This window comes from Nerophis lumbriciformis, linkage group LG24, assembly GCF_033978685.3.
Source record: "Nerophis lumbriciformis linkage group LG24, RoL_Nlum_v2.1, whole genome shotgun sequence".
In the NCBI taxonomy this organism is placed as follows: domain Eukaryota; kingdom Metazoa; phylum Chordata; class Actinopteri; order Syngnathiformes; family Syngnathidae; genus Nerophis; species Nerophis lumbriciformis.
Genome location: NC_084571.2, coordinates 17,904,262 through 18,048,440, shown reverse-complemented (window position 1 = coordinate 18,048,440; position 144,179 = coordinate 17,904,262). Strand labels below are relative to the sequence as shown.

Here is a 144,179-nt window from a genome sequence, read left to right as displayed (position 1 = left end):
TTTATTGTAATATGTTGAAATATATAATAGCATTAATAATTGTATTGCAATAATTAGCTGCAATGATAAATAATTGTAATCAATAATTGTAATAATTGTTTTAATTAGTAGCAATAATTAGCTGCAATAATAATTAATTGTAATAATTAGTAGCAATATTTGTATTAATTAGTAGCAATATATAATTGTAATAATTAGTAGCAATAAATATCTGCAATAATAATTAATTGTAATAATTAGTAGCAATAATCAATTGTAATAATTAGCAGCAATAATTAGCTGCAATAATAGTTAATTGTAATAATTAGTAGCAATACATAATTGTAATAATTAGCTGCAATAATAGTTTATTGTAATAATCATTCGTATTAATTAGTAGCAATAATTAATTGCAATCATAATTGTAATAATGAATGTAATAATTAGTAGTAGTAATTAGCTGCAATGATAATTAGTAGTAATAATTAGCTGCAGTGATTGATTGTGTTAATGAAATATTTCTTCCTGCTGCTAAAGTCTAAAGAGGACATCAACAAGGTTGGTGGTCGCCATGGCAACACAACACAATCTAGACTTACAACTTGTGCTGTGCTCCTCACCACAACTGATTGTGTTGTTTTTTTTATCATGTTGTGTTGGGTCATGTTTGATTTGTGTTGTTTTGTGTCGTGTTGTGTCACAGCATGTTGAATCATATTTGTGTTATTTTGTGTGTTTCTTTTCTGTTTTCTTTGCATCACTTCTTGAAGACTGAAGAGACAGTTGCCACAAATAAGGTGTGTGTGTGTGTGTGTGTGTGTGTGTGTGTGTGTGTGTGTGTGTGTGTGTGTGTGTGTGTGTGTGTTTACATCGGTGTTGCAGCAACAAATACACACTCCTGGGAGTAGGACTCTGGTAAAGATCCATGTTGTGGGTCTGCAGGGACACAACGTGTTGTTAGACGATTAAAGGGCTGGCACACTAACAGTGTTGTATACCAGACTAATGTAGAGTAGTTATGGACAGGTATGTGTGCAACACGTGTGTTTCTAACAGTGTTGTATACCAACATTAGGTAGTCCAGACTAATGTAGAGTCGTTATGGACAGGTATGTAGGTGTGTAACGCGTGTTGAAATGGTGGGACTACAAAAAACTGTTCCTTGGAAGCGGTCTGCGAAGTATTCTCTCCAGGTGAGGTATGCCATCACAAGTTGTGTGGACCTGTATTGTCCATCGTGTTCTTCATTTATTGGCAGATTTAGGTTCTTACCCTGACCTATGACCTAAGAACTTTGGTTATGACTCAAAGGACATAGTTAGTGGTGGTTCTTCAGAATTAACTTCGTGTTACACAACCTTCATCCAGTTGACTTCCTGTTACACAACCTTCATCCAGTTGACTTCCTGTTACACAACCTTCATCCACTTGACTTCCTGTTACACAACCTTCATCCACTTGACTTCCTGTTATACAACCTTCATCCAGTTGATTTCCTGTTACACAACCTTCATCCACTTGACTTTCTGTTACACAACCTTCATCCACTTGACTTCCTGTTATACAACCTTCATCCAGTTGACTTCCTGTTACACAACCTTCATCCACTTGACTTCCTGTTATATAACCTTCATCCAGTTGACTTCCTGTTACACAACCTTCATCCACTTGACTTCCTGTTGTACAACCTTCATCCACTTGACTTCCTGTTACACAACCTTCATCCACTTGACTTCCTGTTATACAACCTTCATCCACTTGACTTCCTGTTGTACTACCTTCATCCACTTGACTTCCTGTTATTCAACATTCATCCACTTGACTTCCTGTTACACAAACGTCATCCACTTGACTTCCTGTTACTCAACCTTCATCCAGTTGACTTCCTGTTACACAACCTTCATCCAGTTGACTTCCTGTTACTCAACATTCATCCACTTGACTTCCTGTTACACAAACTTCATCCACTTGACTTCCTGTTACTCAACCTTCATCCACTTGACTTCCTGTTACTGAACCTTCATCCTGTTACACAACCTTCATCCACTTGACTTCCTGTTACTCAACCTTCATCCAGTTGACTTCCTGTTACACAACCTTCATCCACTTGACTTCCTGTTTCTCAACCTTCATCCAGTTGACTTCCTGTTACACAACCTTCATCCAGGTCTTGAACCACATACTTTCTCTAAATCCCTAATAGGGGATTGTTTATATTATTGTTATATTGTTATATACTTCTTTTATGTACGTTATGTCATGAAAAGACTCAGAGGCAATTTCATCCCTACAAGCCTGCTTCACAAGTTTCCCTGATTTTCAAATCTCCTGAAGAGCAGGGATGAAATAGCCTCTGTGTTTTTTCCTGACCTAAGGTATATTCCGGTATTGAGCACTGTATAAGGGATAAACCACAGGTTTACTTCTTTTATTTATGTATATTATTTTATGTATATATTTATTTATGTATATTATTTTATATATATATATTTATATATGTATATATTTATCTATGTATATTATTATATATTTATTGTTGTAGTTGGACTCAGAGGCTGCTGACATCCTGAATGATCTGCAGGTGAAGCTCAACACCTTCATGGACAACTTCAGTCATGTCTTCGCCAAGAGGTCAGCACACACACACACACACACACACACGCACGTGCATACATGACAAAAAGTCCAAAATGTTGAGTTTATTACTTAATTAAAATCATGATTATGACATTGTGTCAAAGTACCAATGTGTGAATCTCTAAACACATTGATAATAATATATATATATGTTTTATTAATATACTGTATATGTTTCTATTAAATGTATTAATAATAAAATATATGTTCCTACTATAAGTATTAATAATAATATATATGTTTCTATTAAATGTATTAATAATAATATATATGTTTCTATTAAATGTATTAATAATAATATGTATGTTTCTACTATAAGTACTAATAATAATATATATGTTTCTATTAAATGTATTAATATTAATATATATGTTTTATATTATAAGTATTAATAATAATATATATGATTTTATTAAATGTATTAATACTAATGTGAACGTTACTTTTAATTGTATTAAAAATAATGTATATGTTTCTATTGAATGTGTTAATATTAATAATATATATGATTATATTAAATGCATTAATATTAATAATAATATACATGTTTCTATTAAATGTATTGATATTAATAATAATATACATGTTTTCTATTAAATATATTAATATTAATATATATGTTTATATTAGAAGTATTAATAATAATAAATGTTCTATTAAATCTATTAATACTAATATGCATGTTACTTTTAATTGTATCAATAATAATATATATGTATTTATTAAATGTATTGTTATTAATTAATAATATATATGTATTTATTAAATGTATACGTATTAATAATAATATATGTATTTATTAAATGTATGAATATTAATACTAATATATATGTATTCATTAATTGTCTTCATATTAATAACAATATAACTAACGCTTCATTTTAAAAATAGTAATAATAATATATATGTTTCTAATAAAAGTAATAATGGTAATAATTTACCTGTTAAACTTAAACATTTATTAATAATACTATATATGTTACACTTGAACATATATTAATAATACTAGCCGTAATGATAGTAATAATAGTAGTACTAATATTAGTACTAATCAGATTTTTACAATATATCCCTGTAGTAGAACTAATATTAGTAATAATAATAGTAGTACTAATAGTATGTTTACAATATACCCCTGTAGTAGTACTAATATTAGTAGTATTGATAGTAACAATATTAGTACTAATCGTATGTTTACAATATACCCCTGTAATACAACTAATGTTAGTAATAATAATAGTAGTACTAATAGTATGTTTACAATATACACCTGAAGTAGTACTAATATTAGTAGTAATGATAGTAATAATCGTAGTACTAATAGTATGCTTACAATATTAGTAATAATACACCTGTAGTAGTATTACTATTAGTAGTAATGACGGCAATATTAGTAGTACTAATAATATGTTTACAATTTACCCTGTTGTAGTAGTAGTAGTAGTAGTAGTATTAGTAGTAATATTGGTGAATGTGTGTAGTTTCCAGACAGGTTTGACATAGTAGTATTAGTAGTAATATTATTAGTAGTAGTAATATAGGTGAATGTGTGTAGTTTCCAGACAGGTGTGACAGTAGTAGTATTAGTATTAGTAGTAATATTGGTGAATGTGTGTAGTTTCCAGACAGGTGTGACAGTAGTAGTATTAGTATTAGTGGTATTAGTATTAGTAGTAATATTGGTGAATGTGTGTAGTTTCCAGACAGGTGTGACAGTATTAGTAGTAGTAGTAGTAGTAGTAGTAGTAGTAGTGGTATTAGAAGGAGTAGTTATATTGGTGAATGTGTGTATTTTCTAGACAGGTGTGACAGTAGTAGTAGTAGTATTAGTATTAGTAGTAATATTGGCGAATGTGTGTAATTTCCAGACAGGTGTGACAGTAGTAGTAGTAGTAATATTGGTGAATGTGTGTAGTTTCCAGACAGGTGTGACAGTGTGCATGCGTGACATGGCAGACATCTTGTGTCACATGAAAGGACTTCCTGACAGCAACACAGCACAAGCAGATGCTGACCTCATGTTGAGACCTCTGATGGACTTCCTGGACTCCAAGTATGTCTTTATTATATCAATAATATGATATTTATGATAGTTTTTAGATTTAGATTTATTATAGTATTATAGCAAAGAGAGGTAAAACATTGTTAATGTGTGTGTGTGTGTGTGTGTGTGTGTGTGTGTGTGTGTGTGTGTGTGTGTGTGTGTGTGTGTGTGTGTGTGTGTGTGTGTGTGTGTGTGTGTGTGTGTGTGTGTGTGTGTGTGTGTGCAGCCTGGGTGTGTTTGCTGAGGTGTGTGAGAAGACGGTGCTGAAGAGGATCCTGAAGGACTTGTGGAAGGTTGTCATCATCAGCTTGGAAAAGACAATTGTGTTACCATGCAGCAACGACAGTCTGGTAACACAACACTCACTACACTCACCACACACACTACATTCACTACACACACTACACTCACTATACTCACTACACTCACCACAGACACTACACTCACTACACACACACTACACTCACTACACTCACTACACTCACCACACTCACTACACTCACTACATTCACTACACACACTCACTACACTCACTACACACACCACACTCAGTACACTCACCACACTCACTACACACACCACACACACTACACTCACTACACACACTACACACACTCACTACAATCACTAACTACAATCACTACACACACTAAACTCACTACACACACTCACTACACTCACTACACACACTCACTACACACACTACACTCACTACACACACTACGCTCACTACACTCACTACACACACTACACTCTCTACACACACTACACCCACTACACTCACTACACACACTACACTCGGTGCAATAAGTACACACTGGTCACTCACTACACTCAGTACACTCACTTCACTCAGTACAATAACTACACTCAGTACCCACACTAATCTCAGTACACTCACTACACTTACTACACTCACTACACTCAGTACCCTCACTAATATCAGTACACTCACTACACTTACTACACTCACTACACTCATTACAGTCAGTACACTCACTACAGTCAGTACACTTACTAAACTCGCTACACTCACTACACTCCGTACAATAAGTACACTCACTACACTCTGTACACTCACTACACACAGTACACTCAAAACCTTCACTACACTTACTACACTCAGTACAATAGTACAATAAGTACATTCACTACACCCAGTACACTCAGTACAATAAGTACACTCACTGTACTCACTACACTCAGTACTGTTGTGTACCGGGCAAAGGGAAGGAGGCGACACCAAGGCAGAACTGCGGTTTATCAGGTTTATTGAAAACCTTGATGAGTGTGTGGGGTGTGTATGCTACCACAAGTGAATGAGTGCAGACGATGTGTAGGGTTAACAATGTAAGTTTTACCAGGGGGTGTTGTCGGTGCGTGTTGTGTGAATCGTTCGTCGAATCCAAAGGGCAAGGCGAAGAGGCAGTCAGCAGGGAGGCAAGCAGTCGGGGGCTGGAGAGAGGCAACGATGTCCGAGTCCAAGCAGAGGTCAAGGGTCGAGGGAGGCAAGCAGAGATCCAGGTGGAGGTCCTGAGGCAGGACACGATCACAGGCAACAAGGAAGACACTGTGAAAGACACAAGGGACATCAAACACGGGAACGAGGAAGAGCACAAAGAAGGCGAGCAAGGAACGAGGGAGTGGTGCCAGACGTGATGCTTACTCAGAAAGATTGGCTACGTTCTGGCGAAGGTCCTTTGGGTCCGCTGGCTTTTATGTTGCTCCCGCTCATCAGGCCCAGGTGTGCTGATGCGAAATTGCCTGCAGCCTTGTCGCTGCGTGGGTGTGCTGTGCCCAGCGTGAGTAGGGGCGTGTCCAAGTGTGCTGCCAGCAGAGGTCCCGGCAGCTCCACCTGCCGAGGAAAAGCGGGTTCGAATCCGCGCCGTGACAGTACCCCCCCACCGAGGAGAGGCACCCGACGAGCGCCGGGGAGCATCAGGATTGGCACGGTAGAAATCCTCTAAAAGAAAGTGGTCGGCAAGGTAGGAGGCCGGCACCCAAGATCTGTCCTCCGGTCCAAAACCCTCCCAGTCGACTAGATAAACAAGCCCCCTACCCTGTCAACGGACCCTGAGGATCTCTTTGACGGTCCAAACCTGGTCCCCGTTTTCCAGGAACCTAGAAGGGGGGGGCAGGGACAGGAGGGGACAGAGTGCTCTCCGCTACCGGTTTTATCTGGGACACATGTACCACTGTGTCTCTTGACCGAGGGTGGGAGAGCCAGTTTGACAGATACGGGGTTAATGATAGAGATGATGGGAAATAGACCCACATAGCGTGGTGCTAATTTCTTGGATGGTACCAGGAGATTTAGGTCCTTAGCCAGTAACAATACTTGCTGTCCCGGGCGATAGGATGGAGCCGGAACGCGATGACGGTTGGCATTGCGGCACATTTTAGCCGAAGCTCTCTCCAAGGCTGCTCGAGCTGCTCTCCACACCCTCTGACATTTCCTGATATGGGCCTTAGTCGAAGGCACAGCTATCTCTTGTTCTTGCTGGGGAAACAAGGGGGGTTGATAGCCCAATGAACATTCGAATGGTGACATACCGTTAGCGGAGCTCTTCAAGGAGTTGTACGAATACTCCACCCAAGGGAGGAATTTGCACCAGGTTGTGGGCTTCTTGCTGGCAACGCAACGGAGCATTGTCTCCACGCTCTGGTTTGCCCTTTCAGCCTGCCCGTTGCTCTGGGGGTGGTATCCCGAAGTGAGACTGACCGAGGCCCCAATCCCCTTACAAAAGGCTCTCCAGACTTGAGAAGAAAACTGGGGACCCCGATCAGAGACGATGTCTACCGGGATACCATGCAGCTTGATGACGTGTAGAGTGAGAAGGTCAGCCGTCTCCGAAGCAGAAGGTAGTTTGCGCAGCGGGATGAAATGGGCTGCTTTGGAGAAGCGGTCCACAATGGTTAGAATTGTAGTGTTACCTCTGGAGGCAGGAAATCCCGTGATGAAATCCAAGGGCGGGCAGGTATGGGACGCGGGTGGAGGAGACCAGCCGGAGGTCTGTGAGAGGCCTTGCTGCGGGCACAAGTAGAACATGCTGCGATGAACTCACGTGTATCCTTGGCCATGGATGGCCACCAGAAGCGTCTTCGCAGTAGTGACAGGGTTCGTTGGAAACCAGGATGGCACGAGAACAGATTAGTGTGGCCCCAATCCAGGACTCTGGATCGCAGTTCCTGATGGACAAAATGTCTGTTGGGGGGTCCACCCCCAGGTCCTGGATTGGAGCGCAGCGCCAACTTTACGAGTTCCTCCACTTTCCACGAAACCATCCCCACGATGCGAGAGGGAGGAAGGATGGGAATGTCCACTGAACGGAGGAGCAGAGATGAAGCTCCTCTTTAGGTCCTCAAAAGCGCTGTTGGCCTTATGAGACCAAACAAACGAGCCCTTCGGTTAAGTGAGGGCATGGAGTGGTGCGGCAATCTGGCTGAAGTCCCGGATGAAGCGTCGGTAGAACCCAGCGAAGCCGAGAAACCTCCGCAACTCCGTTCTGGAGGATGGCTGAGGCCACTCTACCACAGCATCCACCTACTTGGGGTCGGCTCTGATGTGCCCCTTCTCGACCACAAAACCAAGGAATTCGACAGAAGAGGTATGAAAGCTGCACTTCTCGGCTTTGACGAACAGGCGGTTCTCCAGAAGTCTCTGGAGCACAAGTCGAACATGATGCTGGTGTTCAGCCATACTACGGGAAAAAAATCAAAATGTTATCAAGGTAAACAACGACGAAAAGATCCAGCATGTCCTGCAAAATGTCATTCACGAGGGCCTGAAAAACGGCTGGGGCGTTTGTGAGTCCAAAGGGCATGACTCGGTATTCGAAGTGCCCTAAGTGGGTGTTGAACGCCGTCTTCCACTCGTCTCCCTCCTTAATCCGCACAAGGTGATAGGCGTTGCGGAGATCCAATTTAGTGAAGACAGTTGCTGGGGCCAACGGCTCAAAAGATGAGTTAAGCAGCGGTAGTGGGTACTTGTTCTTTATAGTAATGTTGTTGAGGTGACGGTAGTCGATGCAGTGCCTGAGTGAACCGTCCTTCTTGGTTACGAAGAAGAATCCCGCTGCCAGTGGAGACTTCGATGGTGTGATGATCCCTGAAGGCAGGCCCTCCGTGATGTAAATAAATAAATAAATGATAAATGGGTTATACTTTTATAGCGCTTTTCTACCTTCAAGGTACTCAAAGCGCTTTGACAGTATTACCACATTCACCCATTCACACACACATTCACACACTGATGGCGGGAGCTGCCATGCAAGGCGCTAACCAGCAGCCATCAGGAGCAAGGGGTGAAGTGTCTTGCCCAAGGACACAACGGACGTGACTAGGATGGTAGAAGGTGGGGATTGAACCCCAGTAACCAGCAACACTCCGATTGCTGGCACGGCCGCTCTACCAACTTCGCCATGCCGTGTAGGTCTTCATTGCCTCTTTCTCTGGGAGTGACAGGTTATAAAGACGGCTGGAAGGTAATTTAGCCTCTGGGAGAAGCTCAATGGCACAGTCGTAAGGTCTGTGTGGGGGTAGACCCTGTGCTTGCTCCTTACTGAAGACCTCCGCTAGGTCATGGTAGCAGGCTGGTACTAGTGACAGGTCCGTCTGAGGAGCACTGGTACTGGGGCGGTGGACCGGAGGGGAAGCTGACCTGAGACAATTAGCGTGGCAGAGTGTGCTCCAAGCCAAGATCCTGCCACAGGTCCAAGAGACGTGGGGGTCATGTTGACGGAGCCAAGACCTACCCAGGACCAGCGGGGCAACAGGTGCTTCCAGAATCCAAAGACTGATGGTCTCGACGTGATTTCCCGAAATGGTCAAGGAAATGGGTTCAGTGCGAAACCTGATGGGTGCCAAAGGTCGCCCGTCCAGGGCTTGGGCAGGAAGAGTCTTGTCCAAGTGAACCAGGGGAATGCCCATCTGTCGGGCGAACTCGTAGTCCATGAGACTCTCGTCGGCTCCTGAGTCCAAATATGCCTCTACTTGAATAGATCTTGAGCCCCAAGCAAGAGTAGCGGGTAACAGGAAGTTGGGGTTCTCCTTCTCTTGGGGTAAAGACGTATGGCTCACCAGGACCCCCTCAGCTGGTGAGCCTGGTCTTTTGGTTTCGCCGGACAATATGTCCGGCTAGACCACAGTAAAGACAGAGACGCTGTCGGTGCCTTCACTCTCTCTCCTCAACGGTCAGCCGGGTCCTTTCCCACTGCATGGGTTCAGAAGCAGTCAACACGGTGGGTGGGGGACGGCGTGGCGAAGTTGGTAGAGTGGCCGTGCCAGCAATCGGAGGGTTGCTGGTTACTGGGGTCCATCCCCACCTTCTACCATCCTAGTCACGTCCGTTGTGTCCTTGGGCAAGACACTTCACCCCTTGCTCCTGATGGCTGCTGGTTAGCGCCTTGCATGGCAGCTCCCGCCATCAGTGTGTGAATGGGTGAATGTGGAAATTCTGTCAAAGCGCTTTGAGTACCTTGAAGGTAGAAAAGCGCTATACAAGTATAACCCATTTATCATTTATTTATTTATGTGTACACTGAAGTGGCACGGCAGGGGCCTCAAAGGTGGGTAGGAGTTGAGAACTGGGGCTGTTCCTCGCGACTCCTTGAGCTCGCTCAGCAGCACGTTCAGTCAGTCTCTGGTCGAACATGAGTGCTAATTTGATGAGGTCTCTGCAGAATGTGGGTCTGTCCCTCAATAGGCCGTCCTTAATTTCCTCGGAGAGGCCCAGACGGAACGCGCTCTGGAGCGCCCTGTTGTCCCAGCCGCTGTCAGCCGCCACGGTCCGGAATTCCAGGGTATAGGCTGCCACAGAGCGAAGTCCCTGCTGGATGGAGTGAAGGCGTCCAGCGGCGCCCCCCCCATCCTTAGGGTGGTCGAATACGGCCCGGAATTCAGCACGGAAGGCAGCGTAGTCTGAGCTCAATGCCATGGTCCTGTCCACGGCAGCCGTAGCCCACTTGAGGGCAGGTCCAGTGAGCAGGGCAAAAATGAAAGCGATCTTAGCCCCATCAGAGGAATAGCGTGAGGGCTGGTGTTGAAAAATCAGATCGCACTGAACAAGAAATCCTCTGCACAGCTCAAAATCCCCCTCGAAAGGTCTAGGACTGGCAATTTTGGGCTCCCGTTCCAGACTGCAGGGTTCAGGTCTTCGGGCTGGAGAAATAAGCTGCGGGGCTGCTGCAGCGGGAGTCACTCTAGGCATTAGGCAGTCCAGCCTAGAGTGTAGTCCGGAGAAAGCTCTCTCCAAATTGTCCTCAAGAGCGAAAAAATGCTCTTGGTGCTCATTGACAACGGCACTAAGAATAGACAGGTTGGATGTCCTGGGGAATTGGGACTGGGCCTCGCCGGTGTCGCCCGGTTCCGCCATGTTTTTGGCCAGAACGTACTGTTGTGTACCGGGCAAAGGGAAGGAGGCGACACCAAGGCAGAACTGCGGTTTATCAGGTTAATTGAAAACCTTGATGAGTGTGTGGGGTGTGTATGCTACCACAAGTGAATGAGTGCAGACGATGTGTAGGGTTAACAATGTAAGTTTTACCAGGGGGTGTTGTCGGTGCGTGTTGTGTGAATCGTTCGTCGAATCCATGGGGAAAGGCGAAGAGGCAGTCAGCAGGGAGGCAAGCAGTCGGGGGCTGGAGAGAGGCAACGATGTCCGAGTCCAAGCAGAGGTCAAGGGTCGAGGGAGGCAAGCAGAGATCCAGGTGGAGGTCGTGAGGCAGGACACGATCACAGGCAACAGGGAAGACACTGTGGAAGACACAAGGGACATCAAACACGGGAACGAGGAAGAGCACAAAGAAGGCGAGCAAGGAACGAGGGAGTGGTGCCAGACATGATGCTTACTCAGGAAGATTGGCTACGTTCTGGCGAAGGTCCTTTGGGTCCGCTGGCTTTTATGTTGCTCCCTCTCATCAGGCCCAGGTGTGCTGATGCGAAATTGCCTGCAGCCTTCTCGCTGCGTGGGTGTGCTGTGCACAGCGTGAGTAGGGGCGTGTCCAAGTGTGCTGCCAGCAGAGGTCCCGGCAGCTCCAGCTGCCGAGGAAAAGCGGGTTCGAATCCGCGCCGTGACAAGTACAATAAGTACACTCACTATACTCACTACACTCAGTACAATAAGTACACTCACTACACTTCAATAATAATTGTAGTTATATACGTGTATGTATGTATATAGATAGATAGATAGATAGATAGATAGATAGATAGATAGATAGATAGATAGATAGATAGATAGATAGATAGATAGATAGATAGATAGATAGATAGATAGATAGATGGATGGATGGATGGATGGATGGATGGATTGATGGATAGATAGATAGATATACAGTGTATATATATATATATATACATATGTATGTATACTGTATGTATATATCTATCTATATATATATATATATATATACAGTGTATATATATATATATATATATATATATATATATGTCTATATATATATATATATATATATATATATAGACAGATATATACATACAGTATATATATATATATGTATGTATGTTATATCAAATGAATCAATGGGTAATGTACAATGATATAATTTATAATATATTAATATTGTTATTGATGTTCAATTATATAATGTATAATATATTAATATTGTTGTTGATGTACAATATCATGTATAATATATTAATGTTGTTATTGATGTACAATGATGTAATGTATAATATATTAACATTGTTATTGATGTACAATGATGTAATATATAATATATTAATATTGTTATTGATGTACAATGATGTAATGTATAATATGTTAATATTTTTATTGATGTACAATGAAATAATGTATAATATATTAATATTGTTATTGATGTACAATGATATCATGTATAATGTATTAATATTGTTATTGATATACAATGATATAATGTATAATATATTAATATTGTTATTGCTGTGCAATGATATCATGTATAATATATTAATATTGTAATATATGTACAATAATATGATGTACAATGATATATCTAATATATTAATATTGTTATTGATGTACAATGATATAATGTATAATATATTAATATTGTTATTGATGTATAATGATATAATGTATACTAAATTATTTTGTTATTGATGTACAATTATATAATGTCTAATATATTAATATTGTTATTGATGTACAATTATATAATGTATAATATATTAATCTTGTTATTGATGTACAATTATATCATGTATAATATATTAATATTGTTATAGATGTACAATGATATAATGTATAATATATTAATATTGTTAATAACTTTTTAGGGTGCTCAGATCCTGACGGCCGCCAAAGGACTTTCTAACCTGAAGGTCAGTTCACAATTTTGAGTTGGACATGTGACCCTTGACCTCTGACCTTTGATCTGAGTGTGTCTCCTTTTCAGAGCGGAGGTGAAACCAAAACACTGACGCCCAAACAATGTGTCATCATCGACGCCAGCTTGGAGAGCATCAAGGTAGGCGCAGTCACATGACTTTTGTTCCACTAGGACACACTCTTATTTTGAAAGGACATACAAAGTTGACGTAGTCACACTCTTTGCAGCAATATACATCCATCCATCCATTTCCTACCGCGTGTCCCTTTCGGGGTTGCGGGGGGTGCTGGAGCCTAGAACAGTTATATTATTAATCAAATATTTTATGTGTATTTACAGCAATATTTGTATTATTAATCAAATATTTCATGTGTATTTACATCAATATTTGTATTATTAATAAAATATTTGATGTGTATTTACAGCAATATTTGCATTATTTATAAAATATTTGATGTGTATTTACAGCAATATTTTTATTATTGATAAAATATTTGATGTGTATTTACATCAATATTTATATTAATCAAATATGTTGTGTGTATTTACAGCAATATTTTTATTATTGATCAAATATTTTATGTGTATTTACATCAATATTTTTATTATTAATAAAATATTTTATGTATATTTACAACAATATTTGTATTATTAATACATTTTTGAATTGTATTTACAGCAATATGTGTATTATTAATAACATATTTAATGTGTATTTACAACAAAATTGGTATTATTGATCAAATATTTGATGTGTATTTACAACAATATTTGTATTATTAATCAAATATTTGATGTGTATTTACAGCAATATTTATATTAATCAAATATTTGATATGTATTTACATCAATATTGTATTATTAATAAAATATTTGATGTGTATTTACATCAATATTTTTAGTATTAATAAAATATTTAATGTGTATTTACAGCAATATTGTATTATTAATCAAATATTTGATGTGTATTTACAGCAATATTTGTATTATTAATCAAATATTTGATGTATATTTACAATATTTGTATTATTAATACATTTTTGAATTGTATTTACAGCAATATGTGTATTATTAATAACATATTTAATGTGTATTTACAACAAAATTGGTATTATTGATAAAATATTTGATGTGTATTTACAACAATATTTGTATTATTAATCAAATATTTGATGTGTATTTACAGCAATATTTATATTAATCAAATATTTGATATGTATTTACATCAATATTGTATTATTAATAAAATATTTGATGTGTATTTACATCAATATTTTTAGTATTAATAAAATATTTAATGTGTATTTACAGCAATATTGTATTATTAATCAAATATTTGATGTGTATTTACAGCAATATTTGTATTATTAATCAAATATTTGATGTATATTTACATCAATATTTGTATTATTAATCAAATACTTGATGTATATTTGTATTATTAATCAAATATTTCATGTGTATTTACAGCAATTTTTGTATTGTTAATCAAATATTTCATGTGTATTTACAGCAATATTTCCATGCGGGAGGAAACGGTCTGAAGAGAAGTTTCGTGGATAAAAGTGCTGAGTTAGAGTCTCTGCACTACATCTTGTCACTTTACTCCCAGACCACCGACCTTCTCATCAGGACCTTCGTCAGCACGCAGCGCTCGCAAGGTAACCACGCCCCCTACCAGGGTTAGACAAGCCCCATCCTGGCTGCTCCCCAGGGTTAGACACGCCCCCTACTAGCTGGTCCCCAGGGTTAGACACGCCCCCTAATGGCTGCTCCCCGGGGTTAGACACGCCCCCTAGTGGCTGCCCCCCAGTGTTAGACACGCCCCCTACTAGCTGGTCCCCAGGGTTAGACACGCCCCCTAATGGCTGTTCCCCAGGGTTAGACACGCCCCCTAGTGGCTGCTCCCCAGGGTTAGACACGCCCCCTAGTGGCTATTCCCCAGGGTTAGACACGCTCCCTACTAGCTGCTCCCCAGGGTTAGACACGTCCCCTACTAGCTGGTCCCCAGGGTTAGACACGCCCCCTAATGGCTGTTCCCCAGGGTTAGACACGCCCCCTAGTGGCTATTCCCCAGGGTTAGACACGCTCCCTACTAGCTGCTCCCCAGGGTTAGACACGTCCCCTACTAGCTGGTCCCCAGGGTTAGACACGCCCCCTAATGGCTGTTCCCCAGGGTTAGACACGCCCCCTAATGACTCAGTCCAGTCCTTCTCGTTTCTCATTGGTCGCTTTGCTGTCCAACCAATCAGTGCACGGCGGGATGGGCATCAGGATCACAGCCAATGAGAAGACTCGACCCGATAGAGGTAAGTCTTTAGCCTCGCCCCCTGCTGACATCATTAATATTGAATCCGTTTTTAAACCATATTGATCAGATAGGACAATATTAATAATAATATTAATGATGATGATTATTAATATTATTATTATTAATGATGATGGTGATTAATAATATTATTATTATTAATGATGAACATTAATAATAATATTAATGATGATGAGTATTAATAACATTAATGATGATGAATATTCATAATATTAACGATGATGATGAATATATATAATAATATTAATGATGGTGATGATGAATATTCATAATAATATTAATGATGATGAATATTAATTATGATGAATATAATATTAATTACGATGATGAATATTAATATTAATGATGGTTATTATTGATGATGAATATTAATTATGATAATGAATATTGATAATATTAATCACGATGATGAATATTAATAATAATATATTAATTATGAATATTAATATTATTAAAATACCAATGATAAAATTATTGATGACAATTACTAATATTGATATATTGATCAGGTAGCGGCATGGAGAATAATAATAATAATAATATTAATGATGATGATGATGATGAATAACACCATTGATGACTATTACTAATATTGATGACTTGATCAGGGAATGCGTGGAGAATATTAATGATGAATATTAATAAGAATATTGATGATTATTATTGATGACTATTACTAATATTGATATATTTATCAGGTAGCGGCGTGGAGAAGCCCATAGGAGAGATGATGCCGATTAATAATAATAATATTATTGATGATGATGAATAATATTATTGATGACTATTACTTATATTGATCAGGTAGCGGTGTAGAGAATATTAATAATAATTTCTTGATGACTATTACTTATATTGATCAGGTAGCGGTGTGGAGAATATTAATAATACAATTATTGATGACTCTTACTTATATTGATCAGGTAGCGGCGTGGAGAATATTAATAACAATATTATTGATGACTATTACTTATATTGATCAGGTAGCAGCGTGGAAAATATTAATAACAATATTATTGATGACTATTACTTATATTGATCAGGTAGAGGCGTGGAGAATATTAATAATAATATTATTGATGACTATTACTTATATTGATCAGGTAGCGGCGTAGAGAATATTAATAATAATATTATTGATGACTATTACTTATATTGATCAGGTAGCGGTGTGGAGAATATTAATAATAATATTATTGATGACTATTACTTATATTGATCAGGTAGCGGTGTGGACAATATTAGTAATAATATTATTGATGACTATTACTTATATTGATCAGGTAGTGGTGTGGAGAATATTAATAATAATATTATTGATTACTATTACTTATATTGATCAGGTAGCGGTGTGGAGAAGCCCATAGGAGAGTTGCTACTGCAGGTGGAAACCACCAAGGAGCGTAAAGTCAACGTGAAAGGTGAGTTTGGAGAGAAAGGTTAATAAAAGATGATGTCATCCTTCCAAATGTTCTTCCTGTCCCCCAGTCCTTGCCGTCAACGACATGAAGTGGCAAACATCCGGAATGTTCCGGCCTTTCGTGGAAGTTTCTCTGGTGGGACCTTACTTGGTGGACAAGAAGCGCAAGTTTACCACCAAGTCCAAAAACAACAGCTGGAGCCCCAAGTTCAACGAAACCTTCCAGTTGTGAGTTTTAGCCATTAGCATTAGCACTAGCATTAACACTAGCATTAGCACTAGCATTAACACCAGCATTAGCACTAGTATTAGTATTAACACGAGCATGAACATTAACAATAACACTAGCACTAACATTAGCATTAACAATAACACAAGCACTAACATTAGCATTAACAATAACACAAGCACTAACATTAGCATTAACATTGGCATTAGCACTAACATTAGCATTAGCTAGCACTAGTATTAGTATTAACACGAGCATGAACATTAACAATAACACTAACATTAGCATTAGCATTAGCACTAACATTAGCATTAACAATAACACTAGCATTAGCACTAACATTAGCATTAACACTAGCATTAGCGCTAACATTAGCATTAACACTAGCATTAGCACTAGTATTAACACGAGCATGAACATTAACAATAACACTAGCACTAACATTAAAATTAACATTAGCACTAACATTAGCCTTAACAATAACACTAGCACTAACATTAGTATTAGCACTAACATTAGCATTAACACTAGCATTAGCAGTAGTATTAGTATTAACACGAGCATGAACATTAACAATAACACTAGCACTAACATTAGCACTAACATTAGAATTAACACTAACATTAGCATTAACAATAACATTAGCACTAACATTAGCATTAACACTAGCATTAGCACTAACATTAGCATTAGCATTAGTAATAAGACTACTTCCCGCACAGCGTCCTAGGCAAGGAGTCGTCAGACTGCTACGAGCTGCACGCCGCCGTCAAGGACTACTGCTTCGGCCGGGCAGACCGCGTGGTGGGCGTGGCCGTGCTGCAGCTGCGCCACGTGACCGAGCGCAAGAGCTGCGTGTGCTGGTGTCCTCTGGCGCCGCGCGTGCACACCGACCAGACCGGCACCACCGTTATGCGCATCCTGGCCCAGCGGACCGCCGACGAGCTCGCCAAGGAGCTGGTCCGCATGAAGGCGGAGTCTAGGCCGGCCGAGGAGGGGACGTGAGCCATGCCCACTAATTCAATATGCAAATGAGTCGTAATCATCAACTGTCTTTTGATGTCCTCCTCATTCTTGGACGTCAAGCATGTTAACATGTTAGCTAACAGGAAGTACTTCGGCTGACAGGAAGTACTTTGGTTGACAGGAAGTACTTCGGAGGACAGGAAGTACTCGGGTTGACAGGAAGTACTTGAACTGACAGGACATATTGGAGCTGACAGGAAGTACTTCAGCTGACAGGAACTACTTCAGCTGACAGGAAGTGCTTCGGTTGACAGGAAGTACTTCAGATAACACGAAGTACTTGATCTAACAGGAAGTACTTGAGTTGACAGGAAGTACTTGAGCTGACAGGAAATACTTAATCTAACAGGAAGTACTTTATCTGACAGGAAGTAGTTGAGTTGACAGGAAGTACTTGATCTAACAGGGAGTACTTGATCTGACAGGAAGTACTTGATCTAACAGGAAGTATTTGATCTGACAGGAAGTGATTGATCTGACAGGAAGTACTTGATCTAAGTACTTCCTGTTAGATCAAGTACTTTCTGACAACAAACGTGACAAAAAATATGTGCCATCACTTCCTGTCGACATGCGACATCACTTCCTGACAAAAAATGTGTGCCATCACTTCTTCTCAACATGCGACATCACTTCCTGTCAACATGTGACATCACTTCCTGACAACTTCCTGATCACTTTCTTGTCAACATGTGACATCACTTCCTGACAACAAATGTGTGACATCACTTCCTGTCGACATGCGACATGACTTCCTGTCAACATGTGACATCACTTCCTGACAACAAACATGTGACATTACCTCCTGTCGACATGCGACATCACTTCCTGTCAACATTTGACATTACTTCCTGACAACAAACATGTGACATCACTTCCTGTCAACATGTGACATCACATTCCTGACAACACACATGTGTCATCACTTCCTGTTGACATGCGTCATCACTTCCTGTCATCAAACCTGTGACATCACTTCCTGTGCACATTGTGTGTAGAAGTGTGTTGAGCGTGCCAAAAGTGTGTGAAAGAAAGAATGTTGTTGCTTGAAATGCAATAAAATATTGTTTATTGACAACGTGCCAAGAAATGTAGTTGCAAGTCTGGCTTTCAAAAAGTGCACTTTTGCCAAAAGCTTGAAGTACAAAGCATCTTGTTGTTGTTGTGTGTCCAGCATGTAGCTGATGTGTACAAAGTAGAATGTGTGTATTTCTGTCTCCTAGAAATATTTGGGACATCAAATATTCATGAAGGACGTCACTTTGTGTGTCAGCTTCATCCACTTTTTCTAAAACCACCCTTTCACCATAAAATACTTTGTCTCCTTTCTCACATAGCGCTACCTAAATGTGTTTCCACACTTTTCAAAATAAAGGCCACCAAAAACAAAATGTCATTATTGGCTCCATCTGAAGATCAAATGAAAAATAAGTTTGTTGTTTATTTGTAGCCGAAGGTAGATTTATTTTGCAGTGTCAGATAGAAGAGAATGGCACATATATGGAAATAAACAAAGATGTTGACACAAAACAGTGACAAAGTACTCAACAGGAGCAAAGTCACATGGACAACAAAAAGAGGCCAAGTAAAAGACAGTAGGATTGTCACACCCCGCCTCGGGTGAAGGTAATGTAACCTAGCAAACCAGAGATGGAAAGGCACAAAGTGGGTAGCAGTTTACAAACATTTATTTAAATCCCAAAATGTCAAAAGGTGAACAACAACAAGATGAAACAAAACCTCAGTAGATGTTTGATGCATGGAGACCTGAGCTCCTGCTCAGGACAGAACCTCCTCTGGCAGTGACAGACTGCAGACTGGCAGAAAAATGGCATTTTCCAACTTAAATAGCCCATAGCCCCGCCCACTAGCTGGGAACAATTTGACGGGGAATACGGTGGCACAAGGGTTAGTGCATGTGCCTCACAATACGAAGGTCCTGAGTAGTCCTAAATTCAATCCCGGGCACGGGATCTTTCTGTGTGGAGTTTGCATGTTCTCCCCGTGACTGCGTGGGTTCCCTCCGGGTACTCCGGCTTCCTCCCACCTCCAAAGACATGCACCTGGGGATAGGTTGATTGGCAACACTAAATTGGCCCTAGTGTGTGTGTGTGAATGTGAATGTTGTTTGTCTATCTGTGTTGGCCCTGTGATGAGCTGGCGACTTGTCCAGGGTGTACCCCGCCTTCCGCCCGAATGCAGCTGAGATAGGCTCCAGCACCCCCGCCACCCCAAAAGGGACAAGCGATAGAAAAATGGATGGATGGATGGAATTAAGAATGCCGTTCTTTTGGAAAATACACCATAAATAACCATCACACATCTAAAAGTATTCACATAGTACTTTTTTCATTTGTAGATCAGTCATTTTTGTATACAGTGTATTCAGGCTTGGATAACAACTTGTAAATGTCCAATGTCCTTCTGTAACACCCAGGTTTTCAGAACCATGGTTCGGCCCAAATTAGACCTAATCAGTCAAGGCAGGTGTGTTCACCTATATAAATCCCTCAGCCCCACCCTGACTCTTTTAGCCACCCGTTCAGAACCATGGTGAGTGACAGGTTATCATTTGTTTGAGTGCATACTTTTCACTGACTAACAAGATTGAATGTTTGTAGTTTGTCAATGTTGAGCTTCCTTACAAATGTGCATGGTTTGAGAGGAAGTTTAAGGGCAAACGGTAGTGATGGGTTGATGAGGCGTCATGAAGCGTTTCGACACATTGCAAAACTGTATTGATACTGTGTTGATACTGTGTCACTAAATACTGACATCTGCTGGACATTAAAAATCCCTACAGGCAACCTATGGACCGACTCAACTGACACTGATTTTATGACCTAGTACAGTGGTTCTCAAATGGGGGTACGCGTACCACTGGGGGTACTTGAAGGTATGCCAAGGGGTACGTGAGATTTTTTTTAAATATTCTAAAAATAGCAAAAATTCAAAAATCCTTTATAAATATATTTTTTAAATAATACTTCAACAAAATATGAATGTAAGTTCATAAACTCAGTGAAGCACAAGCTCAGGTTTGTCACTAAAATGTCTGTCAAAAAGAACTGTGAAAAGAAATGCAACAATGCAATATTCAGTGTTGACAGCTAGATTTTTTGTGGACATGTTCCATAAATATTGATTTTTTTTTGTGTGTGAAGAAATGTTTAGAATTAAGTTCATGAATCCAGATGGATCTCTAATACAATCCCCAAAGAGGGCACTTTAAGTTGATGATTACTTCTATGTGTATAAATCTTTATTTATAATTGAATCACTTGTTTATTTTTCAACAAGTTTTTAGTTATTTGTATATCTTTTTTTCAAAATAGTTCAAGAAAGACCACTACAAATGAGCAATATTTTGCACTGTTATACAATTTAATAAATCAGAAACTGATGACATAGTGCTGTATATTACTTCTTTGTCTTTTTTTTTCAACCAAAAATGCTTTGCTCTGATTAGGGGGTACTTGAATTTAAAAAAAAATCACAGGGGGTACATTGCTGAAAAAAGGTTGAGAACCACAGACCTAGTATATACAATAATATAAACCAAGTCATTGTATTTCATTTAGGATTATTTCATAACTTCATTTAAATAAAAATATATTTTTTGTCTTTTTTAGATACAGTCAATAAATAATGTGAACATGTATCATAACATGGAAATCTAAGAGAACGTGTTGTGAATGAGGATGCTTGTGGACCTGGAAATTATCATTATTATTTTTTTACACATTTTTATTTAAAAAAAACAGTTTTTCCAACGTATTCAATTTTAGACGCTTTCTCTTCTTAGTTATTATTTCTCCGGCTGTAGAAAAGACCCGCTCACAGGGCACAGAGGAGGCGTCAGTGCGACACAGTTCGCGTATCGGTCACGTGACCAAAACAGCTCATGATCGGTCACGTGACTTTCTAAAAGCGGTACGCGCACCGACACAGGGTTTCGCTCTATGAGCTCGACGCATGCGCCGATGCATCGGTGTTGCCGGACCCATCACTAGCAAACGGTGACAGTGGGAGGGTCAAACTGTCACAAGGGTAAAAGTACCACAAATTAATAAGTAGATACAAATATCTAAATATGTGCAATATAGTTTGTTTAAAAGAATAACTGCGGCTGGAACAAAGATGTTTCTGTTATCTAATCAAACAACAATCTGTGTCTTATGCCTGTAGATACAATCACTATATTGCCAAGAGTATGGTGTCCAGCCATCAAAATTAGTGGTCCCCAACCACCGGGCCACGGCCTGGTACCGGTCCGTGGATCGATTAGTACCGGGCCGCACAAGGGGAAAAAAATAATATTAATCATTTTTTTATTTTGTTATTAAATCAACATAAAAAACACAAGACACACTTACAATTACTGCACCTACATTATATATCAATATAGATCAATACAGTCTGCAGGGATACAGTCCGTAAGCACACACGATTGTATTTTTTTATGCCAAAAAAATAAATAAAATGAAAAATAATAGTCTTCTTAACCACACCACTAAACATGACAGCAACACACTGTCTATTAATAGTCTTCTTGACAACACCACTAAACATGACCAGTGTTGGGACTAACGCGTTACAAAGTAAGGCGTTACTGTAACGCTGTTAGTTTCGGCGGTAACTAGTAATCTAACGCGTTATTTTTTATATTGAGTAACTCAGTTACCGTTACTACATGATGCGTTACTTCGTTATTTTACGTAATTTTTTATGTAGTATCGGCTAAGAACAGAAGATCTGAGTGTTTTATTGGAGCGCTGCGGTGTCGTCCTTCTGAATGTTCTTGTGTCATAAGCCGGAGGCGTGCTCTGTATGTGTCTGGGTGTGAGGAAGGGAGGGAAAGGGGGGTGGGGGGGCGTGTCTGTGTTTACTAGCAACAGAGCCGCAGTCGAATGTCTTAATCTGTACTGTAAAGTTCAAATTTGAATGACAATAAAAAGGAAGTCTAACTCTTAACATGGAGATATTCTCACTTCTTTTTTTTTTGTCGAGCACAAAGAAAATAACATTTTAGTTGAATGTAAGTTGTGTCTTGGATCAAAGATCCCATCTACTGCCCAAAACAACAATTCAAATCTGCCTGGTTAGGCTTTGTGTATGTCACGTGTGCCTTCCTTAGGTGAAGCCAGGTTGATAGTGATGTTGTTATTATGCTGTTTGTTACTTATGTATGTTATGTTGCAGCTATTTAAAATAGTTTTGTCAATTTGTTCTGGCCTGAAATAAATTGGCCTTTTGAAACATATATTTGTCTTTGTGTGTTGTATGTAGCTAATGTATATTAGTAGTCTTCTTAACAACACCACTAAACATGACACCAACACACTGTCTATTAATAGTCTTCTTGACACCAACAAACATGTCTGCTAATATTTAAATGTACAAGTGTACAAAGTGTAAGTGTGATAGTTCTGTCCTGTCCCTGTCATAAGACCTCTCGCCCCTCCCTTCCTGTCATGTGACCTCTCGCCCCCCCTCCCTGTCACGTGACCTCTCGCCCCTCCCTGTCACGTGACCTCTCGCCCCTCCCTGTCACGTGACCTCTCGCCCCCCCTCCCTGTCATGTGACCTCTCGCCCCTCCCTCCGTGTCACGTGACCTCTCGCCCCTCCCCGCTACGTGACCTCTCGCCCCCCTCCCTGTCACGTGACCTCTCGCCCCCCCCTCCCAGTCATGTGACCTCTCGCCCCTCCCTCCCTGTCACGTGACCTCTCCACCCTCCCTCCCTGTCACGTGACCTCTCGCCCCTCCCTGTCACGTGACCTCTCACATTTCCCTGTCACGTGACCGGTTGCCCCTCCCTGTCACGTGACCTCTCGCTCCTCCCTCCCTGTCATGTGACCTCTTGCCCCTCCCTGTCATGTTACCGCTCACCCTCCCTGTCACGTGACCTCTCGCCCTCCCTGTCACGTGACCTCTCGCCCCTCCCTCCCTGTCACGTGACCTCTCACCCCTCCCTGTCATGTGACCTCTCTACCCCCCTCCCTCCCTGTCACGTAACCTCTCGCCCCTCCCTCCCTGTCACGTGACCTCTCGCCCTCCCTGTCACGTGACCTCTCCACCCTCCCTACCTGTCACGTGACCTCTCGCCCCTCCCTCCCTGTGATGTGACCTCTCCACCCTCCCTCCCTGTCACGTGACCTCTTGTCCTCCCTGTCACGTGACCTCTCGCCCCTCCCTCCCTGTGATGTGACCTCTCCACCCTCCCTCCCTGTCACGTGACCTATCGCCCTCCCTGTCACGTGACCTCTCCACCCTCCCTCCCTGTCACGTGACCTATCGCCCTCCCTGTCACGTGACCTCTTGTCCTCCCTGTCACGTGACCTCTCCACCCTCCCTCCCTGTCACGTGACCTCTTGCCCCTCCCTCCCTGTGATGTGACCTCTCGCCCCTCCCTGTCACGTGACCTCTCGCTCCTCCCTGTCAAGTGACCTCTCGCCACTCCCTGTCACGTGACCTCTCGCCCCTCCCTCCCTGTCATGTGACCTCTCGCCCCTCCCTCCCTGTCATGTGACCTCTTGCCCCTCCCTGTCATGTTACCGCTCACCCTCCCTGTCACGTGACCTCTTGCCCTCCCTGTCACGTGACCTCTCGCCCCTCCCTCCCTGTCACGTGACCTCTCACCCCTCCCTGTCATGTGACCTCTCTACCCCCCTCACTCCCTGTCACGTAACCTCTCGCCCCTCCTTCCCTGTCACGTGACCTCTCGCCCTCCCTGTCACGTGACCTCTCCACCCTCCCTACCTGTCACGTGACCTCTCGCCCCTCCCTACCTGTGATGTGACCTCTCCACCCTCCCTCCCTGTCACGTGACCTCTTGTCCTCCCTGTCACGTGACCTCTCCACCCTCCCTCCCTGTCACGTGACCTCTCGCCCTCCCTGTCACGTGACCTCTTGCCCCTCCCTCCCTGTGATGTGACCTCTCCACCCTCCCTCCCTGTCACGTGACCTCTTGCCCTCCCTGTCACGTGACCTCTCGCCCTCCCTGTCACGTGACCTCTTGCCCCTCCCTCCCTGTGATGTGACCTCTCCACCCTCCCTCCTTGTCACGTGACCTCTCGCCCTCCCTGTCACGTGACCTCTCGCCCCTCCCTCCCTGACATGTGACTTCTCGCCCCTCCCTGTCATGTGACCTCTCTACCCCCCTCCCTGTCACGTGACCTCTCGCCCCTTCCTCCCTGTCACGTGACCTCTCGCCCCTCCCTCCCTGTGATGTGACCTCTCGCCCCTCCCTCCCTGTGATGTGACCTCTCGCCCCTTCCTGTCATGTGACCTCTCGCCCCTCCCTCCCTGTCACGTGACCTCTCGCCCCTCCCTACCTGTGATGTGACCTCTCGCCCCTTCCTGTCATGTGACCTCTCGCCCCTCCCTCCCTGTCCTGTGAGTATGAGCGGGAGAGTCTGTAGAGGTGTGTGTCTCCATAAAAGTAAGAAATTGTGTAGTGTTTCCTCCTGGGCTGCATTTAAACTGCTGAGTAATCAATGACAATGCTGCATGCTAAGCTAGCGGTGCCGAACATTAGCGTTAGCATTAGCATCTATTTTATTGATAAACTTAGATGCAGTGTGTTTACATGTAATCAGATTGCACAGATGATTTATTGATGTAATCAGAATACACAGATGGTTTATTGATGTAATCAGATTACACAGATGATTTATTGATGTCATCAGATTACACAGATGATTTATTGATGTAATCAGATTACATAGATGATTTATTGATGTAATCAGATTACACAGATGATTTATTGATGTGCAGGCTAACTATAAGACTTTTGACTGGCTTGTCAAGCTCTTGATGTTTGTCATTTATGCATTTAATGATTATTTAAGAATGTGTACACATAGAAATTGAGTATACAAACTGACAGGAAGCACTTGATCTAACAGGAAGTACTTGAGCTAACAGGAAGTACTTGAGCTAACAGGAAGTACAACAATCAATCTTCCTGACAACAAACGTGACATCACTTCCTGTCGACGTGTGACATCACTTCCTGACAAAAAATGTGTGACATCACTTCCTGACTAAAAATGTGTGACATTATTTCCTGACAACAAATGTGTGACATCACTTCCTGTCGACATGCGACATCCTTTCCTGACAAAAAATGTGTGACATCACTTCCTGACAGTGGGTTTCAGTTCATATGCTGTTTATGAAAAAGTCTTATTTTGACTTTATTGATGAATTTAGTGAGAGGCAGTGTGTTTACATGTAATCAGATTACACAGATGATTTATTGATGTAATCAGACTACACAGATGATTTATTGATGTGCAGGCTAACTATAAAACTTTTGACTGTCTTGTCAAGCTCTTGATGTCATTTATGCATTTAATGATTATTTAAGAATGTGTACACATGGAAATTGAGTATAAAAGCCAAAGTTAAAGAAGCCTTTAGTGCTAAAAATTTACTGGTCCTGTTGTTGTACTGCAGACCAGGTCTTTCTATTTGGAACCAATGGATGGTGATCTTGCACCTGGAGCTACTGTGTCCACCCAACAACTAGCAGAAACTACTGGTCTGGTAGGAAGGTCCCTCACACACTCCATGATCATGCCACTCACTCCTTCTCCTAACTATAAATAAAGTATGATTGAGGTCGAAGAAAATGTTTTCAACCAGAGTGGGCTTCTAACCCAGCACCCTACTTTCCTAGTCAACAGTCTTTACTGGACTATGCTGGGTCATGTGAAGGGAAGATTTTGTTCCATACACAAATGTAATCGAGGACACCTTTCTCAGTAAAGTATGATGAAGGTGGAACAAAATACTGTCAACCAGATTGGGGTTTGAACCCAGCACCTTTTATTCAAAATCAACAGTCTTAACCACTCGGCTATCCTGGGTCTCATCACGAATGGATTTTGTTCCATACACAACTATATTGCGGACTCCTGACTCAGTAAAGTATGATGAAGGTGGAACAAAGTACTGTCAACCAGAGTGGGGTCTGAACCCAGTACTTTTCAGTCCAAGTCAACAGTTTTAACCACTGGGTTATCCTGGGTCATGTGAAGGGAAGATTTTGTTCCATACACAAATGTACACAAATGTTTACTACGACAGGTGTCATGATTATATTAGTGAATGAACCAGAATCTATACAGAACAAGACCCAGGATATCTTAATTGTTAAAACTGCTGCCTCTCAGTCAGTAGTACTGGGTTTAAATGTAGATCTAGTTTTTTGTTTCACCTCTATCATGGTTTAATGATTGCATTTGGATATGAGAGAAAATCATATCTTGATGGGACCCAGGATAGTTCAATGGTCAACACTGTGGGCTCCCAATACAGGGGTACAGGGTTTAAACCCCAGACTGGTAATCAGTACTTTGGCTGTATGGCGTCAAGACGACATCCATTGTGGGCTGTTTCATCTCCCACACACACTCATGTTATCTTTCATCTCCCACACACTCATGCTATGTTTCATCTCATCACACACTCATGTTTCATCTCCCACACACACTCATGTTATGTTTCATCTCCCACACACACTAATGTTATGTTTCATCTCCCACACACACTCATGTTATGTTTCACCTCCATTACACACTCATGTTGTTTCATCTCCCACACACACTCATGTTATGTTTCATCTCCCACACACACTCATGTTATGTTTCACCTCCATTACACACTCATGTTATGTTTCTGTGATGGTACCGTGGAGAAGGAGACGGCACTGAGGCTGGGAAAGCGTTTAGCCTGGGGCGTATTTATTCAAAAGGAAATATCTATATAAATATATATATAATATTATATAGATATAATCTATATAATATATTATATTGTATATTATATTGTATAATATATGATATGATATGATATTATACTATATATATCAATATATGTATATATCAGATGTGTATGTAACCAACAGGAAATGGGTGTCAGACTATGTGTAGAATTTAACTGGAGGGTTTTACCGTAAGTGTTGGAGGTGCTTTCAGATAAGGGCAAGGCAGGCAGGGTTTGTCCAAGGGCCGGAAGCGTGGTCGGGAGGCAGGAGCGAGTCGTCGTAATCCGGGGGGCGAGCGAGGAGTCGAGAACCAGGAAGCACGAGGAAGACAGAGAAGATCCAGGAGCCCACGACACACAGCGTGACTCGGGGACGCACACAGGGAGCTGCGGGGTGCGGGAGTACACGACAATTAACGCAGGGAAAAACACAGAGATCAGGATCAAAAAGGCAACTAGGAAGCTGGCGACAAGCTTACGGTATGATGTACAGATTGCTACGTTCTGGCAAAGGATCTCTGGTGGCGGTTGTTTAAGTAGTCGTCCCTCTCATCGGGTGTGTTGATTGAAGATGGAACGCAGCTGCCTGCAGCAGCTTGAGGGACACGCGCGCGCGAGCGCGCTTGGAGATGCGCTCAGCGCGGTTCCCAGATGATTGCGCACTGGTGTGCGTCTGGGCCGTGACAGTACCCCCCACCTTATGCAAGACTCCAGACAAGCTACGGGGTGCATCCGGGTTGGCATGGTAAAAATTTTCTAGGAGAGAGGGGTCCGCGAGGTAGGAGGCCGGCACCCAGGATCGGTCCTCCGGTCCATAGCCTTCCCAGTCGACCAGGTAGACCAACCCTCTACCCTGCCGACGAACCCTGAGGATCTCCTTCACTGTCCAAACCCGATCACCGCTCTTGAGGACCCTGGGAGGAGGGGGGGCAGGGGTGGGGGGTGAGAGAAGGCTGATAGACACAGGCTTGATTTGGGACACGTGAAAACTTGGGTGGATCTTCATGGAAGATGGGAGAGAGAGACGAATGGCAGCAGGGTTGACAATGGCGTTGATGGGGAAAGGTCCCATGTAGCGGGGTGCCAATTTAGAGGACTGTACCTTGAGGTGGAGGTCCTTGGCCCGTAACATCACCTGCTGCCCGGGCTGATAGTAGGGTGCCGGGATGCGGTGCCTGTCGGCGTTGCGGCGCATCCTGTCCGATGTCTTCGCTAAGGCAGCCCGAGCAGTCCTCCAAATGGTCTGGCAGCGTCTAAGGTGGGCCTGGGTGGAGGGTACCGCTGCCTCGACCTCTTGCTGTAATAACATGGGTTGTTGGTATGTTGGTAGCCTAGAGAGCACTCGAAAGGGGACATACCTGTGGCGGAACTGGTCATGGAGTTAAAGGCATACTCCACCCAGGGTATGTATTTGCTCCAGTGAGAGCGTTGGCGGGCGGCGACGCAGCGGAACATTGTCTCTAACCCCTGGTTGGCTCTCTCTGCTTGTCCGTTACTCTGTGGGTGATAGCCAGAGGTGAGGCTGACCGTTTCCCCAATTCCCTTGCAGAATGACTGCCACACACGGGAGGTGAACTGGGGCCACGGTCAGAGAGGATGTCCTGGGGGATGCCGTGGAGTCTGACCACATGTCGGATGAGTAAGTCGGCAGTCTCAGCTGCGGAGGGAAGATTGGGGAGGGGGACAAAATGTGCAGCCTTCGAGAATCCATCAATTATGGTTAGGATAGTGGTATTACCTTGGGAGGCGGGGAATCCGGTCACAAAATCCAGAGCAATGTGAGACCAGGGTCGACCAGGAATAGGTAGGGGGCGTAAGAGTCCCGCCGGAGGGCTGTGGGAAGCCTTGTTGTGGGGGCACGTGGAACAAGCGGCGATGAACTCTCTGGTGTCGGTCTCCATAGATGACCACCAGAATTAGCGCCGGATAAATGATAGCCAGCGGTGGACCCCCGGGTGGGAAGTGAAGATACTGGAGTGACCCTAGTCCAGTACCTTGGATCAAAGGTCAGGTAGAACAAACTGTTGGGGGGTCCACCACCCGGTCCCGGGTTCACGAGGAGTGCCGCTTTTACCAGTGCCTCGATCTCCCAAGGGACCATCCCCACCACCCGGGCAGGGGGGAGAATGGGTTCGGCTGAGGGTGTGCTGATGGTCTCCACCGAGAACTGTCTGGAGAGGGCATCAGCCTTTGTGTTGCGGGAGCCTGGTCTGAATGAGAGCGTGTAGTCAAATCTACTGAAAAATTGTGCCTTACGTGCCTGACAGTCATTAAGTCTCTTGGCAGAGCGAATATGGATGAGGTTGCGATGATCGGTGAGTACCAGGAACGGATGCTTTGCCCCCTCCAGCCAGTGTCTCCACTCAGTTAGGGTGTCGTGTACTGCCAGCAGTTCCCGATTTCCTGCGTCGTAGTTGCGCTCCGATGGTGTGAGTCTTCTGGAAAAAAATGCACATGGATACAAGACATTATTCTCTCGGGCACGCTGGGAGAGTACAGCCCCGATACCCGAATCTGATGCGTCCACCTCGACGATAAATGGACAATCAGGATCGGGGTGGACGAGCACAGGTGCGGAGGTGAAGCTCCTCTTCAGCCCCTGGAAGCCGACACTGGCTTCCTTGGTCCATTGAAATGGGATGAGGGTGGAAGTGAGGGTATGGAGAAGAGCGGCCACCTTACTGAAGTCCTTTTTGAAGCGGCGGTAGAATCCTGCGAAGCCCAGAAAGCGTCTCAACTCCGTCCGTGTGAATGGCTGTGGCCACTCCATTACTGCCTCCACCTTTTTGGGGTCCGCCTTGATGTGTCCCTCTTGAATAATGTGACCCAGAAAGTTAACTGAAGAATTGTGGAACTCACATTTCTCGGCCTTGACGAACAGGCGGTTCTCCAGTAGATGCTGCAGGAACAGTCGGACATGCTGTTGGTGTTCCTGTAGGGTTTTAGAAAAAATAAGAATGTCATCAAGGTACACCACAACAAACTGGTCCAACATGTCCCGCAGTACGTCGTTGACCAGGGCCTGGAAACCGCCGGGGCGTTCATCAGGCCGAAGGGCATTACCCTGTATTCGGTGGTACGCGTTGCAGAGATCCAATTTACTGAAAACTGTGGCGGGTGCGAGTGGCTCGAAGGAAGAGCTCAGGACAGGGAAGGGATATCTGTTCTTGATCGTGATGTTATTCAGTTGGCGGTAGTCAATACAGGGGCGTAGAGATCCGTACTTCTTGCCCACAAAGAAGAATCCTGTTGCCACCGGGGACTTAGAGGGGGTATTGATGCCGGAGGCGAGAGAGTCCGAAATGTAGTCCTGTATGGCCTTCTTCTCGGGCAGGGACAGATTGTATAGGCGGCTAGATGGGAGGACAGCATTGGGAACTAGGTTTATGGAGCAATCATATGGTCGATGCGGGGGAAGGGAGAGTGCCTGTTCCTTGTTGAAGACCGCGGCAAGGTCTCCCACACACATTCATGTTATATTTCAACTCCAACACACACTCATGTTATGTTTAATTTCCCACACACTCATGTTATGTTTCAACTCCATCACACACTCGTGTTATGTTTCAACTCCATCACACACTCATTGTATGTGCTAGTTATTGTGCACATAGAGTTGAAACATTAAGTCAATGATAATAATAATCAAGAATAAATAGTCAATGATGACACCTCAGGGGTACGTGTGTGTGTGTGTGTGTGTGTGTGTGTGTGTGTGTGTGTGTGTGTGTGTTCTGGCAATGCTTGCTTAATGGGGACATCACTCTGTTTAAACAGTCACCTTTAGGGGACCTTTGACGGTATGGGGACAAAAAAACAGGTCCCCTAAAGGGAAACCTTTTTAAATGATAGTAAAATCCATTCTGAAGATGCCTAAGTGATTTTTAAGCTTTGGCCCATAAAACATGTTTACTGGTTAGTTTGAGTGTGAGACATTTGCACAGCAGCCCCCTCATCGGGCTGTAGCTGGTACTGCACTCGCCTTTCTTCTCATACCTCTCCCGTGTATAGTTAATCACTTCCACCTGGTCGCCATAACAAAGGTGGTTCGTCTGCAGGAGATGTCGGCTAATGGGATACGAAAATAAGCTTAAAGTTTAAGTTAAAACGAAAAGGTAAGCACATCTTTCTTATAAATGGAGGTTATTGACTATCATTTTACAAGAACAATTTGTTCATAACCAAGTTAAGCCAAAAGTTTTATCAATGTTGTTTTCACAAAAAGCCTGTACTTATTTTGTCATCTCAACTTATATATATTACTACAAAGAGTTAAGGATATATTTATTTGAGGGCAACTTAGAGAAAATTTACCAACAGGTGCATTTAATTAAGAACATCAGCCTTGCTCCTAGAAACCTTTTGAATCACTTTGTGTTGCTTTTTTCTTTTTATTTGGACTGGTTTATAGTCAAAGTAGCTCTATTTTAATGCTAATTGGTTGTCTATAAGGACTTCTAAGAAGTTATATGTATAGGTATGATCAGGGGCGGATTAAGACATTTTGGCCCTCTGGGCCTGACATGGTCTTGGCCCCTCAACCCCGCGCGTGCACGCGCACACACACGCACGCACTATGCAAGAAATACTGTATACTGTGAACAGACATGCACACTGTACTGTACAGAAGAGTGCACATACTGCACACACACTATTAGGTATACCACACAGACAAGCACAGGTTTCACACAGACACAGGTAGGGGGAGGGGATAAATGGCCTAAAAATAAAAATTTTGGAAAATGATTACGCCCACTTCAGTGATGGTGCATTGGGTCATTTGAGAGATATTATGTATTGGAAGTTGGTACCTATCATGAAATAAACCCCCCACCCCACCCAAAAAACTAAATTGGACATGATTTTTGCCCCCTTTTCCTCCCTTCTATCATTAAAAATAAAATAATATCTTAGGAAAACACTTTGGCATAACGGCAGCTGTGCAGCAAATTAAAGCTCAAAGTCTGTATCTATTTTGTGGGAAAGCTTGAGGAGGAGAAGGAGAAAGGTAAAATGATAACACATGCATCGGAGAGCACCACAAAGAAAGGTGTAGGCCAGTTCATGGTACAAGGGCTGCATGCAGGTCAAGATAGCCCATTTCCTCTGCCTGTCTTACCCATTCACCGAGAGACCACTGAGGACATAGAAATGCAAGTGGATATGGGGTTCGAAATACTGGCGTCGGTCAGAGGAGTCAATGTGGAGGATGTTTATAAACTTGTAGATGCACATATGACTGACAGCACAGAGCACAACAAAGGCTTTTCAAAGCTGTTGGCAGAGATGAACAACTTGGAAAAACCAGCAGGGCAGATCTTTTGTGGCACCCACACTACACTGGGCTTCAGCAGTGCCATGAATAAAGTGATGCGGTTGGCGGAGGCCGATATGAAGATGGAGCAAGTGCTACAGAGTTTCATGGTGGATCTGGATGTAGACAGCAAGAATGCTATAGTGGCTGGACAGGCACTGGACATGTCCTGAACTCAGTGTCAGACGTGGCTGCCGAATACTTGGATGAAGTGAAGCAGCTGACAGATCTCATGCTGCCCCATCTGAAGACTGTCCTGGCCAGGCAGAGGATGGACTATGGGATGGATGAGGAGACCTTCCCAATGGACCCTGTCAGTGAACAGGCTAGTAACATTGATGGCACCCCTGTGCACAACATTGGGATGGAGAGACAATGTGGCAAGGTGGACTACAGACTGAAGAAGTTGGGCACACTGAACGCAGTCAATAGGTCAATAATTTTACAGAAGAGCCAGGAGCTTCAGAGGTTTCAAGGCAGCAGCACAAGCAAAAAGAGAGGTTGAACTCAACTGGAGTAAACTCATGAAGGCAAAATTCGAGAGTTGGGCTGACGAGAAACAAGAGATGGCTCAAAGACAGGAGAAGAAGAGACTAGACATGCTGGACACACTGAAATCTTTTGGTGTCCCCTTCACGATAGTGGGGAAGTTGAAAAGTTCCTTGTCGATGAAAGTCTGAACAAGAATGCAAAGCTGCAGAGAATGAAGCTTGAGGTTCAGTTTGCCAGAGAAAGCACCAAGCTTCTGCCTAAAGTCAATCCTATCTTCAGAATCCAGGTGACAGACAGTTCCCAGAAATGGTGAAAGTGCAATTCTCCCAGTCATAATGGATACTTAGAATTTTATGGTGGTGGTAAGTATTCATGAAAACAGGTAGCCTAACATTAGTGAATGGGTGAATTCTGGAAATAACAACCTAAAAATCTTACACAGTGCACCTTTAAGCAAGGGGTTTCTTTCGTGCTTTCAATTTCGCAAAATCATCCACCACATCATTGAAGTCCAACTCTCTTGTCAGCTCACTCTCAATTGCCATTAGAGATAACGCATTTAATCTTTTCTGAGTCATTCTTGTGCGCAGCTCATTTTTGACTCTTGACAAAAGAGAGAATGAGCGTTCTCCCTCACAGTTACTGACCGGTAGAGTGAGAAAAATCTGTAGTGCAATGTATGTATTAGGAAACGTAGGCTGTAGTCCAAAATTTATTATTGTTTTGAGCAGTCCTGAAGGGGTCCTCTCCTCATCAGTGTTGTTGAGCTGTATAAAAGATTTGAACTGTATAAGCTCCTGTCCAAGACTTTCATTGAGGTCAGATGAGTATGATTCAGTGAGAATCTTGGCCTTGTGAAGGACTGAAGCATTGGACTCTGTATCCAAAGAGAAAGGGACACTGAACAAATTGTTCAGATGTTTGTAGGCCTCCAGACGGTGATTAAGGCTTGAACTCAGTTGATCAATAGAGGCAATAAATGTCTCTATTTGAAACAGTTGCCTTCCCTCAAGCACAACATCTGGGGATGCTGATTCATCAGCAAACTTTTTACGTTTCTTCGTCCGTTCAGCCCTGTAAGATGGGGTGCCACCCAACATGTTTAAGGCTTTCTGCTCAAAATGATCAAATAGATCTCTTTGGGAGAGAACAAAGGTGCGCAGAGATTCCAGCAATCTAACTGCTGTACCAAGGTCCATGTCTGCTTTTTGAAGTTGCAGACTTGTGGCCTGAAATCTGGACAGAACAGTGTCCCAAAAGCCTGCCATGAAGGCCATCTCAAGTGAATCCAGCTTCCGCACTAGACTGTCAGCTTCAGTTTGTGTGTCTCGTTTCTCTGTGTCATCAGTGGAAATACCCTGTAGTGCTGCTCTTATTTTACTGTAGTTCTGCCACAGTGCTTTGGTAGATTCTGCACGGCAACTCCAACGCGTGTTGGATAAAGCTTTAAGTGTGAGATCTATGTTGGAATTGCCAAATACCCTGTCCCATCGGTGTGTGGATGCAGTTATGAAGTTGTAAATAGACTGAATCAAGTCAAAATACTTAGAGACTTCATTTCCACATCTGTCAATGCTGTTGACTCCCACCAAATTCAAAGAGTGAGCTGCACATGGAATATAGTGTATTAATGGGTTGCTTTTCTTTAAGTGAGCCTGCAACCCATTATACCTCCCTGACATGTTGCTGGCATTGTCATAAGCCTGCCCCCTGCAATTTGACAGCTCTAACCCTAGATTTTCCAACACAGACATGACACAGTTAGCCAAACTTTCACCTGTATGGCTAGTAATGGGCTCAAAACCCACAAAGCGTTCAACAACACTGCCCTCTTTGCTAACAAAACGGAATATGAATGTCAATTGGTCCACATGAGATAAATCTGGGGTTGAATCCACAATGATAGAGTAGTATTTGCTTGCTTGCAGTTCATCTGCTATAGCCTGTTTGGTTTTTGCACCCATCAATTCAATGAATTCCTCACAAATGGTGGAGGACAGATATGAGGTATTACCTCGACCCATCTGCCCAAACTTTCTGATGTGATCCTTTAGAAAGGGATCAAATTCAGCCAGGACCTCCAGAATACCAAGGTAGTTCCCATTGAGAGGAGACCCTAACGATTCATTTTTACCCCTAAATGCAAGGCCCCTTTCTGCAAGGAATTTAATGACTGCAACAACTCTTTGTAACACCTGCCTCCAATAGCTGCTCTCTGCCTGAAACTGTTTGAACAGGTCTGCATCAACTGTGGCACCCGTGGCGCGGTTCAAGACTGCTTGCATGCAGGTTATGTGCTCAGCACTTCGCTCATGTTCACCAAATCTTTCTGAGTGTTTCCAATCACAATAGCCTGTCACAAAAGAATGCGTTTTTGGGGGAAACAGTTTGCATGCAAAGCAGTAAACATTTCCAGTAGAGGGAGAGTACATCATCCACTCTCTTTGTACTCGTTGTCCATTGGGCAGGTGTGAAGTAAAATGTTCATTGTTTAGGCATCGGGTTTTGCCTCCTAGCCCACTGTTCCTAACAGAAGCTGGATATCAATCAATCAATCAATCTTTATTTATATAGCCCTAAATCACAAGTGTCTCAAAGGGCTGCACAAGCCACAACGACATCCTCGGTACAAAGCCCACATACGGGCAAGGAAAAACTCACCCCAGTGGGACGTCGATGTGAATGACTATGAGAAACCTTGGAGAGGACCGCATATGTGGGTAACCCCCCCCCTCTAGGGGAGACCGAAAGCAATGGATGTCGAGTGGGTCTGACATAATATTGTGAGAGTCCAGTCCATAGTGGATCCAACATAACAGTAAGAGTCCAGTCCATAGTGGGGCCAGCAGGACACCATCCCGAGTGGAGACGGGTCAGCAGCGCAGAGATGTTCCCAGCCGATGCACAGGCGAGCGGTCCACCCCGGGTCCCGACTCTGGACAGCCAGCACTTCATCCATGGCCACCGGACCTGTGCCCCCCCCCTCAAGGAAAAGGGGAGCAGAGGAGAAAAGAAAAGAAACGGCAGATCAACTGGTCCAACAGGGGGGCTATTTAAAGGCTAGAGTATACAAATGAGTTTTAAGATGGGACTTAAATGCTTCTACTGAGGTAGCATCTCTAATTGTTACCGGGAGGGCATTCCATAGTACTGGAGCCCGAATAGAAAACGCTCTATAGCCCGCAGACTTTTTTTGGGCTCTGGGAATCACTAATAAGCCGGAGTTCTTTGAACGCAGATTTCTTGCCGGGACATATGGTACAATGCAATCGACAAGATAGGACGGAGCTAGACCGTGTAGTATTTTATACGTAAGTAGTAAAACCTTAAAGTCACATCTTAAGTGCACAGGAAGCCAATGCAGGTGAGCCAGTATAGGCGTAATATGATCAAACTTTCTTGTTCTTGTCAAAAGTCTAGCAGCCGCATTTTGTACCAACTGTAATTTTTTAATGCTAGACATAGGGAGACCCGAAAATAATACGTTACAGTAGTCGAGACGAGACGTAACGAACGCATGAATAATGATCTCAGCGTCGCTAGTGGATAAAATAGAACGAATTTTAGCGATATTACGGAGATGAAAGAAGGCCGTTTTAGTAACACTCTTAATGTGTGATTCAAACGAGAGAGTTGGGTCGAAGATAATACCCAGATTCTTTACTGATTCGCCTTGTGTAATTGTTTGGTTGTCAAATGTTAAGGTGGTATTATTAAATAAATGTTGGTGTTTAGCAGGACCGATAATCAGCATTTCCGTTTTCTTGGCGTTGAGTTGCAAGAAGTTAGCGGACATCCATTGTTTAATTTCATTAAGACACGCCACGGATAATGGCTGTGACGGTTGTGAAATGATTTTGCACCTCTTTGAATAAGAACTTCCTTCATTGACTCAGTGAGGGTATCAGCCCATTTAGCGGGATCACTAGGTAGAGTTGTCACTGTAGATGGTGTTGAAGAAAGATTCAACTCATTTTCTATGCTGTCCAGAGGTGCAGTGACCTCACATTCATCCGAGCAACTGGCTACTGCTGAGTTGGTTGAATCATTAGCATCCGAAGCATTTGGTTCAGTGCGTACACTTGTAGTGGTCTCAGGATCTTGGGAGCTACATGCTAGCTCAGGTGCATTGCTAACCTTAGCTGAATTTGCAGTAGCATTTATAGAATTGCTTTCAGCAGATGTCTTTGTACTGAAGAAGCTGGAGATATTTGGAACACTCTCAAGTAAAACTGATTCCTTTTTTTTCTTTTCTTGCTGAATTTTTTTTCTAGCTCCTCCACTTAGACGTTTATGATCCATATTTCCCTTCTTTCTGTGCACATTGGCTCTTTGCCTATCACAACAGCTTAACCAACTGTGTGTGTGTGTGTGTGTGTGTGTGTGTGTGTGTGTGTGTGTGTGTGTGTGTGTGTGTGTGTGTGTGTGTGTGTGTGTGTGTGTGTGTGTGTGTGTGTGTGTGTGTGAGTGATGCAATTTTCAAAACTAGCAATCTAGCATTAACAGTCAAAAGCAGAAATCAGCTGATTTCTATAAGAACTGATAACAGATTTCCAATCAATGCTAAACTCAGACAGCGAAAGTCACTAGATGACGTTTTGAGTCGCCAGTCATGTATGGCCAAAAGTCTCTAAATCGAATGCCAACGTTGCTTAATCGCCAACACACTGGGACTCACTGAAGGACTGACAGTGAATAAAAAAAGATGATTAAGATAATTGTGTACTTTTTTCTTCTGATATTTTCACTAAGGACCCCAAGCTATCTGCATGCAGCAACAATGTCTGACAGACAGGAGAGCGGAGTGGTCAGTGATGAATGGCAAGGGAACAGACTGATTTGTACTGAGGAGAAAGAGAGAGCCAATTACAGTGAAATAAATTCCAAAAGAGCCAAGTGACTAGCTGAAGGCAGGGACAAATGCCTTGGAGTGACCAACAAGAGTGCAAAGTACCAAATGGCAAAATGTGGGAAGACCAACAGGCAGATCTGCTTTTACCACTTATCTTCACAACCAAAAAGTCGCTAAATGATGTTTTCAGTCGCTAGCCAGGTATGGCCAAAAGACGCGAAATCTAGCGGTAAAGTCGCTCAATCACACTGACAGTGAAACAAATAATTTTTAAAAAGATAGTAATCGTACTTTTTTTTTTTTCTTGTACTTTTGTCTTCTTTCTTAATATTTCTCAAAGGACACCAAAATGTCGCTATCTGCAGGCAGCTTGCTAGCTATGATGGCAGCAACAATGTACCTTAGAGTGACTGACCAACAAGAGCTCAAAGTACCTAATGGCAAAATGTGGAGAGACAGACACAATAAATTGCATTAAGATGAAGAGAACTGTTGCTATTATTAATTTTAACAACAACCAGAAAGTCGCTAAATGTCACCAGCCAGGTATGGCCAAAAGTCGCTTAATTGGCCACACACAGTAACAGAGAAACAAACAAACAAAAAAAAAGATCATAAAGATAATAGTTGTACAACTTTGTGTACTTTTGTCTACTTTCTAAATATTTTCACAAAGGACACCAAAATGTTGCTATCTGCAGGCAGCTTGCTGGCTATGATGGCAGCAACGATGTCTGCCAGACAGGAGAGAGTGGTCAGTGACGATCGAATCGAGAAAATGACAAAATGGGTCAAAGACCAAAAAGTTATTAACTGACAGCAGTGACAAATGTCAGACTGTAAACTTTTTTGAAAGAAAAGGACAAAATGGGAAGATGCTGATAATAACAGCAAAATGGAAAATATAAGAATTTCCAAGTAATGCTCAACTCAAGTGTGTGTGTGTCGTGTGTGTGTGCGCGTTAAACTTCTTGTGGAATGATTTCAAATTATCTCTGAGTCTGAACTGAGGGAAAGGAAACCAAATTTTGAGCAGTCACTCACGAGTTCAAAGTACCAAATGAGGAGATTCTAAAAGAACAGACCGGTTTATGAAAGACTCGATGGGGGAGGGGCACAGCTAAGAATACTTGAGTGAGATTCTGTGATCCAAATTCGAGATAGAGCTTTTTGATAATGATAATTTGTCAGAGTAAGGTTGTGTAATCAAAATTTGAGAATGAGCTTTGCCAATCAATCAAAAATATTTGCATTAAGTTCTGTGATCAAAATTCAGAAATAACCTTTAATAATTGATAAAGAATATGTGAGTGAGGTTGTGTGATCCAATTTGAGAATTAGCTTTGATAATAATGATTGAGAGCCTCTGGCCCTCTGTGGATCGTGGCCGCGGGGCCAAGTTGGCCTGGCCCCTTGGGGCCTCTGACCCTCTATGGATCGGGGCCAAGTTGGCATGACCCCTCGGGGCCTCTGGCCCTCTATGGATCGTGGCCGCGGGGCCAAGTTGGCCTGACCCCTTGGGGCCTCAGGCCCTCTGTGGGTCGCGGCCGCGGGGCCAAGTTGACCTGGCCCGTTGGGGCCTCTTACCGTCTATGGATCGTGGCCGCGGGGCCAAGTTGACCTGGCCCCTTGGGGCCTCTGGCCTTCTGTGGGTCGAGGCCGCGGGGCCAAGTTGGCCTGGCCCTTTGGGGCCTATGACCCTCTGTGGGTCGTGGCCCCGGGGCCAAGTTGACCTGGCCCCTTGGGGCCTCTGACCGTCTATGGATCATGGCTGCGGGGCCATGTTGGCCTGGCCCCTTGGGGCCTCTGGCCCTCTGTGGGTCACAGCCGCGGGGCCAAGTTGACCTGGCCCCTTGGGGCCTCTGACCCTCTATGGATCATGGCCGCGGGGCCAAGTTGGCCTGGCCCCTTGGGGCCTAAGATTATTATTTTTGCAAAAGTAGTTTTGCATGCGTCACGGCCGCGGGGCCAAGTTGGCCTGGCCCCTTGGGGCCTCTGGCCCCCTGGGCCTGGGCCCGGTAGGCCCGTTCATTAATCCACCTATGGGTATGATGGACATTGGAGATTTAGGATATTTTAAAAACCTCACACTGATTTTGTTTCACACATTTTAGATGAAAGACAGATGTCCTGGCTCAATAAGTCCTCCAGCCTGTGACAGCACAACAGTAGACCGCATGGACTTGGACATAAACAGCATAACACCTGATGTCACTGGAACAGAGGAACCCTGCTCAAGTCAGGAAACAATTGACACCGTAGTTGTTTGTGCTCCCCTCAAAAACATGGAAAAAGAGTTTACAACAAAATACATTATTGCTTGTATTGCAGTAAGCCTTATGCCAAGATGGCAAGGCATCTAGAAAGTGCACACAAAAACACATTGGAAGTAGCCACAGCTCTTAGCTTTCCAACAAGTTACATGGAGAGAAGGAAACAGCTAGAGTATATTCGTAATAAAGGGAACTATGCTCACAAGGCTGCTATTATGGAGTCAGGAAAGGGTGAACTAGTGCCATTCAAATGACCACTTATAGAAGCTAAAGGAAATGATTTTATGCACTGTGCATATTGCCAAGGACTGTTTACCAGAAAGGTACTGTGAAGACACATGCGAAGTTGTCGCCTCAAACCTGCATCAGTCACCCGAAAACCAGGAAAGAACCGTGTCCAGTCCATGTCCACATATACTGAGCCTGTGCCTTCAAGTATATCCAAACAACTGTGGGGAGTAATAAGTGCCATGGTTCCTGATCCAATCACAGAAATAATAAAAAATGACCATGTCATCACAGATGTTGGGCAGCACCTGTTGAACAAAAGTGGTATGTCTGTTATGATCCGCTGCCCGGATCATATTTCTGTTTGGGTTTTCAGGTCACGTGTGTATTCTGTTAGTCTTGGACTCATTTTGTTCCTGTCTGTGCACCTTTGAGTTGGTTACCATAGTTACATATTACTTCCACCTGCCGCTTGTGTTTCTGACGCGTTCTTGTTTGTAATCACTGACATTATTTAAGCCTGCCTTTTCCAGTCAGTCAGTCTGGCTTCTTTATTTGCATCACGCGACTGCCACGTAAGTTTGTTCTTGTCTCCTAGCCCCTGCTAGTTGTCACAGCCTGTGCTAAGTGTTAGCCTTAGTTTCCGGTGCGCTCAGCACCTCATCCAGTCTATTTGTTTTCTGTTTTGTACCTGTTTTGTGTTGTTTTATTATTAAATCAAGTTGATACCTGCAAGTCCTGTCTGGATTCGTCCTTTGCATCTTGGGAGAACAAAACCCTGCATCATCATGCGCCCCGAACGTGACAAAAAGAAGCCAGCACCTCGTTCTCTCGCATCGGACAGCAAGGAGTCTTCGCCTCGCCGTCAGAACGCGTCGCTCCCGAAGACTCCTCTTCCGGACAGCAGCACGCCAAAAGCAGCCCAGTCTTCCCCTCTGAGGTTTGGTAATTCCATTCATGTTTGTGCCCAACAATTTTCCGACTGGGCTGTGAGCCAGAGGGAGACCCGCGCTGTTGACATTATGACGCTGCCTAATGATGTCATCTCGCCCACTAGGGATGATGTCAGAGACCAAGATTTTTTTTTAGATTCTGTTTACTCCCTCTGTCAGCCCCCCACTAAGGACTTTGTTTCTAGAATTAATCCTTATGAGAAATTTTTTTCAAAATTTAGATTTTTTTCAGTCTCCTGTTTTCCAAGCCCCGCCTCCAGTGACTTTGGCTCCGCCCCAAGTGACTAATGCTCCCAGAAATTGACTTTTTGGACAAGTGAGAGGGGAGGAGTCTACCCCCCTCCTGACCTCTCTCCACCCACCCCTAAAGACGATTCCAGACCACAGGGAGCGCGTCTGGTATCCGCTTCTTGAGGGGGGGGGGGGCTAGTGCTGGGAGCTGTGCTATTGGGGTAGCACAGCAGCGCCCAGCCAAGCCACAACCTCCAGCCAGGCCACTTCTGCCTAAGTCACGGCTAGCACCTGCCCCTAGACTGGTTTCCGCACCAGCACCTGCCCCTAGGATGGTTTCCGCACCAGCACCTGCCCCTAGGCTGGTTTCCGCACCAGCACCTGCCCCCAGGCTGGTTTCCGCACCAGCACCTGCCCCCAGGCTGGTTTCCGCACCAGCACCTGCCCCCAGGCTGGTTTCCGCACCAGCACCTGCCCCCAGGCTAGCTCTAAGGCAAGCTCCAGTACCCGCTCCCAGGCAAGCTCCGGTACCCGCCCCTGCTCCCAGGGCGACGACGACTCCTGCTTCCACGACGTCAACTGCTCCTGCTTCCACTGCGACGACTGCTCCTGCTTCCACGGCGGCTACGTCGACTCCTCCTGCTTCCACGGCGGCGACGTCAACTCCTGCTGCGGCCTCGCCTACCTCGATGACGATGCCTGCCGCTTCCACGCCGACGTCTGCTCCTTCCTCGTCTCCGGCGGGCCTTCCCACGGCGCCGCCGCCAGCGTCGTCGCCTCCACGACCTCCGGCTGGCCAGCTGCGCAAACAGCCATCAGACACCGGCATGCAGCCCTCTCAGGGGTTAATTCTTGTACGCCCACGAATTGGGCGTAAGACTCAAAGACTGCTGAAGATCTGGGGTCACTCCCGCCCACCTCTTCGTCGGCCACAAATGTGGCCTTTCCGTGGTCGCCCGCCTCACCTACGGCAGCGGCGTTCCATTCGCCGCCGCCACCTGACTCTTCCCCGGTGGATTCGGGGACACGTGGCCTGGCGACCCTCCGCCAAGTCCTCCCTCCGCCCTCCCTTGACTCTTGAACTGTCGTGTAGTTGGTGGGTTTTAGTTTTTCCAGGGGACATCTGGAATCTGTCCCTTAAGGGGGGGGGGACTCTTATGATCCGCTGCCCAGATCATATTTCTGTTTGGGTTTTCAGGTCATGTGTGTATTCTGTTAGTCTTGGACTCATTTTGTTCCTGTCTGTGCACCTTTGAGTTGGTTACCATAGTTACATATTACTTCCACCTGCCGCTTGTGTTTCTGACGCGCACTTGTTTGTAATCACTGACATTATTTAAGCCTGCCTTTTCCAGTCAGTCAGTCTGGCTTCTTTATTTGCATCACGCGACTGCCACGTAAGTTTGTTCTTGTCTCCTAGCCCCTGCTAGTTGTCACAGCCTGTGCTAAGTGTTAGCCTTAGTTTCCAGTGCGCTCGGCACCTCATCCAGTCGGTTTGTTTTCTGTTTTGTATCTGTTTTGTGTTGTTTTATTATTAAATCAAGTTGATACCTGCAAGTCCTGTCCGGATTCATCCTTTGCATCTTGGGAGAACAAAACCCCGCATCATCATGCGCCCCGAACGTGACAATGTCAGCAAAAAATCAACAATGTGTCAGAGAGAAGATGCGGGAATTAGGAAGACTGATTCATAATACCAGGAGAACTACCTTGATAAAATTGAGGATTTTATGAATCCTAAGAATTACTTAAAGCTGTCAAAGGTGTCAAATGTACTTGTGGCTATGATAGTGACACTAACAAATTCTAGATTCCATCACTGGCAAATAAACTTGGGAATTCCCTGGTTAAAGTCAGCAAACTCTTGAAAGCACAAGGTTTGATAATGAACAATGAAGAGCTGGTAAGGAATGCCACTCGGTTTCGAGATGTCCACCGTGAGAAGTGGAACGAGTTGATCTCTGCAGCAACCCTGAGGAACATAGCTGAAGGAAAGTGGAATGCATTACAACTTATGCCCCTCACTGAGGATGTTCAAAAAATGCATCAGTTTTTCAGTCAAATGCATGATGAGTGCAGCAGTACGCTATCTGAACATTATTCCACAAAGGCCTGGTCAGACCTGACAAAAGTATGTTTGACACAGATCATCCTCTTTAACAGACGAAGAGAAGGGGAGGTAGCAGCCATGAACTTGTTGGCTTTTTTGTCAAGAGACACAACTGACCCTCATGAAGATGTTGACTGGGCTCTCTCTGAAGTGGAAAAAAAACTGTGCAGACATTTTTCAAGGATTGTCATCAGGGGAAAACGAGGCAGACCTGTTCCTATTCTCTTGACTCCAAAAATGGTGTGTGCATTAGAACGTCTCATTAAGTACAGAGAAACTTGTGGGGTTCTCAGACAACATGTCAATACTCATTTTTGTGGTTTATTAAATGTATTCGACAGTATTCGCAGTAGTTTTAATGACAATATGTCTTAATATTCTGTTATTTAGAATTTTTTCTGAAGTTCCATTTGGTTATCACTCCAGAAGTGCAGGTGGTATGGTAAGCATGACACTATGGTAAGCATGACACTGAATGTTTATTACATTGAACCAACAGAAGAGGAGGCCTTTCCAACCACTGAGGAGGAGGCAATCCCACCCCCCAAGAGACTGACACAACTTTCAAAAGAAGAGGAGGTATCATCAGGAGATCGTGCAGTGAGACATTCTTCCAAAGGTAAACTTTATACATAAACGTTTTTTTTAGTCAAGTTTTATCATTCTTTGTTTTCTCACAAATAATGCAAATGCATATGTATGCATTGTTCTCTGTGGGTTAGAGACATTAAAGGAAACAAATGTATAACTTAATTTCTTAATCTTGTTTTATTTATTTTATTTTCATACACATATTTTGTACGGTCACTTGCAGGTAAAGCTGCCCAGAAAAGAAGACCCTGGACACAGAAAGAGGTGAAGGCTGTCGAGAAGCACATGAAGCATTTCATCCCTTCTGGTATTGTACCAGCAAAGAGTGACTGTTTAAAATGTTTGAGGGCCGAATCGGAAGCTCTCCAAAACCGGGAATGGCAAGTATTGAAGTTCTATGTGTACAACCGCATTACGGCCTACAAAAGGAGATTGCAGGTAAAATAGTAGATTAAGAGATAATCAGCAAGACTGGTTAAGTAGAACAGTTTTTGTATGTTCTTTATGTTCAATGTTGTTAAAAATAAAAAGTAAAAAAAAAAGTTTAAATTAGTTTGGATTTTATTTCTTTAGTTTAAGGTAAGATAAGATAATCCTTTATTGATCCCACAACCATACTTGCCAACCCTCCCGAAATTCAGCGCCTCTCCCGAAAGCCTCCCGGGACAAATATTCTCCCGAAAATCTCCCGATTTTCAGCCGGAGCTGGAGGCCACGCCCCCTCCAGCTCCATGCGGACCTGAGTGAGGACAGCCTTTTTTCACGTCCGCTTTCCCACGATATAAACAGCGTGCCTGCCCAATCACGTTATTCCATACGAGGCGTCCGGCATACCGCCGATGAGCAAGTTGCAGACGGAGAAGATCTTCTCGGCGTCCATGTTGGCGCACACGTTGCCAACGCTGGTCAGGCTGCTGAGGGTGAAGTAGAGGGCGGCGATGTACGAGCTGCGCACCGACGGGCCGCCGACCGTGTTGTTGACGTAGGGCATCTCCAGGCGTTTGCCCAGCTCATGGAGCCATCCTTGGGGAAGAGACGGGAGGACAACAGGGTGACAAGAACTAAACCATCCAGACTAGAGATAAATTGTATTATGGTTATCTTACCTAAAAATAAATATATTTATTAATTTTAAAGGGGAACATTATCACAATTTCAGAAGGGTTAAAACCATTAAAAATCAGTTCCCAGTGGCTTATTTTATTTTTCGAAGTTGTTTTCAAAATTTTATTCATCACGCAATATCCCTAAAAAAAGCTTCAAAGTGCCTGATTTTAACCATCGTTATATACACCCGTCCATTTTCCTGTGACGTCACACAGTGATGCCAACACAAACAAACATGGCGGATAGAACAGCAAGCTATAGCGACATTAGCTCGGATTCAGACTCGGATTTCAGCGGCTTAAGCGATTCAACAGATTACGCATGTATTGAAACGGATGGTTGTAGTGTGGAGGCAGGTAGCGAAAACGAAATTGAAGAAGAAACTGAAGCTATTGAGCCATATCGGTGTGAACCGTATGCAAGCGAAAACGACGAAAACGACACGACAGCCAGCGACACGGGAGAAAGCGAGGACGAATTCGGCGATCGCCTTCTAACCAGCGATTGGTATGTGTTTGTTTGGCATTAAAGGAAACTAACAACTATGAACTAGGTTTACAGCATATGAAATACATTTGGCAACAACATGCACTTTGAGAGTGCAGACAGCCCATTTCAGGCGCGCTGAGAACATATATTTTTCCACGATTTCAGCACTCAGGTTAACCATACCTAAATAGACACAAAATACTGCATTACACAAGACTACCCGAATGTACTCGAATGATTGAAAAAAATAAATGTTTTTAAGCTAAATTATTGGTAAACACAGTTTATGTATAATAATTTACGTAAAACCGCGAGTAATGAATAAAGTTTTCATCAATGAATATATTCTGTAGACATACCCTCATCCGTTCTCTTTTCCTGAAAGCTGATCTGTCCATTTTTGGAGTTGATGTCAGCATCTGCTTTGAGTGTCGCAGGATATCCACACATTCTTGCCATCTTTGTCGTAGCATAGCTTTCGTCGGTAAAGTGTGCGGAACAAACGACTGACCATTTCGTCGGCTTTCCCCACAGCCTCGTATTTTGAACAAATTTTGTCCAATTTCTTGCCACTTTCGCATCTTTGGGCCACTGGTGCAACTTGAATCCGTCCCTATTCGTGTTGTTACACCCTCCGACAACACACCGACGAAAGTGAGAAAATGGCGGATTGCCGTGACGTCATCGCTCCAAGAGCGAATAATGGAAAGACGTTTAATTCGCCAAAATTCACCCATTTAGAGTTCGAAAATCGGTTAAAAAAATATATGGGCTTTTTTCTGCAACATCAAGGTATATACTGACGCTTACATAGGTCTGGTGATAATGTTCCCCTTTAAAAAAAAAAAAGAAAAAAAACTATATTTGATGTTTTTGCTAAAAACATCAAAATTAATTCTATTTTTTTTTGTATTTTTTCTGACTCCTTATTACATCCAGACATAGAATTATACATTAAAATAAACATATTTGAAATAATTAATTTTAAATGATCATAATGATTCATTTAAAATGACCATATTTAATTATTAAAATAATTGCTTGTTTATCAACAACTTTAGCATTTTATTCATTACATTTTGAAGCTCTCAGAAGCCAAGTTATGTTATATTCCTTAAGATTTATTTATGCAAGTTTGAAGTATCAATTATCTAAATACAGTTTTGTTTGCATATTTTCAGGATGTAGATATATATATATATATATATATGTATATATATATATATATATATATATATATATATATATATATATATGAAGGCAGCACGGTGGAAGAGGGGTTAGTGCGTCTGCCTCACAATACGAAGGTCCTGAGCAGTCCTGAGTTCAATCCCGGGCTCGGGATCTTTCTGTGTGGAGTTTGCATGTTCTCTCCGTGACTGCGTGGGTTCCCTCCGGGTACTCCGGCTTCCTCCCACCTCCAAAGACATGCACCTGGGCATAGGTTGATTGGCAACATTAAATTGGCCCTAGTGTGTGAATGTGAGTGTGAATGTTGTCTGTCTATCTGTGTTGGCCCTGCGATGAGGTGGCGACTTGTCCAGGATGTCCCCGCCTTCCGCCCGATTGTAGAACATCCTAGACAACTTGTCTTTTAGTAGTAAGTGTACTTAAATAAGATGTACAACATACTAGTCAACATGTCTTTTAGTAGTAAGTGTACTTAAATAACATGTAAAACATCCTAGACAACTTGTCTTTTAGTAGTAAGTGTCAGAGGTGGGACCAAGTCATTGCTTTGCAAGTCACAAGTAAGTCTCAAGTCTTTGCCCTCAAGTCCGAGTCAAGTCCCGAGTCAAGACAGAGCAAGTCCGAGTCAAGTCCAAAGTCAAGACTGGAAAGTCTCAAGTCAAGTCCCAAGTCCTGCATTTTGAGTTTCGAGTCCTTTCAAGTCGTTTAACCACAGACTAATATATTTACACAGATTGTGTATGCTTTTAAAATGCTGTATTTATTTATTAAAACAAGTGCATTTGAAATTGCAGGGAAAAAGATAGTGCTGACATTGCACTTCAAAATAGCACTATTAACCAGTCATTTTAAACATGTAACTCATTCCTTTACAGAATAAACACATTTGAAAAAAACAAGTGCAACTGTACTTATTTGCACAAAAGTGTTAACATTGTATTTCAATGGCATATTGCATTGTAACTAGTTCCACAGCAGTTTCTATCCTGTTCTTACCTTATCTCATTGATCTCATCTCATACTGTATGTGTGTTTATGTGTGCGTACACATGAAAAATATAACAAATATATGAACATAACAATGAACAGAGTTGTACTTTTTAGATGTCAGGACCCTATGCAATATGTACACATATTCTTAATATAGTATACATTTTAACTGACCTTTATTTGACTATGTTTGTCTTTTTGTAGGTGGCTAAAATACGCGGTGCTGCTGACCACCGTCTAACTTTACGTTACTGTGTGTGATACATTGACTAACGTAATGTTACTGTGTGTGATACATTGACTAACGTAATGTTACTGTGTGTGATACATTGACTAACGTTACATTACTGTGTGTGATACATTGACTAACGTTACGTTACTGTGTGTGATACATTGTCTAACGTAACGTTATGTGTAGGTACCTCATGCAACCCTGCTTAAAAAAAAATCACTTGACAAAAAGTATGAATAAGGTAGCAAACTGCAGTGGACGCAACAGATTGCCGTGTTTGCAATGACGTTATAACCATAGACATCTTATAAGTAGACGCAGGTTGCTGTGACGTGAGCAATTTGGCCGCCATCTTGAAGTGGTGATGAGGAGCCGGCGAGCAGCCTAAACTGACAGTTGACAGGTAGAAAACAAAGATGCCGGGCTGGTGTTCAGCGTTTTCCTGCTCAAATGAGCGGACTGTTGAAAATAGGAATCGGGGGATTACTTTTCACAAGTAAGATTTAACATTAACGTACTATTGGTTGTATTTTATGAAAATAATATTACCACAGAGTTGAGAAGGATCAAAGATCTTCAATATTTGTATGTGAAAATCACAAATAAATCTTCTGGGGGAGGATGACGCCCCTACAGGGGTTTGGTTTACAAACTTTCAGCCCCACCTAAAACAAAATTCACCAGCCGCCACTGATTATGATGCATTCTCATTTTAGGCAAAGTATAAGACAATACTTTCTTAACAGTATAATTGTAACCAGGAATAAGTCTTCAAGTAACAATATTCAAATACTAACATTGTTGGGTAAAACAGAATTTGGTTTTATTCTGAATCCAGTGAAACAGATTGGTGGTTTTAGCTGATATGAAGACTTTCAGGTGTTTATATATGTTTAAGTATTTGGCAGACGCTTTTATCCAAAGCGACTTACATAAAATAATACATATAAAACAATCACTGCAAATATTATCATTTAAGGGAAGAATGTAATAGAAAATATCAATACAAAGTGTCGAGACAGAATAAACTCTCTGCTGCTGCAGCAACAGAGATACAGTCTATAGGTCCCTAAAATATATAGATATCTAATGTATTCATACATTGTTTATGTAGGATATACGCATGTATATATAACCTAATCATATTGTTTCTTCAACTTAAAAATAGTTTACCGTTTTTTCCCCTTCTCTAGGATTATAATCCCAGTTTTGATCTCGGACGTCTGGTCACTTATAGCATATAAGAATATTATATTACTGTTAAGCAAACTATGAATACTAAAACACGCCAAAACATGTGTCTGTTATCATAGCTACACGTATGACAAAAAAGGGGGGTGAAAATCAGTGAGGTAAAATGAATTAAATGCGCTGACAGTTCATTGTTCCTGCCAAATGAATTGCACTGAGTGGAGCGGATCACCACTCCAAGATGGCGGCCCCGCGCCTCGTCTGCGCCAGTAGGCAGTAGCGCTCCATGCTGCGTCTACTTATAAGATGTCTATGGTTATAACGTTAGCAGTGAGTTTGCAGCCTCACTGATTTAACTACACAGCAAATACAAGTCACGTAACTTAGCCAATAAACGTTATCTTACATTCAAAACTTACCCTTCTTTGTGCAACTTCAAATGTTGAACGTTGTTGCGTCTCCGTCTGTAATATTCGAACTGCGTGATTTGCATACGGCAATTCGTTTTTTGTTGACCAAGTCGTAGTTTTTATACCCGAACGAAACCAACTTTGGCATAATTGTTGCGTTGTTTGACAACTTGTTCGGTGGTTGTACTGCAATTTGATTGGATGAATGCTGTGTGATGAAAACAACGTAGTTCTAATTTGATTGGCTGTTGTACTGAGACCACACCAGCTGACAGGAACAACACGCTGAGAGACACAGACGAAGAAAATGAAAAATACGGGGCGCTCCCAAATAACTTTTTAAGCGTTGGATTTTGGGGAAAGTAGCAAGTCATGTCAAGTCATGTCAAGTCAAAAGGCTCAAGTCCAAGTGAAGTCACAAGTCATTGATGTTAAAGTCTAAGTCGAGTTGCAAGTCTCTTTACATTTTGTCAAGTCGAGTCTAAAGTCATCAAATTCATGACTCGAGTCTGACTCGAGTCCAAGTCATGTGACTCGAGTCCACACCTCTGGTAAGTGTACTTAAATAAGATGTAGAACATACTAGTCAACATGTCTTTTAGTAGTAAGTGTACTTAAATAACATGTAGAACATCCTAGACAACTTGTCTTTTAGTAGTAAGTGTACTTAAATAAGATGTAGAACATACTAGACAACTTGTAACATATTGTCATTTTATTTTGTCAACATTATTCATCTACTTGATAATTTCCTGTCAGAATCAGCGTACTTCCTGTTTTAACATGTTCTATCTACACTTCTATTAAAATGTAATAATCACTTATTCTTCTCTTCTTTGATACTTGATAATAGTTTTGGTACACATGTGGATCTGATACCAAGTAGTTCCAGGGTCATAAATAAAATTCTACTGTGTCCAGGGACATAATACTGACTTTATAAACAATAACAATTTGACAAAATAACACATAATATAAAAATATCAATGTAATCATAGTAGTATCGACTAAATACAGCTCTTGTAGTTGGTATCATTAGTGGATATTTGTGTAGATCCACCCATTTTTTTACATTGAGGAGCGCTAGCTTGCTGTTAGCGGTGAGCTATTGTATCCTCCTACGGTGTGTAGTGACGCATGTTTAGCTATTCCTCGTCCTCCAGTGATAAAGATACTTGTAAGAAACTTTATTTCATTTGTCGCCATGGAGGCCAGGATTAGTGATTTAGAAGTAGCTAAAACACTGCAGGTGGACGTTAGCCGCTAGCCATGTGTAAAACACCTTGAGAGATGAGACCCACTCTCCTGCTTGCCTTTGTCTTGTTTCACTTCCTGTTTGCACTGCTCTCCACAATGTCAACAACACAATTGATCAACTGGCCTCTCAACAAAATTGACAAGATCTGGAGTTGTGGCTGCGGCCACCACAGTGTATATGTTTATTTTACTTTTTATTCATAGCTGTATGTAGAAGTGGCTGGTGGCATCAGCTCTGCTCGTTTAATGTCTTTAATGTCCTTTGTGTTCTTTGATGTTTCCCTCTTACACACATATCTCATCTTTTTTGTAAGGGCGCCGGAAGTTGGCAGACCCGTCAGCAGTCCTGTTCTGTCTCCCTGTAATGTTTGTCTAATCTTGAATGGGATTGTGCTGGAAATTGTAATTTCCCCTCGGGGATTAATCAAGTATTTCTGATTCTGAGTTCAGTGCCTGTCTTGATTGTTGCTGGACACAGGAGGGACTCCTGGGAGAAGTGGAGGCTTGTGTGCCTGGCGAGGCTTTCAGCGGAGGATGTGGACCTATGAAGACCATGGTCACAGGACACCTGCTGACTGGACTGAGTGGTGTATTTACCAAAGGGAAGACGCTGGCAGGCATTCAATGTCGCCTAAACTGCCACAGAATGTGGACACTCAGTCTTTTGTGATATTGGATAACATGGGATTGTCTGCCCTGCAGGAAGAATTTGAGGACCAGAAATAGACAATGAGAGTAAAAACTTGCATTTTTTTCACTGGTTCAAAAACAAACACTTTTAATTTGGATTGTGGTCCCTGGCTGCGACTTGGCAAGGTGGTTACTTCAAAGCAAAACGAAAGTTCAACTCTGTTCCTTTGCAGCTTGAGACACTTTCCACAAGCAGTAGAGTACACACTGACACAACACACATTGTGACAAGAAGTCATGATTTCTTTCTTGAATTCCATGACTATCACAGACTTCTTCCTTGGACTGATCTCCAATGGTCTTTAACGGGACATCCAAACAGCACCTTTTTGTGATGCTGAGCAGCTAAAAGGTTTCTCTCAGTGGTGTTTCTCCAGGTGCTTTGCCACATGGGACTGGTGAGAGAAGTGTTGCCCGCACAGCGAACAGCTGAAGAGTTTTTCTCCCGAGTGGGTTCGCCTGTGCGACGCCATGTTGGACTTCCGAGCGAAGCGTTCGCCACAAACCAAACAGCTGAAAGGTTTCTCTCCCGTGTGCGTGCGCATGTGAAAGATGATGGCTCCCTGCTGCGAGAACCTGCGGCCGCAGACGGGGCAGCTGAAGGGTTTCTCTCCCGTGTGCGTCCTCATGTGCGTGACCAAGTAGGGCTTTCGAGCGAAGCGTTCGTGGCAAACGGAGCAGCTGAAAGGTTTCTCCCCCGTGTGCGAGCGCATGTGTTGGGTCAGACTGTTCTTCTTGGAGAAACTCTGAGCACAAACAGAACAAGTCACTCGCTTCCTGCCACAACCTTTCTGGACATCACCTTCCACCTCCGCTCCTTCTCCTTGGGTGTGCTGGTCCTCAGGGGGGTGGGACCACAGCATGTCTGCTCCTGGAGGCTCCGCCCCCCTGGTCTCCTCACTGCCATGAAGCTGTGAGGACTCTTCATCCTTCACACACACAACGCTCCACTCGGGGGCATAAGCCTCCTCCTGAGTGCTCCACTCCTCTTCCTCCTTCATGTGAGGGGGCTGTGGCTCATGTTGCTCCAGGGTGGAGCTCCCCCTTTGAGGACGTCCATCTTGATGAACAAACACACTCCAGGTCAAATATGACAAGATTAAATATTTCATCAAGTCTGTCATGATTAGTAGTCTTGGTGTTGTTGAAGGGAAAGTGAACGTTGTGATGCGTCTGTGACATTAATACTTAAAATGATCCAAATATGTATATAGTACATGTTATTATGAATGTTACTACATGACATATATACTTACATCATGTATATATTACATGTTATTATGAATGTTACTACATGACATACATACTTACATCATGTACACATGACATATTATGAATGTTACTACATGACATATATAATTACATCATGTATATATTACATGTTATTATGAATGTTGCTACATGACATATGTAATTCATGTATACATTACATGTTATTATGAATGTTACTACATGACATATATATACTTACATCATGTATATATTACATGTTATTATGAATGTTACTACATGACATACATACTTACATCATGTACATATGACATATTATGAATGTTACTACATGACATATATACTTACATCATGTATATATTACATGTTATTATGAATGTTGCTACATGACATATATAATTCATGTATACATTACATGTTATTATGAATGTTACTACATGACATATATACTTACATCATGTATATATTAAATGTTATGAATGTTACTACATTACATATATATACTTACAGATGTTTTAAACATGTGCGTTCATGTGAATGGTAGACAACGATCCAAAAAAGTAAAGTTCCCCTTTAAGGTGTTCTTGTGTTTGTCTTATTTTAAATCTTAATATATGACACAAAGTAGTACAGTGAATATTATGTAAGCCATTTTAAATCTTAATATGTGATGGTGAATATTATGTAAGACATTTTTCAATCTTAATATATGATGGTGAATATTATGTAACAAATTTTAATATATGATGAATATTATGTAAAACATTTTATTAAATGATGGTAAATATTATTTAATAAATGATGGTGAATATTATTTCATATATGATATGAATATAATTTAATATATGGTGGTGAATATAATTTAATATATGGTGGTGAATATAATTTAATATATGATGGTGAATATCATTTAATATGTGATGGTGATTATAATTTAATATGTAATGGTGAATATAATTTAATATACAATGGTGAATCCATCCATCCATCTTCTTCCGCTTATCCGAGGTCGAGTCGCGGGGGCAGCAGCCTAAGCAGAGAACTCCAGACTTTCCTCTCCCCAGCCACTTCGTCCAGCTCTTCCCGGGGGATCCCGAGGCATTCCCAGGCCAGTCGGGAGACATAGTCTTCCTAACGTGTCCTGGGTCTTCCCCGTGGCCTCCTACCGGTCGGACGTGCCCTAAACACCTCCCTAGGGAGGCGTTCAGGTGGCATCCTGACCAGATGCCCGAACCACCTCATCTGGCTCCTCTCCATGTGGAGGAGCAGCGGCTTTACTTTGAGCTCCTCCCGGATGGCAGAGCTTCTCACCCTATCTCTAAGGGACAGCCCCGCCACTCGGCGGTGGAAACTCATTTCGGACGCTTGTACCCGTGATCTTGTCCTTTCGGTCATAACCCAAAGCTCATGACCATAGGTGAGGATGGGAACGTAGATCGACCGGTAAATTGAGAGCTTTGCCTTCCGGCTCAGCTCCTTCTTCACCACAACGGATCGATACAGCGTCCGCATTACTGAAGACGCCGCACCGATCCGCCTGTCGATCTCACAATCTACTCTTCCCCCACTCGTGAACAAGACTCCGAGGTACTTGAACTCCTCACCAACCCGGAGATGGCACTCCACCCTTTCCCGGGCGAGAACCATGGACTCGGACTTGGAGGTGCCGATTCTCATCCCAGTCGCTTCACACTTGGCTGCGAACCGATCCAGTGAGAGCTGAAGATCCTGGCCAGATGAAGCCATCAGGACCACATCATCTGCAAAAAGCAGAGACCTAATCCTGCAGCATCAAACTGACTGACTCAACGCCCTGACTGCGCCTTGAAATTTTGTCCATAAAAGTTATAAACAGAATCGGTGACAAAGGGCAGCCTTGGCGGAGTCCAACCCTCACTGGAAACGTGTCCGACTTACTGCCAGCAATGCGGACCAAGCTCTGATACTGATCGTACAGGGAGCGGACCGCCACATTTAAACAGTCCGATACCCCATACTCTCTGAGCACACCCCACAGGACTTCCCGAGGGACACGGTCGAATGCCTTCTCCAAGTCCACAAAACACATGTAGACTGGTTAGGCAAACTCCCATGCACCCTCAAGGATCCTGCCGAGAGTATAGAGCTGGTCCACAGTTCCTCGACCAGGACAAAAACCACACTGTTCCTCCGGAATCCGAGGCTCGACTATCCGGCGTAGCCTCCTCTCCAGTACACCTGAATAGACCTTACCGGGAAGGCTGAGGAGTGTGATCCCACGATAGTTGTAACACACCCTCCGGTTCCCCTTCTTAAAGAGAGGAACCACCACCCCGGTCTGCCAATCCAGACGTACCGCCCCTGATGTCCACGCGATGCTGCAGAGTCTTGTCAACCAAGACAGCACTGCAACATCCAGAGCCTTAAGGAACTCCAAGCGGCTCTCATCCACCCGGGGCCTTGCCACCGAGGAGCTTTTTAACTACCTCAGCAACCTCAGCCCCAGAAATAGGAGAGCCCACCACAGATTCCCAAGGCACTGCTTTCTCATAGGAAGATGTGTTGGTGGGATTGAGGAGGTCTTTGAAGTATTCCCTCTACCGATGCACAACATCCGCAGTCGAGGTCAGCAGAACACCATCCTCACCATACACGGCGTTGACAGTGCACTGCTTCCCCTTCCTGAGGCGGCGGATGGTGGTCCAGAATCGCTTCAAAGCCGTCCGGAAGTCGTTTTCCATGGCTTCCCCGAACTCCTCCCATGTCCGAGTTTTTGCCTCCGCGACCGCTGAAGCCGCATACCGCTTGGCCTGTCGGTACCTGTCGGCTGCCTCCGGAGTCCTATGAGCCAAAAGAACCCGATAGGACTCTTTCTTCAGCTTGAAGGCATCCCTCACTACCTGTGTCCAACCAACGGGTTCTAGGATTAGCGCCACGACAGGCACCAACTACCTTGCGGCCACAGCTCCAATCAGCCGCCTCGACAATAGAGGTGCGGAACATGGTCCACTCAGACTCGATGTCCAGCACCCCCCTCGTGACATGTTCAAAGTTCTTCCGGAGGTGGGAATTGAAACTCTCTCTGACAGGAGACTCTGCTAGACGTTCCCAGCAGACCCTCACAATGTGTTTGGACCTGAGGTCTGTCTGGCATCCTCCCCCACCATCGCAGCCAACTCACCACCAGGTGGTGATCGGTAGAAAGCTCTGCCCCTCTCTTCACCCGAGTGTGCAAAACTTGAGGCCGCAAATCCGATGACACAACTACAAAGTCGTGCATAGAACTGCAGCCTAGGGTGTCCTGGTGCCAAGTGCACATATGGACACCCTTATGTTTGAACATGGTGTTTGTTATGGACAATCTGTGACGAGCACAAAAGTCCAATAACAAAACACCACTCAGGTTCAGATCCGGGCGGCCATTCTTCCCAATCACGCCTCTCCAGGTTTCACGGTCGTTGCCAACATGAGCGTTGAAGTCCCCCAGTAGGACAAGGGAATCACCCGGGGGAGCACTTTCCAGTACTCCCTCGAGTGTATCCAAAAAGGGTGGGTACTCTGAACTGCTGTTTGGTGCGTAAGCACAAACAACAGTCAGGACCCGTCACCCCACCCGAAGGCGGAGGGAGGCCCAGAGGGGGGGCCCGGTGACCCGCGTCCGGGCAAGGGAAATCTGAGTCTCGTTTTTTGTAATTCAATAGAAGTCTTCGATCTGCTCCTTGTCTGATCCCTCACCTAGGACCTGTTTGTCTTGGAAGACCCTACCAGCGGGCATGGAAGCCCCCGGACAACATAGCTCCTAGGATCATTGGGACACGCAAACTCCTCTACCACGATAAGGTGGCAGCTCAGAGAGGAGACAATGGTGAATATTATTTAATATATGATGTTGAATATAATGTAATATATGATGGTGAATATTATTTAATATATGATAGTGAATATTAGGGGTGTGGGAAAAAATCTATTCGAATTCGAATCACGATTCTCACGTTGTGCGATTCAGAATCGATTCTCATTTCAAAAAAAATAATTAATTAATCAATCCAACAAAACAATTCACAGCAATACCATAACAATACAATACAATTCCAAAACCAAACCCGACCCAGCAACACTCTGCAATAAACAGAGCAATTGAGAGGAGACACAAACACGACACAGAACAAACCAAAAGTAGTGAAACAAAAATGAATATTATCAACAACAGTATCAATATTAGTTACAATTTTAACAGAGCATTGATTAAAAATCCCTCATGGACATTATCATTAGACACTTATAAAAAAAAATTAAAAAAAGAACAATAGTGTCACAGTGGCTTACACTTGCATCGCATCTCATAAACTTAACACATTGTGTCCAATATTTTCCCAAAGATAAAATAAGTCATATTTTTGGTTCATTTAATAGTTAAAACAAATTTACATTATTGCAATCAGTTGATAAAACATTGTCATTTACAATTATAAAAGCTTTTTACAAAAATCTACTACTCTGCTTGCATGTCAGCAGACTGGGGTAGATCCTGCTGAAATCCTATGTATTGAATGAATAGAGAATCCTTTTGAATCGGGAAAAAAAATCGTTATTGAATCGAGAATCGTGTTGAATTGAAAAAAAAAATCGATTTTGAATCGAATCGTGACCCCAAGAATCGATATTGAATCGAATCGTGGGACACCCAAAGATTCACAGCCCTCGTGAATATTATTTAATAAATGATGGTGAATATAATGTAATATATGATGGTGAATATATACATATATATATATATATATATATATATATATATATATATATATATATATATAATATGACATAGTGTGTACGGTGGCCGCCATCTAGGATGCTATATTTACTTGCTGTGATGGGACAAAGAGTAACATCAGATGTTGTATCTTGGCGGCATGACATGACATGACATGATGACATGACACAACATGCCATGTCATGAATTGATTAACGTGGACCCCGACTTAAACAAGTTGAAAAACTTATTCGAGTGTTACCATTTAGTGGTCAATTGTACGGAATATGTACTGTACTGTGCAATCTACTAATAAAAAGTTTCAATCAATCAATCAAAAACATGACATGACATCATGACATGATGACATGACATGATGTCATGACATGTGTAATGTTAATTTCAAAGAGAAAGTGAAAATATGTAAAATGACCTTCATTGTCCAACACAAGGCCAGTTCTGCAGAGCTCTTCCAAGCCATGTCGCTCCTTCTTCTTCTTCTCTTCTCTGCTGCTGCGACTAACTTCCTCCTTCTTCTCCTCTCTGCTGCGACTGAGTTGGTCCTCGTAAGAGGCGATGGTTCTAGCAAACAGAGCCAGGATGTCATCTGCAGCCGCCATCAGACGCTCCTTCACCAACTCTTCTAGCATCTTCTCTTCTTCCCAGCGACCACTACTATTCTTACTTTACCTTTCTCTATTGTTAGTTACTTTCTCTTTCTCTGGTAGCTATTGTTAGTTAGTTAGTTAGTTAGTTAGTATTTATCTGGTAACTATTGTTAGTTAGGCTCTCTCTGGTAACTATTGTTAGTTAGTTAGTCTTTCTCTGGTAACTAGTGTTAGTTAGTTAGTTAGTATTTATCTGGTAACTACTGTTAGTTAGTTAGTCTTTCTCTGGTAGCTATTGTTAGTTAGTCTTTTTCTGGTAACTATTGTAAGTTAGTTAGTCTTTATCTGGTAACTAGTGTTCGTTAGTTAGTATTTCTCTGGTAACTACTGTTAGTTAGTTGGTCTTTCTCTGGTAGCTATTGTTAGTTAGTTTGTCTCGCTCTTCTTGCTGCACGCTTCCGCCTTTTTCTACTTCGGTGGTGCTTTCACGGAAGTCAAGCTTCCACTGCGTCAGACGGCCGCCATCTAGCGGCGATGTTGAAGACTAACTTTGACGCATACCTGACAAGGGAAAATAATCAACTATTATTTAAAATTGCATGGAGTGTTGAAAGTGGTTTATGTGACAGTGACACAATAATAATAACGCAGTTCCCAAGTTGGGTGGAAAACATAAATAATTAAAAAAATAAAACAAATTGTAATACACATTGTGTTAATTATTCAGACGATTAATATAAATCTTTGTCAATATTGCGTTTGTTATTTGATGTAATCTGCCTTTCTACATTTTTCCAGCCTGGGCCTAATACAGAAAAATTGGAGGAAACATGTTTTTGTACATTAAAGATACTAAAACCAATAGAATATAACCTATCTATGAATACTAAAATATCTCAACAAAACATACACATCTTAAATGTGTCTTATTGCTAACAAGCAAATTAGTCTTATATCTAATTTAATCAATACAATTTATTGCAAAAAGACATGCACACAATTCAACAGGTAGACAAATAACAATACAATTTGAATAGATAAATACATATATACTTAGTATTCAAACGCAATTCATGCTTTAATCATTTGTATACAGAATTGTAGTGTCGTGTACCCAAATAACCACTAGATGGCGACAAATACACTATAACAATATTTCATAGCAGCGGTCAACAAACCACAAAACGACGTGTAATATCGCACATTAGACACACACATGTAACACAATCTTGTCACTTTAACTTTTACACAACTTATTCACGCACAGACGTTGCTTTCTGAAGCGCATGACGCTAAAAACACGACGACAAAGTACAACTTTCACTGTGTTCAGAAAGATTAGTTTCATTGCAACTTCCACAAACGCTTTCAAAATAAACCACTGATATACGTTCTGGGTTATTTGAAATATTATCATTTATATGTATTAATATCTATTAAACATTCAATACATTAAAAATAGTATTTAATAATAATATTATATTATATTAATATTAATATATGCTGTAGAAAATGGATGGATAATAAATTAATAATAATACATATTAATTATCATCATCATTTATTTTTATTCCTTGCATGAACATGCATATATACAAGTATATACAATGCATGTATACATCCATCCGGATTGTTAATAATCAAATGTAGATACTTTTTCTTATGCCTTCTGATCTCTCTCTCTCTCTCTCTCTCTCTCTCTCTCTCTCTCTCTCTCTCTCTCTCTCTCTCTCTCTCTCTCTCTCCCTTTCTCTCTCTCTCTCTCTCTCTCTCTCTCTCTCTCTCTCGCTCTCTCTCTCTCTCTCTCTCTCTCTACTTGCTGTACATATCCTACCAAGTCAGACCTACACTGTTTCAATATCCATTTCTCTGTTCTCAATTGTTGATGACTGATGATAACAACCAAACCTAACCCCCCCCCCCCCCCCTCTCCACACCCCGGATTGTAAATAATGTAAATAATTCAATGTATATACCCTGATGATTATCTTGTGTGATGACTGTATTATGATGATAGTATATATCTGATAGTATATATCTGTATCATGAATCAGTGGACCCCGACTTAAACAAGTTGAAAAACTTATTCGGGTGTTACCATTTACTGGTCAATTGTACGGAATATGTACTTCACTGTGCAACCTACTAATAAAAGTCTCAATCAATCAATCAAAATCCATCCATCCATCCATTTTCTATGAAATGCATATATACAAGTATGTAAAATGCATATATGCAAGTATATAAAATGCATATATACAAGTATATAAAATGCATATGTACAAGTATATAAAATGCATATATACAAGTAAGTAAAATGCATACATACAAGTATATAAAATGCATATATACAAGTATATACAATGCATATGTACAAGTATATAAATGCAGTGACGTGCAGTCAGGGGAGGCAGGTGAGGCGGGGCCTCACGTGCCATCATGGAAAGAAAAAAAATGTAAAAAGAAAAAAAAAAAAATTAAATTGTTATATGTATCCAGTGATTATACTATAAAGTTATTTTCCATTTAACTTCACCAGTTTTAGATTATTTGTATTCAAAATCGCTGAATTTTCACATTTGCCGTTCAAATACTGAGAAGAGACTTGCGGTGAGTCAGCAGCCAGTTGAGGCACGTCACTGCGTTGAGCCTCACCATGGATTGCGCAATGACTCGGCTAACTGCTGGCCTGCTGTGCAGTGAGACCGTATTGCTATATGAATTATATTATACATTTCCATAGCTGAGGTATATAATGTACAGTGTATTTGGTCAACAACTGTATGTGTGTAACGTATTTCTTGTGCTGAGCAATCATAAAACCTCACACAGTGCATCTTCGCAGTAATCCCGCCTCCTGGTGTTAGAGGCCGGTAGTGATCCCAGAGATTATTCTTGTGACTACTCGGCTGCAGAATAAGTGACAACAAGCAGCAACAGTTAGCAGCGTTCGTTTATTTTTTCCTCTCGCCTGTACTTTTATAAATAATTATACTTGTATAGCGCTTTTCTACCTTCAAGGTACTCAAACCGCTTTGACAGTATTACCACATTCACCCATTCACACACTGATGGCAGGAGCTGCCATGCAAGGCGCTAACCAGCAGCCATCAGGAGCAAGGGTGAAGTGTCTTGCCCAAGGACACAACGGACGTGACTAGGATGGTAGAAGGTGGGGATTGAACCCCAGTAACCAGCAACACTCCGATTGCTGGCACGGCCACTCTACCAACTTCGCCACGCCGTCCATGGAGGATTACATATCTAAAATAAAACAGTTTTCTAAACTGGACTTTCAATCGAAGCAGGAGGTAATACTTAAAGGAAGATCTCCATCGAGACAGAGAGACTTTTAAAACTGAAGAAAGATAAGGAAGACTTCTATAAACAAGTTATCGATGCTTTTGTTCAAAGGGAGCAGCGCATGGACTTCATTTATAAGTAAAGGTAAGACCAATTATAATGTTTTTTTAATTAAATGTGCTTTTTTGTGTGCTACAGTTTGTATGTGTAAAGTTAAAGTTAAGTTAAAGTACCAATGATTGTCACACACAGACCAGGTGTGGTGAAATTTGTCCTCTGCATTTGACCCATCACCTTGCTCACCCCCTGGGAAGTGAGGGGAGCAGTGGGCAGCAGCAGCGCCGCGCCCGGGAATAATTTTTGGTGATTTAACCCCCAACTCCAACCCTTGATGCTGAGTGCCAAGCAGAGAAGAATGCTGGTATGAGCTTTTAAACATAACCCGTTAACTGCTGCCAATCAAATGGTGAATAAGATACTCTTTAGGGTTCATATGTTTGTAAATGTGACTGTGATGAAGTCAGTGCCTCACCAGCCATGAACCTCACCGCACGTCACTGATAAAATGCATATATACATCCATCCATCCATCCATCCATTTTCTATAAAATGCATATATAAAAGTTTATTAAATGCATATATAAAAGTATATAAAATGATATACAAGTATATAAAATGCATATATACAAGTATATAAAATGCATATATACAAGCCACGTACAGTTGACACTTTCATTCTTTTTTGTTTCTTATACATTTCCATGATCAGAAAGTAGCAGATGGAAGAATAATATTCTTATATTTATCTGCCCCCTTTTTTAACACAACTTATTTGAGATGACTTCATCACTGTTCCCTCCACCAACTCCAACATATTTTTCATTTTCCTTGAAGCATTTTCACAATGACACGTCCAATCAAAATAAAAAATCAGTTTGATATAATTCCAGTAGTCTCTTTTTCTAATTCTTTTTAAATTAAAAAATATTTTTGCAACTTTCAAAGTCTTTCTTTAGAGAATTCCATGCTTTCACTGCAACAACAGACAAGCACATTTCTTTCTCTTGGATGTTTAAAGTCATTCGTGTGGTTCTCATCTTCAGACATCAACACCAACAACTTTTGTAAGAATGACTTTATATCTAGCTTTGAACATCACTAATAGAGTATGCAAGTCTACAATGTCTTTTAGTTTGAATAATCCTGACCTAATGAAGAGTGGATGTGTGTGCTCTCTGTATCCTACTTTAAAAATAATACCAATTGCTTTTTAATGTAAAAGAAATAAAGGCATTATGTTGCTGTGATGTGTATTCCCCCATATGTCTGCACTCTGATTGAAATAAGGTAGAATAATTGAGCAATATAACATTCTCATTGTGTTGTACGGAAACTGTTTTCAACCTTGTTCAAAACAAATACGCTTATTTTTCACATGCAATATATAAACTTTGCATGTCAACTTTTCATCTAAGATGACCCCAAGAAATCTGATTTCAGTCACAATGTTCACATTGTTTATGGATAAACTAACTTCTACCTTTCTTTTATTACTGAATACCATCCATTTAGTCTTTTCCATATTTAAAGATCATTTATTTACATCAAACAACAATTTTAGTTTAACCATTTCCTCTTCAATATTATCAGCTAAGATGTTCAAGTCTTCTCCTGAACAGAATCAGAATCAGAATCAGCTTTATTGTCATTACGCAAGGTAACGAGATTGAGGCCATTCCATACAGTGCGATGTGTGCATGCTAGAAAAACAATGTGCAAATATATAGAAATATAAAAAATGTAGAAGTGCAATGAATATGGTGTGAAATGAATATATACATGAAAAAACAAAACAAAAACAGGGTGGTTGGTGGAATGGGTTATTGCACCGAAGAGAAGGCAGTTATGAGGGACAATGGGGCAGTCCGTTCAGGATGGTTATGGCCCTGGGGAAGAAGCTGTTCTTTAGCCTGTTTGTTTTGGTTTTAATGCACCTGTAGCGCTTCCCAGAGGGCAGCAGGTGGAACAGGTCAGAGCCAGTATATAAACAGTATAAATTTGTATCGCCTGCCAATAATACATACTCTAACATTTTCGAAAACCTCACAAATATAATTTGTGTATAAAATAAAAAGTTTGGGTCCTAAAATTGAACGTTGTGGAATTCCACAGTCAATATTTCTACATTTTGACCTATAATCATCAATCTCAACATATTGTTGTAAATAGCTGCTTAACAACTCCTCTAACTCCATAAGTATATCATTTAGAAATGAGAATTTGATGATCTATAGTGTGGAATGCTTTCTTTAAGTCAATGAACACTCCTATTGTGTAGTTATTTTTGATCAACTGCAGTTGTAATCTCTTCAATAACTTTCATGATGATTAATAGAGTAATATAAACTTGTAATTGAATAATATTGAATCAAATGTATATATATTATTACATAATTTGATTAATATTGAAAATGGAAATAAAACACATTGGGAGAATACAATTGTGGACTTCCTGTGAAGAAAACATGCACCTAGAGATCCAAATCAAAGTTTGCATGTTGGGAGGAATGAGAGTGAAGATGCAATATAATATTCCTTTAGGAGCCACTTATGGCTGACACTTGTTCTTTTCTGTCTGCAGACACCATCATTGCTGCTTGTCAATCAACCATGATTGCTGCTTGTCAATCAACCACCGCAAGGAAGAAGAAAAGGTGGAACATCATTTTAACGTCTGACCTAATACATCATATACAGAGCTTTTATTTTGGAGCCAATTTGCCATTCATCTTGTCACCCTTCTTTCATTTATTTTCACACTTTTGAAATCAAACTTGAGTTAAATTTGATGAGTGTTTTCATTCAACAACAGTTAAAGTCAACTTTAACTTTAACAAGTCATGTTTTTACAGCAATATATGACATTCAGCATCCTTCAATCATACATTTGCAAGTCTTCCGAGGACCCGTGACTCAAGTGAGTACGACAACTAAAAGCAATATCTACGTGCCATTTATCAGTGATAGAGCAGGAAGGGGCTAAGAATAATGTGTTGTAAAATGTTGACATTTGACATGACCCCAGACAGAGAAATAAATAATAGAATAAATTGCATTGATGTTGATTTATGTAAATGTTTTGATACACTTAACATTTTTTACATTTTTGTTTCTGTTTTTTCAAACAGCAGCCGAGCTTTGGGCTAGACATATTTTGAGATTCTGCATGGCTCGTTGGTCTAGGGGTATGATTCTCGCTTTGGGTGCGAGAGGTCCCGGGTTCAAATCCCGGACGAGCCCTGATCTTTTTTTACTCTAAAAACTTAGTTTGTGTGCCAAAGTCCAATCTTCCTTCTTTTTACTCTGCGGTGAAGACTAAAAAGCTAAAAAACTAACTAAAAAACATACTGTACGTGCCACCCTGGCGCCCACATGCAGTCTTACTCGAGGTGACCACACGGGGGCAACGTTGCCATGTTGAAGACACCCCCAAACCTCCAGAGTGACGTCACAGCCGAAAATGACGCCAACATTGTCTTCGCTCGGCTTCTGTGCCTTTTTGTCGTGATGGAGGCAGAAGGAGAGACAAGGCGGACGCCAGTAGGCTTCTCTAGCGCCTACTGACACCTCGACGGCCGGCAGGAGGGGACAGGAGACACCCGCACGCTGCCGTGGAGAGAAGCTGACGTCCGGCATCAGCGGGTAAGCTAACATGCTAACATGCTAGTTAGCTCGCTGAGCTAACTAACTAATTATTTCTCATCGTCTTTATTAATACATGTTTGAAATCATAATTGTCCTCATGCTTTATAATTCTTAAAACTATCTTTTATTTACTGCTTTTTACTTTCATCTTCTTTTCATCCTCTTCCTGCCAACTGACATTGATTTAATACTTTATTATAAACATCTGATTTAATACTTTATTGTAAACATCTGATTTAATTCTTTATTATAAACATCTGATTCAATACTTTATTATAAACATCTGATTTAATACTTTATTATAAACATCTGATTTAATACGTTATTATAAACATCTGATTTAATACTTTATTATTAACACACAATTATTACATTTAATTTAATACTTTGTTATAAAAACACAATTGTTAAATCTGATTTAACACTTTATTATAAAGAGACTGAGGTCTGTTGAGACAGAGACTGAGGCCTAATGGGACAGAGACTGAGGTCTAATGGGACAGAGACTGAGGTCTGTTGGGAAAGAGACTGAGGTCTAATGGGACAGAGTCTGAGGTCTGTTGAGACAGAGACTGAGGCATAATGGGACAGAGACTGAGGTCTAATGGGACAGAGACTGAGGTCTGTTGGGACAGAGACTGAGGTCTAATTGGACAGAGACTGAGGTCTGTTGAGACAGAGACTGAGGTCTAATGGGAAATAGATCAAGGTCTGCTGGGCTTGTGGTGAAGACTGAGGGTTCCTTTGTGTTGCAGAGAGGAGGACAATGTGCTCACTGAAGCAGACCGCTAATGACGGTCCTGATGCTGCCTGACCCAATAATTATGCTTGTGGGCGAACTGCCCTCCAGGTGATGTGGGTGTGACTGGTCCACAGGTGAGGACAGCAGAGGGAGTCAGTGTTGCTCAGGTGGCACAGCAACAACTTCTTAGTCAGGAAAGGCTGACTTGATGAAAAGATCACCTTCATGGACTGGTCTTGTCTGCACCTCTTCCACGTCCAGGTAGGTCTTCTCCTTATGCCCAGTAGATCTTCTCCTTATGCCCAGGTAGGTCTTCTCTTTACGCCCAGTATGTCTTCTCTTTACGCCCAGTATGGCTTCTCTTAACCTACTCAGTGGCCTAGTGGTTAGAGTGTCCGCCCTGAGATCGGTAGGTTGTGGGTTCAAACCCCGGCCGAGTCATACCAAAGACTATAAAAATGGGACCCATTACCTCCCTGCTTGGCACTCAGTATCAAGGGTTGGAATTGGGGGTTGAATCACCAAAAATGATTCCCGGGCGCGGCCACCGCTGCTCACCTCCCAGGGGGTGATCAAGAGTGATGGGTTAAATGCAGAGAATAATTTCGCCACACCTAGTGTGTGTGTGACAATCATTGGTACTTTAACTTTTAACTTTAACTTTCTTTACGCCCTGTAGGTCTTCTCCTTACGCCCAGTAGGTCTTCTCTTTACGCCCAGTATGGCTTCTCTTTACGCCCAGTAGGTCTTCTCCTTACGCCCAGTAGGTCTTCTCTTTACGCCCAGTATGGCTTCTCTTTACACCCAGTAGGTCTTCTCCTTACGCCCAGTAGATCTTCTCTTTACGCCCAGTTTGGCTTCTCTTTACACCCAGTTTGGCTTCTCTTTACGCCCAGGTGGGTCTTCTCCTTACGCCCAGTAGGTCTTCTCCTTACGTCCAGGTGGGTCTTCTCCTTACGCCCAGTATGTCTTTTCCTTACGCTCAGGTCGGTCTTCTCCCTACGGTCAGGTGGGTCTTCTCCTTACGCCCATTGGGGTCTTCTCCTTACGGCCAGGTGGGTCTTCTCCTTACGCCCAGTGGGGTCTTCTTCTTACGGCCAGGTGGGTCTTCTCCTTACGGCCAGGTGGTCTTCTCCTTACGCCCAGTGGGGTCTTCTCCTTACGCCCAGTGGGGTCTTCTCCTTACGGCCAGGTGGTCTTCACCTTACGCCCAGGTGGGTCTTCTCCTTACGCCAGGTGGGTCACCTCCTTACAGCCAGGTGGGTCTTGTCTTCCAGTGTTTCCCCCAGAAATATCTGATGTTTCTATTCCACATTGAATGGATGTAGTTGATGGAGAACCACCCCAGATCTGCTGGCATAGTTGGAAATAGAGCAAAACAACTCTACCGTAACCACTTCTTCCACCTGCGTCAACTGCTTGTCTGTACTTTCCACGAATCACTTTCAGTTTAGTGTCGATAGTTGTTTTTGTGATGTCCTCTTTGCGGTGAGGAAATTCCTCAGATGTCCCTCCAAGTCCATACCGTTCCAAAATAGGGTAAGAATGTCACCATACTTGGACTGGCAAGTTTACCAGTCAACACTTTGTTGAGTTTTGTTAACTTTAAACTCCAAAATTATACTTAAAATTAGCTCTACTTCTCTGTCAGTCCACATATATAATTATTTCTTGCCGTGACCCGCTATTTTTGCTACATGCCGCCTCCGGAAATAACGTTTTGGATGTTTCTGATTGGCTAAAATGGTCTTAAGTCCTAGGCTACAGCGCCCCCCAGTATTTTGGCATGCGTATGACACTCAGTGTATGCGTTTGCTTGGGGACAGAGATAGTTTTTTAAACGCGCACGTGTGGCTGGAGATCTTGTTAAGACCTTAGTTTAGGCGGTGGCTCTTTGTTGCTAAGGCGGCCTGCGGGAAACCCTGTTTTCCACGCTCGGTCGGTCTTCTCCTTATGGACAGGTGGGTCTTCTCTACCACGCCCAGAAAGTCTTCTTCTTACGCCCAGGTGGGTCTTTTATGATGCTAGGGTTTTGTGAGTCCAACAGTGTGTGCATGATGGTGATCATGTGTTAGTGAGTGGTATCAGTGCTGATACTGCCAGTCCACCAGCTGGTATCACGCAGCCTTGGACTCTTTCACACACGCGGCCACCTGTGACCCACCCGAGGCCCATCTGTGACCCACCCCGTGGCCCACCTGTGACCCACCTGTGGCACACCTGTGACTCACCTGTGGCCCACCTGTGACTCATCTGTGGCACACCTGTGACCCACCTGTGGCCCACCTGTGACCCACCTGTGACTCATCTGTGGCACACCTGTGACCCACCTGTGAGTCATCTGTGGCACACCTGTGACCCACTTGTGACTCATCTGTGGCACACCTGTGGCCCACCTGTGACACACTTGTGACTCATCTATGGCACACCTGTGACACCCCTGTGGCACACCTGTAACCCACCTTTGGCACACATGTGGCCCACCTGTAACTCACCTGTGGCACACCTGTGACCCACCTGTGGCACACATGTGGCCTACCTGTGACACACCTGTGGCACACCTGTGACTCACCTGTGGCCCACGTGTGGCACACCTGTGACCCATCTGTGACTCACCTGTGGCACACCCGTGGCACACCTGTGACCTACCCATGACTCACCCGTGACTCACCTGTGACCCACCTGTGACACACCTGTGACACACCTATGACACAACTGTGGCCCACCTGTGACTCACCTGTGGCACACCTGTGACCCACCTGTGGCACACCTGTGACTCACCTGTGACCCACCTGAGGCACACCTGTGGCCCATCTGTGGCACACCTGTGACTCACCTGTAGCCCACCTGTGGCACACCTGTGACTCACCTGTGGAACACCTGTGACTCACCTGTGGCCCACCTGTGACTGCCCAGTGGCACACCTGTATAATAATTGGGTTAGGGTTAGATAATGATATAGTTATATATTATTTTATGTATTTATAAATATGTTATATAAATGTTATATAAATAATAATTGGTAGACTACTTGGTGACTAGAATAAAGCATGCTGAGGTTTCCAGGTGATGGTGGAGGTGTCATGATCAGGGATGTATGTTACACCAGGTGTGACGTGACCACCTGCAGGACTGGGGATGTTGGTGTAGAAAGTGGTTGCTATAAAGAGCCTTGAGAAGAGTTGGTGTAGAAAGTGGTTGCTATAAAGAGCCTTGATAAGAGTTGGTGTAGAAAGTGGTTGCTATAAAGAGCCTTGATAAGAGTTGATGTATAAATTGGTTGCTATAAAGAGCCTTGATAAGAGTTGGTGTAGAAAGTGGTTGCTATAAAGAGCCTTGATAAGAGTTGGTGTAGAAAGTGGTTGCTATAAAGAGCCTTGATAAGAGTTGGTGTAGAAAGTGGTTGCTATAAAGAGCCTTGAGAGGGCAGAGGAATGCAGAGTGTGGTTGGAGAGGAGGAGGAGGGACTGAGTGCTCCACTCGTGGGTTTAGTGGTCTCCTCACCAGCGTGTGCCACCTTTGCATCCTGCCACCAGGCCCCGCCCCCAGGTGAGGTGGAACTGAATGATCCTGTTTGTGAATCATGTATGTTGTGTGAAGAGGGGGTGGGGCCTGTGTGGTGAGGGCAGGAATGTGTCACTCAGGGGAACCTGAGTCTAGACTTCCTGTAACGCCGCACCTTTAAACAGGAACTTCTTCTTCACACCTTTTATGTTGTTTGATGCATTCTAACTACTCAAGTATGGCAAGTAGGAGGTGGCTAACACTATCGTCCTTCTAAAACATCCAAAAACACCAACAATGCTCCATTGACCTGAATATGAACAAGTACTAGTAATATTGTTTATTATAGGTGCTAAAAGGAACTACTTTTAGACTGCTATGTGGAGCTGCTGCATGGCCTCTGAGTTGGTGAAAGTGAATTGTAGATGATAAATCATGTCTCTCACCTGGATAGTAGAAGGTTGTGGACATAATCTGACAAGTTGACCTGCAGATGGCCAGAAAGACACTTAAAGACGCTGTTTTTTTAACCCTTTGTGAGGAGGAGGATATATCAAGATATGCAGTCAATACAAACAAGTATCAAATATGTATAGTTGCATCTTACTCACACATACAAAGTCTCCAAGGCAGAAGCGTATTAGACAGTCGCCAGTAGCAAATGTGTCCGCATCATGAGGCTGGTTTGAATACCACTCGGTGTTGCTAAAGAAAACAAAGTTAAGAACTTTCAGTTGTGGCTGATGTTGGCAGTAGTGTTGTGAAGAGCACATTTCCCATGATGCCTAACGCATGTAGCGTGACACTGACAAGATGTCGTATTCTGTGATGGACAGCATCAAGAAATGATTGTTCCACAAACATGACACTATTACCAGGGGCGGGTGCAGGTCCCAAGCAAAGGGAGAGTTCTTTTCCAAGGACATGGCTACCACACAAATGGCTCATAGCTAGCATTAGCATGTTGATTTGAGCATGTAAAGTCACTTCCTAGTGTAGCAGGAACAGAACCAAGGCAGCATCACTATGAAATTCCTAGTCTTTGAGATCACGCCAGCCAGTGAAAGTCAGGACAATATTGATCCTGACTGCTTTTCTTTTCTTCTCTCCTCAGACAGAACTTTTTGTTTCTTTGGTTGTTTTGGAGCTTCGGCCATGATAGCAGTAATTTCACGTAGGCCTTCTTCTTCTTTTTCTTCTTCTTTTTCTTCTTCTTCTTCTTCTTCTTCTTCTTCTTCTTCCTCTTCTTCTTCTTCCTCATCTTCTTCTCCTTCTTGTCATCCTCCTTCCTCATCTTCTTCTTCTTGTTGTCCTCCTTCCTCATCTTCTTTTTCTTCTTGTCCTCCTTCCTCATCTTCTTCTTCTTTTTTTCTTCTTGTTCTCCTTCCTCATCTTCTTCTTCTTCTTTTTCTTCTTGTTCTCCTTCCTCATCTTCTTCTTCTTCTTTTTCTTCTTGTTCTCCTTCCTCATCTTCTTCTTCTTCTTCTTCCTCTTCTTCTTCTTCTTCTTCTCCTCCTTCCTCATCTTCTTCTTCTCCTTCTCCTTCTTCTTCTTCTTCTTCTTCTTCTTCTTCTCCTTCCTCATCTTCTTCTTCTCCTTCCTCATCTTCTTCTTATTCTTGTTGTCCTTCCTCATCTTTTTCTTCTTCTTCTTCTTCTTCTATTTCTTCTTCTTCTTCTTCTTCTCTTTCCTCTTCTTCTTCTTCTTTTTATTTTTATTTTTCTTCTTTTCCTTCCTCATCTTCTTCTTATTTTTCTTCTACTTCTTCTTCTTATTATTTTTCTTTTTCTTCTTCTTCTTCTCCTTCCTCATACTCTTCTTCTTCTTCTTGTCAGGCTTGTCCCTGACAGTTTGGTTAAGTTTTAGTTTTTCCTCTGTTAGTTTTATTTCCTGTCAGCACTCTTATTTTGGTTCAGTTTCCTGTTTGCCTCTCTGAGTGCTGTGTCCCCTCAGCTGTGGCTGATTGGCACCTGGCCACACCTGGTGTCAATTAGCCTGCTGCTATTTGAACCTACTTTGCACTCCAGTCAGGGCTGGAGTATTGTCACCAGTGACGTGCAGTCACTAGAGGCAGGTGAGGCCCCGCCTCACCTGCCATCATGGAAAGAAAAAAAATTTAAAAAGAAAAAAATATATATTAAATTGTTAAATGTATCCAGTGATTATACTATAAAGTTATTTTCCATTTAACTTCACCAGTTTTAGATTATTTTTATTCAAAATCGCTGAATTTTCACATTTGCCGTTCAAATACTGAGAAGAGACGGTGCGGTGAACAGCAGCCAGTCGAGGCACGTCACTCAGTGCCTCAACATGGACTGACTCGGCTAACTGCTGGTCTGCTGTGCAGTGAGACCGTATTGCTATATGAACTATATTATACATTTCCATAGTTTAGTTAGCTGAGGTATATAATGTACAGTGTATTTTGTCAACAACTGTATGTGTGTAAAGTATTTCTTGTGCTGAGCGATCATAAAACGGCTGCAAAAGACGCACTGGCTGAGGCTCGCCTCCTGCACCCCCGCCGTAGAATGCACGGCAACCCCTGATGGGAGTGTTATATCAACTAAAGCCCTCACTTCAACTTTCCACGTGCAAGATTGAATCTATTTAAAAAAGTCAGCCATCAACCTCACCGCACGTCACTGATTGTCACTATGATTGTCAATGTCGTGTAGCTGTGTCTACCTCTGTCATTAATACTTGTCGTTGTCGCTGTGTCTACTTCTGTTCACTCTGCTCATGTCATAGTTCATTCGTGTCACAGTAAGTGTTTTTGTTTCTTGTCCACAGTTTAGCCTTTGTGCTAGTTTTTGTTCATAGCCAAGTTTGTTCTCCGCCTTGTGTGCCTTTTGTTTGTACCCTTTTGTTTGTTTCTTGTTATAGAGTTAAATTAAATCATGTTTACCTGCACCAAGCCTGCCGTCTCTGCATCTTGGGGTTCGTCACCTACACACTCTGACAGAATTGACAGAATACTCCAGCCTCCTAACACGAATCCCGCAGAGACTTCGATCGCGGAGAGGCTTGACAGGATTCTTGGGATAATGGCTAAATTAAAGAAACGTTTGGCCGCTTTTCAAGCCCTCTCCCACCCACCCCTGTTGTCTGTGGGCCTATCTGGGGACGTCTGGGATCCGTCCCTTGAGGGGGGGGCTATGAGTAGCTGTGCAGCTGAGGAGGCACAGCTACTCCTCACACAAGTGGGTCTGCAGCAGACGCCACCATCATCTCCGGTGGGCTGGCAGACGCCACCATCATCTCCGGTGTGTCTGCAACCTATGGCGCCATCATCACCGGTGGGTCTGCAACCTACGGCGCCATCATCTCCGGTGGGTCTGCAACCTACGGCGCCTTTATCTCCGGTGGGCCAGCAGACGCCGCCATCATCTCCGGTGGGCCAGCAGCAGAGGGCGCCACCATCCTCTCCGGTGGGCCAGCAGCAGAGGGCGCCACCATCCTCTCGTCGGCCACGGATGTGGTCGTTCCATGGGCGACCGCCTCGCCAATTGCGGCGGCGTTCAACTCGCCGTCGCCACCTGATTCTTCCCCGCTGATTGTGGGGACATTTGGCCTGGTGGCCCACCTCCTTGTCCACCCTCCACCCTCCCGTGACTTTGGACAGTTTTTTTTGGGGGGGGGGGTTTCTAGAACGTCTGGTATCCGTTATGGGAAGGGGGGCTACTGTCAGGCTTGTCCCTGACAGCTTGGTTAAGTTTTAGTTTTTCCTCTTGTTTGTTTTATTTCCTGTCAGCACTCTTATTTTAGGTTCAGTTTTCTGTTTGTCTCTCTGAGTGCTGTGTCCCCTCAGCTGTGGCGGATTGGCACCTGGCCACATCTGGTGTCAATCAGCCAGCTGCTATTTGAACCTGCTTTGCACTCCAGTCAGGGCTGGAGTATTGTCGTTCGAGCTGATACTTGTCGATGTCTTTGTTTGCGTTAAGCTGTTCCTGTTTAATAGTTCCTATAGCTATTTACAGTTTGCTGTCTCCTAACTTCTTGTTTTTCTGTTAGCTATATCCAGTTAGCCGTTAGTTATTCCTAGTTCCTGTTTGCTCGTTCCTGTTCCCTGTCTCCAGTTTGCCTGTGCCTGTTTCCTGGTTTGTGTTTTGCCTTATTTTTATGGACATTAAATCATGTTTTCCTGTACCAAGCCTGCCTTCTCCGCATCTTGGGGTTCGTCAACAACACTACGTGACACTTCTTCTTTTTCTTCTTCTTTTTCGTGTGGAGTCATGAAGAGAAGGTTGATGTTTGGGAGTGGGAGCTGAGCACCAATGAAAGTACCTTCTGTCCAGTAACGTGCAGTGAGGTTCATGGCTGGTGAGGCACTGACTTCATCACAGTCAGATTTACAAACATATGAACCCTAAAGAGTATCTTATTCACCATTTGATTGGCAGCAGTTAAGGGGTTATGTTTAAAAGCTCATACCAGCATTCTTCCCTGCTTGGCACTCAGCATCAAGGGTTGGAATTGGGGGTTAAATCACCAAAAATTATTCCCGGGTGCTGCCCACTGCTCCCCTCACCTCCCAGGGGGTGAGCAAGGTGATGGGTCAAATGCAGAGGACAAATTTCACCACATCTAGTCTGTGTGTGACAATCATTGGTACTTAAACTTAACTTTAACTTTACACATACAAACTATAGCACACAAAAAAGCACATTTAATTAAAAAAAACGTTATTATGGTCTTACCTTTACTTATAAATGAAGTCCATGTGCCGCTCCTTTTGAACAAAAGCATCGATAACTTGTTTATAGAAGTCTTCCTTATCTTTCTTCAGTTTTAAAAGTCTCTCTGTCTCGATGGAGATCTTTCTTTAATTAATACATCCTGCTTTGATTGAAAGTCCAGTTCAGAAAACTGTTTTATTTTAGATATGTAATCCTCCATGTTAAAAGTCCAGGCGAGAGGAAAAAATAAAAGATCGCTAACTGTTGCTGCTTGTTGTCACTTATTCTGCAGCCGAGTAGTCGCAGAAATGATCTCTGGGATTACTAGCGCCCTCTACCACCATGAGGCGGAATTACTGCGAGCCTCAGCCAGTGCGTCTTCGCAGCCGTTTTATGATTGCTCAGCATAAGAAATACGTTACACACATACAGTTGTTGACAAAATACACTGTACATTATATACCTCAGCTAACTAAACTATGGAAATGTATAATATAATTCATGTAGCAATACGGTCTCACTGCACAGCAGGCCAGCAGTTAGCCGAGTCATTGCGCAATCCATGGTGAGTCTCAAGTGGCTGCTGATCACCGCAAGTATTTTCTCAGTATTTGAACGGCAAATGTGAAAATTCAGCGATTTTGAATAAAAATAATCTAAAACTGGTGAAGTTAAATGGAAAATAACTTTATAGTATAATCACTGGATACATATAACAATTTAATTAATTTTTTTTCTTTTTACATTTTTTTTCTTTCCATGATGACACGTGAGGCCCCGCCTCACCTGCCTCCCCTGACTGCACGTCACTTCTTCTGTCCAGCATTAAAGAAGTAGGAAGAAGGCCATCTTAGTGTCCAAGTACATTGTAGTAAGGACGGTGTATTAGCATTAAAGAAGTAGGAAGAAGGCCATCTTAGTGTCCAAGTACATTGTAGTAATGAGGGTGTATCAGCTGGAAGAAGTCATGTTTGGGACACAGCAGTACCTAAATGCGTCACCACAAACCCGATGGTGTTTTTGTTTCCCCCACAGTTGAAGGTCCAGTCCGAGGCCATGTTGACTTGTCACGGCCTCCTCCGCTCTCTGGTCCTGGCCACGGTCCTGCTGCTGGGTCCCGTGCCCCCGGTCTACGGTCAGGAGGAGTCTCCTGCTCAGGTGCTGTCAGACCTGCTGTCTCGCTACGGGGACAACAGTACCATCAGTGTTCCTCAGCTGCGCTCCCTGCTGGGGCTCCTCGGTCATGGAGCCACGCCCCCCAGGTCAAACAAGTCCAAGGTAAACAAAACTACCCCTACTTTTTTCCTACACTTTGAGACCTGCGGTTTATAAAACGGTGCGGCGAATTTATGGATTTTTCTTGGCTGGTGGCCGTAATAAAAAGTTTTCACCAAAAAGAAGAAGCAAATAGATTGAGAAAGGGTGTTATTGTTTGTAACGTGGCACCATCTTTTGTTTGTGCTGTGGCGCCATCTTGTGGAGCAGTTCTCTCACTGCAGCTGCAGCAGAGTCCTTCCATCTACCCAGAGGGCAGGGGTCGGCAAACCAAAACGTTGAAAGAGCCATATTGGACCAAAAATACAAAAAAAATAATCTGTCTGGAGCCGCAAAAAATGAAAAACCGTTTATAAGTGCTATAATGAAGGCAATACATGATATAAGTGTCTACATTACCTATAATAGCCTAATATCAAAATGACTACAGTGTTTCCCACAGGACAGGCATCTATTTGCGGTGGTGTGGCCGGCCGGCCGGGGGGAGGGGGGGGTTTGGGCGGCGGGGGGGAGGTCAGGGGGGGGGTTTGGGCGGCGATGACCAAGAAGAACGCGGAGTTGGAATATAATTACAACACTTTATGTACATTTTTATATACAGATTTGAACAATTAGTTATTCACTGAAATATATTAATTGTGGTTCTTACAAAAAATATATCTTATAAAATATCAAAGCTAAAATGTCTCTTAAAGCTCTGCCCCTTTAATTAGTGCATACTAAATAATTTAACTTTAGCCTACTACTACAACCATATTATTTACCAGCAACAAAGTGAAGCTATACTCCAATATTTTACAAAAGTAACAAATAAACAGATAATACCTCCTGTGGTCTGGACTGTAGGCCTACCTCCTCTCCAAGTCGAGCCCTTTTCGGCCGTTGGAAATATTTTTCTATATTCATCTGTGTGAAGGAGTGAACATCCAACATTAGAATTTATTACTAACAACAGAAGCGCTCTATGTACAGTGCCGTCTAACCTTAAGCGGCAGCAGCTCAACACATGCAGGAGCCAGTGCTCATGGCTTATATCTTACTAAAATCCTTCCCGTTTACTATTTACAACACTACACAGTATTTATTATTATTATTATTATCTATAATTACATTTAAATGGCATTGCATACATGTAAAATTAAATGCTATTTCACATTATTTGACCAGTAGCAGTTACACTCATCTGAACAGGTCAGCCACCTGTTTAAAGCCTAATCACAGTTCACATCTTGAAATGAAGGGCCTTTAATGGCCAAAGCATTAACCTGGACAGCTTTTTAAGAGCTGCTTGGCTCAGATTTTATTCTTTTCATTGCATTCACATGCTGCAATGGACAGTGGACAATTTAGCTTCAGTATTAATGCAATATCTGAAGCACCGTCTCCACGTGTGTTTATTGACAACAGGGTTATAACCTGGACACGTTAGCTCGTCGAATGAAAACACCTGACTGTTACTACGTGCGTCTGCCCCGCCCCCCGAGCAAACAGCGGCGATGTTAATAAAGCAGCGTCAGGCTGCTCACGTCCGTGAAACGCCAAGACGTCTTACCCTCGTATTTTCATCCGGTCGGTCCGTTCCGTCCTCTTCTTCTTCTTCTTCTTCTTCTTCTTCTTCTTCTTCTTCTTCTGGCGCACCAGGTGAATGAATTGCTATTGGCGAGTTACAATGCATAGTAGGCTACCGCCACCTACTGCACCGGTGTTGTAACTACAAGCTCCATTCACAGACAGAGTCTCATTGCTTTTATGAGCGGTAGAGCGAGTCAAAAGCCGAAAAATCCATTTGTGGCGGACGTAATTCTATCGTGGCGGGCCGCCACAAATAAATGAATGTGTGGGAAACCCTGGACTATGTGTCGCAGGCTAAAGCAAATCTTCGTTGACAGAAATGTTTAAATTTAATATTTATTCTACACATTTTTACAACATTAGAAACCATTAGTAAATCAGAGGCTACTCAGAAAGTGAGATAACTCCTGGTAATTACTGGCTTTTAATGGCCAAAGGTATAGATGTGTGTGTCCAAATTAAAGGAAACCGCAGGCTGTCTTCTTTTAATAGATTTATTACAATCTTTGGCAAGCTAGGTAACATTTGCTGTGGTCTGGAACAAAATGCAGCCAATATTACATACAGATAATGTGTCATGAGACACGCAAAACTAAATTATATACAAAGAGGATAAAAGTAAAGGATATTAAATGAGCTCAAATATACCTACAAGTGAGGCATAATGATGCAATATGTACATATAGCTAGCCTAAATAGCATGTTAGCATTGATTACCTTGCAGTCATGAACTGACTAAAATATGACTGATTAGCACTCCAACAAGTCAATAACATCAACAAAGCTCACCTTTGTGCATTCACGCACAACATGAAACTTTTGGATGGACAAAATGAGACAAAGGAGTGGAAGATTTTACATGTTAATAATCTGTTGCGTCACAGTCCACACTATGTTGAGTTCAAGAACCACCAAAATTAGTAGGACAAAACGATGTTCACCAAATACTCTCATCAGTGAAGCACACACACAAACATGTTAAACTATGGGCTTTCTAACAATTGGGAATAGTTGTGTCATTTTTGTCCTCAAACAAAAAACATACTAAAACCATCAATCAATCAATCAAAGTTTACTTATATAGCCCTAAATCACGAGTGTCTCAAAGGGCTGCACAAGCCACAACGACATCCTTGGCTCAGATCCCACATCTGGGCAAGGAAAAACTCAACCCAATGGGATTACAATGAGAAACCTTGGAGGTGACCGCAGATGTGGGGACCCTCCCCTTGGCGACCGGTGCAATGGACGTCGAGTGGATCTAGTTAATAGTGTGAGAGTCCAGTCCATAGTGGGGCCAGCTGGAGATCGTCTAGGGTGGAGACAAGTCAGCAGCGCAGAGACGTCCCCAACTGATGCACAGATGAGTGGTCCACCCGGGTCCCGACTTTGAACAGCTAGCGCTTCATCTGTGGTCACCAAATCTGTCATGAGCAGAAAAGAGATGGCAAATCAACTGGTCTAAAAGGGGGGTCTTTTTAAAGACTAGAGTATACAAATGAGTTTTAAGATGGGACTTAAATGCTTCTAGTGAGGTAGCATCTCTAACTGTTACCGGGAGGACATTCCAGAGTACTGGAGCCCGAATAGAAAATGCTCTATAGCCCGCAGACTTTTTTGGGGCTCTGGGAATCACTAATAAGCCGGAGTTCTTTGAACGCAGATTTCTTGCCGGGACATATGGTACAATACAATCAGCAAGATAGGATGGAGCTAGACCGTTTAGTATTTGATATGTAATTAGTAAAACCTTAAAGTCGCATCTTAAGTGCACAGGAAGCCAGTGCAGGTGAGCCAGTATAGGCGTAATATGAATATTTCCCCCATCTTTTACCATTATCAATCATATTTTAAAAAAGCTCCAGGGAGCCACTAGGGCGGCACTAAATAGCCGCATGCGGCTCGAGAACCGCAGGTTGCTGACCCCCGCCCTAGGGCTTTCAACAGGAAGTAGACTTCATACCAATACCTCATACCAATACGTGATACCAAAACTTGATACCAATACCTCATATCAATACCTGATACCAATACGTGCTATCTATACCTAATACCAATACTTGATACCAATACCTGATACCAATACGTGATACCAATACTTGATACCAATACCTGATACCAATACTTGATACTAATACCTCATATCAGTATTTTATACCAATACTTGATACTAATACCTCATACCAATACTGGATATCAATACCTGATACCAATGGTAAATGGTAAATGGGTTATACTTGTATAGCGCTTTTCTACCTTTTTAAGGAACTCAAAGCGCTTTGACACTATTTCCACATTCACCCATTCACACACACATTCACACACTGATGGCGGGAGCTGCCATGCAAGGCGCTAACCAGGACCCATCAGGAGCAAGGGTGAAGTGTCTTGCTCAAGGACACAACAGACGTGACTAGGATGGTAGAATCTGGGGATTGACCCAGGAACCCTCAGGTTGCTGGCACAGCCACTCTTCCAACAGCTCCACGCCGTCCCCAATACCTGACACCAATACTTGAGACCAATACCTGATACCAATACCCAATACCTGATACTAATACCAATACTTGATACGATACTTGATACTGATACCGATACCTGATACCAATACTTGATACCAATACTTGAGACCAATACCTGATACCGATACCAATACATGATACCGATACTTGATACGATACCGATACCTGATACCGATACTTGATACCAATACCTGATACCAATACCGGATACCAATACTTGATACCAATACTAGAGACCAATACCTGAGACCAACACCTGATACCAATACCCGATACCTGATACCCGATATCGATATCTGATACTGATACTTGATACAATACCTGATACAGATACCTGATACCAATACTTGATACCAATACGTGATACCAATACCTGATACCAATACCTTTAAGTGGACCCCGACTTAAACAAGTTGAAAAACTTATTCGGGTGTTACCATTTAGTGGTCAATTGTACGGAATATGTACTTCACTGTGCAATCTACTAATAAAAGTTTCAATCAACCAATCAAACCTGATACCAATACCCACCCTGGTATCGACACTCATCTTTATGGTCTTCCTGGAAGACCAGTGAAATGTTGGTGGACAGAAACCTTATGTGTATGCTGGCTTGATATAAATACGGTCATTGTTAACCATAGGGCCCATTTTTGGAGGGCGGACAAAAATGCTGTGTTTCTCAGCTGTGTATGTGCGGCAGTTGTAATACACTTGTTTACCACTTGTGACAGTAAAGACAAAGACAGTCTATCGTCATAGAGACCTTTCCTAAATTACGACTCAAGTGGTGAAGATGCGTTTTCATTGTAGTGACAGTTTATTTTAGAAACATCCATCCATCCATCCATTTTCTACTGCTTATTCCCTTTCATATGTATAATTATTTAGTCAGAATTTATTTTAGCTCTGTGTAATTATATGTCCCTTCTTTAGTTTATTTTTGTAATTAGCCTGACCAAACACTTGATAACAGTCTGTGACCAACACATGCTTACATAGAATGATGAAGTACCATTCAAATCAGGAGCAATTGTTCATATTTGAGTGGCCCCCGGGCCCCTCTGTAGTGGAAAAGTTTGAAAAGTGATTTTCATGTGACAGATAATAAAAACTATTTAGATGTAGACTTGGCGCTGACTGAGGGCCACATAGTTCTCACGCTTAACGTCATGGAGGATCGTCCCCTGGACCCTTGATAAGCGTTTCATGCGCTGCCAAGGCTGAGAGTCTGTCCAGGGTCTCACGCCACCACCTAGTGACCATGGACTTTATGACCTGGGGCTTTGGGGCCCACTCTAATAATTCATCATCTTACTTTTTTCAATCATATCAATAATCCTACATGACAACCTTGTCAGGAGTATATTTATTAAAGATGATATACTGCATCATCAAGAAAGTATATCAAATAATAATCAATATGTGGAAATACATACTTTAGTCACACTTTTCATGTTGTCATTACTGCCACCTGTGGTGTAAACATGTATTACACCTGAGTACTTGTGTGATGTTGTCATTACTGCCACCTGTGGTGTAAACATGTATTACACCTGAGTACTTGTGTGATGTTGTCATTACTGCCACCTGTGGTGTAAAAGTGTATTACACCTGAGTACTTGTGTGATGTTGTCATTACTGCCACCTGTGGTGTAAAAGTGTATTACACCTGAGTACTTGTTTGATGTTGTCATTACTGCTACAAGTGGTGGACAAGTGTATTACACCTGAGTACTTGTGTCGATTTTGTCATTACTGCCACCTGTGGTGTAAAAGTGTATTACACCTGAGTACTTGTTTGATGTTGTCATTACTGCCACCTGTGCTGTAAAAGTGTAATACATCTGAGTACTTGTGTGATGGGATTTCACGGTGGCAGAGGGGTTAGTGCATCTGCCTCACAATACGAAGGTCCTGAGTAGTCTTGGGTTCAATCCCGGGCTCGGGATCTTTCTGTGTGGAGTTTGCATGTTCTCCCCGTGACTGCGTGGGTTCCCTCCGGGTACTCCGGCTTCCTCCCACCTCCAAAGACATGCACCTGGGGATAAGTTGATTGGCAACACTGAATTGGCCCTAGTGTGTGGATGTGAGTGTGAATGTTGTCTGTCTATCTGTGTTGGCCCTGCGATGAGGTGGCGACTTGTCCAGGGTACCCCGCCTTCCGCCCGATTGTAGCTGAGATAGGCTCCAGCGCCCCCCGCGACCCCAAAGGGAATAAGCGGTAGAAAATGGATGGATGGATACTTGTGTGATGTTGTCATTACTGCCACATGTGGTGTATAAGTGTATTACACCTGAGTACTTGTGTGACGTTGTCATTACTGCCACAAGTGGTGGTAAAGTGTATTACACCTGAGTACTTGTGTGATGTTGTCATTACTGCCACCTGTGGTGTAAAAGTGTATTACACCTTAGTACTTGTGTGATGTTGTCATTATTGCCACCTGTGGTGTAAAAGTGTATTACACCTGAGTACTTGTGTGATGTTGTCGTTACTGCCACAAGTGGTGTAAAAGTGTATTACACCTGAGTACTTGTGTGATGTTGTCATAACTGCCACAGGTGTTGTAAAAGTGTATTACACCGGAGTACTTATGTGATGTTGTCATTACTGCCACCTGAGGTGTAAGAGTGTATTACACCTGAGTACTTGTGTGATATTGTCATTACTGCCACCTGTGGTGTAAAAGTGTTTTACACCTGAGTACTTGTGTGATGTTGTCATTACTGCCACCTGTGGTGTAAAAGTGTATTACACCTGAGTACTTGTGTGATGTTGTCATTATTGCCACCTGTGGTGTAAAAGTGTATTACACCTGAGTACTTGTGTGATGTTGTCATTACTGCTACCTGTGGTGTAAAAGTGTATTACACCTGAGTACTTGTTTGATGTTGTCATTACTGCTACAAGTGGTGGACAAGTGTATTACACCTGAGTACTTGTATGATGTTGTCATTACTGCCACCTGTGGTGTAAAGGTGTATTACACCTTAGTACTTGTGTGATGTTGTCATTATTGCCACCTGTGGTGTAAAAGTGTATTACACCTGAGTACTTGTGTGATGTTGTCGTTACTGCCACAAGTGGTGTAAAAGTGTATTACACCTGAGTACTTGTGTGATGTTGTCATAACTGCCACAAGTGTTGTAAAAGTGTATTACACCGGAGTACTTATGTGATGTTGTCATTACTGCCCCCTGAGGTGTAAAAGTGTATTACACCTGAGTACTTGTGTGATATTGTCATTACTGCCACCTGTGGTGTAAAAGTGTTTTACACCTGAGTACTTGTGTGATGTTGTCATTACTGCCACCTCTGGTGTAAAAGTGTATTACACCTGAGTACTTGTGTGATGTTGTCATTACTGCCACCTGTGAGAATGTATGTATGTATGTATGTATGTATATATATATATATATATATATATATATATATATATATATATATATATATATATATATTTATATTTATATATACGGTATATACATTTATATATATACATATATTGTGTTGACAGTGTCTACCTGCAGACACCCTGGCCCTCTACAGCATGGACGAGCACTCACGTCTGGATGGGCGGGGCTTACACACCTTGTGTCCCACCTTACTGCAGCAGCTGGATGCAGGCACCTGCCGGGCGCAGAAGGAGGAGGAGCCTAGCACCCAAGTCTCACCCAGGCCCACTGACGCAGAAGGTGACTGACTCACACTCTGATCTAGTCTTAGACTATGATTGGTCTAGATTTAGATTGGTCACATTTAGTCTCAGAGTTAGATTGGTCTCAGACTTAGATTGGTCACATCTAGTCTCAGACTTAGATTGGTCACATCTAGTCTTAGACTTAGATTGGTCACATCTAGTCTTAGACTTAGATTGGTCACATCTAGTCTTAGACTTAAATTGGTCACATCTAGTCTTAGACTTAGATTGGTCACATCTAGTCTTAGACTTAGATTGGTCACATCTAGTCTTAGACTTAGATTGGTCGCATCTAGTCTTAGACTTAGATTGGTCACATCTAGTCTTAGACTTAGTTTGGTCACATCTAGTCTTAGACTTAGATTGGTCACATCTAATCTCAGACTTAGATTCGTCACATCTAGTCTTAGACTTAGATTGGTCAGATTTAGTCTTAGACTTAGATTGGTCAGATCTAGTCTCAGACTTAGAGTGGTCACATCTAGTCTTAGACTTAGATTGGTCAGATCTAGTCTTGGACTTAGATTGGTCAGATCTAGGTCACAAACAGTCACAAACAGTCCACTTGTGATGAATTGAATGATATATTCATGCTGACCAGTTTCAGAGTGACACAAGTGTTGTCTGCTCGTCTAGTTAGTAGGGGTGCAACGGATCAAAAAAGTCACGGTTCGGATCGTTTCTCGGATCAGTCACGGATCGGATCATTTTTCGGATCAGCAAAAAAAAAAAAAAAAAAAGACAAGACAAACTGAAGTTTTGTCTTTTTGTTTATTAACACTTTTAAATTATTAAATTAAAATATATAAAATTAACTTAAAGTGCACAAGGCATAATATCTTGTTTTTAACATAATTAATGAAAAACAGTGCAACATAAAAAGGCATTTCTCCTTTCTTTAAACTTGGACCAATGACCATTAATAAAAAACAACTTAAAGGATAAGAAGGCACATCATCTTCCTTGAAACATAGGTAGTGAAATAAAGCCTGACATCTGGAGTGATGCTGCTGTCTTCCACACTTGGAGCCATGGATTGTAGAATCCTTGTTTTCAGTGGCAGGATCATTGACACAGATGGTGAAGTTTCAGTGCTCGGTAGAGATGTAACAGTTTTGAGGGGTTTAAGCACGTGGAGGACCTCCACTGCCACTCTCACATCGCCATCAGACAGGGTGATGATGTCTTTGACATTTGTCTTCAGGGTCTTGTGGGTCAATGCAGAGTATATAACTGCCTGCTGCTCCAACATATAAGTGGAGTTCCACCTTGTTGGGACATCATGTATGAGCTTATGAGTAGGCAGCTTTAGAATTTCTTACTTTGTCTTAAGCACATGAGCAGCTGTTGTGCTTGGGTGGAAGTAAGAAACCTCTTTTCTGATCCTCCCAAGGAGGCGCTCCATCCTATTGACTGAGATTCCCTTCTGTGATGCCAAATTCACTACATGTGCAAAGCACCTATCTGTGGTCCCAGTCCTGCTTCATTCACTGCATTTATTTGATTTTTGGCATTATCAGTTGTGACTGGGATATTAGTACTGGGCCTCTTAATCTTCCATTCCTCCACTACTTGTGTCAGTACCTGCGCAAGGTGACTCTCGTGGAGGGGGCGTGTCTTCTCATCTGCCAGTCTGCTGTGATGAAGTGAGCGCTTATCGTCACATAGTTCCCCTGGACGTCCACCCGTCTGTCGTGAGCGCAACAGATGATGCTCGGGATAGTTCATCCACAACTTTTTTCTTCTCCTGCTCATAAAGATCTAGCACAATCTTATCGCTGAAGTGGGTGCGCGACGGGATGTTGTAACGTGGCTCAAGCACTTTCAGCATGTGTTTAAAACCCTCGTTTTGCACAAGGGAATATGGCCTCTTGTCTGCACCTATAAACACACCGATTAAATTAAATGGCGCGGGGCTCCTCCGTTACTCCGCTCGCCATGACCACGCTGTGTGTGGACTGAACATGCGAACAACTTTTTTTTTTTTTTTTCATAAATCAAACCGCGGATCACGTGTGTGCCAAACTGAAGATATTGATCCGAACGGATCAATGTTGATCCGTTGCACCACTACTAGTTAGTTACTATCTAGTCTAGTTAGTTACTATCTAGTCTAGTTAGTTACTATCTAGTCTAGTTAGTTACTATTTAGAGAATGGGATCATTGTTTTAACTCCTCAGTCATGCTGCTTCACATCTCTGTTTGACCCCTTGACCATTGACACATTTTCACTTTGGCCCCTGTTCGGCCACCCCTACAGTATGTGTATACACACACACACACACACACATATATATATATATATATATATATATATATATATATATATATATATATATATATATATATATATATATATATATATATATATATATATGTATATACTGTATGTATATATATGTATGTATATATATATATATATATATGTATATACTGTATGTATATATATGTATGTATATATATATATATATATATATATATATACTGTGTATATATATATATGTATATGTGTGTATATATATATATATATATGTATATATGTGTGTATATATATATATATATGTATGTAAATATATATACACACATACACGCGTATATATGTATGTGTATATATATATAAATACATATATACACATATGTACGTGTGTATGTGTGTGTGTATATATATATATATATAAATATATATATATATATATATATTCACACACACATCATATATATACACACACGTATATGTACGTATGTGAGTATATATATACACAATATACGTCTATATTAATGTTGATGTTTATATTGTTGTTGTTGTGGATGTGCATGTTGTTTATATTGATGTCTATGTGTATGTTAATGTTTATATTGATGTTGATGTCTTTGTGTGTGTTAATGTTTATATTGATGTTGATGTCTATGTGTATGTTAATGTTTACATTGATGTTGATGTATGTGTATGTTAATGTTTATATTGATCTCTATGTGTATGTTAATGTTTATATTGATGTTGTCTATGTGTATGTTAATGTTTATATTGATGTTGTCTATGTGTATGTTAATGTTTATATTGATGTTGATGTCTATGTGTATGTTAATGTTTATATTGATGTATATGTGTATGTTAATGTTTATATTGATGTTGTCTATGTGTATGTTAATGTTTATATTGATGTTGATGTCTATGTGTATGTTAATGTTTATATTGATGTATATGTGTATGTTAATGTTTATATTGATGTCTATGTGTATGTTAAAGTTTATATTGACGTTGATGTCTATGTGTTCAAAAGTTTACATAGACTTGTAAAGAACATAATGTCATGGCTGTCTTGAGTTTCCAATCATTTCTACAACTCTTATTTTTTTGTGATGGAGTGATTGGAGCACATACTTGTTGGCCACAAAAAAACATTCATGAAGTTTGCTTCTTTTATGAATTAATTATCGGTCTACTGAAAATGTGAGCAAATCTGCTGGGTCAAATGTATACATACAGCAATGTTAATATTTGCTTACATGTCCCTTGGCAAGTTTCACTGCAATACGGCGCTTTTGGTAGCCATCGACAAGCTTCTGCTTGAACTTTTGACCACTCCTCTTGACAAAATTGGTGCAGTTCAGCTAAATGTGTTGGTTTTCTGACATGGACTTGTTTCTTCAGCATTGTCCACACGTTTAAGTCAGGATTTTGGGAAGGCCATTCTAAAACCTTCATTCTAGCCTGATTTAGCCATTCCTTTACCACTTTTGACGTGTGTTTGGGGTCATTGTCCTGTTGGAACACCCAACTGCGCCCAAGACCCAACCTCCGGGCTGATGATTTTAGGTTGTCTTGAAGAATTTGGAGGTAATCCTCCTTTTTCATTGTCCCATTTAAAGCACCAGTTCCATTGGCAGCAAAACAGGCCCAGAGCATAATACTACCACCACCATGCTTGATGGTAGGCTTGGTGTTCCTGGGATTAAAGGCCTCACCTTTTCTCCTCCAAACATATTGCTAGGTATTGTGGCCAAACAGCTCCATTTTTGTTTCATCTGACATCACATGGACAAAGATAAGACCTTCTGGAGGAAAGTTCACCTACTTTTGATCGCGACTGTATGTTAATGTTTATATTGATGTTGATGTCTATGTCTATCTGTATGTTTATATTGATGTTGATGTCTATGTGTATGTTTATATTGATGTTGATGTCTATGTGTATGTTAATGTTTATATTGATGTTGATGTCTATGTCTATCTGTATGTTTATATTGATGTTGATGTCTATGTGTATGTTAATGTTTATATTGATGTCTGTGTGTATGGTAATGTTTATGTTGATGTTGATGTCTGTGTATGTTAATGTTTATATTGATGTTGATGTCTGTGTATGTTAATGTTTGTATTAATGTTGATGTCTGTGAATGTTAATGTTTATGTTGATGTTGTCTATGTTGATGTTTATATTGTTGTGTATGTTGATGTTTAAGTTGATGTTGTTGTGTATGTTGATGTTTATCTTGTTGTTGTGTATGTTGATGTTTATATTGTTGTTGTTGTTGTGTATGTTGATGTTTATGTTGTTGTTGTTGATGTATGTGTATGTTGATGTTTGCTGCGCTGTCCATCTCCAACATGACATGTGTTCCCTCCCATGCCGCGTGCCTCCAGTGTGGGGCTTCTCCTTCCTAAGTGTGAGTGTGATCAATGTGTTCGCCCTCACTGGAGTCTTTATGGTGCCTGTGATGAAGACACGCTACATGAAACACTGCTTCACCTTCTTCATCGCTCTGGCCATCGGCACGCTCTACTCCACCGCCGTGCTGCAGCTGCTGCCTGAGGTTGGACGTCTGCTGGCGCTCCACACACACACACACACACACACACACACACACACACACACACACACACACACACACACACACACACACACACACACACACACACACTCAGAGCTCCACTAGAGTTTCAGTTGAGCGCTCCAGGACAAAAAAGATAGTCTTTCCTTCCTGTCTTTGTTGTGCCTCCTCTGTCTTTGTGCTGCTGCATGCTCCACTTCTTTGTGTGTCATCCATCATCTCTTCTCTGTCACTCACAGGAACACACTGCTATTATTATGCATTCTAACTACTCAAGTATGGCAAGTATGAGGTGGCTAACAAGGCAGAGGACACTAATGTACTTCTAAAACATCACAAAAGTGCCAACAATACTCCATTTACTTGTGGTGAGCTGAATATTAACAAGTATTAGTGATATTGTTATTATAGGTTCTTACACAGAGAAACTACGTTTAGACAGCTAACTAGCTTATGCTGCTATATAGAGCTGCTGCATGGCCTCTGAGTTGGTGAAAGTGAATTGTAGATTATAAATCATGTCTCTCACCTGGATAGTAGAAGGTTGTGGATATAAACCCACAAGTTGACACCCAACTTAGACCTGGAGATGGCCAGAAACACCAAACAAACACTTGTTTGTAGTACAGATGATGATGAAATGTTGATGTAAAGGGGAAGATATAAACATCCCATCAATCTTTATCCCACTGAGCGCAGACATTGTACAGTAAGTGATTGTTTTATTATGTTTGGATATCTTGTTTAGCATTTAGCAATACTGCTATATGATGCTTAGTGTTTCACTAAAGATGCTTCTAAAACTTGTAGATCATCCTCCAGGCTCAATAATAGAAGTTTCTGGATCATCATTTGTCCCAAAGTAGTCTTTGTTGTCTCTCATCAAGTCTGTCATGATTAGTAGTCTTGTTGTTGTTGAAGGGAAAGTGAGCATTGTGATGCGTCTGTAAAATTAATACTTAAAATGATGAGAATATGTATATATTACATGTTATTATGAATGTCACTACATTACATATATACTTACATCATGTATATATTACATGTTATTATGAATGTTACTACATTACATATATACTTACATCATGTATATATTACATGTTATTATGAATGTTACTACATTACATATATACTTACATCAGGTATATATTACATGTTATAATGAATGTTACTAGATACTACATATATACTTACATCATGTATATATTACATGTTATTAAGGTTGTTTATTGAGCATGTCACAGTCAGTTCCATATCATGTAGTACATCATATACATACATATCTCCAGTGAATAGTCTTGTGCTCAATGACAATATTATCATTTCACAAAAAAGAAAAGAAAATTGATTTGAACATATCTCAAAAGGGTAAAGGGAAGAAGTATAAACTTTACTAGACACCGTATTTTTCGGACTATAAGTCGCTCCGGAGTATACGTCGCACCGGCCGAAAATGCACAATAAAGAAGAAAAAAAACATATATGTCGCACTGGAGTATAAGTCGCATTTTTGGGGGAAATTTATTTGATAAAATCCAACACCAAGAATAGACATTTGAAAGGCAATTTAAAATAAATAAAGAATAGTGAACAAGAGGCTGAATAAGTGTACGCCATATGACACATAAATAACCAACTGAGAACTTGCCTGGTATGTTAACGCAACACATCATGGCAAGAGTCATTCAAATAACTATTAACATATAGAGCATGCTAAACGTTTACCAAACAATCTGTCACTTCCAATCGCTAAATCCGATGAAATCTTCCTCCTCGGTGTCGCTCCTGTTATGCGCCGCTAGCGTCCTTTCTTTCTGCTGCTCAATCGACGTTTTCTGGTGCATATTTCACTATGTCCAGCTTGTAATCTGCAGTATATGATTTCCTTTTCGGTGCCATTTTTGTTCAGTCCTTCTCAGTTTTTATAAGTTACCGCCAATGTTGCTGTGATAGCTCCGGCAGTAGCGTATAGCATATAGCAGTTAGCATTCCAAAACCCACAATGCACTTCTGCCATGACCCACCTCCGCCGAATTCTTATTGATTGGCGTGTGAGTGACGATTGCTGACGTGTGTGTGACAATTGCGGACATTTTCTTCGTCGCTCACGCGAATGAGATAAATAATATTATTTGATATTTTACGGTAATATGTTAATAATTTCACACATAAGTTGCTCCGGAGTATACGTCGCACCCACTGTCAAACTATGAAAAAAACCTCGAATTATAGTCCGAAAAATACGGTACTACATATACTGTATACTTACAGTGTGTATATAAAACCTTGATGGAGGCTTTTAGAACACTTTATAGGTGGACTAGAGTGACTTCTATTAGCTCCACTGTCAGCTGACTCTTGCTAGAGTTGATTTCTGATTTAGAATGCATAAAAAAGGAACCTCCATGTGTTCAAGGATAGGTTGGACCATGATGGACAAAAGCATCACTGTTGTGTGTGTGTGTGTGTGTGTGTGTGTGTGTGTGTGTGTGTGTGTGTGTGTGTGTGTGTGTGTGTGTGTGTGTGTGTGTGTGTGTGTGTGTGTGTGTGTGTGTGTGTGTGTGCGCACTCTAATGACACCTTCTCTCCAGCTAAGGGGTGAAATGAACAATGATGTTGTGTGTGAAGCAAGGTGGACTGGATCTGGTTCTTCATCTCTTCCCCCCTCAGGTGGTGGTTCATCTGACTGACTAACCGCTCTCTCTCTCTCTCTCTCTCTCTCTCTCTATGTGTGTATGTGTGTGTGTGTGTGTGTGTGTGTGTGTGTGTCAGTGTGGGGCTATGGCATCCTGTGTGTGACGCTGATCTCGCTGTGCTCGCTGGTGGGGGCCAGCGTGGTGCCCTTCATGAAGAAAACCTTTTACAAGCGACTGCTGCTCTTCTTCATAGCGCTGGCCATCGGCACGCTCTACTCCAACGCCCTGTTTCAGCTCATCCCAGAGGTAGTGGCCAAGGGAATTCTCCCAGTGCTCAGTACCCTAACATGGCTAATGCTAATCAGTAGCATGTCAAGGGCAAAGCCAATGTACACTATATTGCCTAAAGTATGGTGTCCAGCCATCCAAATGATGAGAATCACTAATCACAGGTGTATCAAATCAAGCACTTAGGCATGGAGACTGTTTCTACAAACATTTGTGAAAGAATGGGCCGCTCTCAGTGATTTCCAGCATGGAACTGTTATAGGATGCCACCTGTGCAACAAATCCAGTCCTGAAATTTCCTCGCTCCTAAATATTCCATAAATATCCTCAAGATGATCTCCTGCTGGCCCCACTATGGACTGGACTCCCACACTATTAACTAGATCCATTATGGACTGGACTCTCACACTATTAACTAGATCCATTATGGACTGGACTCTCACACTATTAACTAGATCCACTATGGACTGGACTCTCACACTATTAACTCGATCCACTATGGACTGGACTCTCACGCTATTAACTAGATCCACTATGGACTGGGCTCTCACAATATTAACTATATCCACTATGGACTGGACTCTCACACTATGGACTGGACTCTCACAATATTAACTAGATCCACTCTGGACTGGACTCTCACACTATTATGTTAGATCCACTATGGACTCTCACTCACTCACTCATCCCATGGCCTAGGAGGCCGTAGGGGTGTCATGGTGGATGCTTGGGCAGTCAGGGATCTCCAGCGCTCACGATCTTCTGCTGTTCGTAGCAGGGTTTGGAAGCTGCAGCCAGTCCATTCTTTGATGTTGTCCATCCAGGCCTTTCTCTGCCTGCCTCGTCTCCGCTTCCCCTCTACTGTTCCCTGCAGGATGGTCTTTGACAGGGAGGTGTGCCTTGTGACATGACCAAACCAGTTCAGCTTGCGACGTTTAACTGTTGAGAGTAGAGGTTCCTGTTCGCCAGCATGGGTGGTAACTAGCTGTCTAACATAATCATGTGTCTGGTCTTCAGTGTATGATATATGTAGCATTCTTCTGTAACACTTGCTTTCAAAGGACTGTATCCTGCGCTCAGTGTCCGCTGTGAGCATCCAGCTCTCACAACCATAGAGTAGGATGGAAAGAACAAGTGACTTGTAGAGTCTGACCTTCACCTGGAAGCTGATGGTATTGCTCTTCCAGATACTGGTCAGTCTTGTCATGGCTGATGTTGCTATGCCGATTCTTGCTCTGATCTCTTTTGTGGAGCTGCCATCTTCACTCACAAAGGACCCGAGGTACTTAAAGTCCTTTACTTCCTCCAGGGTTTGTCCATTCAATGTGATGTTCGGTGGTGGTAAGTGATTGTGACAGTTGACCAGGATCTTGCTCTTCTCTGCACTTATCTCCATTCCATAAGCTCTCGCCGCCTCCTCCAGTCTGGTGGTCAGTTCCTGGAGTTCAGCCTCACTTTTTCCCATAAGGTCGATGTCATCCGCGAAGCGAAGGTTGGAGACGGGTCTTCCTCCGATGGTAACGGAGGTGTGGAATTCTTGGAGTGCTTTTTCCATGATGTTCTCCAGGAAGACATTAAATAGGTCAGGGGAGAAGAGACAGTCTTGGCGGACACCAATAGATGTTTTAAAAGGTTCTCCTATGCTGTTGTTGATGAGAACTGCACTGCTTGAGTCTGTATAAAGTGTTTGGATGACCTGTATGAGATTATTGTCAAAGTTGTAATTTCAGAGAACCTGCCATAGTCCTTCATGCCAGACACGGTCAAAGGCTTTTTTAAAGTCAATGAAGTTGTGGTATAAGTTGTGCTGGTCCAGCACTATGGACTGGATTCTCACAATATTATGCTAGATCTACTATGGACTGGACTCTCACAATATTAACTAGATCCACTATGGACTGGACTCTCACACTGTTATGTTAGATCCACTATGGACTGTACTCTCACACTATTATGTTAGATCCACTATGGACTGGACTCCCACAATATTATGCTAGATCCACTCGACGTCCATTGCACCGGTTGCCCAGGGGCGGGGGTCCCCACATCTGCGGTCCCCTCCAAGGTTTCTCATTTTCATCCCATTGGGTTGAGTTTTTTTCTTGCCCTGATGTGGGATCTGAGCCGAGGATGTCGTTGTGGCTTGTGCAGCCCTTTGAGACTCTCGTGATTTAGGGTTATATAAGTAAACTTTAATTGATTGATTGATATTCCAAAGTCAACTTTATTATAAAAAAAGTGAAGAGTTTGGGAACAACAGCAACTCAGCCACCAAGTGGTAGGCCACGTAAACTGACAGAGAGGTCAGCATAGTACAGTTGCTACAAAGCTCCAAACTTCATGTGACCTTCCAATTAGCCCACGTACAGTACACAGAGAGCTTCATGGAATGGGTTTCCATGGCCGAGCAGCTGTATCTAAGCCATACATCACCAAGTCCAATGCAAAGCGGGATGCAGTGGTGCACGTCGCCACTGAACTCAAGAGCAGTGGACACGCCTTCTCTGGAGTGATGAATCACACTTTTCCATCTGGCAATCTGATGGACCAGTCTGGGTTTGGAGGTTGCCAGGAGAAGGTTACATTTTGGACTGCATTGTGCCGAGTGTGAAATTGGGTGGAGGAAGAATTATGGTGTGGGGGTGTTTTTCAGGAGTTGGGCTTGGCCCCTTAGTTCCAGTGAAAGGAACTTTGAATGCTCCAGGATACCAAAACATTTTAGACAATTCCATGCTCCCAACCTTGTGGGAACAGTTCCTTCCTCCAACATGACATGATCATATTGAACCCTATGGGTTAGGAATGGGATGGCGCTTCAAGTTTTATATGTGAGTCAAGGCAGGTGGCCAAATACTTTTGGCAATATAGTGTATGTTAGCATCAAGCTAGTCTACTTCCGTTTTTCCACCCAAATACCCTGTTGGCATGTCAAATGGCAACATTGCCTCGAGGTAGTTTGGCTCTCAGTGATGCTGGAGTGATTGCCAAGTGTGAAGTGACCCCAGTTCCCAAAACATGGCAATGTTGGATTTGACCTGATTCAATACTGGATTTGGTATCCTCGCCTTCACAGTAGGCCACATCTTGTAGTACCACCTCTGTCCTCAGGAGGTGATAGTGAGTCCCTAGTCCCACACACACACTGGACACACCTGTTGTGGTCACCACCTGAGACACACTCTCATCTCCAGGCCTTCGGTTTTGACCCCAAGGTCAACTTTTACGTGTCCAAGTCTGCCATGGTCTTTGGAGGCTTCTACCTCTTCTTCTTTACCGAGAAGGTCCTGAAGATGCTCCTCAAGCAGAAGCACACGGTGAGTAACAACAATAATAGTAAATTGTAAATAATGTAAATAATTCAATGTGATTATCTTGTGTGAAAACTGTATTATGATGATAGTATATATCTGATAGTATATATCTGTATCATGAATTAATTTAAGTGGACCCTGACTTAAACAAGTTGAAAAACTTATTCGGGTGTTACCATTTAGTGGTTAATTGTACGGAATATGTACTTCACTGTGCAACCTACTAATAAAAGTCTAAATCAATCAATCAATCAGTGACTGGATGCAAGCAGAAGTAACAACAATAATAGTGACTAGATGCAAGCAGAAGTAACAACAATAATAGTGACTAGATGCAAGCAGAAGTAACAACAATAATAGTGACTAGATGCAAGCAGAAGTAACAACAATAATAGTGACTAGATGCAAGCAGAAGTAACAACAATAATAGTGACTAGATGCAAGCAGAAGTAACAGCAACAATAATAGTGACTAGATGTGTGTGAATGCTCCAATGCTGAACTTGAACTGAAATCCTGCAATTTTGTTTAGAAGAGTGTGAATGTTGTCTGTTTATCTGTGTTGGCCCTGTGTACACCGTCTTCCTCCCGAATGCAGCTGAGATAGGCTCCAGCACCCCCCGCGACCCCAAAAGGGACAAGCGGTAGAAAATGGATGAATGGATAGTTGAAGTAGAGCACATCATTCCCAAACAGGCTGAAGATTTTGAAGTAGGAACGGTTTGAATCAGATGAAAAATGTTGTGGAACTTTGAAGAATGTCCCATTGATTTCAATGGGAATTTTGGGAAAAGCGAGAATTTTTTGGAAAATGGTCAAAAACTTGAATGGTCTGAATGAGTTGGAATTTTTCTAATAGGTCAAGAAATGTTGAAGTAGTAAAATGTTGAATTGAGAAATTGTATTAAGGAATTTCGGGAAAACCGGGAATGTTTCCACTTCAAAAAACAATTTAGTTTTTTGTCCTGATTAAGAGGAATTTTTTGACGGTGGAACGGTTGAAGTGGGTTGGAAAATGTGTAAGGAGTCATCGCCAGATAAAAGGGTGGGAATAGGGATTTGGAAAACCAAGAATTCGAGAAAATCCTGGATTTTTTTTAACTAGGAAAAAGGGAAGTTTAAATGTCCAGGATGGTGGAATGTGTTGAAGGTGGAATGGTTTGAATAGTTTGAAAAATGTGGAAATGGTGGGAGTTTGAAAAATGGCCAATTCATTTTGAATGGGAAAAATGTCCCAGAAAACCTGGAGTTCTGGGAAATCTGGGAATTTTTGAAATTTTTCAAGGAAAAGCCTGCGATTCCTGAATAGGCTGAACAGTTTGAAGTTGGAACGCTTTGAATGGGGTGAAAAATGTGGAAGGTAGAGGACACCAAAATGTGGAAAAGAAGAAGTAGAAGAATAAATAGATGAGTTGTGGTGTAGAAAAGTGAATGTTTGGAGCATTCACACATATATATATATGTATATACTCCATTGTGTGGGTAAGTGAGCGCATGGCACACTCACTAGTTGTATGGACACACACTCACTAGACACTCCTTAAACAACAGGGTCACGGACACAGCCAGTATTCGGCGGGCGAGCGAGAAACGGAGGAGGGCGAGAGAGAGAAGCTTCAGCAGAACGGCGAGGTCGGAGGTCACGGGGCGAGCAAGCCGGGCGAGGGCGAGCTGATGCTGCGACCCTCCCAGACGCCGCAGGTAGAAAGGTGTGCTGCCCAGCACTGTTCCCCGAAGTTGACCCTGCTCCTCTCAGGACGCTCAGAGCGCAGATGGCGGGGGGCGGGGCAGCAGCTGCTATTGGCTGAAGGGGACGGCCTACTCGGACATTGGCACGCTGGCTTGGATGATCACGCTCAGTGATGGCCTGCACAACTTCATCGACGGCCTGGCCATCGGCGCCTCCTTCACCGCCTCCGTCTTCCAGGGCATCAGCACCTCGGTGGCCATCTTGTGCGAAGAGTTCCCCCACGAGCTGGGTGAGTGGTCCACCTCAACTCTTCAGGGTCTGCTCTTCACCTTCACCTTTACCTTCACCTTCACCTTCACCTTCACCTTGACCTTGTCCTCTAGGGGACTTTGTCATCCTGCTCAACGCCGGCATGAGCATCCAGCAGGCGCTCTTCTTCAACTTCCTGTCGGCGTGCTGCTGCTACCTGGGCATGGGCTTTGGCATCCTGGCCGGGAACAGCTTCTCCCCCAACTGGATCTTTGCCCTGGCAGGGGGTATGTTCCTCTACATCGCCCTGGCAGACATGGTGAGGACACTTTGAACAGTAACACTGCCTCTTAAAGGCCTACTGAAACCCACTACTACCGACCACGCAGTCTGATAGTTTATATATCAATGATGAAATCTTAACATTGCAACACATGCCAATACGGCCGGGTTAACTTATAAAGTGCAATTTTAAATTTCCTGCGAAACTTCCGGTTGAAAACGTCTAGGTATGATGACGTATGCGCGTGACGTCGATGGTTGAAACGGAAGTATTGGGACGCCATTGTATCCAATACAAAAAGCTCAGTTTTCATCGCAAAATTCCACAGTATTCTGGACATCTGTGTTGGTGAATCTTTTGCAATTTGTTTAATGAACAATGGAGACTGCAAAGAAGAAAGCTGTAGATGCGATCGGTGTATTAGCATCTGGCTACAGCAACACAACCAGGAGGACTTTGACTTGGATAGCAGACGCGCTATCCGACGCTAGCCGCCGACCGCATCGATGATCGGGTGAAGTCCTTCGTCGCTCCGTCGATCGCTGGAACGCAGGTGAGCTTTGGTGTTGATGAGCAGATGAGGGTTGGCGTAGGTGGAGAGCTAATGTTTTTATCATAGCTCTGTCGAGGTCCGTAGCTAAGTTAGATTCAATGGCGTTGTTAGCAACAGCATTGTTAAGCTTCGCCAGGCTGGAAAGCATTAACGGTGTAGTTACAGGTCCACGGTTTAATAGTATTGTTGATTTTCTGTCTATCCTTCCAGTCAGGGGTTTATTTATTTTGTTTCTATCTGCAGTTAAGCCCAATGCTATCAAGTTAGCTCCGTAGCTAAAGTGCTTCACTGATGTATTGTCGTGGAGATAAAAGTCACTGTGAATGTCCATTTCGCGTTCTCGACTCTCATTTTCAAGAGGATATAGTATCCGAGGTGGTTTAAAATACAAATCCGTGATCCACGATAGAAAAAGGAGAGAGTGTGGAATCCAATGAGCCCTTGTACCTAAGTTACGGTTAGAGCGAAAAAAGATGCGTCCTGCACTGCACTCTAATACTTCACTCTCACGTTCCTCATCCACGAATCTTTCATCCTGGCTCAAATTAATGGGGTAATCGTCGCTTTCTCGGTCCCAATCGCTCTCGCTGCTGGTGTAAACAATGGGGAAATGTGAGGAGACTTTCATCTTGTGACGTCACGCTACTTCCGGTACAGGCAAGGCTTTTTTTTATCAGCGACCAAAAGTTGCGAACTTTATCGTCGTTGTTCTATACTAAATCCTTTCAGCAAAAATATGGCAATATCGCGAAATGACCAAGTATGACACATAGAATGGATCTGCTATCCCCGTTTAAATTAAAAAAAATTCATTTCAGTAAGCCGGTAACCATCCTGCTACTCAGCTGTGCTACCCAGGTGTAATACACATTTACACCACAGGTGGCAGTAATGACAACATCACACAAGTACTCAGGTGTAGTACACTTTTACACCACAGGTGGCAGTAATGACAACATCACACAAGTACTCAAGTGTAGTACACTTTTACACCACAGGTGGCAGTAATGACAATATCACACAAGTACTCAGGTGTAATACACTTTTACACCACAGGTGGCAGTAATGACAACATCACACAAGTACTCAGGTGTAATACACTTTTACACCACAGGTAGCAGTAATGACAATATCACACAAGTACTCAGGTGTAATACACTTTTACACCACAGGTGGCAGTAATGACAACATCACACAAGTACTCAGGTGTAATACACTTTTACACCACAGGTAGCAGTAATGACAACATCACACAAGTACTCAGGTGTAATACACTTTTACACCACCGGTGGCAGTAATGACAACATCACACAGAAAAAGTCTGGAGTGAAATTCATAGGGAAGTTTCTTAAGTGCAAAAATGATGACTAAAGTGGTGAAGATGTATTTTTATTTGCACTTTGATTTTATTGACAGTTTATTTAAAATGATATATCATGATTAGAGATGTCCGATAATATCGGCCTGCCGATATTATCGGCCCATAAATGCTTTAAAATGTAATATCGGAAATGATCGGTATCGGTTTCAAAAAGTAAAATGAATGACTTTTTAAAACGCCTCTGTACGGAGCGGTACACAGAGCAGTTGCGTCTCCCAGTCAGCAGCCCCTCCCCTCTCCCACACACAACACAGGAGATTTATGCACGACTGCAGCATGATAGGTTTACTGGCGACGCTTGATGACCTCATCAAACCGCCGGGAGCGGAGCACAACAACAGCAAGAGTGTGTTGTTGCCGGTGCTGTAACCGTGGCTAACAAGCGAGCTCGCTCGGTGACTGACTAACGACACCATGTCTATGGTTTGGGATTATTTTAAAGTGTGTCTGACGGATAAAAAACTGGCAATTTGCAATGACTGCAAAAAGTTGGTTATGCGAGGAGGAACCAAGACGTCTTCCTTTAATACGAGCAATTTGATCTCCCACCTCTTTAAGAATCATAAGGAGATACACGATGAATACAAGCGAAAGATGGATGAAAAGCAAACACCGAAAAAAAGTAGTACCACAAAGTTGTCGCTTAAAGACTCCGCCGAGAAAAAACAAAAATACAACAAAAACCACCCCAGGGCGAAAGCTCACGTTGTGGTCAGGGACAACGCACGCAGTATGTCAAAAGCTACGGTGGAGTTTGGTATGGCTAGTCTGCCCTGCATGGCGCACACGTTGCAGCTTGCAGTGAACGGAGGTGCCCTGTCTCAACGCAGCATTTCAGAAGCTCTGGCTGACTGCTAGGCCACTTCAAGCACTCACCACTAGCTTGCAACACATTTGTGTTACTCATACAAATACGTTAGAGCAGGGCAGATTGAGCCCAGTTTATAATTTCCTGTTATACAGTATACCAGGCAGCCTTGCACTAAAGGAGGACTATGTTATTGTTTACTTTCTTACTCTAGTATACTCTGGACTGAAGCTGTGTGCCTTCATTGTTTTTGTAGCTGTTGTTTTGAGGCATGTTTAAAAAAAATAAAAAATAATGCACTTTGTGAAAGTCAAAGTATAGTATTTCCCATAGTTGTAGTGGGTATTAGGATTATCTCAGGGAGAGCATGTCCCAAATTCCAAGCTGCTGTTTTGAGGCATGTTAAAAAAAATAATGCACTTTGTGACTTCAATAATAAATATGGCAGTGCCATGTTGGCACTTTTTTCCATAACTTGAGTTGATTTATTTTGGAAAACCTTGTTACATTGTTTAATGCATCCAGCAGGGCATCACAACAGAATTAGGCATAATAATGTGTTAATTCCACGACTGTATATATCGGTATCGGTTGTTATCGGAATCGGTAATTAAGAGTTGGATAATATCAGAATATCGGATATCGGCAAAAAAGCCATTATCGAACATCTCTAATCATGATTATCATTATTTATTATTAATTGAGTTAAAATGTATTTATTTTGGCACAACATAGTTTGTATATTGTAATAAGAAAGAGTAATAGAGGATATAATGATATTAGTATTGTTATTTTCATGGTCAGTTCCCTGAGATGAACGAGGTGAGTCGTGAAGAAGAAGATGCAGGTGGCAGCAGCTTCCTGCTCACCTTCACCATCCAGAATGGAGGTCTGCTGACTGGCTTCTCCATCATGCTGCTGCTTACCACCTACTCTGGACACATCACCATGGACTGACTTCTTCCTCTTCTTCTTCTTCTTCTTCTTCTTCTTCTTCTTCTTCTTCTTCTTCTTCTTCTTCTCCTTCTCCTTCTCCTTCTTCTTCTTCTTCTCCTTCTCCTTCCTCTTCTTCTTCTTCTTCTCCTTCTTTTTCCCCTTCTTCTTGGTCATAGCAAAGATTCCTGGTCACATCTGCTGCAGGTAAGAAGACTTGGACCAAGGACTTGTTGGCTGACAAGTGCAGTAAATGCTGACATCAGCTTTATTTCTTCTACCCCAGAATGTTTTTTTTCTTCTTTATGATGAAATGAAGACGTCCATCTTTGTTCAGGTTCTTCTTTAAAAACACCAATACTTGTCAACTTCAACTGACTTCATCTCTTTTCCACACACACACATCACTACACCCACACACACATCACTGCACAAACATGTATCACTACTCCCACACACACATCACTACACACACACACACACACACACACACATCACTACACACACACACACACATCACTACACACATCACTACACCCACACACACATAACTACACACACATCACTACACCCACACACACATCACTACACCCACACACATCACTACACCCACACATCACTACACACACACACACCACTACACACACACATCACTACATACACATCACTACACAAACACATCACTACATCCACACACATCACTACACTCACACACACATCACTACACACACACACACACACATCACTACACACACATCACTACATCCACACACATTACTACACACACACACATCACTACACCCACACACATCACTACACGCACACACCACTACACCCACACATACATCACTACACACACACATCACTACACACACACATCACTACATCCACACACATCACTACACACATCACTACACACACACACACATACACTTCACTACACCCACACACATCACTACACCCACACACACATCACTACACACACACATTTCACTTCACCCACACACATCACTACACACACATCATTATACGCACACACATAACTACACAAACGCACATCACTACACACTCACATCACTACACACACAAACACATCCCCATACACACACATGGGTACACACACACACACGGGTACACACACATCACTACACACATCTCTACACACACACACACACACACACTTGGGTACACACATCTCTACACGCACACACACATGGGTACCCACACACAGAGCGGTCCTCCCTCCCTGCCTCCTCATCCAATCAGCAGCCAGGACACATTGAGACGTTAGTGTCAAATGATTGTATTTGCTGCACAGGCTGTGTTGTGTTGTGTGTACACTTGTACAACAAAGTGACAACAAACAACTTGTATTCTGTGTCATCTTTGTTGACTGGCAAGTTTTTATTGTGGTGTCTATTGTAATTACATGATTTATTATTATTAGTGTAGCGTGCTGTTTGCACTTCCTATGGGGGCTAAAATGCCCTCTCACCTTTTGACAGGTTGTTGTGAGCAGTGTGTTTGTCATTTATGAAGGAAGCACATTATTTATTCTTTCATTTTTATTTCAACAAGCTGGACATTCAATCATAATCATCTCTCACTAGATGATCTTTCCTTTCTTATTTTATAAAAGACATTTTCCAAGAATATCCTGTGTCCTGTATCATATTTACCTTTTCCAATGTTTGACCAATAAAAGATATAAATACACTGTAATATAACAATATTTTCAGGTAATAATCACATAACATGCACCTGGGGATAGGTTGATTGGCAACACTAAATTGGCCCTAGTGTGTGAATGTGAGTGTGAATGTTGTCTGTCTATCTGTGTTGGCCCTGGGATGAGTTGGCGACTTGTCCAAGGTGTACTCCGCCTTCCGCCCGATTGTAGCTGAGATAGGCTCCAGCGCCCCTCGCGACCTCGAAGGGAATAAGCGGTAGTAAATGGATGGATGGAATCACATGATGTGCATAAATATGTGTTAATGAGGTGATTTTATTTAAACAATATACAGTATAATCACATGATGTGCATAAATATGTGTTAATGAGATGATTTTATTTAAATAATATACAGTATGATCACATGATGTGTTAGTGAGATGATTGTATATATGTATAATCATAGTTGAGGTGGCTGCACTCCCCCTGGCGCCCACTAGGAGGCGGTAAAAAAAAGAAGAGTAGCTTTGTTGCGCTACTGGTGGTCGTCAGTGTTGTTTTTAATGCGCATGCGTACTTGCCACCGCCTGAGAAGGACTGAATGACATCTTTCAAATGAAGACTTGAGGACGGGGTTGGGACAAGCGGTAGGAAATGGATGGATGGATGGACTTGAGGACGGAGCAGGCTGATCGTACAAGGTGACTTTCATCGTCTAAAAGACACACTTCACTGTTTAGTTTAGTTAGCTTAGCCGCGTCAAGCTAACTGCCCTGTTAGCTTAGCGTTAGCTTCCTCCTCACAAATATCTACTTATTCACATTTACTCACTTTTAATTAGGTTTAAATCCATAAATAAGCTGAACTCACTTCAAACATGTGACAGGCCCTCACATAGTTAGCTAGTTTTAAAACTAACGTGGGTTTAAAAAGTAACAAGTATTCCTATTCTTATAAAAGTAACAAGTATGCCTATAAAAGTAACAAGTATTCCTATAAAAGTAACAAGTATTCCTTTAAAAGTAACAAGTATTTCTATAAAACTAACAAGTATTCCGATAAAACTAACAAGTATTCCGATAAAACTAAAAAGTACTCCTATAAAACTAACAAGTTTTTCTATAAAACATTCTGTTTTGACATGATTGAACAGAATAATATCAAAGATTGAAAAGAATAATATCAACGATTGAACAGAATGATATCAATGATTGAACAGAATAATATCAACGATTGCACAGAATAATATCAATGATTGAACAGAATAATATCAACGATTGCACAGAATAATATCAATGATTGAACAGAATAATATCAACGATTGAACAGAATAATATCAACGAATGAACAGAATAATATCAATGATTGAACAGAATAATATCAACGATTGAACAGAATAATATCAACGATTGAACAGAATAATATCAATGATTTGAACTAGTTTTAGACTAAACTAGCAGCACTGCACTAACATGATGCATTCTAACAATCACTAACGAGTAGCAGTAAACCATAGTTGTCACTTTTTAAAGCGACTTGCTTCATCTAAATGTTTGTCAAACAAGGTTTAGTTTATTTTTTATTAATATAAATAATTCATATTTCTGTTCACATGTCAAGTGTGTAGTTAACATAAATGATTCATGTGTGTGTAGTTAATATAAATGATTCATATGTGTGTGTAGTTAATATAAATGATTCATGTGTGTGTAATTAATATAAATGATTCATATGTGTGTGTAGTTAATATAAATGATTCATATGTGTGTGTAGTTAATATAAATGATTAATGTGTGTAGTTAATATAAATGATTCATATGTGTGTGTAGTCAATATAAATGATTCATGTGTGTGCAGTTAATATAAATGATTCATATGTGTAGTTAATATAAATGATTCATATTTGTGTGTAGTTAATATAAATGATTCATATGCGTGTGTAGTTAATATAAATTATTCATATGTGTGTGTAGTTAATCTAAATGTCATTTCCTGCACTAACAAAGAGAGTGTTGTGATTGGTCAGAGACATTAAAGGGGGAGGAGCCATGGCCTGCACCAAAGTACCACTAGATGAGCAGCAGGTGACACAAACTCATGTTGAGGGAAAACACCGTTTACTGGCTGCTCTGGTGAGTCAACACTCTTACTCCATCTTCTTCCATGTCCTTCCATATCCTCCATGTTCTTCTATGTTCTTCCTTGTTCTTCCATGTTCTTCCACGTCTTCCATGTCCTTCCATGTTCTTCCATGTCCTCCATGTCCTGCCATGATCTCCATGTTCTTCCATGATCTCCATGTCCTGCCATGATCTCCATGTTCTTCCATGATCTCCATGTCCTGCCATGTCCTCCATGTTCTTCCATGTTCTCCATGTTCTCCATGTTCTTCCATGTTCTTCTATGTCCTGCCATGATCTCCAAGTTCTTCCATGATCGCCATGTTGTGTTAGCACCCCGACAGGAAGCAGGAGCGCCTCTTCGTGCCTTACAAGCCGCTTTTAGACGGCAGCTCCCCTGCTGAGGTGGAGGAGTTCTTGGAGCGTGCCAAATTCCTGGTGGAGGACCTGGACTGGCTGCTGGCTCTGCCACACGACAGGTTTTGGTGTCAGGTGAGCCACCTTCATGTGCTGCTTAGTAGAAGCACTCCAGAGTGGAATGTTGGTGTTCACACAGCAGAGTTGTTGACAGAATCCAGTCTGACTCAACATATGCTAAGCTAGCAAGAACTAAAGCCTTGCTCCCTGCTTGATTAGAATAATGATTATGCTTTCTGTATAAAACCGCTAACTCGGTAGCTCTCTGGTGCAGCGTGGTGAGCGGGCTGCTGGAGTCAAAGCTAGTCACGCTGTAGCATTAGCCTGTGCTAACCGGGATGTCCAAATGTATTTAGTTTGAACATGCAAGCACACGTGACATACTTCTGGCTGATCTCTTCCCTGTGTGAAGCCATGAAAGAGTGAAGAATTGAGAAATATTGACTTTGCTGTAGGTTAACTTAGGGGTGGGCAAGCCAAAATGTTGAAAGAGCCTTATTGGCTAACAGTTGCTGTGGTCTGGAACAACATGACACACAAACAACCATTAGAAATGCAGCCAATATTCCATGCAAATATACACAGAGGACATAAGTCCAGGAAATTCAAAATATGCCTACAAACCAGGCATAATGATGCTAGCCTAAATAGCTTGTTAGCATGGATCAGCTTGCAGTCATGCAGTGACCAAATATGCCTGATTAGCACTCCACACAAGTCAATAACATCAACAAAGCTCACCTTTGTGCATTCACACACACAGTATAAAATGTTTGTTGGACAAAATGAGACAAAGTAGGAGTGGCATAAAAGACGGAGAAAGTTTTACATGTTGCGTCACAGTCCACACAACTACGGTGAGTTCAAGGACAGCCAAAATGAGCAGGACAAAATACTCTCATGAGTGAAGCATAAACACAAACATGAAAAAGTGGGACTTGTAAACCTTTAGGAAGGTTTGTCCTCCTATATTAAAACAAAACCAATATAGTTTATCCCCATTTTTTTCATACATGTTTGCATAATGAGTGAGTTGCAATTCAGGCTATGAATGTAACCCAGATCAGCATTTACCGTATTTTTCCGACTATAAGTCGCAGTTTTTTTCATAGCTCCAGTGCGATTTATATGTTTTTTCTTTCTTTATTATGCATTTTCGGCAGGTGCGACTTATACTCCGGTGCGACTTATACTCCGAAAAATACAGTGCTTTTCATCTAATGCAAACCACCTTCCCTAGTCATGGTCCAAAAAATATATATTTACATTTTTTAAGCCATGACCAATGGAAATAAGAATCGCGATTCATTCTAAAAAAAAATTTTTTTTAGCCCCCTGAACGCTGTAGTGTATATCATTCCGCTGCTTCTTAACACAGCTGATCTACCAGAGAATAAGAAGACGTAGCAAGTTGTGACTTTGTCGTTATGTGTAGCAATTATTCATACAATATTCATACACTTACAGATTAGTGATGAATCTTTGCACATTTTGATGAAAGATTTCTCAACGTGACCATTGTTGATATTTGTCCTCCACCAGGTGGTGTTTGACCAGTCTCTGCACAAATGTCTGGACTCCTACCTTCTTCAGGCTCCTCGCGGCCTTGACCTGGCAGCCCCGCCCTCGTCCCCCGCCGCCACTGAAATGCAACGCTCGCTTCACAGGGCCGTCTTCTTGACCTTCCTCAGGATGGCCACTCATAAAGAGTCAAAGGTGAACATCCAATCACTATCTGACTCTCATAAAGAGTCAAAGGTGAACATCCAATCACTATCTGACTCTCATAAAGAGTCAAAGGTGAACATCCAATCACTATCTGACTCTCATAATGAGTCAAAGGTCAACATCCAGCCACTATCTGACTCTCATAAAGAGTCAAAGGTCAACATCCAATCACTATCTGTAACTCCCTCCAAACAGCACAGACACAATGGCTTTCTTGAACTGATTTATTTGAAGGCTTCCTTTCCCTTCAAATTCACCGTGAAAACTTGTTGGCCTGCATGCTTCTTTTAGGAGGAAATTGTGATCTTCAGGCTCTTATAGCCCAAACGCTTAAGAGTCCTTGTGACACTTTTTAGTCTTTGTGACAGTCAGTCTCTCTCTTTCTGCCTTCACATTGCATCAAAAATGTTTACTCATACCCGGAAGTAGCTTCCTTACATCAGACGACAGACCAAACGAGACACTTCAAAATAAAAGTATGCCCACAAACTTAACAAAAAGGCACGAAATTACATTTTTAACCATAGTAACTTAAATATAGCCTTCTTATGAACTTTTATGCATTTTGATTTGAATTCCCTTTTATAAACTTAACTTATTATTCTGTTTTTAGAGAAAAAAGACAAATTATAATACCGTATTTTTCGGAGTATAAGTCGCACCGGAGTATAAGTCGCACCTGCCGAAAATGCATAATAAAGAAGGAAAAAAACACATATAAGTCGCACTGGAGCCCAGCTAAACTATGAGAAAAACTGCGACTTATAGTCCGAAAAATACGGTAATTATTAGTAGCAACAGTTTAGGGATGTCCCGATCCGATATTTGAATCTGATCGGCCGCCGATATTTGCCAAAAAATGCGTATCGGCAAGGCATGGGAAAATGCCGATCCAGATCCAGTTTAAAAAAAAAACTCCTGTCCGTGTTTTCCAACGCACCGATTTAAATATTACATTCCACTTTTCTGCTGCTCCCTGATTTCCGTTCCGCATTTTCCAGCACACCTTCAACACATCCACAGGTCTGTGGATTCTCACGCAGTTGCTTTTAGCTGCTGGCATTACACGACAGGCTCTTCTCACTCCTTTCTGTGTCTCCCTCTCACAGACAGCAAGCACACCTTCTTACACACGTCACATACTGTGACGTCATACGTCACATACGTATACGCCCTCCCAAATCAGAGAGGTAGCAGCATGGCTAACGTTAGCTGTGATGCTAGCGCAGCGGTGCGAGAAACGTTCCCTCTAAGGTGCGCGCCTGTGCAATTGCGCACTGCTCAAGCATCCTCTGCGCACGGCAAATCTATGCCACACACAAAATCAAATACAAAAATAAGCGCATAACAATTTTCGACACACGGCCACGACAGAGAAAACAGTTTTCGTCATCATTGTTCAAATATTGTAGCGTCTGTCAAGACGCTTATCTCCATTCGGTGCCACACGCCCACACCATCAAAATGCCGAGGCAAACATTTCCACATCAACATCGTATGAAAGAAATAGTGATTTTTTTAGTTGTGATTTCCTTCTCTGCATGAAAGTTTAAAAGTAGCATATAATAATGCAGTATGAAGAAGGATGTTTTAATGTAGACACATAGAATCATCATACTGCTGTGATTATATGCATCAAGTGTTCATTCAAGGCTAAGGCAAAATATCGAGATGTATATCGTGTATCGCAATATGGCCTTAAAATATCGCAATATTAAAAAAAGGCCATAACGCCCAGCCCTATTTCAATGATGCCATTTCTGTTTGTCATGTATAATTTTGTCTATGTTGTGTTTATCCTTGAATAAACAGGTCAGTTTCTTGTTATCAACCATTGTGTATTATTCAAACTTCCCTAATTCAGCTGGCTAGTTGTTATCAAGAGTACTAAAACCCTTTTCAACATGATTCTGACAACTAAGTAGGCTAAATAACTTTAAACTTTAATACATGCTCGGATAGGCCAGTATCGGTCAGTATCGGTATCGGATCGGAAGTGCAAAAACAATATTGGTATCGGATCGGAAGTGCAAAAACCTGGATCGGGACATCCCTACAACAGTTACAATCTGACTCTCATATAGAGTCAAAGATCAACATCCAACCACTATCTGACTCTCATAAAGAGTCAAAGGTCAACATCCAATCACTATCTGACTCTCATAAAGAGTCAAAGGTCAACATCCAGCCACTATCTGACTCTCATAAAGAGTCAAAGGTGAACATCCAGCCACTATCTGACTCATAAAGAGTCAAAGGTCAACATTCAGCCACTATCTGACTCTCATAAAGAGTCAAAGGTCAACATCCAATCACTATCTGACTCTCAAACAGTCAAAGGTCAACATCCAGTCACTATCCCAAATCCCTCATTGACATTATCATTAGACATTTATAAAATAAAAATAAAAAGAACAATAGTGTCACAGTGGCTTACACTTGTATCGCATCTCATGAACTTGACAACTCATTGTGTCCAATATTTTCACAAAGATAAAATAAGTCATATTTTTGGTTCATTTAATAGTTAAAACAAATTTACATTATTGCAATCAGTTGATAAAACATTGTCCTTTACAATTATAAAAGCTTTTTACAAAAATCTACTACTCTGCTTGCATGTCAGCAGACTGGGGTAGATCCTGCTGAAATCCTATGTATTGAATGAATAGAGAATCGTTTTGAATCGGGGGAAAAATAGTTTTTGAATCGAGAATCGTGTTGAATTGGAAAAAAATCTATTTTGAATCGAATCTTGACCCCAAGAATCGATATTGAATCGAATCGTGGGACACCCAAAGATTCGCAGCCCTAATGGTTGACATGTAAAAGATAATGTTTCATGTGCAGTGACTTGTTATAACTAGTATGGTTGAAATGTAAACGATAATGTTTCATGTGCAGTGACTTGTTATAACTAGTATGGTTGACATGGAAAAGATAATGTGTCATGTGCAGTGACTTGTTATAACTAGTATGGTTGAAATGTAAAAGATAATGTTTCATGTGCAGTGACTTGTTATAACTAGTATGGTTGACATGGAAAAGATCATGTGTCATGTGCAGTGACTTGTTACTAGTATAGTTGAAATGTAATGACAAATGTTTCATGTGTAGTGACTTGTTATAACTAGTATGGTTGAAATGTCAACTATAATGTTTCATGTGTAGTGACTTGTTATAACTAATAAGGTTGACATGTAAAAGATAATGTTTCATGTGTAGTGACTTGTTAAAACTAGTATGGTTGAAATGTAAAATATAATGTTTGATGTATAGTGACTTGTTATAACTAGTATGGTTGACATGTAAAAGATAATGTTTCATGTGTAGTGACTTGTTATAACTACCGTAATTTCCGGACTATAAGCCGCACCTGACTATAAGCCGCACCAGCTAAATTTAGTGGAAAATACAGATTGCTCCATATATAAACTGCACCCGACTATAAGCCGCAGGTGTTTTGATGTGTAATTACCGTAGTATATAGGGGTTCCTGCTACCACGGAGGGGATTGTCGGGACAGAGATGACTGTTTGGGAACGCAAAGCGTCCCATTTATTAACAATAAATCTTTCAATCATTCAATCAAACTTTCACATCTTTGACATGGCGAACAGCATTCGTGCAGAGTACAAATAATACAACGGTGCAAAGTAATACAAAGTACTCGCCTGTAACACGGCAGTAAAAGTGCAGTCCCGCGGCCAGTCAGTCTTTAATCATTGTGTCATCGTCTTCCTCCTGCGTACTAAAACCACCGAAATCCTCTTCGTCGGTGTCGGAGAAGAACAGGTCCAAAATGTCGTCGTCAGCCACTCTCTCTCCTTTGTTCTCGCTCTCAAAACCTTCCTCTTCGTCAGTGGAATCAACGGCTCCGGCTTCGTCAGCCGTTACGCCGTCCTCTTCATCATCACGACGCAGAAGTCCAGCTTTTCGAAAGCCGTTGATGATCGTGGATGTTTTCACACTTTTCCATGCCGTCAGGATCCACTGGCAGACTTGAGCAAAAGTTGCTTTTCGCATGCGACCAGTTTTGGTGAATGATTTCTCACCGTTAGTCATCCATGCCTCCCACTGAACTCGTAGTGCCACTTTAAAAGCACGATTCACACTGATGTCCAGTGGCTGCAAATACTTCGTTGTGCCCCCAGGAATCACAGCTGGAATAGAGTTTGTGCTCTTGATGGCTGCTTTCACAGAATCTGTTATATGGGCCCTCATGCTGTCCAAAACGAGCAGTGCTTTGTTTTTGCGAAAAAATCCCCCAGGTCACTTGCCATAGCACTCATTCAGCCATTCCTTCATAACGCTTTCCATCATCCACCCTTTCTGGTTGACTTTTACGGAGATGTCTTTCGGGAATTTTTCATTTGGCATAGTAATCCGTTTAAAAATCACCATCGGTGGAAGCTTTAGTCCGGATGCTGTGCAGCCCAGAACACAAATGAAATGTGTTCTCTCATGGCCAGTTGTTCTCAGTGTGATGGACGATTCACCTTTTTTGTTAACAGTCCTTGTGAGAGGCAAGTCAAAGGACAGAGGCACTTCATCCATGTTTATTATCTCGTCCGGTCCGATGGAATATTCGTCTATCTGAATTCGCGGAAGTTTGTTATTTTCTCCTTGTGGTCGGGAGGGAGTTGCTGACTCAGAGTCGTCCGTGCCCTAATGGGCAGTCCTTTTCGTCTCATAAATCTGAGACACCATGATGGTCCACCTCTAAAATCTTCAATACTCATTTCTTTGGCGGTTGTTTGGGCTTTCAGTCGGATCTGCACGGTGGAAACACCCCGGCCGTCTGCTCTCTGTGTGTTCACCGAGTCCTCAAGAAAGTTTTCAAGTTCCGGCCATCTGCTTTTATTACCTCTGAAGGATTTTTTTGTCTTTTTGCATTGAATCAGTTCTTCATGCTGCCGTCTCCAACGTCTCACCATTGATTCATTGATGTCAAGGGTACGTGCAGCAGCTCTATTTCCTTCTTTGACAGCCAGATCGATTGCCTTTAACTTAAAAGCAGCATCATATGCACTTCTCCGTTTGGTTTCCATATTGAGGGTGTTTGCATTAACACTTCCTTCGCGCAAACTGTCGCTGACGCTCTCCTACTCTTTGTTTTGCTCTCTCTCTTACCTGGCGCCGGATGTCTGCCTCGATCTCGCGCATCCTCGGTAGTGCGCGCACCTGCTGACCGGAAGCCGCACCGTCGTGTAAGCCGCAGAGACCAGAACGAGGGAAAAAAGTAGCGGCTTATAGTCTGGAAATTACGGAAGTATAGTTGACATGTAAAATATAATGTTTCATGTGCAGTGACTTGTTATAACTAGTATGGTTGAAATGTAAAAGATAATGTTTCATGTGTAGTGACTTGTTATAACTACTTTGGTTGAAATGTAAAAGATAATGTTTCATGAGAAGAGACTGTTGTGCTTGTCTTCCTGCAGGAGAACTTCATCACACCTTCTGTGTTTGGAGAAATCCTCTACGAGAACTTCCTGTTTGATGTTCCTAAAATGATGGACCTGTGTGTGCTCTTTGGGCGGGGCAACAGTCAGCTGCTGCACAAGATGATAGGTGTGTCACATGACCACAACACCATCATACTATATAGATGTAGGTGTGTGTGTCACATGACCACAACACCATCATATTATATAGATGTAGGTGTGTGTGTCACATGACCACAACACCATCATATTATATAGATGTAGGTGTGTGTGTCACATGACCACAACACCATCATATTATATAGATGTAGGTGTGTCACATGACCACAACACCATCATATTATATAGATGTAGGTGTGTCACATGACCACAACACCATCATATCATATACAGTTGTGCTCATAAGTTTACATACCCTGGGAGAATTTATGATTTCTTGGCTATTCTTCAGAGAATATGAATGATAACACAAACACATTTCTTCCACTCATGCTTAATGGTTGTGTGAAGCTATTTATTGGCAAACAACTGTGTTTACTCTTAAATCAAAATGACAAAATAAAGTACCCAAATGACCCTGATCAAAAGTGCCCAAAAAGTTCAATTTTGGTCTCATCACTCCAAATTACTTTGTTCCAGAAGTTTTGAAGCTTGTCTCTGTGCTGTTTGGCGTAATGTAAGCGGGATACTTTGTGACATTTGCCCGGAAATGGCTTTCTTCTGGCGACTTCACCATGTAGCCCATTTTTCTTCAAGTGCCTCCTTATTGTGCATCTTGAAACAGCCACACCACAATTTTTCAGAGAGTCCTGTATTTCAGCTGAAGTTATTTGTGGATTTTTCTTTGCATCTCGAACAATTTTCCTGGCAGTTGTGGCTGAAATCTTTGCTGGTCTACCTCAGGGGTCAGCAACCCGCGGCTCCGGAGCCACATGCGGCTCTTTGATCACTCTGATGCGGCTCAGCAGCTTACTTGCCGACCCCCCCGATTTTCCCGTGAGACTTCCGGATTTCAGTACCTATCGCAGAAAACTCCCGGGATTAATATTCTCCGATTTTCAACCTTACAGTTATAATAAGGGCGTGCCATGATGGTACAGCATTTGGCGCCCTCTACAATCTGTTTTAACAGCGTGCCAGCCCAACCCCTAGCTATGCAGTATGCATCTTCTGCTTGCACACGTACGTGACAGCAAGGCATACTTGGTCAACAGCCACACAGGTTACACTGACGGTGACCATATAAAACAACTTTAACACTCTTACTAATAATGCGCCACACTTTGAACCAAAACCAAACAAGAATGACAAACACATTTCGGGAGAACATCTGCACCTTAACACAACATAAACACAACAGAACAAATACCCAGAATCCCATGCAGCCCTGACTCTTCCGGGCTACATTATACACCCCTGCTACCACCAAACCCCGCCCCCACCCCAACCCTGCTCCCTCACACATCAACCCCCCCCCCCCCCCTTTGTGCGTCGGTTGAGGTGGGCGGGGTTTGGTAGCGGGGGTGTATAATGTAGCCCGGAAGAGTTAGGGCTGCATGGGATTCTGGGTATTTGTCCTGTTGTGTTTATGTTGTGTTACGGTGCAGATGTTCTCCCGAAATGTGTTTGTCATTCTTGTTTGGTGTGGGTTCACAGTGTGGCGCATTATTAGTAAGAGTGTTAAAGTTTTTTTTTTTATACCGCCACCGTCAGTGTAACCTGTGTGGTTGTTGACCAAGTATGCCTTGCTGTCACCTACGTGAGCAAGCGGAAGCCCCATACAACGTGTGGCTGATCAGGCACGCTGGTTGTAGTGGGTGCTATATGCTGTACCATCACGGCACGCATGACGCAGACAAGTGCCATTCATATAAAACCCGCGTGCCACACCAGCATTCAAATTCCGTATTAATGTATGGGCAGCGTGACTGAGACCCCTAGTTTATACATAGCACAAAGCAAAAATAAAAACTTCTTATGCAGTGTTATTTCATTTTAAATTTCAAAAAAAATTTGTGGCTCCCATTGTTATCTTTAATTTGTGAAACTGGTCAAAATGGCTCTTTGACTGGTAAAGGTTGCCGACCCCTGGTCTACCTGAATCCCTAATTTTCCACTTCTTAAGCGTTTGAACACTGCTGATTGGCATTCTCAATTCCTTGGATATCTTTTTATACCCCTTTCCTGTTTTATGCAGTTCAATTACCTTTTCTCGCAGATCCTTTGACAATTCTTTTGCCTTCCCCATGACTCAGAATCCAGAAACATCTGTGCAGCACTGGATGTAAGATGCAATGGTCTGTCAGAAGCCCAGAAACTCACTGACCTTTTATACACACACATTAATTACAAACAAACATGTCCCAGGTGAGGATTGGAACATTGATTAGCCATTCAAACCTGTTTGTTTCAACTTTTGTGCATGTTATCAGATCAAAGTCACTGGTGTATGTAAACTTTTGATCAGGGTAATTAGGGTACTTTCTTTTGTCATTTTGATTTAAAAAGCGTAAACACAGTTGTTTGCCAATAAATAGCTTCACACAACCATAAAGCATGAGTGGAAGAAAGGTTTTTGTGTTATCATTCATATTCTCTGAAGAATGGCCAAGAAATCATACATTCTCCCAGGTTATGTAAACGTATGACCTCGACTGTAGATGTAGGTGTGTCACATGACCACAACACCATCATATTATATAGATGTATGTGTATGTGTCACATGACCACAACACCATAATATTATATAGATGTAGGTGTGTGTGTGTGTCACATGACCACAACACCATCATGTTATGTAGATGTAGGTGTGTGTCACATGACCACACCACCATTAAATTATATAGCTGTAGGTGTGTGTCACATGACCACAACACCATCATATTATATAGATGTAGGTGTGTGTGTCACATGACCACAACACCATCATATTATATAGATGTAGGTGTGTGTGTCACATGACCACAACACCATCATATTATATAGATGTAGGTGTGTGTCACATGACCACAACACCATCATCATATATTCAATATTGATGTTCTTGTGTAGACAACATCTTCACGCAGCAGCCGTCCTACTACACAGACTTGGAGCAGACTGTACCCACTGTCTTACAGGTGAGACCACACCTGTCATGTTGGCGCTAAAGAACAACACGAGACATCTTCTTCTTCTCCATCAGGTGTTTGACACCATCATGGACAGGTGTGGCCTGCCATGTGACACTGCCACACAGCCCATGAAGCTCAACGCACACAAACAGCCCACTGCCATCAGCATGACTCAGCAGGTCAGAATGATGTCACCTGGCCAGAATGATGTCACCTGGTCAGACTGATGTCACCTGTCCGGTGTTTGTTTTAAACATGCTGAGCTCAGTACAACACAATACTTGTCTTGTGTCTTCAGGACTTTGTGGACATAGTCCTCTACCTCTGTGACTCCACTGACTTTATTCCATCTTCTTGTTGTCTTGTGTCTTCAGGACTTTGTGGACATAGTCCTCTACCTCTGTGACTCCACCAGCACTTTACACGCCTTCTTCACCATCTTCCCTGCCGCCTGCTCCACCTTCCACTCTCACGGCTTCCTCTGCAGGTATGTCCATGGGTGGGCCTTACCTGAAGCTCCGCCCCCAGATAATCCCCCATTCTTCTTCCTGCCACAGACTGACAGTATTTTACGAGACCGTCGTGTCCGACCTGGAAAAGGCCCTGAGGAACAGGAACTTTCAGGATGAAAGGTGACCGAGAATGATTCATAGATGGAATCACTAATTTCATCTATGAATGGATTACATGATTGTTTAATGTAGGAATGAATGATTTCATGTATGAATTAATTAATGTATGAGTGACTTAACAATTGACTGTATTAATAAATCAATGAGTGATCGAAATAATGAAAGAATGAATTAATGTATGTATGACTTAACGTTAGACTGTATTAATAAATCAATGAAAGATCAAAATAATGAATGAATTGATTGTATGTTAACGTTTGTTGTAATTAAATCAATGAATGAATGAATGAATGAAGTAATGAATGAATGTATTAAGATGAATGAAATAATGTATGAATGAGTATATCAATGAATGAATGAAGTACCGGGTAATGTTTGAAAAAATATGAATGTATTAAGATTAATTAAATAATGTATGATTATATCAATGAACGTATGAATGAAGTAATGAATGAATGTATTAAGATTAAATAAATGTATTAATGAATATATCAGTGAATGTTTGAATTAAGTAATGTACAAACCCCGTTTCCATATGAGTTGGGAAATTGTTAGATGTAAATATAAACGGAATACAATGATTTGCAAATCATTTTCAACCCATATTCAGTTGAATATGCTACAAAGACAACATATTTGATGTTCAAACTGATAAACTTTTTTTTTTTTGCAAATAATCATTAACTTTAGAATTTGATGCCAGCAACAATAAGCAATAAGTACTGATAAAGTTGAGGAATGCTCATCAAACACTTATTTGGAACATCCCACAGGTGTGCAGGCTAATTGGGAACAGGTGGGTGCCATGATTGGGTATAAAAACAGCTTCCCAAAAAATGCTCAGTCTTTCACAAGAAAGGATGGGGCGAGGTACACCCCTTTGTCCACAACTGCGTGAGCAAATAGTCAAAACAGTTTAAGAACAACATTTCTCAAAGTGCAATTGCAAGAAATTTAGGGATTTCAACATTTACGGTCCATAATATCATCAAAAGGTTCAGAGAATCTGGAGAAATCACTCCACGTAAGCGGCATGGCCGGAAACCAACATTGAATGACCTTGACCTTCGATCCCTCAGACGGCACTGTATCAAAAACCGACATCAATCTCTAAAGGATATCACCACATGGGCTCAGGAACACTTCAGAAAACCACTGTCACTAAATACAGTTTGTCGCTACATCTGTAAGTGCAAGTTGAAGCTCTATTATGCAAAGCGAAAGCCATTTATCAACAACATCCAGTAACGCCGCCGCCTTCTCTGGGCCCGAGATCATCTAAGATGGACTCATGCAAAGTGGAAAAGTGTTCTGTGGTCTGACAAGTCCACAATTCAAATTGTTTTTGGAAATATTCGACAGGGGAAGCAAACCATCCAGACTGTTATCGACGCAAAGTTCAAAAGCCGGCATCTGTGATGGTATGGGGGTGCATTAGTGCCCAAGGCATGGGTAACTTACCGGTACACATCTGTGAAGGCACCATTAATGCTGAAAGGTACATACAGGTTTTGGAACAACATATGCTGCCATCTAAGCGCCGTCTTTTTCATGGACGCCCCTGCTTATTTCAGCAAGACAATGCCAGGCCATATTCAGCACTGCCTGCAGTCCAGACCTGTCTCCCATCGAAAATGTGTGGCGCATTATGAAGTGTAAAATACGACAGCGGGGACCCCGGACTGTTGAACGACTGAAGCTCTACATAAAACAAGAATGGGAAAGAATTCCACTTTCAAAGCTTCAACAATTAGTTTCCTGAGTTCCCAATCGTTTATTGAGTGTTGTTAAAAGAAAAGGTGATGTAACACTGTGGTGAACATGCCCTTTCCCAACTACTTTAGCACGTGTTGCAGCCATGAAATTCTAAGTTAATTATTATTTGCAAAAAATAAAAATAAAGTTTGTGAGTTTGAACATCAAATATCTTGTCTTTGTAGTGCATAATTACATCTAGCACAATTTCCCAACTCATATGGAAACGGGGTTTGTATGAATGAAATATGAATGAATGAATACATCAATGAATTAATTAAGTAATGTATGAATGAAATAATGAATGACTTAAGTAATATATGAATTAATTTATTAAGATGAAGGAAATGTATGAATGAATTAAGTCATGTATGAATGAAATGTGAATGTATGAAATGTATTAAGATGAATTAAATAATGTATGATGAATGAATGAATAAAGTAATGTATGAATTAAATAATAAATGAAGTAATGTATGAATGAATATATCAATGAATGAATATATGGATGAATGAAATAGTGAATGTATTAAGATGAATATAATAATGAAGTGTCCTTTCAGTCTTCAGGAGGAAGTGTGGAGAAGACTGTCTCACTCATGTAGGAAGATGCTGGAGATGTCTCACCTGCTGCTGCATCACACCTGTCTCACTCCCATCTTGGAGGGGTGAACACACACACACTTGTCTTACCTGCTGCTGCATCACACCTGTCTCACTCCCATCTTGGAGGGGTGAACACACACATGCACACACACTTGCCTCACTTGCTGCTGATTCACACCTGTCTCACTCCCATCTTGGAGGGGTGAACACACACATGCTGCTGCAGTGTCGGCCCAAGCCTCCATGGGGCCCTAAGCAAAATTTGATTTTGGGGCCCTCTATTTCTGCCAATAATATTGATTGTTGATCATTCACACACCTACTATAAACTCATTGCGGCTCTGGCAGTGTTGTTTACATTATCCTATTGTCAGCCTGGCATGTCTTTACAAATGACATGTCATTTATAAAGATATGGGGGTGGCCCAGTTAAGAACATAAATAATACCAATGAATGAACGAATGATGTCCAGAGTGCCACATATGGTTCCTAATCTTAAAATGTAGAAAACATTCAGCTACAAGAGTGGCCTGGTGTTGAACAGTCCAAGTGATAAAGCTTTGTATTTACAGTAAAAGTGTCATCTTGTCTCATCAGTCTTGTACATATTAGTCTTTAATTACTAGTTTATATTTTTAGTTAATTGTTCATATTTAATGTTTACTTTGTACAAAGAGAGCGCAGTCTACTGAAGTTAAATTCCATGTGTGTTAAACATAACTGGACAATAAAGCTGATTCTGATTCACTTTATTATTTTTGGTAACAAAAACCTGAAACAGCAATGTGCAAAAATGTGACCTAAAATTGTGTTTTTGTACAATAATATATCTTTGATCATTTAGAAATCATCAGTCAGACTCGTACATGCAAAAAATAAAAAGATAAGAATTTTTTGTTACCGGTAATTGCTTTTGGGGGCCCCCTGGTGGCCGCGGGGCCCTAAGCAAGCGCTTAGTACGCTTATGCCTTGGGCCGGCTCTGTGCTGCTGCTTCACAGCTGTCTCACTCCCATCTTGGAGGGGTGAACACACACACATGCTGCTGCTTCACACCTGTCTCACTCCCATCTTGGAGGTGTGAACACACACACACACATGCACCCACACTTGTCTCACCTGCTGCTGCATCACACCTGTCTCACTCCCATCTTGGAGGGGTGAACACACACATGCACACGCACACACATGCACACACACGTGTATATAATGTACATGTGTATATAATGTACATGTGCATATAATGTACATGTGCATATAATGTACTTGTGTATATAATGTATTTGTGCATATAATGTACATGCATATATCATGTACATGCATATATCATGTACATGCCTATATAATGTACATGTGTATATAATATACATGCGTATATAATGTACATGTGTATATAATGTACATGTGTATATAATGTCCTTGTGCATATAATGTATATGCCTATATAATGTACATCCGTATATACAGTACATGTGTATATAATGTACATGCCTATATAATGTACATCTGTATATAATGTACATGCGTGTATAATGTACTTGTGTATATAATGTACATGTGTATATAATGTACATGTGTATATAATATATATGCCTATGTAATGTACATCTGTATGTATTGTACATGTGTATATAATGACATGTGTATATAATGTACATGCCTATATAATGTACATGCGTATATAATGTACATGCATATAATGTACTTGCGTATATGATGTACATGTGTGTATGAGGTACTTGTGTATATAATGTATAAGTGTATATAATGTACACATGTATATAATGTACATGCGTATATAATGTACATGTTTATATAATGTACATGCGTATATGATGTACTTGTGTATATAATGTACATGCGTATATAATGTACATGGGTATATAATGTACTTGTGTATATAACGTACTTGCGTATATAATGTACATGTGCATATAATGTACATGCGTATATAATGTACATGCCTATATAATGTACTTGTGTATATAATGTACTTGCGTATATAATGTACATGTGCATATAATGTACATGCCTATATAATGTACATGCGTATATGATGTACTTGCGTATATAATGTGCATGCGTATATAATGTACATGCGTATATAATGTACATGTGCATATAATGTACATGTATGATAGTGTAGCTGATCATGATATTAATATTAGTTGTGTCCTTTTAGGGCAGAAAACTCGTCAACGTTAGCAGAGGAACTTCTTCAACATTTCACTTCCTTTCTGTCAGAGAAAAGGTGAGTAATAATAATCATATATCACACCTACTCTACATCCACCATTTTGTCCTGACCAAGTAATAATAATCATATATCACATCTACTCTACATCCACCATTTTGTACTGACTAAATACGAGTTGTCTACGTGATATCATGTGTGATACAAGCAGAGTGTTTACTTGTGTGTGATGTCATGTGCGATACAAGCAGAGTGTTTAATTGTGTGTGATACAAGCAGAGTGTTTACTTGTGTGTGATATCATGTGCAATACAAACAGTGTTCACTAGTGTGTGATATCATGTGCGACACAAGCAGAGTGTTTACTTATGTGTGATATCATGTGCGATACAAGCAGTGTTTACTATACATCCATCTTCTTCCGCTTATCCGAGGTCGGGTCGCGGGGGCTGCAGCCTAAGCAGGGAAGCCCAGACTTTCCTCTCCCCAGCCACTTCGTCCAGCTCCTCCCGTTTACTAGTGTGTGTGATATCCTGTGCGATACATGCAGAGTGTTCACTTGTGTGTGATATCATGTGCGATACAAGCAGAGTGTTTACTAGTTTGTGATATAATGTGTGATACAAGCAGTGTTTACTAGTGTGTGATACCATGTGCGATACAAGCAGAGTGTTTACTCGTGTGTGATATCATGTGCGATTCAGAGTGTTGACTAGTGTGTGATATCATGTGCAATGCAAGCAGTGTTTACTAGTGTGTGATATCATGTGCGATACAAGCAGAGTATTTACTAGTGTGTGATATCATGTGCGATACAAGCAGAGTGTTTACTAGTGTGTGATATAATGTGCGATATAAGCAGTGTTTACTAGTGTGTGTGTGTGTGTGATATCATGTGCGATACAAGCAGAGTGTTCACTTGTGTGTGATATCATGTGCGATACAAGCAGAGTGTTTACTAGTTTGTGATATCATGTGCGATACAAGCAGAGTGTTTACTAGTGTGTGATATCATGTGCGATTCAGAGTGTTGACTAGTGTGTGATATCATGTGCAATACAAGCAGTGTTTACTAGTGTGTGATATCATGTGCGATACAAGCAGAGTATTTACTAGTGTGTGATATCATGTGCGATACAAGCAGAGTGTTTACTAGTTGGTGATATCATGTGCGATACAAGCAGTGTTTACTAGTGTGTGATATCATGTTCGATACAAGCTGAGTGTTGTACAAATATGACAGACATTTAACATCTAAATGTCCTCCAACAAACACACAATTTCTTCTATTTACAAAATGTAAACATGCTAGGCTGTAGGCAGCTAGCAGCTACACAACAGCTAAGCAAACAGGTTTCATTTAATCAAACCTTTCCTAACATTCCACACAACTACATTATACAATATGAATGATTCCCGATGATCTGATATGATAAGTATTCCTGTGACCTCACATTATCAGGTAATTAGAAGGGGCCTTTATTTTGAAGGCCAGTTGCTCCCTCCTGTAGTTTCTAGTAGTCAGACTAGTTACACACCTGTCGGTGGTTTCTTCCCACCAAGTTGTATGAAAAACAAAGTGCAAGTCAACAGCATTCAAGTGCACATTTTCCTGTACACCAGCTTCAAAATAAAAGCATGGCAGTGTTGTGGCTAGTTAGCACCAGTGTTGGAGCAAGAGTCAGGTCCACAGGAAGTATGTGGTCTAGGTGTCATGGTCTTCACCTGGCAGGTTCCTGACAGACTACGACCAGCTCTTTCCCATGGCAGACCAGGTCCGTCTCCTGCAGCAAGCACTTCCTGTCTTGTATCCTTGTCCGCTTGCCGTGTCCCAGGGCGCACCTTTCCACACACGCCTTAACGTGTCCCTCAGAGACGAGACCAGGACGTCCTACCTACTGCAGGGCGTCCAGAGCGCCTGGGACAGCCTGGGCAGGCGCAAGACCGCCTCCTCCTCGCCGCCTGTCAGTCGGGGAGCAGTGGGCGGGGCTTCACCCTCAGCTCTGCAAGTGCCAAGAGAGAGCCCGAGGAGTGCGGATGCCCCGCCTGCAGGAAGTAACGTGCGTGCTTCCTCCCTCCGTGGTCACATGACCGCACCAAGAGGTTGAGTTGTAGTTTTGTCTCCAGGGAGCGTGGTGTCCTCTGAGTGAGGCGGAGCTGGACTCTCTGCTGTCCTGCATCAGAGACCTGCTGCCGGACTTGGGAGATGGCTTTCTGCTGGCGTGTCTGCAGGAGTACCACTACGACTGTGAGAGGGTCATCAACAACATCCTGGAGGACACGCTCAGTCCTGGCCTGGACACGCTGGACCGAGCAACGCCCAGGTGGGCCACGCCTCCTCGCCGCACGCGACCACGCCTTCTTCACGCAGACTTTGTGTCCTCAGGCCCGTCAAGCCAGCGCTACCTGCTGTCCTGAGCACCCGCTCCAACGTCTTTGACGACGACCACTTTGACGTCTTCCGCAGGGACCAGGTGGACATGTCCCGCGTCTCGAAGGGCAGGAGGTGACCTTTGCTTTAGCATATGTAACGCACCATGTTACACAACTGATATGTACGGTGAAAATGCCAACAGTTAGCATATGTAACATACCAACTTATAGGACTCTTAGGTGTACGGTGAAAATGCTAACAGTTAGCATATATAACATACCAACTTATAGGACTCTGAAGTGTACGGTGAAAAGGCTAACAGTTAGCATATGTAACACGTCCGCCCTGAGATCGGTAGGTGGTGAGTTCAAACCTCGGTTGAGTCATACCAAAGACTATAAACATGGGAGCCATTACCTCCCTGCTTGGCACTCAGCATCAAGGGTTGGAATTGGGGGTTAAATCACCAAAATGATTCTCGAGCGTGGCCACCGCTGCTGCTCACTGCTCCCCTCACCTCCCAGGGGGTGATCAAGGGTGATGGGTCAAATGCAGAGGATAATTCCACCACACCTAGTGTGTGTGTGTGACAATCATTGGTACTTTAACTTTATATGTAACATACCAAGTTATAGGACTGTAAGGTGTACGGTGAAAATGGTAACAGTCTATGTAACATACCAAGTTATAGGACTGTAAGGTGTACGGTGAAAATGCTCACAGTTAGCATATGTAACATACTAAGTTATAGGACTGTAAGGTGTACGGTGAAAATGCTAACAGTTAGCATATGTAACATACTAAGTTATACGACCGTAAGGTGTGCGGTGAAAATGCTAAGAGTTAGCATATGTTACATACCAAGGTGACAATGCTAAGAGTTAGCATATGTAACATATCAAGGGGAAAATGCTAAGAGAACATACCAAGGTGACGGTGTGACTCCCACAGGAAGCAGCAGGAGGAGGATGCAAGGCAGCTAGTGGACAACAAGCAGCATGTGTCAGAGCAGAGAGAGCGTTACCATGCCTACCAGACGGTGGTGGAGGTGCAGCCAGGAGACTACGATGACGAGTATGACGACACGTACGACATGAACCAAGTGGGAGCCAACGACCTGGACGGAGACAGCCTGCTCAACAGGAGGTAGGAAGGAGCAAGATGGCCGCCAGATGACCTCTGAACCTGGCTGCTGTGTCCCTGCAGGCCCTTCACTGTCCCCAGGGTCTTGGAAGGAGGGAGCAGAGCTCATAATGAAGAGGAGGAGGAGGAGGAGGATGACATCATGAAGGTGCACATATCTCACCTGCTCACAGCAGGACTCACCTGCACCACATTCACCTGCCACCTCTGGTCCTCCAGAGCAAGAACCCAGACCACTTTGTTCAGGACCCGGCACTGCTGAGGGAGCAAGCTGAGGCCAGACGTGCCATGCAGCAGAGGAGAGGGTAACCATAGTAGCATTAGCATAGTATCAGTACATCATTGATACTACACTCATTAGCACTTTTCTCCTTTCTCATTGTTACCAAGTCAGGAAGTAAACATTATTTGTATACACCTTCATGTGTGTATAAAAATCTATGTATACATGTGTGTGTGTGTGTATATTACGTATCTACATGTCATGTACAAACCCCGTTTCCGTATGAGTTGAGAAATTGTGTTAGATGTAAATATAAACGGAATACAATGATTTGCAAATCCTTTTCAACCCATATTCAATTGAATGCACTACAAAGACAAGATATTTGATGTTCAAACTCATAAACTTTTTTTTTTTTTGCAAATAATAATTAACTTAAAATTTCATGGCTGCAACATGTGCCAAAGTAGTTGGGAAAGGGCATGTTCACCACTGTGTTACATGGCCTTTCCTTTTAACAACACTCAGTAAACGTTTGGGAACTGAGGAGACACATTTTTTAAGCTTCTCAGGTGGAATTCTTTCCCATTTTTGCTTGATGTACAGCTTAAGTTGTTCAACAGTCCGGGGGTCTCCGTTGTGGTATTTTAGGCTTCATAATGCGCCACACATTTTCAATGGGAGACAGGTCTGGACTACAGGCAGGCCAGTCTAGTACCTGCACTCTTTTACTATGAAGCCACGTTGATGTAACACGCGGCTTGGCATTGTCTTGCTGAAATAAGCAGGGGCGTCCATGGTAACAATGCTTGGATGGCAACATATGTTGCTCCAAAACCTGTATGTACCTTTCAGCATTAATGGCGTCTTCACAGATGTGTAAGTTACCCATGCCTTGGGCACTAATACACCACCATACCATCACAGATGATGGCTTTTTAACTTTGCGCCTATAACAATCCGGATTGTTCTTTTCCTCTTTGGTCCGGAGGACACGACGTCCGCAGTTTCCAAAAACAATTTGAAATGTGAACTCGTCAGACCACAGAACACTTTTCCACTTTGTATCAGTCCATCTTAGATGAGCTCAGGCCCAGCGAAGCCGACGGCGTTTCTGGGTGTTGTTGATAAACGGTTTTCTCCTTGCATAGGAGTGTTTTAACTTGCACTTACAGATGTAGCGACCAACTGTAGTTACTGACAGTGGTTTTCTGAAGTGTTCCTGAGCCCATGTGGTGATATCCTTTACACACTGATGTCGCTTGTTGATGCAGTACAGCCTGAGGAATCGAAGGTCACGGGCTTAGCTGCTTACGTGCAGTGATTTCTCCAGATTTTCTGAACCCTTTGATGATATTACGGACCGTAGATGGTGAAATCCCTAAATTCCTTGCAATAGCTGGCTGAGAAAGGTTTTTCTTAAACTGTTAAACAATTTGCTCACGCATTTGTTGACAAAATGGTGACCCTCGCCCCATCCTTGTTTGTGAATGACTGAGCATGTCATGGAATCTACTTTTATACCCAATCATGGCACCCACCTGTTCCCAATTAGCCTGTTCACCTGTGGGATGTTCCAAATAAGTGTTTGATGAGCATTCCTCAACTTTATCAGTATTTATTGCCACCTTTCCCAACTTCTTAATCACGTGTTGCTGGCATCAAATTCTAAAGTTAATGATTATTTGCACACACAAAAAAAAAATTATCAGTTTGAACATCAAATATGTTGTCTTTGTAGCATATTCAACTGAATATGGGTTGAAAATGATTTGCAAATCATTGTTTTCCGTTTATATTTACATCTAACACAATTTCCCAACTCATGGAAACGGGGTTTGTAGATACCTAACATGTAAATACATAACATGTATCTAACAGTACTTTTCAAAGGCAGTATAGTACCGATTTTAAACAATTGGTATCGCAGTACTTTATTAGTACCGTGATACTGTACACCCCTAATATAAAGATTGTATATATATATGTATGTGTATGTGTCTATATATATATATATATATATATATATATATATATATATGTGTATGTATGTATGTATGTATGTATATATGTGTGTGTGTGTGTGTGTGTAATGTAATTAGATAAAGTAGTTAACGTGGACTTACAATTGAAGTCTTTTATTGTTATGATATTGTGTGTATGCCGGACAGACCTGGCAGGCCCAAAGGCTTTGTGAGGGTTTGCTGGGAACGTCTGGCAGAGTCTCCTGTCAGAGAGAGTTTCAATTCCCACCTCCGGAAGAACTTTGAACATGTCACGAGGGAGGTGCTGGACATTGAGTCCGAGTGGACCATGTTCCGCATCTCTATTGTCGAGGCGGCTGATTGGAGCTGTGGCCGCAAGGTAGTTGGTGCCTGTCGTGGCGGTAATCCTAGAACCCGTTGGTGGACACCGGCGGTGAGGGATGCCGTCAAGCTGAAGAAGGAGTCCTATCGGGTTCTTTTGGCTCATGGGACTCCTGAGGCAGCGGACAGGTACCGACAGGCCAAGCGGTGTGCGGCTTCAGCGGTCGCGGAGGCAAAAACTCGGACATGGAAGGAGTTCGGGGAAGCCATGGAAAACGACTTCCGGACGGCTTTGAAGCGATTCTGGACCACCTCCGCCGCCTCAGGAAGGGGAAGCAGTGCACTATCAACACCGTGTATGGTGAGGATGGTGTTCTGCTTACCTCGACTGCGGAAGTTGTGGAGGGAATACTTCGAAGACCTCCTCAATCCCACCAACATGTCTTCCTATGAGGAAGCAGTGCCTGGGGAATCTGTGGTGGGCTCTCCTATTTCTGGGGCTGAGGTTGCTGATGTAGTTAAAAAGCTTCTCGGTGGCAAGGCCCCGGGGGTGGATGAGATCCGCCCGGAGTTCCTTAAGGCTCTGGATGCTGTGGGGCTGTTTTGGTTGACAAGACTCTGCAGCATCGCGTGGACATCGGGATGGTGGTTCCTCTCTTTAAAAAGGGGAACCGGAGGGTGTGTTCTAACTATCGTGGGATTACACTCCTCAGCCTTCCTGGTAAAGTCTATTCAGGTGTACTGGAGAGGAGGCTACGCCGGATAGTCGAACCTCGGATTCAGGAGGAACAGTGTGGTTTTCGTCCTGGTCGTGGAACTGTGGACCAGCTCTATACTCTCTGCAGGGTCCTTGAGGGTGCATGGGAGTTTGCCCAACCAGTCTACATGTGCTTTGTGGACTTGGAGAAGGCATTCGACCATGTCCCTCGGGAGGTCCTGTGGGGAGTGCTCAGAGAGTATGGGGTATCGGACTGTCTGATTGTGACGGTCCGCTCTCTGTATGATCAGTGTCATAGCTTGGTCCGCATTGCCGGCAGTAAGCCGGACACGTTTCCAGTGACGGTTGGACTCCGCCAAGGCTGCCCTTTGTCACCGATTCTGTTCATAACTTTTATGGACAGAATTTCTAGGCGCAGTCAAGGCGTTGAGGGGGATCCGGTTTGGTGGCTGCAGGATTAGGTCTCTGCTTTTTGCAGATGATGTGGTCCTGGTGGCTTCATCTGGCCAGGATCTTCAGCTCCCACTGGATTGGTTCGCAGCTGAGTGTGAAGCGACTGGGATGAGAATCAGAGTGCATGGTTCTCCCCCTTAAAAGGGTGGAGTGCCATCTCCGAGTTGCGGAGGAGACCCTACCCCAAGTGGAGGAGTTCAAGTACCTCGGAGTCTTGTTCACGAGTGAGGGAAGAGTGGATCGTGAGATCGACAGGCGGATCGGTGCGACGTCTTCAGTAATGCGGACGCTGTATCGATCCGTTGTGGTGAAGAAGGAGCTAAGCCGGAAGGCAAAACTCTCAATTTACCGGTCGATCTACGTTCCCATCCTCTGCTATGGTCATGAGCTTTGGGTTATGACCGAAAGGACAAGATCACGGGTACAAGCGGCCGAAATGAGTTTCCTCCGCCGGGTGGCGGGGCTCTCCCTTAGAGATAGGGTGAGAAGCTCTGTCATCCGGGGGGAGCTCAAAGTAAAGCCGCTGCTCCTCCACATCGACAGGAGCCAGATGAGGTGGTTCAGGCATCTGGTCAGGATGCCACCCGAACGCCTCCTTAGGGAAGTGTTTAGGGCACGTCCGACCGGTAGGAGGCCACGGGGAAGACCCAGGACACGTTGGGAAGACTATGTCTCCCGGCTGGCCTGGGAACGCCTCGGTATCCCCCGGGAAGAGCTGGACGAAGTGGCTGGGGAGAGGGAAGTCTGGGCTTCCCTGCTTAGGCTGCTGCGACCCGACCTCGGATAAGCGGAAGAAGATGGATGGATGGATGGTGTATGAGTTGCTGACTTAAACACACACACACACACACACACACACACAACCACAGTGCTGACTGACGTAACAACAATCATTTATCAGGAAATGATAAGACACACCTGACTTTTATTAGTTAACACATGACTACTACATCAGCACTCTGACCACCTGTGTCATTCACCTGAAATATCAGGCAGCTAAAATTCCTTAAACACGGAGAGAAGGTTTTACCCATCATGCATTGCAGTGTCATTTTGAATGGTTTTTGGATTGTTGTCTCCATGGTGGGAACATAGATGATCAATATTGTAAACATCCACTAGATAGCAATGTTTCATCATGGTGGGAACATAGATAATCAATATTGTAAACATCAATGTTTCATCATCATGGTGGGAACATAGATGATCAATATTGTAAACATCAATGTTTCATCATCATGGTGGGAACATAGATGATCAATATTGTAAACATCAATGTTTCATCATCATGGTGGGAACATAGATGATCAATATTGTAAACATCAATGTTTCATCATCACCTGTCCTTCCCAGCATGCGTCCAGACCACCTGCAGGGACGCCCCAAAGGCCAAGGCCAGACTCTGGAGACGTTCCTGGACCGCCGCAAGAAAGAAGCCAACAAGAGTCGCGGCGCCAACCACAACCGTCGCAACATGGCCGACCGCAAGAGGAACAAAGGTATGATCCCGTCCTGATGCTGGCCACCCTGAAGGACTGTGTGACCGGGTAACAAAGGAGTGAGGTCATGTGACCTGCTCAGTAGTTTTGTAGCCCTTCCAATAAACACTTCAATCATCCTCTTCAAACAATCCACCACAGCCTCATGGAATGATTCATCACCCCATAATGTTTTTTACACATGTTGTCACATTTATTCCAAATAAAAGTATGACACCTACTTAAGTCTTTGCCATAAAACTGAAACCTGTTTCAGCTTGAGATGTTCCTCCAGCTTCAGTCAGGGTATCTGCGGGCTCTTAAAAAGTCTGAATTCCGAATTTAAGGCCTTAAAATGTCTAAAACTCCTAAAATCTCATGATGTGTTGTTACAGCTAAGTTAGCATAGCAGAGGAGAACACTTCACCAAAGCCAAATGACTTGCATAAGATGGCTAAGTCAAAGATTTGTGTCTCCTGAAGGACCCATTTAATGCACGCTTGAAGTTATCAAGTGTTTAGTACCCAGAGGAGGCAAGTGTTTGTAAACATGGTGCTGAAAGTCAATGGAATGTTCATGTCAAACTCCAAAATAAGTCTGTGTCAAAAGATGCTGAAACACTTGCACAACTTTACAGAGTAAAGTAAGTATGACATGTTTAGTAGTGACATCATACTATTACATACAGTAAGTATGACATGTTTACTAGTGACATCACACTATTACATACAGTAAGTATGAGATGTTTACTAGTGACATCACACTATTACATACAGTAAGTATGAGATGTTTACTAGTGACATCACACTACTACATACAGTAAGTATGAGATGTTTAGTAGTGACATCATACTATTACATACAGTAAGTATGAGATGTTTACTAGTGACATCACACTATTACATACAGTAAGTATGAGATGTTTACTAGTGACATACTATTACATACAGTAAGTATGAGATGTTTACTAGTGACATCACACTACTACATACAGTAAGTATGAGATGTTTACTAGTGACATCATACTATTACAGTAAGTATGAGATGTTTACTAGTGACATCACACTATTACAATAAGTATGAGATGTTTACTAGTGACATCACAGTATTACAGTAAGTTTGAGATGTTTACTAGTGACATCATACTATTACATAGAGTAAGTATGAGATGTTTACTAGTGACATCATACTATTACATACAGTAAGTATGAGATGTTTACTAGTGACATCACACTATTACATACAGTAAGTATGAGATGTTTAGTAGTGACATCACACTATTACATACAGTAAGTATGAGATGTTTAGTAGTGACATCACACTATTACATACAGTAAGTATGAGATGTTTAGTAGTGACATACTATTACATACAGTAAGTATGAGATGTTTACTAGTAGTGACATCACACTATTACATACAGTAAGTATGAGATGTTTACTAGTGACATCAAATTAATACATACAGTAAGTATGAGATGTTTACTAGTGACATACTATTACATACAGTAAGTATGAGATGTTTACTAGTGACATCACACTATTACATACAGTAAGTATGAGATGTTTAGTAGTGACATCACACTATTACATACAGTAAGTATGAGATGTTTACTAGTGACATCACACTATTACATACAGTAAGTATGAGATGTTTACTAGTGACATACTATTACATACAGTAAGTATGAGATGTTTACTAGTGACATCACACTACTACATACAGTAAGTATGAGATGTCTACTAGTGACATCATACTATTACATACAGTAAGTATGAGATGTTTACTAATGACATCACACTATTACAATAAGTATGAGATGTTTACTAGTGACATCACAGTATTACAGTAAGTTTGAGATGTTTACTAGTGACATCATACTATTACATACAGTAAGTATGAGATGTTTAGTAGTGACATCATACTATTACATACAGTAAGTATGAGATGTTTACTAGTGACATCACACTATTATATACAGTAAGTATGAGATGTTTACTAGTGACATCCCACTATTACATACAGTAAGTATGAGATGTTTAGTAGTGACATACTATTACATACAGTAAGTATGAGATGTTTACTAGTGACATCATACTATTACATACAGTAAGTATGAGATGTTTACTAGTGACATCACACTATTACATACAGTAAGTATGATATGTTTAGTAGTGACATCCCACTATTACATACAGTAAGTTTGAGTTGTTTACTAGTGACATCACACTATTACATACAGTAAGTATGAGATGTTTAGTAGTGACATCACACTATTACATACAGTAAGTATGAGATGTTTAGTAGTGACATCACACTATTACATACAGTAAGTATGAGATGTTTAGTAGTGACATCACACTATTACAGTAAGTATGAGATCTTTAGTAGTGATATCACACTATTACATACAGTAAGTATGAGATGTTTACTAGTGACATCCAGTGTTGGGTTAGTTACTGAAAACCACTAACTAGTTACAGTTAATAGTTACTTTATTTCAAAAGTAACTCAGTTACTAACTGAGGTACTTACACCAAAAAGTAATGCGTTACTGTGAAAAGTTACTATTTAGTTACTTATATATTATTTTATTTATTTTTTTAAGGCCCCATTTAATGCCCTTTTAGCCTTCATTTCAGTACTGTTATTGCACTGGAGAATAATACAATTTGTTGATCAACTTGACATGCATTTGCATCACTGAACTCTGCTAAGCAATGTGGTCTACATACAACACACAAAGACAAAGATATGTTTCAAAGGGCCGATTTGTTTCAGGCCGGAACAAATTGACAAAACTATTTTAAATAGCTGCAACATAACATACCTAAGTAACAAACAGCATAATAATAACATAGCTGTAAACCAAGGAAGGCACACACTACATACACAAAGCCTAACCAGACGTGTTTTTATCTCATGGAATTCTGAAATAAAATCATGTCTGAAGCCCAGAACACTACACATTTCCCCAGTTTTAGTTTAGAGATAAGGAAAGATTGGCCTGGCCCACTAGCATCCTTCTTTATGTTTGTGAACTTTATAGTCTATACATTTAGAGTGATATGATAATCAAACACTCTAGAAGTCTAGAATGAAAGAGAAACAGTATATAAGAGAATTGACAGAGTGTGTACCTTCAGTGCGCAGTGCCTCGTTAAAATCCAGCCGCTGTTGGAGGTGGAGGTGAAGTGTGTCTCTCTTTACTAGCTTCGTCGAAGCATGTTGCTTTTGTAGCTGTTTCAGCAGATTTGAATTGCTAGGATAGGATCTTTGATCCAAGACACAACTTACATTCAACTAAAATGTTATTTTCTTTGTGGTCGACAAAAGAAAAGTACCGGTATTGAGAATATCCATGTTGAGAAAATCGGGTTCGGGCTTCGCCATGACGTCTTGTTAGTAAACACAGACACGCCCCCTCCCACACACACACACACACAGACAGCGCGCGGCGCGCCTCTTTCTTGTCGCCTCTTTCGCAGCGCTGCAATAAAACACACTCAGATCTTCTCAGTTTCTAGCCGGTACTACATAAAAAATAACGTAAAATTACGCAGTAACGTATCATGTAGTAACGGTAACTGAGTTACTGAATATAAAAAATAACGCGTTAGATTACTATTTCCTGCCGAAAGTAACGGCGTTACAGTAACGCGTTAGTCCCAACACTGGTGACATCACACTATTACATACAGTAAGTATGAGATGTTTAGTAGTGACATCACACTATTACATACAGTTAGTATGAGATGTTTACTAGTGACATCACACTATTACATACAGTAAGTATGAGATGTTTACTAATGACTCGGCAGTAAAACTATGAACTCTTATATTATTTATATTATTTTTTGCAATAATTTCAGGTCAGCTTCTCATCTTTTCTCCAAGTTTATACAGCAAGCGACATTAAAAGTGTTTACAGGAGAACAGGAGGCCGAGAGCCATCGCAGCTAAATTGGAAGACTTCAAGCAGAAGAAGCAGGTGAGGAGCCAGGGCCGAGAGCTGAAAGGATCCAATCACAATACACCTGTGTGTCATCATAGCGCTCATGTAAACCTCTCTCTCTCTCTCTCTCTCTCTCTCTCTCTCTCTCTCTCTCTCTCTCTCTCTCTCTCTCTCTCTCTCTCTTTCGGTTAACCAATATGTTTATTGTTTTACTTTATCCTTTTCCTCTTTATGTCACTTATTTCACTACCTGTTCAATCCGCCACTCTCTTCTTTTCTTTTCATTTGATGTTTTGTACTTTTTCTCTTTCTATTTCTCCACCTGATTAATTGATTGATTGATTGAAACTTTTATTAGTAGATTGCACAGTGAAGTACATATTCCGTACAAGTGACCACTAAATGGTAACACCCGAATAAGTTTTTCAACTTGTTTAAGTCGGTCGGGGTGTGGGATATGGGGGGGTTCACATTGATTCATGATACAGATGTATACTATTTTCATAATACAGTCATCACACAAGATAATCATCACAGTATATAAATTGAATTATTTACAATCCGGGGTGTGGGATATGGGGGGGGGGGGGTTAAGTTTGGTTGGAATCAACACTTCAGTCATCAACAATTGCATCATCAGAGAAAATGACATTGGAACAGTGTAGGTCTGACTTGGTACATATGTACAGCAAGTATTGGACACAGAGAGAGAGATCAGAAATTATAAGAAAAAGTGACTGCATTTGATTGTTTACATTTGATTATTTACAATCCGAGGAGGTATGATGAGGAAGGGAGTGTGTTAGTTTAGGGTTGAAGTTGCCTGGAGGTGTTCTTTTAGTGCGGTTTTGAAGGAGGATAGAGATGCCCTTTCTTTTACACCTGTTGGGAGTGCATTCCACATTGATGTAGCATAGAAAGAGAATGAGTTAAGACCTTTGTTAGATCGGAATCTGGGTTTAACGTGGTTAGTGGAGCTCCCCCTGGTGTTGTGGTTATGGCGGTCATTTACGTTAAGGAAGTAGTTTGACATGTACTTCGGTATCAGGGAGGTTTAGCGGATTTTATAGACAAGGCTCAGTGCAAGTTGTTTTACTCTGTCCTCCACCCTGAGCCAGCCCACTTTGGAGAAGTGGGTAGGAGTGAGGTGTGATCTGGGGTGGAGGTCTAGAAGTAATCTGACTAGCTTGTTCTGGGATGTTTGGAGTCTAGATTTGAGGGTTTTGGAGGTGCTAGGGTACCAGGAGGTGCATGCGTAATCGAAAAAGGGTTGAACAAGAGTTCCCGCCAGAATCTTCATGGTGCTTTTGTTGACCAGAGAGGAGATTCTATAGAGAAATCTCGTTCGTTAGTTGACCTTTTTGATTACCTTGGTTGCCATTTTATCACAGGAAAGATTAGCCTCTAGAATGGAACCTAGGTAGGTGACCTCATCCTTCCTGGTGATAACAATGTCACCCACTTTTATAGTGAAGTCACTGACTTTCTTAAGGTTGATGTGGGACCCAAACAGGATGGATTCCGTTTTACCTAAGTGTATGGATAGCTTGTTGTCAGCGAGCCAGGTGCAAATTCTACAGAGTTCAGCACTGAGGATTTTCTCCACCTGTGACTTGTCCTTGCCGGATACCAGCAGGGCCGAGTCATCCGCAAACAAAAATAATTCACAGTCGCATGCTGATGACATGTCGTTTATGTATATTAGGAACAGTAAAAGCCCTAATATACTGCCTTGGGGGACTCCACAGCTTACCGAGAGGGGGGGGACACGGTGCCGTTCAACTCAACCACCTGTTGTGTGTCCCCTTGTCGTCATCAGCATGTACACTCACAGCTAATACATGCACAACTATACACACACTGCACACATGATAGGCTTACATTTAGATACATTATTTACAAATAAAGTACACACATGCATCCACACACTTAGTTACAGTCTAGTTTAGTATGTCCACTATACAGTTTGTCACTTGGAATGTGCGTGGGGTTGGGTCCAAGGAAAAAAATATAATAGTTCTTAATCATTTGAAGAGCATGCAAGCAGACATTGCTTTACTACAAGAGACTCACCTCTCCAAGTCCGATACCTCAAAACTGCATTCATCACAATAACCACACACATACTGTACTTTGCTAGCTACAACTCCAAACAGAGAGGCGTAGCCATTCTCATTAGTAGAAAGGTAAACTTTACATTCCATAACTCCATTACTGATATAGAGGGAAGATACATCATTCTTAATATTTCTGTTGACGGGAGAAACTTTTGTATCGCCAACATTTATGGTCCAAATGTTGATGACCCCTCCTTTTTCACACTTCTCTTCACTTTCTCCTCACTCAAACCACTGCTTGATTCCAGGAGGCGACCTCAACTTAGTATTTAATCCAAATATAGATTGGTCCAGAGAAGTGTTGGGACTAACGCGTTACTGTAACGCCGTTAGTTTCGGCGGTAACTAGTAATCTAACGCGTTATTTTTTATATTCAGTAACTCAGTTACCGTTACTACATGATGCGTTACTGCGTCATTTTACATTATTTTTTATGTAGTATCGGCTGGAAACATAGGATCTGAGTGTGTTTTATTACAGCGCTGCGGTGTCTTCCTTCTGTGTCACAAGAAAAAGAAGAGGCGTGCAGAGAAAAGGCGTGGTTAGGGGTGGGGGGGGGGGGGGGGGTGTAGTTGAGGGGCGCAGGGGAGACGTTCCTCCAGGGCCTATGTACTTCGGGGCTAACAACCTTCACTTTACCCGGATGATGCAAATGCATGTCAAGTTGATCAACAGATTGTATTATTCTCCAGTGCAATAACAGTACTGAAATGAAGTCTAAAAGGGCATTAATGGGAGCCTTAAAAAAAAAGGGGAAAAAAATAAGTAACTAAATAGTTACTTTTCACAGTAACGCATTACTTTTTGGTGTAAGTAACTGAGTTAGTAACTGAGTTACTTTTGAAATAAAGTAACTAGTTACTGGTTTTCAATAACTAACCCAACACTGGTCCAGAGTGAGTCTCAGTCAGCGGTAATACTTAAGCAATATATGAACGATTATGGTCTTTGCCATGCCTGGCGTTCTTATCACCGCACTCTTAGGGAATACACTTAATTTTCCCCAGTTCACCACTCATTCATTGACTACTTTTTAACAAGTAGCTCAATTTTATCTGACATCTCAAACATTCATATCCATCCTATCATCATCAGTGACCATGCACCTGTCTCACTCTCCCTCACTAACAAAACTATCACTGCACCTATAAAACAATGGAGACTTAATACATCATTACAATAGGACCCAGACTTCCTAAGCCATTTTGAGAAAGAATGGATAGATTTTTTAGATTTTAATGATCAAGCAGAAATCACGGCGTGCGTTCTCTGGGAGACTGGCGAAAGTAGTTATGCGTGGAAAAATTATTTCTTATTCATCATACAAGAAAAACAAGGAACGTTTATTAGAGCAGGAACTTGAAAAATGAAATAAAAATATTAGAAATAGCTTATGCTAACTCACAAAATGGAACAAACTGAGAAAACTCAAATTAGATTTAAGAGAAATAATTGATAAGAAAAGTAAATTCCTGCTCCAGAGGTTACACTTAGAAAAATTTGAACATGACAATAAACCAAGCAAATATTTGGCTAACCAACTAAAATTAAACAAAGAAAAAAACTCTGTACCATTCATTAAGGATTCAGCTGGGAACATTACGCGCGTTCCTGAGGATATTAACTCCATCTTTAGAGACTTTTACAGAAACTTGTATACACCCCAGATTGACCCATCTCTTTCAGACATTGAGACATTTCTCAATGGTGTAGACTTACCTAAATTAAATACAAGGCAGGTATCAAATTTAGATCTTGCTATTTCTGTAGATAAACTTCACGATGCTCTTCAATAGATGCCAAACAATAAATCACCAGGGCCAATGGGTTCCCTGTGGAGTTCTACAAAACATTCTGGTCACTGCTAGCTCTGATATTTACAAAAATGGCTTTAGAGATTAAAGAAAACTAATTTCTTCCTCCAAATATGAACTCTGCCACCATCAGTCTCTTGCTAAAACCTGATAAAGACCCAACACTTCCATCCCTGATTAATGCTGATCTTAATATGATCTGCAAAGTATTAGCTCAAAAATTTGAAAAAGTCACTCCATATATAGTACATCCTGATCAAAGAGAGACAATCGCCCAACAATGTTCGCCGTCTACTCAATGTGATAAGACTATTCTGTTATTCATGATCTAAAAACAGCTGTTGTTTCATTAGATGCTGAAAAAGCATTTGATAGAGTGAATTGGTATTTTCTTTTAGCTACTCTACAGAAATGTGGATTTGGAGACTCAATTTTAGCATGGATCAAGGTCCTATATAGTTTCCCTACAGCTTTGGTTAGAACGAACAGCCAAATCTCTCCAAGGTTTCATCTTATGAGGGGCACTAGCCAAGGGTGTCCACTTTCTCCGTCACTGTTTGCTATATTTATTAAACCTCTTGCAACCGCAATTCCACAGCATGCAAATATTAAAGGCATCCATATCTCAACCGTTCATCATAAAATAAGCCTTTATGCTGATGATGTATTACTTTTCTTACAAAATCCACATTTTTCTCTTCAAGATACTATCTCACTCATTAATAAATTCAGTTCTATTTCAGATTACTCCATCAATTGGTCCAAATCTACTGTATTACCAATTAATTTTGACTTTCAGAGCACCTCATCGATTCCACTGCACAAAGGGAACATTAAATACCTGGGTATCAATATTTCCTCCACATTGTCAGATCTGAATCGCTTGAATTACTCCCCAATCTTCAAATGGATTGAGGATGATCTGGCGCGTTGGAAGACACTGCCCATCTCACTTATGGGAAGGGTTTCTACCGTGAAAATGATGGTCTTGCCTAGGGTTAATTATCTCTTTTCAATGATTCCAACCAAACCTTCTCCAATCTGGTTTAAATCACGAGATTCACACATCAATCAGTTTCTTTGGAAAAGTAAACCAGCACGAATCAGCCTTAAAACTTTACAAAAACCCAAAGAATATGGGGCTCTAGAACTCCCAAACTTTTCCTATTACTTCCTTGCAAATAAACTACAATATATATTAAAATGGATCAACCCCACTTTATTGGATCATTTATGGTTAGAGATTGAACAATCACCAGAGGTGTGGACTCGAGTCACATGACTTGGACTCGAGTCAGACTCGAGTCATGAATTTGATGACTTTAGACTCGACTTGACAAAATGTAAAGAGACTTGCAACTCGACTTAGACTTTAACATCAATGACTTGTGACTTCACTTGGACTTGAGCCTTTTGAATTGACATGACTTGACATGACTTGCTACTTTCCCCAAAACCCAAAGATGAAAAAGTTATTCGGGAGCGCTCCGTATTTTTCATTGTGTACTTGTCTATCAGCGTTGCGTGTGTCAGCTGGTGTGGTCTCAGTACAACAGCCAATCAAATTAGATCTACTTTGTTTTCATCACACAGCATTCATCCAATCAAATTGCAGGACAACCAACGAAGAAGACATGTCCAAACCACACGCCAGTGAACAAAAAATGATACCTAAAATAATTTTGTTTGGGTATAAAAATTACGAGGTGGTCAACACAAAACGGTTTGCAGTATGCAACACATGCGGTTCGAAAATTACTGATGGAGAGGCAACAACTTCCAACTTCGTCCGGCATTTGAAGTTGCACAAAGAACGGTAAGTTTTGAATGTAAGATAACGTTTATTGGCAGTAACGTGACTTTTATTTGCTGTGTAGTTAAATCAGTGAGGCTGTAAACTCACTGCTAACGTTATAACGTTATTGCAAACACGGGAATCTGTTGCAGTTCACTACCTTATTCATACTTTTTGTTCAGTGATTTTTTTTTTAAGCAGGGTTACGTTAGTCAATATATCACACGTAACGTTAGACGGCGGTCAGCAGCACCGCGTATTTTAGCCACCTAAAAAAAGACAAAAATAGTAAAATAAAGGTCAGTTAAAATGTATACTATATTATGAATATATGTACCGTTTCAGCTAGCTTTCTGACATACTGTTGGTTGTTTACCTCAGTGGTCCCCAACCACCGGGCCGCGGCCCGGTACTGGTCCGTGGATCGATTGGTATCGGGCCGCACAAGAAATAAAATGTTTTTTTTAATTTTTTTTATTAAATCAACATAAAAAACACAAGATACACTTACAAGTAGTGCACCAACCCAAAACAACTCTCTCCCCCCTTTTGTTCTGGGCATTGAACATGAAGACTCTTCCTTCACTGTTCCGAGTGGCCATGAGAGTCTTGGCAGTGCCTGCCTCCAGTGCTCCAGTGGAGCGAGTTTTCAGCCATGGTGGCATCATACTACGCCCCCATCGTGCACAAATGACTGACAGACTCTTGGCTAATTTGGTCTTTTGCAGATGCAATGCAGCATAGGGCCCTGACATATAAAAAGTACAACTTTTTTGTTATGTTCACGTATATGTCATGTTTTTACAATGTTAACACTTTTGTACAAATAAGTACATTTGCACTTTATTTTTCAATGTGTTTGTTCTGTAAAGGAATGAGTTAATGTTTAAAATGACTGGTTAATATAGTGCTATTATAAAGTGCAATGTCAGCACAATTTTCTTTCCTGCAATTTAAAATGCACTTGTTTTAATAAATAAATACAGCGTTTGAAAAGCATACACAATCTGTGTTAATATATTAGTCTGTGGTTAAAAGGACTTGAAAGGACTCGAAACTCAAAATGCAGGACTTAGGACTTGACTTGAGACTTTCCAGTCTTGACTTTGGACTTGACTCGGGGCTTGCCTGTCTTGACTCGGGACTTGACTCGGACTTGAGGGCAAAGACTTGAGACTTACTTGTGACTTGCAAAACAATGACTTGGTCCCACCTCTGACAATCACTCAGGCAGAAGATCCCAATTTCTAACTTGCCCTTTATTAGCCAAATTCTCCGAAAACACACCTGCTTTAAAAGTATTAATATACGCACTACCTTGGTGGGAATTTTTGAAAATAACTGGGTCCCCGCTCAGTCCCTGCCAATTTACGCCTATTTGGAATAATCCTGATTTTCTGTTTAACAAGAAACCATTGAACTTTCCAGCATGGTATGATAAGGGAGTCAGATACCTTGGGATATCATCAATGGAAACCATTTTATCTCTTTTAATAGTTTAATAACACAATATGCAATAAATCCTAACAAATTCCTAGAATATATCTAGAATATATACAAATCAAATCTGTAATCAGCGCATGATTCAACAAAACAACATGAGAAAGTAATCCCACGACCGTTAAATTCTTCAAAACATCTGCCCCCAAAGCTTTATCCAAATGATATGCTCTCTTGTCAAAAATAGATTACACAATAGTTATCCCAACTTCCAAATGGCACTCAGACGTATCCACAAGCTGTGACCCAGAATTCTGGAAACAAATATGCTTCAATACCTCTTGTTTGATTAACAATCCAAATCTTCGACTGATTCAGCTCAAAATACTTTACAGAATACATTACACCGGTCTAAGAATGTATAAAATGGGTTTATGTACACTGCTCAGATAATAAGGTAGATAACTACTTCATTTACCATTTACATTCAATGTGCTCCCGTGATTAACTTTTGGCGTGGAGTGTGCAAGAACCTGTCATTCGCATTAGAGATTCCTATTCCCATCTCCCCCGCACTCTGCCTGTTGGGTGATCTCTCCGCAACTGATCTTGATATAAACAAAACATACCTCCTTATCAACGCATTAGACATCGCCAAGAAAACTATTCTCATGAATTGGAAATCAAAAAATTATTTATGTATAAACCTTTACAAAACCATTTTATTAGATTATGTAGTTCTGGAAAGAATGTCTGCTGAATCAAAACAACAACTGACAGAATTCCGATCTCTTTGGGCACCGCTAATTAATTTCCTGACCTGACTCCCATGGGGACAGGGCTGGGGCTCTGCCCCTAGGGTCCTGCTTCGTGGGTGGGGGGTATCGGGGGGCCGTGTGCTGCGGGGTCGGGTGGGCCTGGGGTGTCTTCCCTGGTTTCGGCCTGGCGGGCCAATCCTTGGGTGGTCTTGCGGTCGGGGGTGGATGGGGGTTCCTAGGCGCGGGTTGGGATGCGGGTGGAGCTGCGGGCGGCCGCCATGGGTCGGGTGGGGGGATGTCCCTCTCGTGGGTGGTTGGGCGGGGGGTTGCGCCCGGGGGGATGGGGGGTTTGCCGCTGTCGGGCTGGGGTCAGCTCGTGCCCCTCTGGCCTTTGGTTTCCTCCTTCCCCTGGGGCGCAGGGCGGGGTCTGCCCTGGGTCGCCCTGCGCTGCGGCTGTGCGGGCCCGCCTGGTGCCGGGTCGGGGGGTTGCTTACCTCCCTTGGTGGGTGCTGCCCAACTGTCCTGCGAAAGTCCTCCTCCTGTGTTTTTCTTCACCCTTATTTATTTATTTATTTTATTATCTATTTTATAAAAAAATTTATTCTGTTAAATTATATGTGTGTATATATGGGTGTGCGTGTATGTGTGTGTGTACGTTTGTATATATATGGTGAAATCTGCGTGTGTGTATTTATGTAGGTACGTATATATGTGTCGCTGCCCCGGTGTGCATTGCTGATCGCAGCAATGCACACCGTGGCCCCGTGCTGGGCGGTCCTGCGGCGGCCAACTTAGGTGGGGTGGCCTGGGGAAGGCCGCGTCGTGCTCTACGGGGATGGGGGGTGGGGTCGTGGGGGCCCGGTTGCTGGTGGGGCGGGGGCGGTCTTCCCGTCCGGTTGCAGGGAGTCTCTGGGGCCCCCGGGCGGGGCGTCCTGCCTTTCTGCCCGTGTGGGGTGTGGTCTCTCGCTGGCATGAGGGCTGGCTGTCCCCTGCTTCTCCCGTGCCTTGTCCTCTACCGGGCGCGTCTGTCTGCGACCTGCTGCTGGCTCTTCCGGGCGGAACGGTGGCCCTGGGGTTCCCGTCGCTGGCCGGCCTGGCTGCGTGGGGCCGGTGGTCCCTGGTTCCCTGGGCGCCACACCTGCTGTTTGTGGGTTGGGCTCTCTGGGTGGCTGGGGCCGTACTCTGGCTCCCACACACACTGGGAGTCAAATATATTGTACATACAAATACACATATATACTCACATACACACTGTTATTCATACATACAGTACATAGGTACCTACGCTCCCACATACATAGACAAATACAGTACATACCTACATACTCAAAGTTCGTACATCCACACGCACATTCACTGTACAAACATACATATACACATACTGTACATATACATTCACTGTACAAACATACATACAGTATACACTTACATGTACATATACATTCACTGTACAAACATACATATAGTGTACACATACTGTACGTATACATTCACTGTACAAACATACATATACACATACTGTACATATACAGTATGTACATTCACTGTACAAACATACATATACACATACTGTACATACTGTATACATTCACTGTACAAACGTACATATACACATACTGTACATATACATGCATACACTCATGCATATAATCACATTTCATCAAACATATATTAACGTTCTTGCAATCGGGTAAACTGGGTAACACATGGCACACTGACAAAGCTTAACCTATTGTTACTATAACAATCTACAAAGTTAATATAGCTGGCTTCTCTTTCTTCCCCTCCATGTATCTGCTTTCTTTTGTATCTCCAGTTATTACGTATATGTATTGTTGCATTTGAACAACTGTATTGTTGATAATAGAGGTAATTATTGGTATTATTCATTATCAATAGTGCTATTTCTATTGGTATTTGTACTGATCCATTTGTAGTGTAATAATGTTCATTGTCATTTCTGTATTATTATTTATTTCACTAACTGCTTCTTTGCTATCTCATCCATCCATTCATTTTCTACCGCTATCTCTTTTACTATCATATTTGTACATATCCTATTTGCTGAAGTTGTTTTATTGTTGTTGTAGTTGTTGTTATTATTGTTGTGTTTGCTGTTGTTGTTTTTGTCTCTCTGTCTTATCCCACTCTTGTCCCCATAATTTCCCCCTCTGTCTTCCTTTTTTTCTCTTTCTATCCCCTCCTGCTCCGGCCCGGCTGCACCAAATAATAATATAAATATACTTAATAAAGTCAAATACAAACAGGAACTCCAAACAGGAAACAGGAAGCCAGTTCAGTTTTAGTTTCGTTCTACATAGCCTTCCCTAAGCTTTAATGCATTTTCTTAGGGGCACTCACTTTTTCTTTATTCCATCCATCCATCTTCTTCCGCTTACCCGAGGTCGGGTCGCGGGGGTAGCAGCCTAAACAGGGAAGCCCAGACTTTCCTCTCCCCAGCCACTTCGTCCAGCCCTTCCCGGGGGATCCCGAGGCGTTCCCAAGCCAGCTGGGAGACATAGTCTTCCCAACGTGTCCTGGGTCTTCCCCGTGGCCTCCTACCGGTCGGACGTGCCCTAAACACCTCCCTAAGGAGGCGTTCGGGTGGCATCCTGACCAGATGCCAGAACCACCTCATCTGGCTCCTCTCGATGTGGAGGAGCAGTGGCTTTACTTTGAGTTCCCCCCGGATGACAGAGCTTCTCACCCTATCTCTAAGGGAGAGCCCCGCCAACCGGCGGAGGAAACTCATTTCGGCCGGTTGTACCCGTGATCTTGTCCTTTCAGTCATAACCCAAAGCTCTTGACCATAGGTGAGGATGGGAATGTAGATCGACCGGTAAATTGAGAGTTTTGCCTTCCGGCTTAGCTCCTTCTTCACCACAACGGATCGATACAGCGTCCGCATTACTGAAGACGTCGCACCGATCCGCCTGTCGATCTCACGATCCACTCTTCCCTCACTCGTGAACAAGACTCTGAGGTACTTGAACTCCTCCACTTGGGGCAAGA

At 42.1% G+C, this 144,179-nt stretch overlaps 4 protein-coding genes and 1 non-coding gene across 17 annotated transcripts in view; 4 read left to right on the top strand and 1 right to left on the bottom strand.

The window, feature by feature from the left end:
• LOC133620333 (protein unc-13 homolog B-like) overlaps window positions 1-19,401 on the top strand; it is a 115,949-nt gene extending 96,548 nt beyond the window's left edge. For 7 of the 10 annotated variants that reach the window (XM_072915993.1, XM_072915985.1, XM_072915990.1 and 4 more), the window contains 10 exons: window positions 2,522-2,610; window positions 4,532-4,669; window positions 4,887-5,010; window positions 12,941-12,985; window positions 13,060-13,131; window positions 14,507-14,654; window positions 15,246-15,302; window positions 16,666-16,743; window positions 16,811-16,970; window positions 17,694-19,400. In XM_072915993.1, coding sequence (XP_072772094.1) covers window positions 2,522-2,610; window positions 4,532-4,669; window positions 4,887-5,010; window positions 12,941-12,985; window positions 13,060-13,131; window positions 14,507-14,654; window positions 15,246-15,302; window positions 16,666-16,743; window positions 16,811-16,970; window positions 17,694-17,976 — 1,194 coding nt within the window. In that variant the 3' untranslated portion in view covers window positions 17,977-19,400. Of the gene's footprint in view, window positions 1-2,521; window positions 2,611-4,531; window positions 4,670-4,886; window positions 5,011-12,940; window positions 12,986-13,059; window positions 13,132-14,506; window positions 14,655-15,245; window positions 15,303-16,665; window positions 16,744-16,810; window positions 16,971-17,693 lie in introns of all 10 variants that reach the window. The other 3 variants (XM_072915991.1, XM_072915992.1, XM_072915988.1) reach the window with 2 other exon arrangements.
• Window positions 19,402-51,981: 32,580 nt separating this feature from the next.
• On the bottom strand, window positions 51,982-59,407 carry LOC133620611 (uncharacterized). Its single transcript, XM_061982206.2, has 2 exons — window positions 58,764-59,407; window positions 51,982-53,431 (listed from the first exon to the last, which is right to left on the bottom strand). Exons 1-2 carry the CDS (start codon window positions 58,978-58,980, stop codon window positions 52,731-52,733), a joined length of 918 nt encoding a protein of 305 aa, XP_061838190.2. The 5' UTR covers window positions 58,981-59,407; the 3' UTR covers window positions 51,982-52,730.
• Window positions 59,408-65,469: 6,062 nt separating this feature from the next.
• Window positions 65,470-65,541, top strand: trnap-ugg (transfer RNA proline (anticodon UGG)). Its single transcript has one exon. It is a non-coding gene; the product is annotated as a tRNA-Pro (tRNA).
• Window positions 65,542-65,747: 206 nt separating this feature from the next.
• Window positions 65,748-101,286, top strand: slc39a14 (solute carrier family 39 member 14). 2 transcript variants are annotated; one of them, XR_009817506.2, is made up of 10 exons: window positions 65,748-65,943; window positions 75,910-76,152; window positions 83,765-83,942; window positions 91,554-91,723; window positions 94,897-95,019; window positions 96,567-96,716; window positions 96,772-96,994; window positions 97,089-97,273; window positions 100,784-101,119; window positions 101,199-101,286. XR_009817506.2 is itself a non-coding variant. In XM_061981745.2 (9 exons), the coding sequence occupies exons 2-9, from the start codon at window positions 75,931-75,933 to the stop codon at window positions 100,934-100,936; spliced, it is 1,404 nt and encodes a 467-aa protein (XP_061837729.1). In that variant the 5' UTR covers window positions 65,748-65,943; window positions 75,910-75,930; the 3' UTR covers window positions 100,937-101,286. The 2 variants fall into 2 exon arrangements, 1 of the variants encoding a protein (XP_061837729.1); XM_061981745.2 differs by lacking the exon at window positions 91,554-91,723 and adding an exon at window positions 88,594-88,763 and having other exon boundaries at window positions 100,784-101,286.
• A 1,831-nt stretch (window positions 101,287-103,117) lies between these two features.
• ascc2 (activating signal cointegrator 1 complex subunit 2) lies at window positions 103,118-129,530 on the top strand. 3 transcript variants are annotated; one of them, XM_061981741.2, is made up of 19 exons: window positions 103,118-103,284; window positions 104,610-104,715; window positions 105,037-105,195; window positions 106,663-106,836; window positions 112,293-112,422; window positions 115,347-115,414; window positions 115,480-115,587; window positions 115,783-115,895; window positions 115,966-116,040; window positions 118,359-118,463; window positions 120,583-120,651; window positions 122,327-122,401; window positions 122,468-122,654; window positions 122,722-122,918; window positions 122,981-123,100; window positions 123,920-124,114; window positions 124,175-124,259; window positions 124,331-124,416; window positions 129,165-129,530. In XM_061981741.2, the coding sequence occupies exons 1-19, from the start codon at window positions 103,238-103,240 to the stop codon at window positions 129,325-129,327; spliced, it is 2,262 nt and encodes a 753-aa protein (XP_061837725.2). In that variant the 5' UTR covers window positions 103,118-103,237; the 3' UTR covers window positions 129,328-129,530. The 3 variants fall into 3 exon arrangements, with proteins under 3 accessions (XP_061837725.2, XP_061837726.2, XP_061837727.2); XM_061981742.2 differs by lacking the exon at window positions 115,347-115,414 and having other exon boundaries at window positions 115,415-115,587; XM_061981743.2 differs by lacking the exons at window positions 103,118-103,284; window positions 104,610-104,715; window positions 105,037-105,195; window positions 106,663-106,836 and adding an exon at window positions 109,138-109,148.
• The last annotated feature ends 14,649 nt before the right edge of the window (window positions 129,531-144,179 follow it).

Bases quoted from the DNA above. Each gene is read 5' to 3' on its own strand.
- LOC133620611 (XM_061982206.2), bottom strand. From the start codon at position 58,980: ATGCTAGAAGAGTTGGTGAAGGAGCGTCTGATGGCGGCTGCAGATGAC. The intron at 53,432-58,763 runs GTCATTTTACAT...TTGTTCATCAAG, and splicing joins CCTTGTGTTGGACAATGAAG to ATGGACGTCCTCAAAGGGGG.
- slc39a14 (XM_061981745.2), top strand. From the start codon at position 75,931: ATGTTGACTTGTCACGGCCTCCTCCGCTCTCTGGTCCTGGCCACGGTC. The intron at 96,995-97,088 runs GTGAGTGGTCCA...CTTGTCCTCTAG, and splicing joins AGAGTTCCCCCACGAGCTGG to GGGACTTTGTCATCCTGCTC. The intron at 97,274-100,783 runs GTGAGGACACTT...TTTCATGGTCAG, and splicing joins ACATCGCCCTGGCAGACATG to TTCCCTGAGATGAACGAGGT.
- ascc2 (XM_061981741.2), top strand. From the start codon at position 103,238: ATGGATGGATGGATGGACTTGAGGACGGAGCAGGCTGATCGTACAAG. The intron at 115,415-115,479 runs GTGAGACCACAC...CTTCTCCATCAG, and splicing joins CTGTACCCACTGTCTTACAG to GTGTTTGACACCATCATGGA. The intron at 122,655-122,721 runs GTGCGTGCTTCC...TTTTGTCTCCAG, and splicing joins CCCCGCCTGCAGGAAGTAAC to GGAGCGTGGTGTCCTCTGAG.